Source organism: Sitophilus oryzae, unplaced genomic scaffold (assembly GCF_002938485.1).
Source record: "Sitophilus oryzae breed Bouriz unplaced genomic scaffold, Soryzae_2.0 scaffold_1809_pilon_pilon, whole genome shotgun sequence".
In the NCBI taxonomy this organism is placed as follows: domain Eukaryota; kingdom Metazoa; phylum Arthropoda; class Insecta; order Coleoptera; family Curculionidae; genus Sitophilus; species Sitophilus oryzae.
Window position 1 is genome coordinate 686,952 of NW_022146512.1, and position 123,683 is coordinate 810,634.

At 32.6% G+C, this 123,683-nt stretch overlaps 3 protein-coding genes across 7 annotated transcripts; 2 read left to right on the forward strand and 1 right to left on the reverse strand.

Annotated features, from left to right (window-relative positions):
- The first annotated feature begins 12,764 nt into the window (after positions 1-12,764).
- Positions 12,765-19,797, forward strand: LOC115883106 (protein Red). The gene is made up of 10 exons (XM_030901401.1): positions 12,765-13,101; positions 13,925-14,158; positions 14,215-14,359; positions 14,419-14,573; positions 14,634-14,838; positions 14,898-15,038; positions 16,267-16,486; positions 17,124-17,296; positions 17,402-17,531; positions 19,559-19,797. Exons 2-10 carry the CDS (start codon positions 13,934-13,936, stop codon positions 19,644-19,646), a joined length of 1,482 nt encoding a protein of 493 aa, XP_030757261.1. The 5' UTR covers positions 12,765-13,101; positions 13,925-13,933; the 3' UTR covers positions 19,647-19,797.
- A 1,531-nt stretch (positions 19,798-21,328) lies between these two features.
- LOC115883105 lies at positions 21,329-100,353 on the reverse strand. 2 transcript variants are annotated; one of them, XM_030901400.1, is made up of 12 exons: positions 99,407-100,353; positions 52,287-52,456; positions 48,431-48,575; positions 47,254-47,464; positions 47,027-47,194; positions 45,623-45,817; positions 32,276-32,482; positions 31,615-31,754; positions 31,463-31,556; positions 26,206-26,481; positions 23,337-23,668; positions 21,329-21,777 (listed from the first exon to the last, which is right to left on the reverse strand). In XM_030901400.1, exons 1-12 carry the CDS (start codon positions 100,310-100,312, stop codon positions 21,658-21,660), a joined length of 2,964 nt encoding a protein of 987 aa, XP_030757260.1. In that variant the 5' UTR covers positions 100,313-100,353; the 3' UTR covers positions 21,329-21,657. The 2 variants fall into 2 exon arrangements, with proteins under 2 accessions (XP_030757260.1, XP_030757259.1); XM_030901399.1 differs by lacking the exon at positions 99,407-100,353 and adding an exon at positions 91,293-93,123.
- Positions 86,169-118,652, forward strand: LOC115883107 (ceramide synthase 6). 4 transcript variants are annotated; one of them, XM_030901404.1, is made up of 7 exons: positions 86,169-86,185; positions 108,598-108,798; positions 109,593-109,713; positions 109,777-109,979; positions 116,737-116,977; positions 117,619-117,737; positions 117,795-118,652. In XM_030901404.1, the coding sequence occupies exons 2-7, from the start codon at positions 108,611-108,613 to the stop codon at positions 118,027-118,029; spliced, it is 1,107 nt and encodes a 368-aa protein (XP_030757264.1). In that variant the 5' UTR covers positions 86,169-86,185; positions 108,598-108,610; the 3' UTR covers positions 118,030-118,652. The 4 variants fall into 4 exon arrangements, with proteins under 4 accessions (XP_030757264.1, XP_030757263.1, XP_030757262.1 ...); XM_030901403.1 differs by lacking the exon at positions 86,169-86,185 and adding an exon at positions 107,545-107,682; XM_030901402.1 differs by lacking the exon at positions 86,169-86,185 and adding an exon at positions 108,025-108,128.
- Positions 118,653-123,683: the final 5,031 nt, after the last annotated feature.

Sequence of the window (123,683 nt, forward strand, 5' to 3'; positions counted from 1 at the left end):
TCGAAACTCGAATTTAAGGGGTGAAACCACCCTCAAATATTAGAATTTTTATTTAAAACCGATGAGTTTTTCGGAAAGCTCTAAAAAACGTATATTTTATTTTTGTTGTTTTACATATTTTAAGATTTTTAAAAATTTATACAGGGTGTTTTATAAAAATATGACCATTGAGTAATACGATTTTGCTTAAACTGCTTGACGTTTAAGCTGATTTTTGGCAAACGGATTTCGACTGTGGGGTGTAGAGGTTCGATAAGGAGGGGTTTTCGAATCTCGAATTCAAGAGGGTGAAAAACGCCCTCAAATATTGCCAATATTTGTTATTTAAAAAACGGTTAGTCTTTCGGGAAAACGCTTGGACACGCATAATTTATTTTGTTTTTTTACATATTTTGAATTTTTAAAAAATCATACTGGGTGTTCCAAAAGTTGGGTAATTGATTAACTACGATTCTGCTTTTAACTGCTTGACGTAAAAAAATTATTTTTGACAAATAGATTTTCTGAAAGCCAAATTCCAAACGAGATGAAACTACCCGTCAAATATTACCAAGTTATATAATAATATCGCCATATTGTTTTTCAGGCTCAGGACATAAATGTGAGAACATTTTATCCAGTTTGTATGTTAATGGAAATTTTGAAAATTCCTCATCTCGGGATGATATAGTGAAAGTTGGTGGCTGAAAATTTATTACTACCTGGCATAGAAGTAATATTTCTTTTACAAAAAGTTTATGTAGTTAATAAGTCGATTATTTGATCGGGTATGTCTATTCGCTTTTTTCGTATTAGAAAATCTAGGTATTTCGGAAAAACACCCACAGTTTTTTGATATAATTTAGTCCTAGAAAATCTAAAATGTATCTTCTTTCAGTTTTTAGTGTTTTCTCATCCATTGAATGCACATTATTTTTAAAAGCATTTAAATAAAACAAAACAAGAAACTTAAACTGAATAGCTGAATTAACTAAAACAATACTAAGAACACCGTGAACTAACTAAATGTAAACCAACAAAACCCAACAGAAAATTAAAATCGGAAACAGCTAATAATAATGATGTATGTAATATCCATGTGAAACAACTGAAGAAACTGACTTTAAAATGCTCTGAAAGCCTTCAATATTCCCATCTTAGATTCCCATATTCTTTTTCTAGGACACTGTTGCCAATTCTACTTACCAATTTGTATAAACTATATCGGTATCACGGCACAGTGCAAACACATGCCGTGTCTGTATCATAAAAGTACCTATTTGCTATATAAAAGATCAGCTGCTAAATTTTAAATCAATTTAAAATATCAAATAAAAATGATAGTAGTGCATAAAAACCATAACAAGTTATGATATAAAATAATTAAAAATAATTCTGTTGTCTAATAGTAGATAGACTTTAGATTAATATTTGAAATTAACAGCTGGAAGTACAGCTAAATACAAAACGGCAAACTGACAACAAAGCATCCTATTCTTTAAGAATTTTATATTTCTGATATTTTATATCATTTTTAATTTTAAAGATATCGTCATTTTCACATATGTGTATTGATCTTAATCCATTGTTAAAGTTTGTACCCTATACTTACAAATAAATATTAGCTGATATTTCCTTTAACATCACAAAATTATAGTTATTTATTATTATCCAGAGAAAGCGCTAATACAAGTACATATAATATTTAATTCTCACATAAAAAAAATTCAAGCTGGCAATCTCGCTTTGACTTTATAATCGTACGTCGGTTGCGACGGGCAGAGGTGGCGCGGTGTATCAAAAGGCAAGGTTAAATGCGAGAAAGAACGAAAGAAATGGAAGCTTAGAGAAGGTGTGCGGGAACGCATTTGAAGTCACGGTTGGGTTTGTTTGGCCGAATATTTTGCCTTCATCGACAGTATCGCCGCTCTGTCGTCGCACTTCCGAACATAGGTCTTTTTGAACACAAAATTTCCCATAAGGTGTCGCATCTGTTTAAGTTAGTTTGTGATATAACGGATTAATAAATATGTTGTAGAATACATGGAAAACATAATTATTCCTCAGATTTTTGGTTTGTATTTTAAAAATGATATAGTTTAAATGAAATATACATAATATACAGTTAATAACTACAACATATATACCTATTTATAGTAATAAATACTTCCTTTGCAAATAAACTATGAACCACATATGTAGCAAATGTTTTACAATGTACAAATAATGTATAGGTACATAAGATAATGGGTAAATGTAAATATATTTTAAATTTTGGGTTTGAAAATCGATCTAATTTAACAAAAACATTGAATATCTACTAATAGTGATGTATTATTATTTGCATTCACAAAAATTTATATGTATATTTTGTAAGTATCACTGTTCGAAAAATTATATTTACAAATAATACATTACCCAAAAAGGCGTCAGCGATGGCTATGAAATGAAGATCGCTGGCATTTTATATGTTAAATTATTCTAAAATTTTGATTTTCTCTGGGATTTTTGTGTTCGGGAAAAAGCTGATTAAGTTTTATTTACTTTCATTATTTTTATTTGGTTTAAAAAACGTTTCGGCTAACTATAGCCTTCACAGTGTTGTAGTCATATGAGAAAAATAGTGTCGAATATAATCCAAAAAATTACATACAATATAATTCACACCTCATAATGTTTACTGCAATTAATAAACTAATATAAACTTATCAAAAGATGACCACATATTTTAAAATTATTATTCTTAACACTAAATTATCTACATTGTATCTCATGGAGTACGCAGTAAACATTATGTGCGTGGTGTGCATATTTTATATGCAATTTTTGGATTATATTCGACACTATTTTCATAAGGACACAACACTGATGGAGGCTATAATGTTAGCCGAACTGTTTTTTTTTAAACTAAATAAAAAATAATGAAAACCAAATGAAAAATCAATCAGCGTTTTCCCGAACCTAAATTCCAAGAAAATCAAAGAATATTTAGAATCAAGGTTCAAGAATATCAAATTTTCCAAGATTGCAAAAATTTAGTTAATTATTTTATGTGTACAGTTATTTAGGGAATGTCATCGATGTTCATTTCAAGCCAACTAGACGCCGATTTTTCGATGATACGGTATAATTCTTACGTAAAATGTAAATAATATTAGACCAATTAAAACAAAGAAATATGAATTTCTTAGTATTTTTAGTAACACCTTTATTCTTAAAACTTAATTTTGTATTATGCAAATATACCAATTTTATTGTTGGTTTTATTCATATTGTATTCAGCCATCACTTAAATATTTGATATTAATTTGAAGAAATAATTCAATACTATTCTATTAAAAATTACTGAACAAATATATGTTATGCTTAATATATTATATATTATCAAACAAAACACACTCTTCTTTTTAAACTGTATCAGTCTTCTGTTCAAAATCTTTTTTAAAATTTGAACTCAAAATAATAATTTTTCATGACTTAAATACACATATTCTTTTATTTTCCTAGATCATAATACCTACTTACGTGTTTGAATCTATCGAAGTTGAACCAGCAACACTTGAGTGGAGATCTACCAATATGAATAAAATAAAACATAATTGTCCAGTTTTCATTATCACCATCATGGTGAATATTATTTTTAAATTTATTAAAGATATTTTCAATAAAATTCTCTTGATTTATAACTCTGCAATTCCACTTTTCTTGCTCTTCCGACACTCTTTAGGCTGCCTAGTATAATAACTATCCTTAGTAACCATCCTCTCTACCCAGGAACACAACAAAGATGAGGCATAGCACCAATACAATTCACTTTGGGCTTTATTGATGAATTGTTAGAGTCTTAAAAACACAATAATAAAAAATCAATGATAAGTAAAAAAATGTATGGGCACTTTAGGTTAAATCACTTGGTATCAACGTGTAATTTTTAAAATTTCATTTTTGTGCGAAACCGAGAGTGACCATATATCTGGTAGTAGTTTATGTCACTTCAACACCAAAATAATTAGTTTTTTGCACTACAATAATAAATAATACCAAAAATCAAAGAGTTAAAACCAAAAATCAACCGACAAAATATGAAACGGAATCTAACCCAATATCTAAGTATGTACAGCTGATGAAGTAAACAAAAGTCCGCCCGTAGGCTGATCTTTTAATAGAAGGCATTGCTCCAAATAACCACGCTAACCAACCTGATTGGTCAAGCTTAATAGTTGACTGCTAGGACTAGACACTTCTATCCGATCGTCGTCGAAACTAGTGGTCTGTATTTTTGTGCATGCGACAGAGATAAATATAAATGATCGGTTGACGGCAGAGATATGGAAGTGGGAGAATGAGCTTCGACGAGTGCGCATCCAAATTTTTGTCGACGGCGAGATGGCAGACATCTTCCAGGTCTCGCTGTCACTTCCCCTCTTTAATTGACATCTGTTTGTTTTGTTTTGTTTTTCGTTTGTGTTGTTATCTAGTTAAAATTTATTATTATCTCAATTGTTCTTGGCCACACTAATTCAAAAAGGCTTGTTGTATATTCATAGTCATTCTAAGAAAGTTAATGCCGGAATAATGATTAGTTTCACGTAAGTTTATACAAATATATCAAAGTTTACAGATGATTCAAAACTGTTTATTTTTAGTTTTCCTAAAGGCGATTTGTAAAAATCGTGATTGTAGCTGGGAATGGTCAAAAAATAAGTGTAGATGTGGCCATTTAAAGAGGATGTTTTTTGCCATGTGAGGAAGAAGATATTGAATCAATGTTCGTGCTTCTGTAAAACAGTGCACTCTTATAGTGTCCATGAAAGCACAAGTTCAAGTGACCAGAAATATATCAAATAAGATTGGTCCCACTTGACAAGAAGATTATTTTGGAGGAAAAGGGAAAACATAAGATAGGGTATTTTAATCGAACAGCGAAAATTTAACACTTTTATTGTAAAGTTTGTTATGGTAGTTTTGTGCTAAATATTTCTAAATACTAGCAGCAGCCGTGTTCAGAGTGTCAAGAGGAGGAGAATTCAGTTAATTAGGATTTAAGTGCACAGTTACAGGTATGAAGGTTTCTTTTTCAAACATAGTATCGAGTTCTATAGTCAACATTTTTAGTATTCCTACAACTGTAAAAACAAGGAATATTGGACTGAAAAATGGCAAGATTTATATAGGAAGAAAGCGGTATTATGCCACAAGCAAATTAAATCTGTAGGCAGGAGTTTTTTTATTTAAAAACTGTTATGGGGCATATATTAATTTGTATCTGTGCCACAAATCACTGAGAAAAATCATATAATATTCATAATTGTTAACGAGATGATATTTAAAGAGTGTTAAAAATGAGATTATTATGCTGGATTCAGAGTTCCGTAGCCGTAAGACGTAAGCCGTATCGTTAGCCGTAAGACTTAAGACGCAAGGAAAGCCATTCATAGTTGCCGTAAGACGTAACGATAACTTCATCGTAAGCGTGCGCATTACCGTTTTTAATAGGTTATGTTGTTGTTTGGGCTGTGAATGTTGTGAATAAAACTATAATACTCCTTATTTATTTTGTTATTATTAATTTAATTGAACTAAAATGGACACGGACAATTATATTTTCGTTGCCGAAGTGAAATCTGGTGAAATATCTGTGAAATATATTATAAAAGTTGTAGAAATGGCTACCGAGTACCACCGAACCTAGCCGACAACACCCGATTCGATAAGACGTAACGTAAGAATTAAAATTGGTTCATTTCTTACGTCTTACGGCATACGGCTTACGGCATACGGAGATCTATGAACGCAATCATGTGATTGTGAAGGTCGATATCCCTTACGTCTTAACGATACGGCTTACGTCTTACGGCTACGGAACTCTGAATCCAGCATTAGTCATGAAGCTTACAATGTTACTTTGTTTTAATATTACACTTTTATTCTTGTAAAATCTATGATGAAGCTCAAAAGCATTTTGCAATGGCCTTAAATTGTGAGCCAGGATTTATACCAAAGGTATTTGATGCAATGAAACTTAATCAGGGGATTGTCAATCCCATGTTTTTAAATAGATAAAATACAGGCCAAAGTTGACAATATTACAGTTGAGAAGAAACTATTTTATCTTAAAAAAATTGTCTTAAAATTCTGAGATCATATAATCTAATTTTCTTAATAATAAATTAGGTATATGTATGTTGTACATACAGAATTTTGGTATGGACAAATAAGGATCGACAAGCTTCTTTTGTGCAAAAAATAAATTATTTTTTGTAGTATTAAGACAAACGATAATGTGTTTTACAAACTTACCGGTAACAGTTTTTTTTATAATAAAATTTGACTTGAATTTTGACAAATTGAATTTGTATCAAAATAATTTTACGAAATATAAAATTGATGTTCTATTACAAGACTGAGTTTTTTTTGTCGACAAATACCAGGATAAATACTAATAATAATACCCATAATAAAATCAATGATGTTTATGTATTTTGAAAATATTTGTTAGAGGACATGTTATGTAACAGTTTTTGTAACACAATTTGAAGGGACGAATAAAAAAATAAAACAAAACATTTTTTCTAGGTTTATATTAAAAATACAAGGCAATCATCAAAATAATTATGAACCAAATGTTTTATGAATATACAACTTGAACAAAAGTTGTTTAGAACAATTTTACCAAATTTGCAAAAATTTTAAAATTTGAAACGCGTAATTCTGTACAAGTAAACATGAAATAATTGTAAATACTCTATTTAATGGCATTTCTGGAGTGTTTAACGACGAAAAAGGTCATCTGTCCGTAGCGTCTTTGTCAGAATCAAGTCAGAATATTCGTATATTTAGTGTAATATATACCCAATATTGTGTACAGCAGTTTTGAAACCGATAATTAAATAAATCATATTAATGCTAACCAGAGAAGGGTACATTAAAGAAATGCTAACTCCATGTTAAAAAATGGAAACAGACGCCATCTGGTGTCGCCTGGCAGTACTAGCTAAATTGAGGGGAATTGGAGGGGCGGGGCTTAAAAAAGGGGAAATTTTTAAAAAAATATTTTTTAAGTATTACTGACTTACTGTTTAAAGTTAATAAATATATTTTTTGTCATACGCTCCCAAAAACAGCTATTTTACGGACTCATTTCAGTCCGTAAAATGTTTCTTTTTCGGCCTAGGCCGTAAAGGTCGTCATGGCAACCTTTATGGACTAAAATGTCTAAATTCGTTATTTGGGTTGTTTTATTTTGTCATTCGAAATTTGTCACAAAATCACATAAAATTATATACATATATTTATAATTAAATTATTAAATACTAACAATATCAAAAGCTGTTATTTGTTTAAAGTAAGTACTCTAGGGTAACTATTTAAAGTAGGCTTTTAAATTAAAATATTCTTAAATTACAGTCACAAACAAGACATAATCATGTGGTACATTTTTTGGCCTAAGACAAGCATATTTTCTATACAACTCAACTGATTGACAAGTTCCCCTTCTCTGTTCACCACCGGAAACACTCTTTTGATATTAGTTTTGTATCCGCAAGGGTAACTAAAAGGCAGCTGTTGTCTTTTTCTATGATGTCTTGCACTCGTAGAGAGTACAATTCTCTCTCTCTACATGCCCACAAAGGCCAATGACAAGAGCTACCTAAAAATCAAATACAATGGAATAAGAAACCATCTATATATTTTAAAATCATTATCGCAAACTCTACCTTAGTAAGTAAAATAAGTTTCATTACTCAGTCGTGGCCAAAATCACCGATTCTTTATGGACAAACTCGACTTTTAGGCTCCTCGTAACCAACCGAATTCTCTTCAAAAGCAATAAGTTTTGGAAATTTGTCAATATAAATATCTTCTTTAACACTTACACTGCTCTCAGCAAATATTTCGACCAAACTATTTAGTTTGAATGTCGCTAGACTGTACTTAAGAATATTTTAATTTAAAAGCCTCTTTTAAATAGGTACCTAGGGTACTTACTTTTCGTGGAAATAATTTAGCAATACATCTTCATTTACAACGAATACGCCATTTTTGTCTTCTTTCCATTCATTAAAAAACATCATATTCTTTCTGGTAAATGGCACGAGACTTCGCCAGGAAGTAAATCCAACACGATTTCTTTATTTTGCTGAAAATATGTTCGATTGGGAACATTTTTAAAATTGTTGATGAATTTGTGTGATTTTTGTGCACAAATTCTTTGAATGATATGTCAAAAATGCGATGAAATAAACAAACCTCAAGCATTAAGATGAATTTATAAGTCAACTTTTTCAAACATTATAATTTCAAATATGGAAAATTGGTAAATATGCGTTCTAAAAAACCAATAAAAAGCGTGCTATCAATAGTGGGAGTAACACGTGCTTCCAATTATGTTTTTAGGACCTCATTATTTCCTGGACTGGCCAACGCCTCGTCCCAAGAACAGTAATGATCTGGTCCTAAAACATCATTTTAGGTACCTGAAGTTGGCTAAATAGTTATTTTATTACTTTAATGACATTAATGTATTAAAAAATATGTTCATACCTTTTTACACAGCAAACAATGATATTATTAAGACTTCTATTATTTTCTGTGAGAAAATTCATAGTAAATAAATTACACATTATTAGTAAACAATATCATTTATTTGTTATATTTACATCATATTTCTACAATATTTGAAATATATATATTTTTTTAACAATGAAAAGAATATCCCAACCTGAAAAAAGAAAATATCAATAATGATCTTTAAATTAATTCAAAATACATTTTGCAAATAACTAGTGAATTGGAAAGATAAGCTTACTATTAAAGATATTTTTAGTAGTATCTTATCATCTATTTACTGGATAATAGATAAGTTATATAATAGGTAACATGCATAAGGCACTAAGTGATGGCAAACTACCTATATCATGATAACATACTAATATCACAAAAAAAATATATGCTAATTTCTAAATTCCTTTGTTTGACTAATGAAATCATCTAGCCTCAATGCATGCCATTCCAAAGGCAAAAAAACTACAAATAAATATATTGAACAAAACATAAACAACCAAAATTTAAAAAATACTTTTATCAGATCGCCCCTTTGGATATAGATAGGATATATATCGCACATCCCAAAGTCTAAAGTTTACGAATCAAAATAGAGAATAGTAGAGAGAATATTTACCAGAGAAGTAAAGAAAATTTAAGTTAAGGCATTATGTTCTTTTGTATTAATACCAGTTATATTAATGCCGATTTAATAAAAAATTTTTACCTGCCATCCTCTGAGGTATAAAATCAGATTAAGGACATTGTTTTTTAAAATAATTGTTTGTTTTGTAAACATTTTGAAGACAATACAGTTTTGAATCTGGGTTGTATAGATATAAACAAGGATTCTTACTATTATTTGAGGTTAAAAGTTTAAATAATATAAAACATAATCAAAATACTTTTCACTCATAAATTATAGAGGTATCTTTACGTTTTGATATTATTATCAGAAATAATACGTTTAGTTAAACAGGTACGTTGTAAAGTTCTCCTATCGGCGGTCTTCGAAAAAGTTGAAATCTAAAATACAAAAATACGTTTACATCTTAGTTGTATTTATTGAACAAAGTATTTGTGTGTAATTTCTGAATTTACCGGTTAACTGAATAATCGCATTAAATACATCCAAATGGTAATTTAATTGTAAAAAAGCAAAATTGTTTTAAATCACTTGCCAGGACAGCCGGCCAGCTTCTTTGTTGGGCAAATGGCTGCGGTATCATGTGATTTAAGCAATATGAGGACAAAGAAAGCCAATGCCTGGCAGATGTTGCTTTCTTTTGTCGCTGGTCCTGGCACGTTTTTAAATTTGACTGTTGCCTGTTTTCCAGCGCGACACCCCCGTGAAATAACTTAAACCATAATAAATGATAGAATTTCAATAAATTTAAATTGCCCCCCGTATGGTTGAAAACAGCAAATTGATATTTGATTACTTATAGATTATCACCTATATACAAAATGACACGGAGACCTGGAATATGGCGCCCAACTTGATTAGACCTTCTGCGCATGTTGAAGCTCATTCTCTATCCCTTCTATTTCTCTGGTTGACGGACAGAGAGACAAAATAAAAAGCGGCATACAATGTTGCCGGTTTGTACGTGTGTAGAAAAAAATAAACTCTTTTAAAAACTTTGATGTATACCTTATGTATACTAATGAAATGAAGATACTAAGCACATAACTGTAGTAAAATGCGTAACTAATTGTGAAAAATAGAGTTCCAACCCTAGATGTAATGTTTCTTGTAAACGCCTATTTGTGCGGTTTGAAATTTTGATGCAAAATCCGGCAATACCGCATAGAAAAAATATATCAACTCAACTTTTATCTCTTTTTAATACATTTTGATAAGCTACATCATTGTCTTATCCATTGAAATCCCTGACCACGCAGTTTCGATCTTTTCGATGACCTGACATCGTCCGCATTTTGCGTATGCGTATTTACATTTATTGTTATATGGCGCTCTCGAATATGCGAGCGATGTTTGAAGATGTGAGCGGTCAAGAATAGGTACCCACCAGATCGGTATATGCGTCGTCCGTTGTTGATTTTATGCAATTTTATTGGTTTATTTCCTAGATCGGTAATGGTGTGGATCCGGTGGCTGACCTTGAAACGAGTTTTTGCTGCATATAGTCACAGACACTACGCATGCGCACATCTTCGATGTTGCCAGATTGCAAGTTATTTTGGAATTATTTTCAGTAGAAAACAAATATGTGCTTTTCTGTGTTTTTTTGTCAATATATAAAGTATGATCGAAAATCGGCGTCCAGTTGGCTGGGAAATGACGATTGAGACATTTCCCCATATAAAATGACAGCGATCTTCATTTCATAGTCATCGCTGACGCTATTTTTTCAATCATATTACGCGGTATATTATTTATTATTATTTTAATATTTCGCACAACACGTGAAACGTGAACTTATTATATAGCTTTATAGTCAATAAAATTAAATAGAAATAAAATTCTAGATTCCTATAATTAATCTAATTGCTCTAGATTATTATGCTATACGTTTAAAAAAGTGCTTTATTAAAAATTGGTAAATATTAAAAGGGATGTGTCCAAGTTGTTTTTTATTTTAAATGCTGTAGTCTATGTCATGTTCATACTAGTTTTTTTTTTAACATTCCATCAAACTATGGAGGCCTTAAAAGGCCTTTTTAGCCTCCGTAATTAAATTGTAGAATCATCTTGAGCAACATTTACAGTTAACTTGTTTTAATTCTGCTTATATACATATATTGCATTAATTTCTTCTACTACCTTAAGATTTCTATTCTTACACCTAATTTATGTGATTTTCTTTTACAATATGATTTATAAACCATATTTTTCCTAATGGAAGGATGGAATAGATATGCAAATAAGATATTTTAACATTTATTTTCCAGACAAAGCATAATATAGTATTGGGATTAAGACATGACAAATATTATAAGAAAGATCTTAATATAAATCACAGACTAATCTTAATTTGGTCTTGTATAAACACAGGTGTAAAACTAATAAGATCAAATCTCAACCTTCACTATATTGACAAGATTTGGCATTATAGCAAGAAATTACAGTAAATTTAGAAAGTATCATCAAAAGTACACAATATTAAATACTGTAATGTATTCACGACACAAACCATCTCCCTTCTAAAGAGAAAAAGATAAACATAAAGCTTATTTTAGTCTTATCAACACACTCTTTCGATAAAATATATGTCTAAAATTGCTCTTTAATCCACTTAACTTGATATTTTTAAGAAATATGATACAAAATATAATCAAAGTATATTATGTTAGTAAATATTATAGGTAAGATGTTACCTCTTATCTCCCATTGACGTGTATTGTTCTATGTATAAGACTCGTCATGGTAGTATTTCAAAACATCACATATAATCAAAACTATTGTTGCCTGTAAATAACTAGAAATTAAATAACTTGAAAGAAATAAAATAATTTAATAAGTTTAAAACCATTAAGAAGAAATCCGTACATGATAATTTAATTTTAATGTAATATATAAATAAATGTTATTATTATTACAATTTTATATATTCATATTCTTTCATTTCACAATCTTCATTATTCTTCTTATCTTAATTTTTGATATCAAGATAAATCTGAAATTATAAAATTTCACTATATAAATTTGTATTATTATTGATTAACACTCAAAAAAAAAAAATTTTTAACTGCAAATAATTCGAAAAATAAACTGCAAATTGGCAACATCGAAGATGTAGCAGGGTTCGGAAGTAGTTAATTAAGACGTAATTTACCTGATTAACTACGTGTAGTTTTTCTTCAAAAACTACGTCTTTTCTCGTTCATTAACTACATGAAAACTACATTAATAAACTATGTATTGATATTATGAATAATTTTCATTTGTATGAGGTGTAATAGAGATAATATGATGTAAATATTATATTTAAAGCCATATTTCTTCTGTTTTCTTGAATACATTATGTGTTTTTAAAGCTTCAACTTATTATAACCTCACCTCAAACCTTTCATATTTGAAAGTTACATACATAGGTTACATAAACTACACCCTCTACATAAACTACATTAACTACATGTAATGTAGTTTATGTAGTTTTTAACAGTAACATGTAGTTTTCCGAACCCTGCCCTGGATAATCCATACCTGAAGAAAAAAATGATCTGGCAACTCTGCTTTTAATGACAGATGACGTCTGTGTACCGAACCGATCACGTCGTCACGTCATATTTGTCATTCCAGTTTCGGATGTCGCCGATGTCGGAGGTGCTTCGTTGAGCGTGGTTCAATTTATTTAGTGTTGTTTATGTGTTATTATTCTTGGTTTAATCTCTATCTCTGTGTTTTATTGTGTTAGTGGCTTTAAGAGCAAATCGTGCCGTATATCTAATAAATATAAGAGAGTTTATATTTAATTCTTCTATACGAGTCGGAATTTGTCATATAGATTTGCGTTCATTCCTAGACAACAAGATCAAATTCTTCATCGAAAATAGCAAGGATAAAGAAAATAGTGTTGTATTGTACTGATTAGACAGGAGAGCAGTTAGCAGGTAATTAAAATATGTTAAATGTTATGGTTGAATTGTGTATTTGGTTTGTTTATTGACTAGTTGGTAATTGGATACTTTCCAAACCAGTGGCGGATACAGAGGGGGGCCCGCCCCCCCCTAAAATCTGTAAATTGTGTTAAATATTAGTCTTTTGGGTTAAAAATGGCGCCCTAAAAAGCATATTCTACATTGCTTTTTATTTTGGGCCCCCCCTAAAATAAATTTCTGTATCCGCCCCTGTTCCAAACTATAATATCCAGTCTGGTTATTGTGATGAAAACATGAAAACCCATTTAGGTATATACAAAAAAAAACATTTTTATTTTTATCGCTCATATCCTGCAAATAATTGAATTTTTACGAAAATTAGAAGTAACATAAAATTATAGGAAGTGTTTAGGAAGAACTGAAATGCATTCTTTTTTATATAATTGGTTTTCTATCAAAATATCTAGGTATTTGTTTAGTATAGTAAACTATACAACTAGTCCATATACTAGCCAAGTCTTTGAATGAACAGATTAAGGGAGGAGCATATTAAAACAGGGTGAGCATATGGATGGTAGAGCTACTTCTCGTACCTACCCTTCAGTTGAGCCCGATGGGGATTTTATATAACTGACTAAGTTCCAGTCTATCAGTACCGTTCTAATTTTCTTTAAAACGTGTAATAATATAATGTAAGGTAGACTCAATGACTCAATAATTTGCTGTTTTATTTTACGTTCTCAATAAATGTTCTGACACCATTTTTTTAGATTTTATGGTATGATATAGATATTTTATGTTTTGTAACTTAATTCTTATATTATTTCTGTTTTAGAATTGCAAAATGCCACAAACAGGGGATGAAACGCCGGGCTCGCAACGCCTTACCAATGACGATTTTCGTAAATTGCTGATGACTCCGCGTTCTACTCCAGCTAATGCACCTGCTGCCCCTGGATCTATAAGAGAAGCTATGCAAAATGGTTCGAGTATGCCCCCGCCTAAAATAGAAGATAAACAAGAAGCCAGGAAGAAACGGAAAAGTTTTTATGCCAAATTAAAGAAACAGGTATTTTACATATTTGCATTCTAAAATTTTAGTATTAATACTTGATATAATTTTAGGAAGATAATAAAATCGCAGAACTAGCAGAGAAATATCGTGATAGAGCTAGTGAAAGAAGAAAAGGTGCAAATCCGGATTATCAAGCTGATGATCCTGTTGCAACGGCTCAAGCATATAGAGCGGTTGCCCCCGATCTAAAATCTGGTATGAAATATGCTTTTGAATTTTTATACTTCAGATTTCCCAATAACTGCGATTTTTAGGATTTGATGCTGCTGAACGTAGGAGACAAATGATTCAGGAATCAAAATTTTTGGGTGGTGACATGGAACATACTCATTTAGTAAAGGGTCTTGATTATGCATTGCTACAAAAAGTTCGAAGTGAAATTCAACATAAGGAACTTGAACAAGAACAGGTATAAATAAATTTAAGTTTTTTACATCAACTATAATTATATTATTGTATATTTTCATAGGAGTTGGAGCGTCTGGCTAGTGAATCAGAGGAAAAGAAAAAAGAAAAGGAAAAAACAAACATACTAAAAAAAGAGGAGGAAGAATTGAAGTTTAAAACAAAACTGGGAAGATCTGTCTATCATACAGTGAATTTATTAAAATCTAGGCATATTGAAAAGTCAGATATGTTCGTTCCAGGTCGAATGGCATATGTAATTGATTTAGGTAAATATATTAGTTTAATGATTTATAGAATAAGTAGCTAAACTGACTCAATATTTCAGATGATGAGGCTGAGACTGATATTCCCACTACATTAATTCGATCAGTAGCAGATGTTCCATCATTTGAATTGACATCTAGTTTGACCACCAATGACATAGTCATCAACAAGCTTACTCAAATTTTAAGCTACTTAAGACAAGGTTAGTTATATTAATATACCTACTTACTATATAATTTTAATTATAAAAAACGTTGAATTTATATGGTTAATATTTATAATATTTTATATGGTTAAACAGGGTGACTCATTTTCAAAATATTTTTATAGATCTTATTTATGCCATTACAGTATGTCATAAAATAAGTGTTCAGTATGAAATAGTGGAGAGAAATACATATTTAGTGTTAATTCACCTTGTATACCGGGTGCGTCTCAAAAGTGGCTCACCCCTATAACTTTTTTAAATGATTTTTTGATTTTCAAATGGCACCACAGTATTTTTCAATATACATTGATATTTTTTTACTTTAGTCAATAGAAAATGATGCTCTGAATAGAATGACATATTATGACATTTTTGCTTTAAATAAATCGTATTTTAAATTTCATCTAGGGTGTATGGCTATGTTAAAAACACTAATTTTTAATAAAGGGGCCTTGGAAAAATAGATTTGATCGTCTAACGTTTTTTGTGTCTTGTCCTGGCCGATTAAAAGATGCCTAAATCGTATTTTTAATCATATCTCAATTTTTTCAAATGGAACGAGGGTGGCTCAGTAGCATATCAATTGTCAAATTGTCGGTGTCAGATTGTCAGTGTGAACCGCAAGTGTCATGTTGTGAACCGCATGTTATAATTTCAAATAAACCATATGCGAAAATGTCAAAGTTGACATATGATATGTCATTTTAGTCAGAGTGTCATTTTCTATGGAATAAAGTAAAAAACACAACACGACACTGCAGGTGTCATTTCAAAAACAATTAAATACGTCAATAAATTCTGATTTATGTTGTAGGCCACTTTTGAGAAACACCCGGTATATGTGCCATAGGCGTTTTATGACATATAAAACAACATATTGTACATTTTATTTAAAAAGTTACAACTTTAATGTAAAAAATATATTTGAGTCACCTGTATAGTAGATATATTTTGTAAACTGTTTCAAATCTCAAGAAGGAAGCATATAGAGCTTCTTTAAAACATAAGATCGCCTTGAAAAAAGGTGAACATATACGTAACACTATATACCGCGATGTAAAAAAAACGGTGTCAAGTTGTTCTGGAAACTACGCTCAGTGACATTCACTGCATAATTTAATATTTAAAAGAACAGCGATTCTCATTTCCAAGCCATCTCCGTTTTTATCTTTTGGTACTGTGATTAGCAGATATGCATCAAAAAAGTATTTTTATGCTACAGGTAATCGGAAGAAGAATAAAAACAAACGTAATTTAGTTGACACTAAAGATTATGAAAGGGACGAAGAACCTGAAATACCTGCAAAATCTGCAAAGAGAAGTAATAACAATGAGGACTCTATTTACGGAGATATAGGAGATTATGTTCCATCGCGTAGTAAACACCACAGAGAATCAAGATCGAGCAAGCACAGTTCATACTTTGATAAACAGGATCACAGGTAGGTTTCACTCTGTTCCTCTATTTTTTAAAATGTTGCCGCTAGAAGTTAAGCTTCTCAGAACCTCGAAATCAGTGGAATAAATTAGTAGTTTCAATTAGTCGTACAAGTTTGTAATGTGTACAAGTCACCTAATTTTAATGTAAGCATTCAGAACGTCATAACTAGTGGTAGTAATTTTCAATTAGTGGAAAAAGTTAACAAACTTTTGACTTTTCCACTAATTATACTTCAAAATATGCGAAGAATGTCATTTTGGCCTTTGATTATCACCCGTCAAGAAAAATTTTGGTTAGAAATCAAAAGTTTATTGTTTTATAAGCTAAATATTATGCTTTCTCTATGTATACAACAGACTACCGCAAGCTGTTGCTAGGATATTTTATTAATTTTAATGGTGTTTTTTAGACATTGTGAATGATCGTAAACTAAAAAGTATAAAGTGTAATTGAAACTACTAATTTATTCCACTAATTGGGAGGTTCTGAATGATACACTCTACTTAAATTTTGATTGTAATTTATTAAATATTATACAAGGTGCGCATAAAATCAAAAAGCAAAATATTCTATTTTTCAAGACTTCTATTTTCCTTCTTTTAGTTCTATCCTATTTTAATTGACTATTATATTTTCAGAGAATCTGTTGATAATGCGGCTCCATCATACCGAGTTAACAAATCTGCCGAAATCCTTAATAAACTTCAGCAGGAACCCGAAGGCTATGCTGAATGCTATCCTGGTTTAGAAGAAATGAATGATGCCATTGATGATAGCGATGATGAAGTCGATTACTCTAAAATGGATCTTGGTATGATAATTTTTATTTTATTTTTTTTTAATTTTATAAGATTTTGATAAAAATTTTGTTTTTAATTTTATAAAACTAATTATTACCTTTAATTTAATCTTTCAGGGAATAAAAAGGGACCTATTGGTAGATGGGACTTTGATACTGCTGAAGAATATTCTGATTATATGAATCAGAAAGAAGCTTTACCAAAAGCTGCTTTTCAATATGGTCTCAAGATGGCAGATGGACGAAGGTATGATTTACATATTCAATATTTTCTCTTCGCGTTTTCCTTCGTAAGATAAGAGCAAGAAAAAAATGTCTACCTATGTGACGGATTCATCTCTCGGTATTTCGCTTTTTTTTAGATTTTCTTGCAGTGACGAAATACCCATACCGTGTGCGTCTCAAAAGCGGCTAACCTCTATAACTTTATTTTTTCAGATAAAAAAAACGAGATTTGGTATGTTAGTATATGACATAAATTAGGATTGATTGACGTATTCAATTGTTTTTGGTCACTTCCTGTTTCACCGGAAATGACTACAACTTTTGATTTTTAAATGGTACCAATGGTATTTTTACTTTATTTGATAGAAAATGACATTCTGAATAGAATGACATATAATATGTCAACTTTTGACATTCGCGCTTAATAAAAAATCGTATTTTCAAATTCAATCTAGAGTGTCCTGGCTATGTTAAAAACACTAATTCGATCAAGGCGCCCTGGAAAAATAGATTTGATCGTCTAATGTTTTTAGTGTCTTGGCATGGCCAATTAGAAAATGCTCAAATCGTATTTTTAATTATATCTCAATTTTTTCAAATGGAACGAGGGTGGCTCATTAGCATATTTGGAAAAAGCATTTTTTTACGAATAATTTGATATCACACACTTGGTATTTCGAGTCAAATTTTCGTTACGAACCGCAAGTTATAATTTCAAATAAACCATATGCGAAAATGTCAGAAGTTGACATATGATATGTCATTCTGTTCAGAGTGTTATTTTCTATCGAATAAAGTAAAAAAATACCGAGGGTGCCATTTAAAAATCAAAAGTTGTAGTCATTTCCGGTGAAACAGGAAGTGATCAAAAACAATTGAATACGTCAATCAATCCTAATTTATGTCATATACAACTTACCAAATCTCGTTTTTTTTTCTAAAAAAATATAAAGTTATAGTGGTTAGACACTTTTGAGACGCACCCGGTAAGGGATTTTTTTGGAGAAATAGCAAGAAAGCATCAACAAAATTCAGTATAATTATTTATCAAATTACTTCTATAAAAGCACTATAAAATTAAATACCGGGTTTACACCCGGTACTGTTATTACTAACTGCAAAAAAAATTACAAGGTGATAGCTCGTTAAGAATAAGATGATTTTGAAAATTTTTAATGCGGCGTTTGCCAACAGTTTTTTTTGATTATATGTATGTCTTAAATAAGTGCAAATATTTTTAGGACTGGTAGATCTCGATAAGAGAAATTCTTTCTCTTTGCCGTTTTCTAAATAAGTTCAAAATAGCCTAGTTACAGGTTATAGCCTTGATTTTTTGTTTAACAGAAGAACCTGTATTTTTTTTTGTTCCATTAAATTTAATCTACTCCTTTGTTGCCATATTATCAAGATTTTTTCAAAATAATGTTCATATCTTTTTTGAAGCAAAAAAAACGAGAATCTCACAAAGATTCAATAACAACACGATATTATACAAAATAATGACTAACATTATGATAATTGTCAAGTAATAAACAACAATGTTGCTGAACACTGCGCAATGTGGCCAACATGGCGATAATAAAATTCGGTTTAAACTAATTTTTGCAGCGTTAATCTAAATAAAATATCTGTTACAATTATTTGCTCTAAAAGGTAAAATGAAAAGCTGCTCAGTATCTTAAATTATAAAAAATGTCTATACCTATGTGGCGGATTCATCTCTCCAAAAAAATCCTGTGGGTATTTCGCCACTGCAAGAAAATCTACAAAATAAAATAGTTATTTTTTGTAAACACTGCTGCGTTAATCCAACGGAAACTACTTGTAGGCAGTTAAGTAGTTAAGATCTTAAATTATATAACAAATTTAAACATTTTTGAAAAAAATTCGTTTAGTCAAGTTTATACTATTAGTTGTTATTTCAATATAGAATTGACATTTCGATATGATTGATGACGTCCATCGGAAAATGTTTTGAGATTAGCATATTTGATTTACTTATTGATCATCAAATGGATCTATTCGAAATATATTTTACTTTCTTTCCAGATCTAGAAAACATAAGGACAAAAACGAAAAAGCCCACCTTGACAGAGAATGGCAGAAAATTCAAAATATTATTCACAAAAGAAATTAGTTCTTTGAGAAGATTTTTGAGCTCCAGTGAATTTCTTTAATGTGTAGTATAACAATATTAAAAATCATTGTAATATGTAATAATCAATATAAACTGTATTTTCTATTATAATATGTATATAAGAAACGAATAATAAAATGAACAACAATAATTTACTGACTTTATTAATTAATAACAATACAGTGACAAGCAAAATAAAACAATTTATTTACAGGGATTGTATATAAAACAAATACATATATAATATGTTATATTAAATTAGAGGTATCTTTGGAACCATAGTCTGTCCAACGAGGAAAATTTCAACAGATGACAATCAAAAAGTGACAGTAGCAACTCTCGTTGTCGTTGGATCCTCCTGTTGGACAGACTTTATACAATGAATTGAAGCTAACTTTAAATGACAATGTTGTATTAACAAAGAATTTTATAATTAGGCCGACTTTAACGATAATAGCACAGATAACATAGTACCATTTGATCGAAAAAACGGCCTCCAGTTGTCTAGGAAATGACGACAAATGATGACATTTCCCATATAAATTTACATAAAAAATGACCGCGACCTTCATTTCATAGCCATCGCTGACGCCGTTTTTATTTCGATCATACGGTATATATGTTATCTGTGGTAATAAGCTTCATTCTGAACCTCGCAATTAGCGGAATAAATTAGTGGTTTCAATTAGCATAGATGTTTGTTGCTTTAATTTCAATGTAAGCATTCAGAACGTCAAAATTAGTGGTGAGACATTTTTCAATTAGTAGAAAAAGTTATCAAACTTTAACTTTTCCACTAATTATACTTCAAAATTTGCGAGAAATGTCATTTTGGCCTTTGATTACGTCAAGAGAAATTGTGGTTAGATATCCAAGTTAAGCTAAATATTAGGCTTTCTCTATGGATACAACTGACTAACGAAAGCTGTTGCTAGGATATTCTACTAATTTTAATTGTGTTTTTTAAACACTGTGAATGTGATCATAAACTAAAAAGAGTAAAAAGTATAAAGTGTAATTGAAACCGCTAATTTTTCCACTCATTGCGAGGTCTGAATGAAGCTATAGGGTAAACGAATTTTAATATAATTTTTTATAAGAATTTATCTGTAACATCCAAAGTGTATTTTGTCAAAAGACTTTTTGATCATACAGGGTGACAATTTGAAAACGAACAGTATTTAATATTATCTCTACCGATGATAGCATGATAATTCGGCGAAATAGGTCAATTTACATATCAAGGGGGGCAATTTTTGGGGCATTTGTTGTCGAGTTACTTTCAACCCTTTGACCCCCCAGGGCACCTACCCCTAAAATTTTAAATGGCAACCTCCAATCCTTATAAAATTCTCAAAAAAAGAATGCAGTTTATGTAAAATTCTATAAGAAACACAAAAATGGTAAAAGAAATAGGGGTTGCTATTTAAAATTTTAGGTGCAGGTGCCCTGGGGGTCAAGGGGTTGAAAGTAACAAGACAACAAATGCCTCAAAAATTGTCCCTCTCTTGATATGTAAATTGACGTGTTTCGCCAAATTTTCATACTATCATCGGTAGAGGTAATATTAAATAGGGTTCATTTTAAATTGTCACCCTGTATAGCATAATCTCTCTATTCTAAACAAAGATTTATAAAGTAAGTGGAATGGATAGAAAAATGGAGAAAGAAAAAGATGAATGTCGAAAAAATAAAAACTATTGATATCATTTTTTTCAACAATAATTCATATTAAATCACAGAAAAATATAACGTCTCAATTTGTCATGCAGTCCTTCAAATGGGTTTTCACTAATTTTTAATTTATTTTAAAATTGTGCATTTACTAGACCTATACATAAAATACTATAATATTGTATTATTTGATAACAACCTAGCTTAGAAGTTATGATCACAGTTTGTTCCTTGTAAAAATGGTACAAAAATTTTATAATGTCATCATAAAAAACAACAAATATTTTCAATAATATGATAAGGGTTGCAAATTGTATAATTTATAACATTTTGTCTTTCATAATTTTGTTTGTTCAGTATTTTCGTCTAATAAGGAAGCTTCACCTATGACGTTGTCGATATTGTCATATCTGCTATTCCTGTCTCTTTCTTGCTGATATTTCAGGTCTTTTAATACCTAAAAATAAATAAGCTTAATATAAATAATCTGTATAACCATCGTTCAATATTGATGAGAGTTTATATTGTTTAAGTACGTTCCGAATTTTGTAATTTAGTGCGTTCCGATTATATCAGTCTTAGATGTGTTAGGCTTTAATTCATTTAAGTTGTGTTTCGGTTTAGTAATAAAGTGTATAAACCTTTTAAAATTAATTAGATTTGAATTTTGTTTCGAAACACTGTAGTCGAAAATAATTTAAATATATCTTACGTAATCTTTAGAATAAAAATAATATAAAAGATACTTATTATGAATATTTGTTGGATTAGTAATGAGATAATATAATGCAATTATATGAAAAAAGATTAATGATTTTGTCTGGGGAGGCAATGCTTATTTGCTTAGATTATATGCACGCCACTGAATTATACAGGGCCGCTTTTATGTATGGAAACGGTCGATTATTGGGTAAAATATAGGAGGTACCGCAAAAAGTTAATTACAAAATTTATATAACATTTTTAAATATCTATTAGCGAGTAATAAATTTAAGTATACAGGGTCGTTCATAAAATTTCATTTTTTTTAAATGGAACCCCATGTATATTATTGCATATTTCGATTCTTCCTTCAATTCTAAGCAAAAATCGAAATACACACAATGTACCTCAAAACAACCGTTTCCGAGTTATTGACTTTTGAAAATTTTACTTAAACAATTCAATTTAATTAATTTCGAATAATTGAAATGTTAAACGAAAATTTTGTTATTTCCAGACTTGCTATACTTTCATTTTATACATCTATAAATGCTAACTTGAGAACTAATATCAAATACCAAATGCTTAAAATTGAAGGAAGAATTGAAACATGCAATAATATACAGGGGGTTTCATTTAAAAAAATAAAGTTTGATATGCTACAACTTTATGACCGACCCTGTATACTTAAATTTACTAGTAGCTAATATGCATTTAAAAACATATTACAAAAGTATTACAGTTTCGGCATAATGGCATCGTTAAATGAAACTGAACATATAAAAATAATTAAATTGTTTAAGTGATATTTTCAAAAGTCAATAACTCGAAAATGGTTGGTATGAGGGTTCCATTTAAAAAAATGAAACTTTGATGTGCCACGAGTTTATGACCGATCCTGTATAGTTAACTTTATTACCCGCTAATAGATATTTATAAACCCTGTAACTTTTATATTTAACTTTTTGCGGTACCTTCTATATTTTTCCTAATAATCGACCGTTTCCATACATAAAAGCGAAAGCGACCCTGTATATGACAATTTTAATGGCTTTAAATTTAATAAACTATCTTAACAAGTATAAATTACAGGGGAAATGACGATATGAATCGAAAAGAATCTTTTGGAGAAAAATATCTTTGAATGAAGATATCGAAAAATATCGAAAATAAAATTTGTTCAGAGCCAATATGTCCAATAAAAAAAACTTATAATACATTCGAAGTTATGTTAATTTTTTTCTTGTTACTAGGCGTGATGAATTAATTTTTTTTGACAATGATTATAATATGTTAAATTTAAATCCAATTTACCTCTGCCATATTATCATTTCTGTTTTGAGTATTTCCATTATTGTTATAGCTCGATCTGACCAAGTCGGGTAAGTTGTCATTGAAAACCTCAACAGCGATCGTTAAAAATTTCGTAAATGTATCGTGCGATCGATGAATTCTTTTATCACAATTCAATACGTTCGCCCAAATCTCGATAATCTCCTTCTTTGGCACTTTATGGATCGACTGGTGGTTTAAAACTTTTCCAATGTGTCGCAGCAAATATATAAGGCTGTCTTTTTTGTGCGTTTTTTCGATGGTTGCTATTACATCTCGACGTGTAGTTGATTCTAAATAATTCTGACTGTTTCCTAAAAAGCATAAAATAATAATAGAGAAAACAATAGATAATAGAGAGAAATAAATAAAAACATTTACATTCGATTTTTATATGTCGTAGTCTCATAGTGTATTCCGTCTTTTCATGAAAAGCCTAGTCACTTAATGAAAAAAACTAACCTAACAACATAACTAGCCTGCTAACCTAACCGACGCTTCATGAAGTGACTGGATCTTCACGAAAAGACGGGAAACACTATGTGACTACGACCTTAGATTAACAATAAAAACTACGACATATATAAATTGATTGTAAATACAGGGTGGTCTGAACTGTATTTCGGAAACTTCGGCAGCATATTCTGCAGATAAAAATAAGTAAAAAAGCTCGTATAAATGTATGTCCTAAAATGCTTAGTTTCGGAGATACAGGGTGTAGAAGTTTCATTTTTATTTCCATTTTTTTCAAATAATTTCTGAAGTAACGTCAATATTTGGATGAAGATTGGTGTCCGGAGGTTTTTTGACACGAGAAATTTGATTTTGATGACAATATGACTCCTATTCGTAGGGGGGCGCCACCTACATGTGTTTTAACTGGTCTGAAGAGTAATAACTTTTCATCTGTACCTGTATAAAATTACTGAGTGAAAAAATATACATTTCCGTGACTTGACTTTTTACATAAAAAATGTCTCTTGGTAAAAATCGCTACGAGCAACGGTTCTCAAGATATTTAGAATGGAAATAATCAATACATGTCATTATTGACAAAAAAATAAACATGTTGAGTAGATAGTTGTTTGACTGAAATTACAAATTTGGGAACTTTTTGTCTTTAATTTAATCATAAATTTTTCTGCGAAAAAATGACGATAATACAGTTTCTGTTGAACTTTTGGCAAAAAAATATTTCAAATTTATGATTCCAGTTTAATAACTATTTAGTCAACAAGTTTAATTTATGTCAATGATGACAGGCATTGATAATATCGATTCCAAATATCTCGAGAACCATTACTTGTAGAGATTTTTACCAAGAAAGCCTTTTTACGTAAAAAGCGTCATATATGTATTATATATTTTTTTACTCAGTAGTTTTATACAGGTACGAACGAAAAGTTATTACTCTTCAAAGCAGTTAAGAAATATGTAGGTGGCGCCTTCTACAAGTAGGAGTCATATTGACATCAAAGCCAAATTTCTCATGTCAAAAAAACTCCCAGACACCAATGTTCATCCAAATATTGACGTTACTTCAGAAATTATTTGGAAAAAATTGAAATAAAAATGAAACTTCTACACCCTGTATCTCCGAAACTAAGAATTTTAGTACATACTATAACCTATACCAAAGCCTATACGAACTTTTTCACTTATTTTTATCTACAGAATATGCTTTTATTTACAGGTGTAAATGTATTAGTACAAAAAACTTCTAGAGTATAACAGTCTCACTTTTTTATAATGGAAAAATGGAAAAAAGTTTATTTTAAAGCGATAGTTTAAACATAAAAATGTTATTTTATCAACATTATATCAACATAGCCTCAGCAGCGTTTTTTTATCTTTTGATTGCTTTTCTAAAAATGTCTTTCTTACTTAAAAAAGCGGTTGATATGACTATCAAATTTTTGATTTAATAACACTTTAACATCTATATTATTACGTCATAAGCAACTTTTTTCCAAAGCCTACCGTGAATTCACTGAGGCGTCCTTTCTTTTTCACTGTCATTGATATCTTAATTATTACATGTTAAAACACCCAGCACTATGGTATTCTGATACATTGTTTTTTTAATAAACTAATTTTTTGTCTTAGTTTTTATTAGAATGATCATAATCAAGAGGGCTAGGGATGCAGTGTTAAAAAAATAAGGTAATTAAGGGCTTATTTTTTCGTATTATAATTTTGCTAATATCTTTGGTTTGAAAAAAAGGTACCAAGATGACTTTTTAAGCATTTATTACTCTTTACCACTAAACTGTGTCTTTACTATCAGCTAAAATTACATATATTTTCGAATTTATTTGTTTTTTGAAAAAAAAGCGTAATGTTTGTTGGAGGCACACAGCGTGCGCCTCCTTCAAAACTCATTATTGTTTATATGATAATCCAGTTTGGAGTTATTAATATTTCATTCAAATAAAAACAGATTTAACCTTCCCATGGTTCTAACAAAAAAGATCCAAAATTTACTGAAGATTGTGATGCTATTATTTATAGTACCCCTTATCTAAGCAAAATTTCGTAAAAATTCCAGATTCTTATTTTCCATAGCAGTTGCGCCCTCTAGCGACCGTTCTACAAGCTTCAAAATAATTTCCAGCAACTTCTCATGGTCGCTTTAGTTATAAATATTTTTCCGCAGGTTTAACGGCTAATACTTTCCAGAGCTATTCTTAGTGAGACACCCTGTATATGTAATTCCAACAGTGAGACATCCCTCGGTTAATTTAAAGCATTTTTAAAAATATGTATTTATATACATATTTTAGTACTTTATAGTACTACAGGGTGTACCCAAAGAAGTTACACATTACACTCTTTACCATGAGAGACTCACCAAATGCTATAGTTATTCTTTCAACTGTACTTCCATCAATTAAAGGCTCCGAACATTCTTTCAGGTATTTTTTCAATGCGTCACAAAAATCGTACACATCGTTTCTATATTTATCAAGTTCGTTGCTTTTTTTCTTGTGTAATTTTTTCAGGATTTTAGCTGTTTTCTCGGAGCTTCCAGGCTTTTTGTATAGTCCTTCAGCTGATAGGTTTAACTCAATGTATTCAGTTGCCTTTTTAATGACTTCGTCTACGCTTAAACTTAAGTTACTATTACCTAAAAATAAACATTAAATATCAGCTAAAACATAGAAACATTAAAATATATAGTTCATATCAAATAAAGCTTGACCGGCACAGCGTTGCCCACTTTTCAAAATATTTTAGGAAACAAAAATACATTAATTATAAATATATAAACAGTTATTATTTACATCTTTTTACACTATTTATTTAAATCAAAAACTCGAAATACAAAACTAAAGTGTCAAAACGAATGACAATGTCAGGAAATAAATCAATAAATGTGACAACTAAACATTTCTTACAGCAGAGCTACCACCTGAATCCCCAGTGGGAAATTTAAATTCCAGTTAGTCAACCCGGCGCCGAATATGTCCATGGTTTGCAACAATGAATTTAAAAATCGCGCCCTCGACTACGTAACTCAAAGTTTAATTGATATCAAAGATATCATATAGTAAACGCCATGAATGTTTGGGTGTGATTCATCGCTTGATGAAGTTAGAATCGACGAGCGCGCTGTCATTTTTACATTAAAAACGTAAATTTTTACCGCAGACGTTGGTTTTTAAAGGCCCGGTCTAATCATCTGCCTGCGCTCGTCCTTATTTATTCTAAAATGTTAGCGTGATTGACGAAGATGATACTATATCGCGTTTCTTTGATTGATGCGTTTTTGTGCGTCAGTTCATTGGTGTGCTTGCAGTGCGGCCAATGGGGCATTCCCTTTTATATTTATAACCAAATATATGTTTTGACAAGACTTTGACAGTTAAAACAACAAGTTACAACAGATTATATATTGATTATTATGTGACTTAAAACACCACAGCACTGGAATTAAGTTTTGTGTGACCTTGAACAGATTAGTTCACATGGTAGCGACCGATGAATCACTCCCAAACATTCGTGGCGTTTACTGTATATGTTTTCATAATAATATACAAACGCTCCCATACATAGCGTTTAACGCATTGGGAGTAGCAAGGTACAGCTTGCCATGCTAGAGCCGTTCGGTATACAAGGAAGGTAATGTGGCTAGCACTACGCTTCAACCGCCTATTATTACCTCAGGATGGTGAATCCCAAGTACTCATTTAAGGCTGAGTCGACCTACGTACCTAAACTATTTTTATTTTAATAAAAATAAGTCTCTCTCGAGATGCAGAGGACTACTCCCATGCCCATCGAAGGATTTGCTGTGTAATCACAGTGGACGTCAAAAACGCATTTAATAGTGCAAGTTGCCAGAAAATAATCGATCAACTGTTAAGAAGAGACGTGGATAAAGCTCTTATAAACATGATATCTTCATATCTGTCAGAAAGAGAAATCATTATAGAGGCCGAAGGAGTGACTACTACTCAGACCATAAACAGCGGTGTGCCCCGAGGGTCTGTACTGGGACTCTGTGGATTGTAATGTACGATGGTCTATTGGAAACAGATATGCCAGATGATGTCAAACTGCTCGGGTTTGCTGATGATGTTGCCGTCGTTGTAACGGCAAAACAAGAACAGATACTGATGGACAAAGCAAACACCGCTCTAATAAGGGTGTCCAACTGGATGCAGACAAATGGCTTAACATTGACTCCTGATAAGACAGAAGCAATACTCCTCACCAGGAAAAGGAAGATGACGCCAGTCGAATTCAAAATTCAGGAAGTTATTGTACGACCCAAAAATTCCATCAAGTACGTCGGTATTTGGCTAGACACAAAGCTCACTTTTGCAGAGCACACTAGTAGAACTTTGGAAAAAGCTGGAAAAACTTTAAGCGCGTTAAACGGCATAATGCCGAATATCGGGGGTCCCAGAGCCTCAAAGAGAAGAATACTGGCATCGGTAATACATTCACACATGCTCTACGGTGCGCCAATCTGGCACACAGTCACCGAAAACAGAAAGCTTACGCAAAAGTTCGCCTTAATGCAAAGGCAAGTAAATCTGCGCATTTGTAGTGCTTACAGGACAGTATCGGAACTAGCGGCCGGAGTATTGGCGGGCGATTGACCTAAAAATCAAAGAGAGAGCCAAGAGATACGTAGGACAAGGAAGTCTAGAGTTAGAGAATGAGGTTATGAGGCAGTGGCAAATCAGATGGGAGAATGGAGTAAAAGGAGAGCAGTTGAGGAAACTAATCCCGGACCTGAGAAGATGGACAGAGAGGACCCATGGAGAACCGGACTACTTTCTTACGCTGGCACTCACCGGTCACGGATGTTTCAATACCTACTTATTCAAGTTTCGCAGGAGAGAATTTGATAAGTGCAAATACTGTAATCAGCCTGACGATCGAGACCATACAAAGTGTCCGAGATGGGAAGATTATCGGTTTGGTTTGATATATATATATATATATATATATATATATATATATATATATATATATATATATATATATATATATATATATATATATATATATATATATATATATATATATATATATATATATATATATCAATATTATATATGTATATATATATATATAGTATTTTTAATACCTATTTAGAGGTACCAGCCGTTTTAGTAACTTAACGTATGCGGCTTCTTGCACCATCTAAACCCGCATGAAAAAAATTAGGTTATGACCTTTGTCATGTCAAATGCTTGACATATTTCTTATTGCATTGGCGGAGTGACTTGAAATTTCATATTATCAGTGGCGGTTTATAATAATAAAAATTAATTTTATGAAATTCTAAAGATGTTGACGTATTAAAAAAAATATAAAAGAAGCGCACTAATTTTAAAAATATTGTTTTATTAACTAGATACCGAGTTTTCTTAAAAAAAAATACCTATATTATTTAAGATCTCGATTTAAGGCTTATACCAAAGAATATCTTAACTTATACTTATGCTTAATGTAGTAAACTATATTCAAAACGATTTAGGATCTCGATTTAAGGCAATTCAAAAAGCGTCTGATGCACTAAAAGTATAATAAATAATATAACAAGAAGTCGAGCAAGCAGTAATAATATTTATTTAAGGGCTCGTTTAAGTACAAATTCTACAGAAAAACAGGTTTAAAGAGCTTTTCGCTTTAGCAGCATGGTATTTGTTCAAAAATAATATTCTTTTTAATCTGATTCCAGGCATTTCCAATAACTGTTTTCTTCCATCCCGTTTTTTAAATGAAAACCCATTTTTTTAATTCCCAAATATAACGAACTTTTGGAAATCTTAGTTTCTGGAGACTCTTCGATAAATTGCCGGAAAATAGTTTCTACTGTGATTTTATCCTTTCGCGCATACATTTTGTAAATTACTTCCCTCAAACAATGTAGGGTATTCTTTGTAATTCGGATTTTGCTCCGGGAAACGCTTGCAGACATATTTCTTCTAAATTCGAAATCTGTAGCTCTGTTTGGTTTTTCAAAGATTATATAATGTGCATTCTGGAACTTTTAGTGCTTCGGACGTTTTTTGAATTGCCTTAAATCGAGATCCTAAATCGTTTTGAAAATAGTTTACTACATTAAGCATAAGTTTTTTGGATTCATCAGAATATCGCATTTTTATATCTTATTTTGCGTTATGACATTAACATGAAATGTAACTTCAAAAACGTGACATCTAACAAATTATTAATAATCGACGTTCATTTTTGTTGGTAATTTTTTGTTTCAACTGATTTATTAATAATAAATAAGGATGGTGTTATTCTAAATGGGTATTAAAAATACTATATATATATATATACATATATAAGTCGGAGAACCTACAGCCGAAACAATTGGGCGCATTGACTTGTCCGGTTTATGAATTTTTGGCAAAGCATACAATTTTGGTAATGAGGGATTGGATACTTGCAATTTCCTCTTTAAAGAAGATCAATAAGGGTGTTACATTCTTTTAGAGTTTTTTTAACGTCTGCTACCATCTTAGACAAGGTTGATTCTTTTCCAAATTTATGTAGGGGCCATTATCGATTAAGTTGTTAACCTTATCGTAATAGTCTTTTTTATCTAATATAACAACCTTATTTCCCTTATCAACTTTTATATAGAAACAATCTTTGTTACGCAAACTCTTGACAATATTGTGCTCTTTGTTAGATTTTAATGAATTACTTGAAACAATATTTTTTGATAACTGATTTCTACAAGCCTCTCTTGCAAATACCTTAGAAGCCTCGGGCAAGTGCTGAATAGCAGTTTCAACACCAACGACGATTTCCTCCAAAGCGCTACCAGAGTTGGGCAATGCATACTTTAAACCTTTGTTTAATAAACTGAGCTCTTGTTTATCAAAAGTCTGCGAAGAAAGATTTTCCACTATGTTTATGTCTCTTTGGAAAACATGTTTGTTTTTAGAGCTTTTTAATTTTTTAAACTTATTATTCAAAATGGACATTTTATTAACAAATTTTGAATTGATAACCACAAACATATTTCTCTGAAAGAGACACCAATATATATATTAATCATCTGCTGTTGATGCTAACATGGTTAGCGAAACGCGCGTCCAGTGTAAAAGTAAAACTGTTTTGGTGTATTGTGGTGATTTAGTGTTTTTATTTTGCTATGTAACACCAAAGGTTCCAACCCTCAACTGTAATGAATAAAACCGGCAAAACTTTCAACGCCCGAAGCATGATGGATGAGTTAATGGAGTCACCTGAAGGCTGGAGCCGAGTATATGGTGTGGTTAAAAATATCTTGGAAGAGAAGATTAGGGACGAGTGATTACTAGACAACCCTTATTATGAAGTAATGCGAGAGCAGTTCCGTAATAAGAGGTGTAGGAAACGGAGGACGGGAAGTTTTTAGTCAGTAACCGAACTCCAGGAAATTCGAATCCGACACACGCCGACCACCAGAACACCAGGTCGGTAAGGTCTTTAGAAGATTTTTTACCCCTCTCGAAAAAAAAAATAGTCGGCTGTTGAACTGCCGGCTGTAGGATTCGATCCTACAACCTTTAGATTGGTAGACGAGAGTTGTACCTCTACGCCACCGGGCATCTATGATTTTAGTTGGTTATGTTTTTATTTTCACTTACTTTTTTTAAAACTTTTTGTACTGCTGTCTCCACTCTCTATACTATCTTTTGATTCTGGTCGTTTTAAAGATAGATATTTTTCACATGTATTTTCCTGAAATTTTGTAAAATACTGTAGATTTTCATAATGTTTAATGCTTTCTTTCACTTACCGGTCTCTTTTCTAATTCAGTAGGATACTTCGAAAAATATCCAATAAAAAAATCTATTAACCGTGTCGCATCATGACTTAGTGATACTATGTCTTTTGGGGAACTGAGAAAGACTTTTGAATCTAATTGAGTATTGTACACTAAAAAAATAATAAATAGTAAAGAACACACGTACAGGGTGGCCCATTAGTGCGACGAAGTCCAATATTGTCGTCGTTGTCGAAGATATGAAAAAAAGTTTTATACAAATGTTGCATGGTTTATAGAGGGGTATATCCTAATGAAAAAGTTTTAAATTACTTTAATTTGCACCCCTAATTTTTTGTACAGATTTGGATTCAGCATAAAATTCCCTGGTGCAATTTCAAAAAAATCTTCAAACTTTATCATAACTTTTTTTTGGAACACCCTGTATACAATAAAATATATTTAGGGTTGGGTTGGTTGTTTTAATGGTGCATTAAAACACTTTTTCATATCTTTGTCAACAACGACAATATTGAACTTCAGAAATATCAAATTTGACAGTATACAGTTGCTTTTGAACAGGCAAAAACTTACTGCGTTAACACCCCCCGTTAGTTGTCTCTGATAATAAGATAAAACCCATTCTTGATGAATATGTGTTTGTGGACCCTGAATTATTGTAAATTATCCTTACCATTTGAATTTGCAAATATTAATGATGGTCCCCAGCAAATAGCTAAATTATATGAGTCCATTTTGTTGTGATCTTTGTATTTCACCACCTCTATAAGGTGAGCCATAATAACGTAAAATGTGGCTAAATGCGATTCGCTTAGATATTTCATGAGCGTTAATTTAATTCTTTGATGTTCTTTAGACGTCACCTGATTTATATCCATCCCTAAATAAAAATTTTGATTTAGTATAGTAAGTTTAAAATTATACTGGACAAGATTAATGCAACAAATAAGTTACAGTCTGCCTGGCGAAAAAAATATATGACAGTGACATTTGTTGTCTGTCGAAAGACAGACTATAGCCGGTGTATTTCATATTGCTGATTAGGTATGGTATTTATTGTACCGTATGATGAAAAAAAATTGGTCAAGTGCGAATCGGACTCGCCCACGAAGGGTTCCGTAGCATTCATTATCTATACAACATTAGACACTATATTATTATAAACTTTTTTTCCGATTTAGCTGAAATTTTGAATGCGCTTGAACGAATGAAGAAACACATTAGGTACTAAGAATTGTGTTAATTAGCGATGGGAACTATCGAATGAATTAGACTATCGAATGGTTACTGAATGAATGATTTCAACTATCGAATGGTTTTATTCGAATAAAATCATTCATTCATTTGTATACTAAAGCATATGTGACAACCTCGCCGTGCAACTAAATGGTTATCGTTCAGCCAGGACTATCGAATGCTTTTGATAAATGAAATTTAGTCATAGTATTCGTTTGATTTTTGTGTGCGTCAGTGCATTATTAGTTCTTCCAAATTTTTATAAATTCACCTTATAAATACTGTGCCAATTTTGGGTTTATTAAAATATTTAAAATACTAAAATAGTAGTTTTTTTTTAATTGAGGATTTTGTGCGTGTGCAGGTGTCAGAATTTTTCCGAAAATTTGTGTGATTTTCCGTAGCCCGATCTTTCAATTATTTTATTTTATATGGTATATATGGTCTATATTTTAATGGGAAATTTTGAGAAGTAGCAATTTTTAAGAGAGATGAGATGAACTTAGAATTAATTTTAAAAATACATATTTGTATTTTAGATGTTTAAATAATATGAATTAGTTGAACTTAATAATCATATTTAAGTAATGTGGTTAAGTAAATGGTTATCGAACTCAAACTATGGGGTGAGAAAATTAAATTGAAAGTTTTACACGTGCCAGTTTAAAAAAAGTTAACGATGTTTGTATTTTGTTTATGCTAATTCTCTTACCTGTAGTTTTTTGCGAAGAAATATTTCATTTATTTTTTAAAGTAAATACCAGTAAAAGTAAATATTATTTTTAAATAGTAATATAAAGTACATAATATTATAAATAATTTTGATTTATAATTTTTATTTATATTTTCCTTCCATTACACTGCATGCTTAGAAAATTAATAAATGTTTATATTTCATGATATTAAAGTTTGTTGTTAATATAACAAATTAGTTCTGTAATTATTATTATTTAATAAACCAACGTTGCCACACAAAAATTTAAAGACTATATTATTTTTAAATAGGATCTAATATAAATAATTTTGACATCTAATTTGTTGTTTATATTTTGCTACTACGTAAAAAAAAATGTTTATATTAAATTATTTTAAATTTTGTTGTTAATAGGTATAACAAATTATTACTGTTATTATTATTTTATTAAACCAGTCTTTGCTTAAAAACATTAAAATCATTTTCCTACATCCAAAATAACAAGTATTATTGCAGTGTAACAACAGAATATTAATAAAAAAAATGCAAAATATATAGACATACTATCCCTAACTAACTAAAGCCAAACAATAATATTCTTTGCTAATATCAACTAATACCAATATATGGCAACAGCGCTCTTCATAATGTATTTTCTGTGTAAATACTAGCACCCCAATAAAAAAATAATGTGTCCTTATCTTTTTATGACTCCGCAAAAAATCAAAGATGCCGGCTTCTTTCATAACATTGCCATCGACCGCTGTCGGGTTTCTCGGAAAGAAACCTACGTCGCCGGGCGACAACTAAAATCCAGTTAATATTTTATTATAATCGATCCTGACAAATAAATGAATTTCATAAATGAATGAATTTTATAAATGAATGGTTTTTGCTGCCGGATTACTAGAATACAATATTTCAAGGCAGATGACGCATCTATTCGATAGTTTTTATTCGAATAGTTTTCAACGAATGTTTTTTTACTAGCTATCGAATTATTCGAATGAATTGCGACTATCGAATGTTTCGATAGTATTCATTCGATAGTTCCCACTACTAGTGTTAATCAATAATAAATATGTAAAAAGTAAAAATAAATATGTAAAAATATGTAAAAATTAAAAAAAACGAAAAAACGAAAAAAAGTCGCCTTGGCTAGGATTCGAATCTGCCTTACTACGGCTCCAACGTCATAGCAGCGTAAAGTCCTAACGCTTTAAACCACGCGGCCACCGAGGACTTAATAGATTCTATGTAAAATTCTTACTTAAAAGATAATGTTTAGTGGAAGTACTTTTTTATTTATAAACATTTATTTAATTCTGTTTTTAGTACCGTATGATCGAGAAAAAATGGCGTCAGCATTGGCTATGAAATAAAGATCGCTGTCATTTTATATGTAAATTTATACGGGAAATGTCATCGATCATCATTTCCCAGCCAACTGGAGCCCTTTTTTTCGATCATACGCTATTTGTTCTTATAGCGGCAACAAAGATACATTATCTGTAAAAATTTCAACTGTCTAGCTATAATGGTTCATAAGATAGACCTTTGTGACAGACGGACGGATGGACGGATAGCGAAGTCTTAGTAATAGTTCCCGTTTTTACCCTTTGCGTACGGAACCCTAAAAACGGCGTCAGCGATGGCTATGAAATGAAGATCGCTATCATTTTATATGTAAAATTATATGGGGAATGTCATCGATCGTCATTTCCAAGCCAACTGGACGCCTTCTTTTTTTCGATCGGACCCGTACCGTGTGAACTCGGCCTTAGGCTTGGCCACTCGGCTATGACTCATACGCCCACCGACGTTCGAAGAAAGCCGCTAAGAATTTTCGAGATATGTCTGGACTGTCTGTTTCTCTCATATATAAGCCGATGCCCGAAACCTGAAGGGGATAGAAATAAATAACCGATCGACGCGTAGAGTTACAATCGCCGCGCTAATTCAATATAAATTTCTGTTAGATAAATAATTAGATAAGTTGTAAATAAGTTATAAATAGTTCTTTAAGTTTTTTTTATCGTTATTGTTTTTGTTAATTAGTGTTAAATAAATAGTGTTTAAATAAATTGTGACTTTCTATCCACACGGAACCGACGAAAAACGTAACAATTGGTGTCAAGTGTGGCGTGCGTGATAGACTAAAAAAAAATAAAAAGACTAACAATGGCTCCGAAGAAATTGTTGAAAGACTTGAAAGTGTCCGAATTAAAATGCATACTGGAAGAGAGGGAATGCGAGACAGATGGAAAGAAAAGCATTCTGCAAGCCAGACTGAGAGACGTTTTGATTGAGGAAGGTGAGGATCCTGACACCTTTTGCTTTGAGTTGCAAGGTGACCTTGACTCGTGCCTACAAAAATTTGAAAACAATTTGAATAGTAAAATAATTGACTTGGAAGTTAATTTAGAAGATAAAATCAGTGATAAAATTATGGAAAATTCCCAGGATTTAATCAACACATTAGAAGATAAGATCATCGAAAATTCTAAAGATATACAGGCCAGCTTTAATAATAAAATACAGGAATTAGAAGAAAAGATAAAAGTTAACAAGACAAAATAACAGAGATTGAGGAAGATGTAAATAGAAAAATCGAAATTTTGAAAGAACAAATAGCAAAAGCAAATTCACCAAAATGTCAAGAAACATCGGAGGGCCCGACACTCGTCGAAAATAAGTATATATCAAAGTCAGTTATTAAGCCTCCACAGTTTGACGGAAAAACCGCTTGGGCCAATTATTTTTGCCAGTTTGAGGCCGCTGCGAGAGCGAACGGATGGACAATCGCTGAAAAGGCTACCGCTTTGACTGTCGCACTGCGAGGAGATGCGACTGACATCCTGCAGACACTGTCACCATCGGAACAGGGAGATTATCAGCAATTGGTACGACATTTACAAATGAGGTACGGCCAAGCTCATTTGGAACATGTCTATCATTCCCAGCTAAAAAATCGCATTCAAAAGTCAAATGAGTCTCTGCAGGAGTTTGAAGCCGACGTAGCCCGCCTCGTTCGCCTTGCGTACCCTGCTACGCCCGAGAATGATATGGAGCGGTTGGCAGTACAGGCATTCTCCGATGGCTTACGTGACAAGGAGACAAGACAAGCACTTCTCCTAGCCCACCCAACGCACTTGGTGGATGCTTTAGCACGTGCCCTAGAATTCGAGGCCGCGAAACAAAGTTCTCGGTCTTTAGGAAGAGTACGGGCCATCGACGAATGTTCCGACGAATCCGTGGAAGGGATTGTTCGGAAAGTAATGGACCAGTACATGGGCAAGAAGGGACCGATTCGTTGCTGGAACTGCGGACAGGTAGGACACGTGCGAAGCCGTTGTAAGGAGAAGAACGAAGAACCGGCTTCGTCGAGGTCGGAAAACTACTAAGGGTCGAAATAAAGGGGCACACGTCGACCTCTACCCAACATGCCCCAACGAAAACTGCTCAAGTCGCCTCGCTACAACACAAATTCAACAGCATTTTTGTGGATGGTTTTGTTGATGGAGAGTTCCGGACCATGCTGTTGGATACAGGTGCGACGAAAACTATCATCAGACCGGACATTCTTAAAACATCGAAGAAGGTTAAAACAACACAATGGCGACTACGTACTGCTACGGGGGGCTCCGCTGCTGTCCAGGGAGAAGTAAACCTTAATTTTGTTATTGGCAGCACCAGTTTTGAACATCCAGTGTTAGTAGCAGATATCGAAGATGAACTAATTCTCGGAATGGACATTATGACCACTAGAGGTTTTGAACTAAACTTCAAACAGGGAATTTTGAAAATAAATGAAGAAGAAGTGGTTCTACATCGAAAATGTGAAGAGACGCTTCGCGTGGTGGTAGCAGAAGATGTTTCGATCCCTGAACGCTGTGAGATATTTTTGGATAGTTGCCTGGAAGGTAAAATGAATAATGGGAGTATTATTCTGTTGGAGCCAAGGAACCATGACAGCGAAATAGGACGAGGGGTCGCTGTTGGAAAAGCCCTGCTACTAGCGAAGAAGACTGTACCGGTGAGAGTAATGAACACGAATTATTATTCTGTATCCTTGAAGAAGGGAACCCTGTTAGGGTACTGTTGTTCGGTCTCCTCAGTCATTCGAAGCGTGGAAGCCTCCAAAGTTTCGACTTCAAAAATTCCGGACAAAATGGTGAAGGAGTTAGTAAACGTTAAGGGATTATCTCCCGAAGATAGTAGAAAATTGAGAAACCTGATAATCAAGTATCAAGATGTGTTTGATAAAGGAGAAGCAGGACATAGAGGTCGTACCAATTTAGTACAACATAAAATTGACACCGGAGATGCACGATCAATCAAACAAAATCCGAGAAGACTTCCGCTCGCCAAATGTGAAGAAGCTGACAAAATCCTTCGAGAAATGAAAGAAGAGGGTGTCATCGAACCATCTAACAGCCCGTGGACATCGCCGGTAGTACTAGTAAAGAAGAAAGACGGTACCACCAGGTTCTGTGTTGATTATCGGCAGCTCAATAATGTTACCAAGAAGGATAGCTATCCCCTGCCGAGGATAGACGATACTCTAGACACGCTGGCGGGGTCAACGATATTCTCTACGTTAGATCTGAAGAGTGGATATTGGCAAGTCGACATGGCGCCGAAAGACAGAGAGAAGACAGACAGCGTTCTCGGTGGGCTCCGGACTGTGGCAATTTACCGTCATGCCTTTTGGATTGTGCAACGCGCCAGCTACATTTGAGAGACTAATGGAGTCTGTGTTAAAGGGACTATCCTGGACTACCTGTTTAGTGTACCTGGATGACATCATAGTGGTTGGGAAATCCTTTGACGATCATCTGAAGAATTTGGAAGAAGTTTTCAAGCGACTAGGGAGCTCTGGTTTGAAACTTAGCCCCAAGAAATGTCATCTGTGTCAAGAAACGGTACACTACTTGGGCCATGTAGTCTCCTCCCAAGGAGTTGCGGTAGATCCACAGAAGATCAAGACAGTGGAAGAGTGGCCGATACCTAAAGATAAACATGAACTACGAAACTTTTTGGGACTATGCACATACTATCGCCGCTATGTACAGGGTTTCGCCACCATCGCAAAACCATTGACCAGACTTACCGAAGGCGAGACGCGTTTCTCTTGAGACGCGTTTCTCTTGAGATTCTGACGAGGCATTCCGGAAATTGAAGAAGGCCCTGACTAGTGCGCCCATACTTAGCTACCCTCTTGGCAACGGAAACTTTATATTGGATACCGACGCTAGCAATGTTGCGTTAGGCGCTGTTCTGTCTCAGATCCAGGATGGTCAAGAAAAAATTGGTTATTTTAGTAAGACCTTGTCGAAACCGGAAAGGAACTACTGTGTAACCAGACGAGAATTACTAGCAGTAGTTAAAGCAGTGGAACACTTCTACAAGTATCTCTATGGAAGAAAGTTCTTGTTAAGAACAGACCATGCTGCTTTGAAATGGCTGTTGCAGTTTAAGAATCCTGAAGGGCAGGTAGCTAGATGGATTGAACGATTACAAGAATTTGATTTCGACACAGAACATCGAGCTGGGGCGATCCATCAAAATGCCGACGCACTTTCCAGAAGACCTTGCGATAAGGACTGTAAGCATTGTTCCCGAGCAGAAGAGAAAGAAGCGAAACTCCTAAGAACAACTGTGGTTAAAGATACTTGGCAACCCGAAGATCTTGCAAACGACCAAATCAGTGACCCAGAATTAGGCTTAGTGATTAACTGGAAAAACGCGGACCAAAGACCAACGTGGGAGGAAGTTTGCAGATATTCGCCGAACGTGAAGTCGTACTGGGCCCAGTGGAATTCCTTGGTAATAGATGACGGGTTACTCCGCCGTGTGATTGAGAGGCCAGAGGGACAAGAAGAGAGAAGGCAGATCGTCATTCCAAAGAAGAGGATCCCGGAGGTCTTGGAGGAAGTTCACAATGGAACCAGCGGTGGACATCTTGGTGTTACCAAGACACTTGGCAAGCTGCGTGAACGGTTCTATTGGGTGAACTGCACAGAAGACGTGAGGGCCTGGTGTAAGAAATGCGACGTTTGCGCTGCTATCAATGGACCACAAAGGCGCGGTAAAGCTCCAATGCGCCAGTACAATGTAGGCAGTCCTTTCGAACGAATAGCAATCGACGTGGCTGGTCCTTTCCCGGAGACGAACGATGGCAACAAATACATTGTGGTAGTAATGGATTACTTCAGCAAATGGGTCGAGGCCTACGCGTTACCAAATCAAGAAGCGTCCACCATTGCTGATGCTCTTGTTAAGGAATGGATCTGCAGGTTTGGTGTTCCCATGGAGCTGCATTCAGATCAGGGAAGAAACTTCGAGTCCAATCTGTTCCAAGGCGTCTGTGAAGTCCTTAACATCCGCAAGACCAGGACGACGGCTCTACATCCACAATCCGATGGGATGGTTGAACGCATGAACAGGACCATCAACCGTTATTTGGCCAAAGTAGTCTCTGACCACCAAAGAGACTGGGACAAATTTCTTCACCTGTTCCTGTTGGCCTACCGCTCATCCGTCCAAGAATCCACAGGGCAAACTCCAGCCAGCATCGTTATGGGACGGGAAGTGCGTCTACCTTGTGATCTGAAGTTTGGTTGCCGACCGGGAGAAGATGTCGCTGGAGAAGATTATGTCCACAGGCTACGTCAAAGGATGGACGACATCCATCAGCGAGTCCGCCTAAATATTCAAAGCGCTAGTGACCGAATGAAGGAGCACTACGACATTCAAGCTGAGCATGGGGGATACCAACCAGGGAATTTGGTGTGGCTGTACAACCCGCAGAGACGTCGTGGATTATCTCCAAAGCTACAATCCTCGTGGGAAGGCCCATACGAAGTCGTGGATAGAATTAATGACGTCGTATACCGTATCAGAAAATTGCCAAAAGGAAAACCGAGGATAGTTCATTTCAACCGTTTGAGCCCTTACCAAGGCGAAATAGAAGATCGTGCTGGGACCGTGAGAACCTGCAGCTTTGATCCCCCGGATTCGGAGATGTCCTTTGACGATTTCATGGGCCGATACAACAGCAGTGAGAAGGCTCACTATGGTGTAACCAAAGAAAAACAACGAGACCTCTTTTCCGTGCCTCCTGATTATTCGCTCGCTCACTGTGTGGCCCGAGATTTGCGGATGTCCAGAGGAATCGCTGCGACGTTCAATGAGAAGTTTGGGCGTGTCGGAGAACTACGCCGACAGGATCCAGAGGTTGGAAGCGTCTTGAGGCTAACCGACAATGCACATGGTCAAGCAAGACACATCTTCTACCTGGTCACCAAGGAATGGTCCCCGAGTAAGACGACTTATCTCACTCTATGGAAGACCCTGATTGAACTGAGAGAAGCCCTGCTGAACAATAACATTACACGATTAGCCATTCCGAAGCTGGCGTGTGGACTGGATGGTTTGAGTTGGCGTACAATCCGGAACATGATTGAAGTCTTGTTTAGATTTACGGGAATCGAGATCCTCGTTTGCTGCTATAACCCAAAGCTGAGATCGGACGAGAAAACTGTAGACTGCTTTTTCTACCAGACTTCTCAATGCACCAGGGGCCAGCTTTGCAAATACCTTCATTCACCGTGTACATCTCGGGACGAGCATGTACCTAAGAAGGGGGCAGTGTTGCGGACCCGTACCGTGTGAACTCGGCCTTAGGCTTGGCCACTCGGCTATGACTCATACGCCCACCGACGTTCGAAGAACGCCGCTAAGAATTTTCGAGATATGTCTGGACTGTCTGTTTCTCTCATATATAAGCCCATGCCCGAAACCTGAAGGGGATAGAAATAAATAACCGATCGACGCGTAGAGTTACAATCGCCGCGCTAATTCAATATAAATTTCTGTTAGATAAATAATTAGATAAATTGTAAATAAGTTATAAATAGTTCTTTAAGTTTTTTTTTATCGTTATTGTTTTTGTTAATTAGTGTTAAATAAATAGTGTTTAAATAAATTGTGACTTTCTATCCACACGGAACCGACGAAAAACGTAACAATACGATATTATTTTTTTACTTTTATATTGGTATAAATTTTATCCAGGTACATTTTCAAAAGTATACAGGGTGAGTCTTAAATAAGTGCAAATATTTTTAGAGGTAGCATATTTCGACCCCAGAAACACGCCTATGAGGTTTTTTTTCGCGAAAAAACAATTCTGAAAATTTGAAATTTTTTAGTGAAAAAACATAACTTCTTGATGCAAGAAAATTTGCAATTTTCTTGCATCAAGATTGCATCAAATTTGCTTTCTTAAATTTGCAAGAAAGAAAACCCAGAAAAGATCCAGTGGTTCTGAAAATTTGAATAAAAATTATATATTTTTTTAAATTTTCAATATAAAATAACTCGGTTATTTTGGACTTATTTGAAAAACGGAAAAGAGAAAATATATTTCTTTTATCGAGATCTACAAACCCTGACCTCTACAATATACCAAACAGACCTCTACAGTATATGCAGAGTGCTCGGGAGAGTTGCTGTGCAGGATGCTAAGGTATGGAAAGCTATACATAGATTGGGAACGATTGCCAGTTTACGAGGACCGGTTTCGCGCTGCTTTGACTGTCAAGGTTGTCATCATAAAAGCTCCAAATGTACGAAAAATGAAGTGTGTGGAACCTGTGCTGGAGACCACAGTACCCATGGATGTAAGAAAGCAAAGATGTGCATAAACTGCATGTGGGCAAATGAAAGATACAACCTTCAATTTAAAACCAATCACACAGCTCTTGACCAGGAGTGCCCATCCCTGAAATACCACAAGTCTTTTGAGAAACAAAACTGATTATGACTAGTTAATGGTATTTAATACACAAGACGATATATTGGAACAAATTATTGAAGAAAATGAGGTACAAGGAGAAATGGTGGATATGAAAAGGTTAGAAATTATTAAAAATAACAAAGAATATGTATTAACTATAATTCATTTTAATATCAGAAGTTTAAATAAAAATATTGATAATCTAATTTTATTTTTAGAAACATATAAGTTGCATCATATAGATATAATTGTACTTACTGAAACTTTTCAAATTGATTCCACAAAAAATTACAATATTGCAGAATATCATACATTTTATAATGAGGCTACATATAATAAAAACGATGGGGTTGTTATGTTGGTAAAGAAAAATTTAAACGTTGATTTCTCTTTCACTCAGTTGACGAACTCGAAGGCAACACTTAGTAGAATAAATTTTGAAATAAATAAAACAACTTACGGTTTAACAGCAATATATAAGCCCCCACCCATTCCAAAGGTTAACTTTGTGAGTGACATCTACACTTATTTAGAAAACTTAACTCATTCTAATGTTGAAATTTTTGTAGGAGATATCAATATAAACATCATGGAAAAAACAGATAACCATGTTTTAAATTAACTTACAATGATGAATGCACTTGGTTTTCAGTCTTATATTAACTCAGTAACAAGACCTAAATCAAAAACTTGTCTGGATCATTTATTTATAAATAATATAGTAAAATCTAATAAATTAAACTTTAAATCATATATCTTAGAAGAAGTTATAACAGATCACAGCCCAATTATGCTTACAGTTAATCAAAAAAATAAACATATAAAAAAAACTCAAGAAAATAAAACAAAATTTAAATTAAATATTTATAAATTTAAAACGCTTTTAAAGAATGTTGATTGGTCTATTGTTATTAATGAAAATAACTGCGAAAGGGCAACAAAAATTTTCTTAGATACTTACCAAAAATACATAATTACGTCAATAAAAACTAGAGATAGAATGAAGAAAAAATTAAGTAAAAATCTCAGCACCCAATTAGAAAGGGAATATAAAGAATACAGGAACGCTTTAAACAGGCTTATAAATAAGCAAAAAAATCTATATTACGAAAAACAAGTTGAAAACAATAAAAATGACATGAAAAATCTATATAAAATAATTAAGGATGCCACTTATGAAAATAATAAGAACAGTAACAACATTTCTGATATAAAAAATAAGGATGGTCAAAGCTTTATTAGCTTATTAGAAGCTGCCAATTTCTGCAATGATTACTTTATAAACATTGGGGTAGAAATGGAAAAAGCGATTCCTTTACAGCAATTTTTAGAGCAACAAACTAACCAGCCTATAACAAATTCTATTTATTTAACTCCCATAACAAAAAATGAACTAATAAATCATATCTCAACTTTAAAAAACAATACCGCTCCCGGCTATGATGGTATAAAAGCTGATATTATAAAACAGACACATCTTGAAATTATTGACCCATTGTTACATATAATTAATTTAATAATAACAAATGGAAAAATACCGTCTGAATTTAAAACCTCTATAGTAACTCCCATCCACAAAGCCGGCCCCAAAAATTCTATAAACAATTACCGTCCTGTTAGCCTCATCAGTAGCTTTGCGAAAATCTTGGAAAAGTGTATAAAGGTAAGACTCATTAGCTTTCTAAAGATAAATAATATATTATCAGAAAACCAGTTTGGATTTCTTGAGGGTTTATCAACTGTAGATGCAATGCACAGGTTGGTAACCGAAGTTGTTACACAGTTAAACTCAAATAAAAAATGTCAGTATTTTTAGACCTTCCCAAGGCGTTCGACACTGTTCATCATGGTAGGCTCTTAACAATATTGGAGGGTTACGGAATAAGTGGAATAACCTTGCATCTGTTTGAGAGTTACTTATCGGACCGTTTGCAAATGGTGAGGTTAAATAATCAAACCTTAAGCGACCAACAAAAAATTAAAATTGGAATTCCACAAGGAACGGTGTTAGGACCGATACTTTTTGTACTATATATAAACTCCTTATTAAAACTATCTATCAATGGTCTAACTATATCTTACGCAGATGACACAGCCCTGGTTGTTTCGGGAGATAGCTGGGAAGATGTAAAAACTAAAACAATAGATTGTTTGGCAAAAGTAAAAATATGGCTTCAAAATTCCAAATTAACATTAAATTTAGAAGAAACCAAATACATAGCGTTCTCACTCACGAGGGTAAACAGACCACAATATAGCATCATTGCAATTGACGATTATTCTATTAAAGAAACTCCATCAATAAAATATCTTGGAATTGTAATTGATACATTTTTGAAGTGGCAACCTCATATTGATTACATATCCAGAAAAATTCGTAAATTAGTTCATAAATTTTACCTTTTGAGAGACTTTCTAAATAAAAACATCCTAATTATGATTTATAAAGCTCTTGTGGAATCAATAATAAGGTATGGTATTTTGGTATGGGGTGGGCTTTATGAAAGCAGCTTATATAAATTAAATATAATACAAAAATATATTTTAAAAATAATTTATAGAAAAAATAGACTTTTTCCTACACACTTGCTATTTGATAGGGAAACTGTTAATGTTAGAACAATTTACATTTTCACAGTTTGTTCTTATATACATTCTCGAGCTGATTTAAAACCTCTAATCGACCATTCTTATGAAACCAGAACTCGACAAACTAAACAAATCAGATTACAAATGAGTACCAATAACCTTAATTTAAGGTATGTTACTTATTTCGGGCCTAAACTATATAATTTGTTGCCATTGGAGGTGAGAAATTGTGTGAAACTGAAACAATTTAAATTATTAAGCAAAAATATAATATATGGAAACTACAATCAATTTGAAAGGTATTTTGTCTAACTGTAGTGTATTATTTTTGTAAATCACTTTATTTAAGTATGTTTAATGGTTGTATATCTTGGTCATTCTTTTATTTTTTGGACAGCTTATTTTCGCTAGCACCTTTTTTTTACCACTTATTTTGATTATGTTGATTATGTAAGGTTTTGATATTATGGAATATCCTTTAAAATAAAATAAAGTTTCATTATACCTTTAACGTACATACAGATGTTACACATCTAGGTACTTCATCCTATAGATAATATTTAGAATAACATTTGTTAAATATCAAATAGTATATCATAGCTTCATTCAGTTGTATTATTATTATTATTAAATAAAATATATATTAAATAAAATTTGCACTTATTTAAGACTCACCCTGCATTATTCAATGTACTTACTGACTATATCCGCAAGTTTTTCACAAACTTCATATGGTATTAGAGGTTCTTTGAGTTCTCTAAAAAATAATTTTAAACTCCCTGTTAGCACGTCTGGATCTTTGCTGTACTGATTTAAGGTATTCAGTCGTCCGTTATCAACATCAAAACGTATTTTCTGAATAGTTGCTAAATTGCCTGAAGTCCTATATAATCCTAAAAAATAATAAAAATATTATAAACACTATATTTGATTTTTGCCCAATAAATAATCCAAAGATAAATATTTGATTATACACAGGGAGGTCCAAATTGTATTCGGGAATCTTCGATCTTCGGCAGCGTATTCTGCAGATAAAAATAAGTTAAAATCAGAAGAAAATTAGAAAAACTTATTTAAATTATACATTTTGTAATAAATTGCACTTTTTTTTCATCCTAAAATATTCAAAACTATTCCTAAAAACTGTCAATTTGTCCAATTTTCGCTTCAAAACGTTTTATTTTACCCAAAAATGTGAAATAAAACTTTTAGAAATGTGTATGTGTATTTATATTTTTGTGACATTATTATTTAAATGTCTTTTAAGTCCTACCGTGGAAAATTTGTGTAAAGAACATTGACTGGATTTTTAGTGAAATGGCACTAGACTACCTGTTTATAAATGTAAGGGTAGGTTTCATTTTAACATAATTTGTATTTATTTTTAGATTTCCTTTAACTAAACGTACAAGTACCTTGTAAGAAAATGATTAAATTTGGTCGCGTCTTAAAAAAATCGAAGCAATATTTTTAGATATTGATCTCCCTACAATAATAACCACGAACCGCCACTGGTTTGAAGAGGAATAACTTTTCGTCCGCACCGGTATAAAACTACTGAGTGAGATAATATACATTTTCGCCATTTTTTATGTAAAAAAGGACTCTTCAAAAAAAACTGCTACGAGTAACCGTTCTCAAGATATTTGAAATGTAAATGATCAACCCATGTCATCATTGACAAAAAGAAAACATGTTGACAGTTTAGTTATATGACTGAAATGGTAAATTTGATAATTTTTTTTATTAAATTAATCATAATTCTTTTTAGAAAAAATATCATGAGAAATAAACAAACAATTTTTCACTATTGTGTTCCACTTTTATAAATTTTAATCAGTTACTTCAGTAGCGTCCTCTGTATTTTCTTTATTAAATAAATTCATTAACAATTATTGACTCAACGTAAAACAAAATCAGCAAACTAGTGAGTTCCTCTCTTTTATATTTTAACATATATGTTAAAGAAAGTGAGAACAGCATCAACCGGTGTTTAAGTGAGCCATATTAAAACTCCTTCGTAGTCTCGCTAATTTACTTGTTGATATGTCTTTCTATAATCTTTTTATTTATTGTTAACAAACAGATATTTAAACATTTACCTAAACTCATTATATTTTCAGGCATTTCTATCAGTCTGATGACATCGTAAATAAATTGAGGAACAGGTATTTCAGATTTGGAGTAAATTTCCTTCAGCGTATTTCCAAAAATGGGCTCGTTCTTGTAGATGCCCTTCTTTTCAAGAATTTCGCGACTTGATCTTTTTCCTGAAAAATGAGCACTGCTTTAGTAAATTATTAAAACAAAATTGGCATAACAAACTTACCTAAAAATCTAAGTAGAGTGCTTTTAATTGTCACTTTATTGTCCGTTAGGTATGATTGTATTTTTTCATTTTCCATAAACTGTTTAGCATTTTTGGTAGAATTGAAATGTAAAATGTATGTAAAATTGGAGCTATCTCTTAACTCGATTTCAGTAGATTTTGAATTTGAATATCGAACTAATCGGATAGTAACATCTGCCTTTAGGAGTTCCTGTAATTGAATAATGGGAATAGTATTCTTATATATGAAGTTTGATCAACATTTACAGAAGTAATTGAGTAACGAACAGGTCGATGCCGAGACATTGTCTTACTGGGTAGTATATGTCGCATGCAATTTACAGAAAAAATGTAAATTTACAGAAAAAGTGTAAATTTACAGAAAAACTGTAAATTTGTATATTTCCTGTAAATTTACAGTTTTTCTGTAAGCTGCATGCGACATATACAAAAAATGTAGATTTAGAATGTACAGAAAAAAAATTAAGTTTACAGAGAAACTGTAAATTTACAGAAAATGTACAAATTTACAGTTTTTCTGTATATTCTAAATTAACATTTTTTGTATATGTCGCATGCAGTTTACAGAAGAACTGCAAATTTGTACATTTTCTGTAAATTTACAGTTTTTCTGTAAATTGCATGCGACATATGCAAAAAATGTAGATTTAGAATTTACAGAAAACAATTTAAGTTTACAGAAAAACTGTAAATTTACAGAAAATGCCCAAATTTACAGTTTTTCTGTAAATTCTAAATTTACATTTTTTGTTTATGTCGCATGCAGTTTATCTGTAAATTGCATGCGACATATACAAAAAATGTAGATTTAGAATTTACAGAAAAAACTGTAAGTTTACAGAAAAACTGTAAATTTTGTTAAAAATATTTTTCCACATCGGTATGGCAGCTCTACGCTTTCGTAGATCATACCTCTGGGAAAAAAGTTATCTCAAAAATTTATATTTTTGATAAAATTACAGCAAAGTAGCTAATATTTCTGTGAAATTCGCTCGAGAGAAATAGTGATAAGTTACAGTTATAAGATAAGTTTTATTTTTGATGGCGATTCTGTGAAACCTATTTGAAGTTTAGGATAATTTAATTTTTTTGCAGCAGGGAATAATAATACTGACTCGCGAATAAATTACCATAACTTAGATATTAAAATACTTACCCTTCTTTTCTTTGTATCGTTCACCCTGTATAAATTCTCATTTTCATATGATACATATTCTTCTTTTTCATTGATCAGCCAATTGCACGTCGACGTGTGTATTTTTATAACTCCCTTGATGTCAAAATTTTTCGAACTCTGGAAACTAAATAAAAAATATTATAAGTATGAATATTCAGATTCTTTTAATTTTAAAGCCTGTCCTAGAAATATTTCGAACGATTTTGATAGACGACATCCAAAAATTGACAAAAAATTGATACAAATGTTCAGTGGTGGTGTGTTATTGTCTTGTATTTTGTACCTTTATTACCATTAACTTTATTTGTGCATATTATAATTAAATTATAGTATCACAGAATATCTAGCTTGATAGTATGTACTTGTACATGCACGCTTTCTAACAAATATTACTATATTTAGCAACCCTCTAAACCAAATACAGATACATATAAAGTAAAATAATATTATAAAGTTTCCTAGAAAATATAGAATTTCCTGATATATTTTTTTCGGTACTTTCGGGACTCGGTAACAATAATTAAAAAAATTGGCGCCGGGAGGCACGTATAACCGCCCATACTAAAATATGTTAATAAAAAGTTGGTAGGCAGTTCTTTTAGTTTCAAAGTAAAGGAATTTTTTCAATTTTTTTTACCTCAAAAACTGCGACTTTGACTGATTTTGATGTTATTACAAATTTTGTTGCAAATATTATTCCTAATCTTAAATTGAAAACCGCGTTTCGCTAGCTACTGTAATTATGGAGTTACGATTTTTTAAAATTTTTAACACCCTCCCATACCCCCTTACCAACCCCCCACCCCCAACAAAAACTAATGGCCAGATTCTCGGGTGCCACAGTATTTTTGTGCCAAATTTGGTTAAAATCGGTTTAGCGGTTTTTGAGTTATCGTGTTTTAGACGGACAGAGAGACACCATGAAAATATTTTGTATTTAGGTCATTTATGACCCAAATAACTCATTTTGAGTGAAATTAAAAAAGCTTTTTTTGCCGATCTTAATAGCCTACCATACCTGTTGGTATGGTCGGCTAAAAATGTTTTTTGTTACATACGAAAGTCCATTGATACTTTCTAGCGGTCGAAATCAAACTCTTCTAAATAAGTAGTGATTCTATCTCGAAAGCTTCATTCAGAACCCCCAATTAGTGGAATAAATTAGTGGTTTCAATTACACTACTTTATACTTTTTAGTTTACGATCATTCACAATTTCTAAAAAACACAATTAAAATTAATGAAATATCCTAGCAACAGCTTGCGGTAGTCTGTTGTATCCATAGAGAAAGCATAATATTCAGCTTATAAAACAATAAACTTTTAATTTCTAACCAAAATTTTTCTTGACGGGTGATAATCAAAAGCCAAAATGACATTCCTCGCAAATTTTGAAGTATAATTAGTGGAAAAGTCACTTTTTTCACTAATTGAAAATTACTAAGCAATTTTATTGAAGTATAAATATGTTATTTTATTATTTAGTATGTTGCTAAATGGCATTAGTTAATATTTTTATCCTATGTTTTGATACGCATTTACATTTTTAATTGAAAATGTATTTTTTTTTCAACTTTGGTTCAGTTGGTTTATGCTGTTTGATGTAGATTTTAAGTTACCTATGTTTTTTATTCGTATTTTTTTAAAAAACCGGGCAATTCCGGTTCCTAAGGGTGCAGCCACACTATCCTAAAAACGGCGTATCGGCGTAACGGCGTAACGACCTTGAATCGATTTCCAGTAATTCTATTGGCTGAAACATTCATCTGTCAGAAATTTTATCTGTCAAATTCATCTGTCAAAAATTTCAGCCAATAGAATTACTGGAAATCGATTCAAGGTCGTTACGCCGTTACGCCGATACGCCGTTTTTAGGATAGTGTGGCTGCACCCTAAGAGGGGCGGTACCGATATTTCCGATTCCAAAAAACATATCGGTCACCCTAGTACGCGTAGGTCCAAGTCGACTGGCTGTCTATTGAATAGGCAGTGGTCGTAGCACTTGATTTTTTGCAGGCATTTTACCACTTGTTCCAACAACTCTGGAAAACTGAAAATTTTTTCATATCATTTGGTTTTGTTTTTGAGATATTAATATGTAATGAAATATTAATAACTTACAAACCACAATGTTACAAACCTTGTAGCGAAGAAAAAATTCAGAGAATTCCCAAATTATTTTTTGTCCAGACAAAACTTCAACCGAAGATTGTAATGACTAGTAATATAATAATAAGCTATGGACGGATGTTGTTTCAAAACAACATTTAAATGCTCTAAAATAGTAGTATATTATGTTTCCTGTCTGATATTTAGATTATTTGTTTTGCAAAATATACAGGCAATGATGAAGCACCACGAAGATATTTTTACATGAAAGTTTTTTTATTTTAAAATAAATGTGCTTAGTTGATTTTTCATTAAAGTTTCAATCTAAATATAATCGCCGTTATTAGATTTGATAATCTGTAATAAGAATGCTAGAAGTCTTTTATGCTCTTCTGTTGTGTGTGAAGTTGTAAATTTTTAAATTATAAAGTTGTATCTCAGAGAAATAATAAGTAAACAGGCACAGAATATCTAGCTACGCAACGTAGCGTTTATCAAGCAACTATCTTGCGTAGTGTGTGCTCTGATATTCTGTGCTCTGAGTAAAGATAGAGCTATATTAACAACCATCACGTGGTTATTTACGGTTTGAACTTCAGTTGAGCACAAATTTATATTTTTTTCCGTTGGCTTAAAGCTTGATTTTCATGCATCCGTTATACATTGGTACGTTGGTCCGACGGTGCTCTGATTGGTCATAGCGTTTTCGTGCCACTTTTCTTCCGTAAATATTTTACTTCAGCCCGTCAACGGACCCGTTCATACGATAACGGATGTTTTGACACTTTTTTGACAAATTTAATCTAACAATAATAAAAATATAAGTAAAATAGCAAAATCGTTATGGAAACGAAAATATAAAATAACACCAACGTATATCCGATAAACGGAGGCATGAAAATGCAATAAATTTAAAAACTGCGTTATTTTCTAACCAATCAAAGTCTTTAAATTCTACCAATAAAATTAATATCGTATCAACGTATCGTCGGACAACCGATGCATGAAAATCAAGCTTAACGCCAGCAGTGCTTACAAAAAATAACTATTTTATTTTGTAGATTTTCTTGCAGTGGGGAAATACCCATATATTTTTTTTTAAATTTATAACATAAATAGTTATATAACGCGAAACGTTTTTTATTTAACGTACCGCAATTCCAGCATTATTATTATAGTTCTGACTTAAAGTTTAGAACGGAAGAAGTCCAAAATAACGGAGTTATTTTACTAAAATTTTGAGAACTACTGGATCTTTTCTGGATTTTCTTTCTTGTAAATTTAATCTAATACCTATGTTGCCATATTATCAAGAAATTACGTTTTTTGACTAAAAACTAAAAAAAATTCCAAAAAATTTTTCAAAAAATTTCTAATTTTCAAAAAAATTTTTTCGCGAAAAAACCCTCATATGTGTGTTTCTGGGGTTAAACTATACTACCAGTTACCAGTTAAAATACTTGCACTTATTTTTGGGACACCTTGTATATATTAGATTCAGGAAAGCTTTCAGCACAATTTGAGCAGTATATTATGTAGTCTGTCCAACGAGAACATACATGACAGTGACAGTTGCTGTTTGTCATTTTAATTCACAGATATATTATATTTTCGCTCATTTTTTGGATGTCGTCTGTCGAAATCTCCCGTGAATCGTCGGACAAGCATATATCTTTTTCTTTGTCTACATGAACTAAATAATAATAAATTAATAAAGACAAACTTACAAATCGTGCTTTCTTCTGCGTACGTCAAAATCTGTTGTCTTGGAAATCCGATTCCTACGAATGGAAGGTTGTTTTCTAAGGTTAACAGAATCATCGTCAATAGGAAACTTGCCTTCCAATGGCTCTGCTATTTTGTCCTTGTGAAAATCATTTACAGATTTCAAAAGTTCCTGAAAAAATAATTTTTTGTTAGATTAACATACCCAAACTCATACAAGAGCTATAACATAATAAAAATATATGTAAACGACAAGCTAGAATTAGTACAGGTACCATACAAGAGAATGACAAAAAGTGACAGTGGACTCTGAAATGTCAATCGATGTAAATTTTTGTCGAGCTGAACGCATATGCTTCATTCAGAACCTCGCAATTAGTGGAATAAATTAGCGGTTTCAATTAGCGTAGAAGTTTGCTCCTTTAATTTCAATATAAGCATTCAGAACGTCAAAATTAGTGGTAGACATTTTCGATTAAGCTTCATTCAGAACCTCGAAATCAGTGGAATAAGTTAGTAGTTTCAATTAGCCGTAGAAGTTTGTTCACCAAATTTTAATGTAATCATTCAGAACGTCATAATTAGTGGTAGTAATTTTCAATTAGTGGAAAAAGTTAACAAACTTTTGACTTTTCCACTAATTATACTTCAAAATTTGCGAGGAATGTCATTTTGGCGTTTGATTATCACCAGTCAAGAAAAATTTTGGTTAGAAATCAAAAGTTTATTGTTTTAAAGATTGTTTTATAAGCTAAATATTATGCTTTCTCTATGGGTACAAGAGACTACCGCAAGCTGTTGCTAGGATATTTTATTAATTTTAATTGTGTTTTTTAGACATTGTGAATGATCGTAAACTAAAAAGTATAAAGTGTAATTGAAACTACTAATTTAATCCACTAATTGGGAGGTTCTGAAGGAAGCTTTATTCAGTAAAATATGTTTTCTGAAAATAGATTTGTATACCATTGACAAATTTTTAGGTGATTAATTTGGAAAAAATGGCTAAAGAACTGCTATACTCCGGAGAGTTGCACAAATATTCGTTTATGGGCTAACGCATATTATTCCTAATGCAATAATACATCCGCAATATAAAATAATGTATTTTTTATTATCAGGATGTACTAAAAGTGAAATCGATATATTACTGTTACAAAACAATGTAATGTGCGTTATTTTAGATTCTGAATTTCCTGTTAATTAAGAATGGATACTTTTAACTCGTTGCCAGTAGAATAGAGTATTGAAATTTGAAAATCTATACTAATATATAAAATCCCTAAGGGACTGATTAATCACGATCCTGCTCAAACCACTCAACGTAAGAAGCTCAATTTTGGCATACAGGTTGGTTCTAGGGTTTAGAGGTTCGATAAGAAGAGATTTTTCGAAATTCCAGTTCCAAGAGGGTGAAACCACCCCTCAAATATTACAATATTTTTTATTTAAAAAACGGTCAGATTTCTGAAAAAACGCTTAAACACGTATATTTTATTTTTTTTTACTTATTTTAAGATTTTTTAAAAATGTATACAGGGTGTTTCGAAAAATCTGGTCATTGATTAATCACGATCCTGCTTAAAGCGCTTGACGCAAAACGCTGATTTTTGGAAAACAGATTGACTTTAGGGTGTAGAGGTTCGATAAGAAGGGATTTTTCGAAACTCGAACTCTAAGGGGGTGAAACTATCTCTCAAATATTAAAATATTTTTAATTTAAAAACCGGTGTGTTTTTCGGAAAAACTCTTAAACACGTATATTTTATTTTGTTGTTTTACATATTTTGAGATTTTTTATAAATTTATACAGGGTGTTTCATAAAATATGACCATTAAGTAATCACGATTCTGCTAAAACTGCTTGACGTTTAAAGCTGATTTTTCGCAAACGGATTGACTGTGGGGTGTAGAAGTTCGATAAGGAGGGGTTTCTCGAATCTCAAATTCCAAGAGGGTGAAAACGCCCCTCTAATATTACAATATTTGTTATTTAAAAAACTGTTAGTCTTTCGAGAAAACGCTTGGACAAGCATAATTTATTTGTTTTTTTTACATATTTTGAATTTTTTTAAAAAATCATACAGGGTGTTCCAAAAAGTTGGGTAATTTCTTAACCACGATTCTGCTTAAACTGCTTGACATAAAAAGCTTATTATTGGCAAACGGATTTTTCGAAAGTCAATTCCGACGAGATGAAACTACCCCTCAAATATTACCAAGTTATATAATAATATCGCCATATTGTTTTTTCAAAAAATCAAAAGCGGCATACAGTGTTGCCAGTTTTTTACGTTTGTAGGAAAATGTATGCAGAAAAATATGAGCTATTTTAAAAACTTTCATGTATACTACTGAAATGATGGTAATATATCTAAACTAAATATAATCTATTACAGCTGTAGTAAAATTAGTAACTAATAGTGAAAAATAAAGTTCCAACTCTGGATGCAATATTTTTCGTAAACGCCTATACTTGTGCGGTTTGAAATTTTGATGCAAAATCCGGCAATACCGCATAGAAGAAATGTGTCGACCCAATTTTTATCTCTTTTTAATACATTTGATTTTCCATTAAGCTGTCTACATCACTGTCTTACACGTTAAAATCCAAACCGCACAGTTTCGATGACCAAATCGGTGTATTCGTTATATATGTATATTCATATACCGGGTGCGTCTCAAAAGTGGCTCACCCCCTATAACTTTTTTATTTTTTCAGATAAAAAAACGAGATTTCGTATGTTAGTATATGACATAAATTAGGATTGATTGACGTATTCAATTGTTTTTGGTCACTTCCTGTTTCACCGGAAATGGTTACAACTTTTGCTTTTTAAATGGCACCCTCGGTATTTTTTTACTCTATTCAAAAGAAAGTGACATTCTGAATAGAATGACATATCATATGTCAACTTTTGACATTCTCTAAAATTCTAATCTAGAGTGCCATGGCTAAAAACTAATTCTTAATCAACGAGCCTTGGAAAAATAGATTTGATCGTCTAATGTTTTTAGTGTCTTGTCCTGACCAGTTAGAAAATGCTCAAATTGTATTTTTAATCATATCTCAATTTTTTCAAATGGAACAAGTGTGGGAACAAGGCCATCCAGCTGTGACGTAAAAATCTCGTGACGTCACCAACTGGAGGCGTAACTCTATTTAGCAGCGTTGATAATTACCCGATAAAAGTTCAAATTGTGGATCTTTTTTCACTCAGTAGATATATTTCGAAGTTTTAAAATGTCTTTCTCTGAGTTTTTAAAAATATTATAGTATATAAAAATAGCTTTAATAGAATAAGGAAAAAATCATACCAGTCAATAAATGTTTATCTCTCACTTTTTATCAATCAAATTTAATAAAGGAATATTTTATAGGACATTTAGATCTGAAATTAGAAACCTATTTATATGGCCAAAATACTACAGTCCAGGTATTAAATTCGGTGCAATTAAGGTTTATATCAATTATATACGTATAAAGTGTATCAATTGCAATCAAAGTTTAGGCCTCCAGTTGATGGCGTCACAAATAAGCTGTCCGGCTTTGTTAATACGGTGGTTACGGTGTGGGTCATTAGCATATTTGGAAAATTATCATATAAATTAAAATTTAATTTAAAAATTAAATTAATATACTAAGGACCAAATCTCGTTATTTTATCTGAAAAAATAAAAAAGTTATAGGGATGAGCCACTTTTGAGACGCACCCGGTATAGTGATTGTCATCGATCGCATTTGTAAAGTAACATGACGCTTTTTTTCGATCTTACCCAATTATATGACGAATTAACACTATTATATTATTTTTGGCAAAATAGGAATATGCTCTATAAAAATAACAATATTCTTAAAAACTAAAAACACTTTCCAATTTAAATAAAGAAATACTGTTAAAACCGCCCGATAATTATGTACCGCTTGTAAAACATCCTGTTAATATATCAGTTAATTACAGCGAAGTTTATTGCAACACATTTGGTGTTCTATTTTCTATTGTTTTTATTTTTGCATCGCAAGGTAGCAAGAGTTAACACAAATAAATGTATAATAATGGTTTATTTTATTTCTAATAAAAATAATTTAAATCTTTCGGCAGATACTTATTTAAAATTGACATATACCTATAACATATTATACTAGCGTGTACCAGTGACTTCGTTCGCGTCGAATTAAGGGGTAGTTTCATCTCGTTGGAATCTGACTTTTGAAAAATCCGTTTGCCAAAAATAAACTTTTTACGTCAAGCAGTTTAAGCAGAATCGTGGTTAATCAATTACCCAACTTTTTGGAACACCCTGTATGATTTTTTAAAAAATTTCAAAATATGTAAAAAAACCAAATAAATTATGCTTGTCCTAGCGTTTTCCCGAAAGACTAACCGTTTTTTAAATAACAAATATTGTAATATTTGAGGGGCGTTTTCACCCTCTTGGAATTTGAGATTCGAGAAACCCCTCCTTATCGAACCTCTACACCCCACAGTTAATCGGTTTGCCAAAAATCAGCTTGAAACGTCAAGCAGTTTAAGCAGAATCGTGATTACTCAATGGCCATATTTTATGAAACACCCTGTAGACAACACCCTAACAACAAAATAAAATATACGTGTTTAAGAGTTTTCCCGAAAAACTCACCGGTTTTTAAATAAAAATTTTAATATTTGAGGGATAGTTTCACCCCGTTAGAATTCGAGTTTCGAAAAATCCCTCCTTATCGAACCTCCACACCCTAAAGTCAATCTGTTTTCCAAAAATCAGCTGTTTACGTCAAGTGCTTTAAGCAGGATCGTGATTAATCACTGACCAGATTTTTTGAAACATCCTGTATACATTTTTAAAAAATCTTAAAATATGTAAAAAAACAAAATAAAATATACGTGATGTTTAAGCGTTTTTTCGGAAACTTGACCGTTTTTTAAATAAAAAATATTGTAATATTTGAGGGGTGGTTTCACCCTCTTGGAACTGGAATTTCGAAAAATCCCTTCTTATCGAATCTCTACACCCTGGAATTAACCTGTATGCCAAAATTGAGCTTCTTACGTTGAGTGGTTTGAGCAGGATCGTGATTAATCAGTATGTCAATTATGTATATTAGTATAGATTCTTTATCAAAATAAATTTTGAGTATACACAACCAAACTTATATATGGAATCATCTATTATAATTAAATGTAATAGCACATATTATACAGATTATAAACTTATCGTCACAAGCATTGTTTTTCATGGTTCCAATTTTCGGAGTCGCGCACTAGTTAGGTTACTAGTTTGCGCACATTTTTGTACAAAAAAAAATATATTTTTTGGTAAGGAAAGTGATCTTATAATTAGCTATAACTGCCCTTGAATTTAGCTATAAAAAGTTTCCATAACATTTTTTTTTCAAAATGGAAATCTACATTTTTTCAGGTGATATTCTCAGAATTTTACAGAAATGAACCCGCCATAAAGGTGCGCGCACATTGACCAGAGCCCACGCGCCGCAAGCGCCGCATGAATCGCACTTTTTTTTCTTGTCGCGCACACTGGGCCGTACCGAACGCGCCGCACGAGCCGCATTATTCGCTATTTTGTTTCTTTTTGCCCCTACTACACCCGTATTTGCCAATCGAATTTCTCAGTCTTAGACAGTTTGCCAATCAGTCGTTTCCGGAGTCCTGTCTGCGGTGATAAGCGTGTTTTTTAATATTTCTCGACAATAAATGACAACGGACAAGAAATAATTATGAGCTCCTTGCTAATAGAAGAAGAAGAAATCACGAGAAAGAATCGAAAGTCTACATTATTTCCATATTTAATTGAGGATGAATTAAATTTTTTTCAATATTTCAATATGAGCCATGAAAAATTTGCGAACTTTCTTAGCATATTGAATTTCTAATCTCCTCTTCGGAGAGTGGAAGGAATTGCGTGTGACGCCAGCAGCACTAGCCGCATTTACCGAAAATCATTCTGGCCCAACAATGCTGGCCGCATTTTCGTCGATGCGATTCGTGCGGCTCTGGCTAGTGTGCGCACCTTCATTGAAAGTAACGCAAACAATATTTTTCTTCGATCGATGCGGCGCGTGCGGCTCTTGTCAGTGTGCGCGTACCTTAAAAGAGCACGATTAACATAATTTCTTTCTGTCAGTATAAATTCTTGCATTAAATATTATTAATGATTACTAATTTACATTAACTGAATATTATTATTATTGTATTGACAATGTTAGCAGCAATACTTTCACAAAAAATAAAATTTATTTGAATAAAATCTATAAATTTAAGTGTTGGTTTATGAATGCATATAATATAAATATATATTCATATATAAACGAATGCATATAATATAAAATCATATTCAGTCATAAAATAAAGCCTTACCTCTAACTCATTCAGCAGACTTTCCGGAAACCTTTTTTGCACTTCGCACATGTTAGCATCGTAAAATTAACTATTTTTTTCAGTTCTATAATATATTTAACACAGCCCGAAACACAAGTACATATTAGTGAGTTTTCGTTGCTTACAAATTGCAATTCCGGTTAACGCTAATTGACAACTTTGACATTTCAATTTCGATTATCGTATATCGTAACCGCTAGCTGCCGATATTTTACGGACGTTAGCCAAAGCCGTTAACATAGCGGTACGCATGCGCACTAGCGCAGTAGAAACACAACATTGAAAAATACAGATCTAACCTAACCTCATTCTATTTTGTTTATGTTTTGATTATTTATTTTATCTGTGTTAAACTCGTTGGGAATTCTTAGTGCTTCAACTAATCGAGGAATGTCTTTTTTTTTTCAAAGCGGAAGTTAGCTTTGCACTCTTGGTCAGATAATATTTCTAGGTTGAACTCCCCATAAAGTTCTGCTCGATATTCGATGTTGTTTTCAAACCCTTCCAACAGCATAGCATCCTCCAAATCCGATTCATCACTAAAGTCCAATAAAATTAAATTGTCCATCCTATATAGCGAAACCCAATAAAGTCATATAAAGCACTTTCAAATCAAACAATACAAAAACCAAAAATCAAAACACTACGCTACGGGCTGTGCTCAGCTGTCAGTTTTCGGTTATCGTATCGTATGTCGGCTCCCAACCGATGAACCGAAAGTCCGAAAACTGTTTTTCTATCTGTCAAATTAGCGGTTATGGTTACGTATCCGTTAACCGTACCGTTGAATTTTTTTAAAGCAACGAAAACTCCCTATTATAGTTGTTAGGTCTACCGTAAACCGTAATGTTCACTGAGATAAGAAAGTAACTCAAAATGAAACTAATCAACTGCAAAATTCGTCTTGTAAAGAAAAATTTTCGAATAACAAAAAATAAATGTGGAGAATCAGTAAAAAGTTGTTTCTCAAATTACTGTGGATAAAAATTTATAACTAAAACCTAAAATAAAAGGAAAATAAATTAGGTCACTTAGTATTTTCTAAGCTTATGGAACAGGAAACCGGACGACTTCCGCAGCCATAATATGTAATAAGGTGATTATTGATCTAGTATGCGTTCATACATGAATTTAATATAAATATTAACTGTCATTCATTGAGAGTTCTTAGGTGGCTGGGGATGAATATACTCATTTGAAATTAACAAAAAAAGATGATATCTTAAAGAATGTAATTCGGAAAAATCTTTATACAAGACGATAAAATGGTATTTTATCGCCGACCGAAAAGATTAATTCACGAGCAATGAAATCGCGAGTGAATTAATTTCGGGAGACGATAATGCAATTTTATCGTCGTGTATAAAACAATATTTTTTTCCATAGCGGGTTACGTTTTAAAAAATATTCAGAAATTATTATTTGAAGTTATTTGTTACGAGTAAAAAAATATTGTGCTGGGTTGGCGTTGGTTTCTATGTAATTTGACAAATAAATAAAGCTGTCTCTTTAGTTGTCACTTATGGTTGTCACACCATAGTTGTCACTTTTGAGTCAATATTTTTTACTGATTTTTTAATTCTCTTTCGTGTCGATTGCTGATTGAATTGGAGCCAGAAATGGCTCAAAACGAAATAAGTAAATTACCAACAGATATTCAGGCTGAGGCGAAAACCCCATATCTAAACTACTTCCATTTAAATCCCGAATAACTTATGAAAAGGAATACAAAAATTTTCAAAAATGGAAGCAATTAAAAATGCTATGGAAAAAATATAATTTTATAGTATGAAAAAAATATTGTTATATGGTATCTATAATAATTTCTGAATATTTTTTAAAACGTAACCCGCTATGGAAAAAAATATTGTTTTATACACGACGATAAAATTGCATTATCGTCTCCAGAAATTAATTCACTCGCGATTTCATCTCTGGTGAATTAATCTTTTCGGTCGACGATAAAATACCATTTTATCGTCTTGTATAAATGTCTTTTATGCCTAGGCCTTAAAATGATTTTTTATATTGTCAATCGCGTCGCAAAAATTAATACTTTTGTGACGTTTGAAAAAAAAATTGTTTATATTGTGCGATATTATTATGTTTTACCTTTGTATATGACATAAACAAGGGTTTTACGCACCTACATATTTCAAAAATACCAACTGTAACCTTTATTAAAGAATTATCGAAGCTACAAAAACTTATTTTGATGATTTTCTATTGTAGTAATGAACAGAAATTCCTTTTCAGTAAGTTTTTTAAAGACAGACAATTTATGACAGTCTTTGTAAATCTATATAATTAATAATGTTTCCCTTATTTTCTAGAACAATAAAATAAAGTAACATATTAAGTTGTCTAGCACTCATCGGCACGAAACACCAGCACCTAGCACCTTAGAATTTTTATGTAGTTTAAAGTCTAATATATTTTGTTCTAGTTGGCCGATTTTGATGATATTTTAAGTAATATGTACCTAAATTATTTGACTTTATAGTACCTCTCTTGCTAAATAAAAAAAAAGTTCCCATCTGTTAATTATACGAATTAAAAAATTATTCTTAATATAACTAGATAAAAATAATCATAATATGCGTTACAAAAATGCTTTTAAGAACGCTTATCCTACTGGAAAACAAACTGGAACTAATTGATACATATATGACTGTAAATTGCGATTTACCGTAGCTTAATGTTTTAAGTTGTAACTTCCTGTATTAAATGACAGGGATTGAACACTTACTGAATATATTACGAAATTTAAATATTATTTCTATGTCTACAGGTATACACCAGGGTGATTCAAATAATAATTTTACACTAAAGTTGCAGCTTTATGAATGTCCTAATCTGTAACAAGCGGTTTTTGTTTTTGGAATGTGATTATTTTTATTTTTATACTGCATTTCTCCATTTGATCAGAAATATTACTTTATTCTAAAATACCCACCAAATTTGGTCTTGATCGGACGACATCAACTTTTGACGTTTCTTACGTTAAAACCATAGATAAAAGAAAATAAACTACTATTAAGAGTTAAAACTAACTGTAACAGTGACACGTGTCGTACACGGTCAATTTGTGCTAGGCCCTATCTATCGACATACCAAATTTCATTTAAATCGGGCGATTTTTTAAGCATTTCAAATTTATGATTTTAGTCAACATGTTCAGTTTTTGTTAATGATGAGATGTATTGATTATTTCGATTCCAAATATCTCGAGGACCATTGGCCGTATAGCAATTTTTACCAAGAGACCTTTTTTAGTAGTCTCAGTAGTTTATACAGGTACGGACGAAAAGTTACACAAAATAAGTAGTTCGTAAAAATTTGATTTCGGTGTCAATATAGGGGTCATATTGACATCGAAATCAAATTTCTCATGTCAAAAAATCCCAAACACCAATTTTCATCCAAATATACCTGTTAATTCAGAAATTATTTTGAAAAAATCGAAATAAAAATGAAATTTATACACCATGATCTCCGAAACTAAGAATTTTAGGACATAAATTTATACGAACTACTAATTTTTATTTCTTATTAAGTTTAAATTTCCCGAATACAGTTCGGACCACCCAGTAGCGTTGTATATGTATTTAAACCAGAATAATAGGTATGTTTCATTGCGTTGTATGAACCCCTCTTCCTATAAGCAAATATCTAATTAAATAAATAGGTTGTCTGGAATGGGCCTTTTTATATACAGGGCGGGTCAAATTGCACGCTTTTAAAGGGAAATACCATTTTCTATAGGAGATAGACGAAAACTAATATCGGTGTCTGGAGCTCAATTTTTATCAACACATTATGGTGAAAACCGCACGTCGATATCTGTTACCGTTTATGAGTTACGGGGTGTTTTTCAAAAATGTGCATTTTTAACAAATCGCCGTAACTTTTTTGCTATGAAAAATTTTGTATTTTTACGGAAACATTTCCAAAGCACCTTTTGACGTAGAATTTGATGGATTAGGTATAATTTTTTTAAAATTAATAATTTATTTATTTATTTATTTATTTATTTATTTATTCATGCCAGTACAAAAATAGTTTACACACGTCAATATATAAAAACAATATACTAATATAAAATAGAAAAACTTAAATGTTAAAAAATACAAAAAAGCACTAACATAAAATTGGAAAAGTTTTACAATGCAAAAATTCACAAAATACAAACCACAGACATTAAAATTCACAAAACATTTAGTCAAAATCTGTACGACAAGAACTCGTCAAAAGAGTAAAATGCGTTTTTAACAAGAATCTCCCTCAGTTGTCTGCAAAAAGAACTGTAAGGTAGGCCCCTGATACTCTCTGGAAGAATATTAAAAAATTTAATGGCCCAGTATCCTGGTCCATCTTGACATCCCTTCAATCGCCAGTACAGAGGTATCAGATTATTTTTATTACGGGTGTCATAACTGTGCACGCCCATGTGTGTCTGCAGATGCTCAGCCCGCCTTGCAAAGCATAGGTTCTCAAATATATATATATTGCCGGAACTGTAAGAATACCAAAGGAAGTGAAAGCTGCCCTGCAATCGTCCATATATCCCAGCCCAGCCATAACCCTCACTACCCTTCTCTGTATGCCAAACAATCTGCGAACCCCCGCGGAATGTCCCCAGGCTAAAACTGCATACGATATATGAGACTGGAATAACGCATAATAAGCCGTTACCAGTACAGTCGGGGATACACAAGCAGATAGATTCCGGATGATATACACTGTTTTTGTCAGTTTTTTGGCTACTTGGTCAATGTGGGCGCCCCAGTGTAAACCCAGATCCAATGTAACGCCCAGGAACATGGCCTCTGGTGTTTGATCGATCCCGTTAATATCCCGCAATGAACAAACAATTTCTTTGGTCTTGCCCGTGTTGAGCAGAAGTCTGTTTGCTCGAAACCACTCGCCTGCCTGTCTCAATGCCGATTCCGATGCCAAAATTGTACTTCCGAGAGAGCAACCGATACTTGTGATAGTTGTATCATCAGCGAAGAGAGTACATTTTGCAGTAACATTTATTGGTAAGTCATTGATATAAATTAAGAACAACAGTGGGCCTAAAACTGAACCTTGGGGGACCCCAAGATTTACTAGTTTCTCCCCTGATGTCACACCCTCACACCTCACACGCTGTGACCTATCCTTAAGGTATGACGTCATCAACTCAATACTATCATTACAGAAATTATAAAATTTGAGTTTATTCAAGAGGATGTTGTGGTCGACGCAATCAAAGGCCTTGCTCAAATCGCAAAGGACCACCTTACTATATTGTTTATTATGAAAGGCTTCAATTATTTGGGATGTCAGATCCAATACAGCCATACCAGTACTTCGGCAGCTGCGGAACCCAAACTGGCAGTCAGTGAACAGATTGTTTTCTTCGAAAAAAGCCGTCATTTGAAGTGCCATACATTTTTCAAATATCTTGGATACAATAGGAAGCAATGATATAGGTCTATAATTGTCAGCCAAATTTGGGTCTCCCTTTTTAAAAATAGGTGCTATTACCCCCCTTTTCAAAATTCGTGGGAATACGTTTTCTTTTATACAGTGGTTGATCAGTTTGGCCACAGGCACAATAATTATATTCTTGATCGTCTTTATTAATCTTGTGCTAAATCCAAAGATATCCGCACTCTTCTTGTTCTTTAAGTTATTGATTACAGAACGTACATCATTAAAAGATACTTCAGAGAAGTTAAATTTCACAAGCGGAGGTGTCATAGATAACAAGTATGATATAGAGTTGTTAGCTGAATTTGGAATGTTTCTTCCTATATTTTCTGCAATACTAGAAAAGAATGTGTTAAAATCGTCCGGTGTAAGAGTATTTTGGCAGGTATCCCCAGATTTACATCTATGTGAATTAATTATTTGCCACATTGTTTTGGCAGGGTTATTCGAGCTTTGAATCAGAGCATCGTTATTTTTGATTTTAGCTTGTCTTATTTTATCCTTATATAAGGATCTGTACTTCTTGTATTCTTGACCATTAGTATACCCATGTTCACTCATATCTCTTAACAACTTCAGCTGTTCTCGCATATATTTCAGTTCTGCATTGAACCAAGTGATATTATTTGCCTGATCAGACCTAACAGTGTATAATTTAACAGGAAAACAATCAAGATAGGCTATCTCCAAAATATCCATAAACTTATCAACTTTTTGTTCTGCAGTGAGACTCTCCGAGTTTATAAAATTCCAAGACACAAGTTCTAACCTATTGTAAAACTGAAATAATCCCATCTGTGTGATAGGTCTGACACATCTCTTGGTCTGCTTGATTTCTATACCCTTCATTAAAAATCCCACAATCTGTCCCTTATGATCCGAAACCCCCATATCAACAACACGGGCATCATCAATATCAATATTATCGCTAACAAAAATATTGTCAAGACAAGACTCACCTCTCGTCGGCTCAAAGATTGTCTGCCACATCCCGAAGCCATCCAAGAGATCAGACAGACGAACACGGGCAGCTTCAACTGTATTAAAATGGACATTAAAATCACCCGTCATAATGATACTCTTATTTGTGCCCATCCCTGAAAAAAGTCTCTCAACTGAGTTTAAGAAAGTGTTGAGAGTCCTGAGGGAGATCTGTAAATATTAATAATGTACAATTTTAAAATATTAACATAAGCACAACAACATTCAAAGTCTTTATCAGTATCTACACCATTATTCAAATTTTGATGAACAACTTCTGCTGCGAGGCTATCCCTAGTAAAGATCGCTGTTCCTCCTCCAAGGAATTGCTTCCTGACTGAAGAACTCCTAATAGAATACCCTTGGATCTTTAGAGTTTTTATTTCTTCATCCTTCATCCAGTGCTCCGTGAAGCAAATGATATTAATGTCGTTGTCCACTACATAGGCTTCTAGTTCATCCACTTTTTTCCTTAAGGAACGGACATTAATATGTAGTATCCTCAGCGTACAATTACTTGGTTCAGCGTATTTTGTTGGTTTTGTGCCTTCCTCTGGCGCTGTATGTTCCGAAAATGGTTTATTATTACTCCCCCTGGCCAGAGGCCTGGACATAGATATTTCTCAGCCTCCTCGCACCGATAGTCTAAAGGAGCTATAGTACTTGTCTTTCTTTGTCTTCATCTTCTCACAGTTTATGCCTGTATTCAACGAATTTTCTCCTAAAAAATTGGTTACATTAACACAGGTCATGTCCGTTGCTAGCCCCGACAAAAACAAGGATATCATTTTAGGTGCTGCTTTCAGAGTGGTGGCATTCTCATTTATACCTCTGAGTGGCTCTGGCCGGGTTACCTTTCTTGGAAAGGTCGTATTTAATTTGTTTTTGCTTGATTTCTTGTTTGTAACCACAATCCATTCATTTTCCTTTTGGCTGTTGACATTGTCATTAGTAATGGATATCGGATCGACTTTTTCCGGAACATCGTTATCGATATTGGTATCTGTGTTATTCTGATTTTCAGTACTTACAATTCGGACGTCGAAAACGTCTTCGAGCAATTCTTTCGATTCCGGTTTTTTAGGGACTATTTTTTCGGAGTTAAAAATAGTATTGTCGTTACTCACGTTTCTCAAAGATGTCGCTGGGTCTTCAGAATTCGTTTCAAGGTTTCTTAGCTTTGTTTCGAGAAAATTTACCTTTTCTCGCAATAATATGTTATTTTCTTCCAGGACTTGGTTTTTCCCTTGTAATTCCCTTACAAGGGTTCTGAGAAGCTCAACCTCTATAGATTCTTCAGCTATTATATTTGCACTCGCTTTCCTAACCTTCACGGCTTCGTGATTGCATTCCGTGTTTCTCTGTTCTGCTGCTTGTTCCAAACAAGCCGGATGATACAAATTACTACACTTCTTACACTTTACTACATTTACCACCTTCTTCTTGCAATGTACACACATTGTTGCTGGTTTTTTCTCGACTTTTTTAGCCGAATTTTCATCTAACTTGACACTGTCGGCCATCTTGGAATCTGTATATTTAAGAATTATCAACAGAAAATTTGATTTTTTACATGGGACATCCTGTATATTTTTAATTCATTGAAAAGAATATAAAATTACCTTTCCAAAAATGTATCATACTTGATATTTTGCTTGATTCCTCTTTGAGATATAGAGTTTTTAAACATTCGCCCAATTTGAATAAGTAGGCTTTGAACGACGCCGGCTATAATGCGAAAAAAATCTAGCTGTGAGCGGCAATTAAAACGAAAATAATATTTGCAATGAGAGATGCAAATTTTTATAACAATTTAAACTATATTTAACAACATCAACACATTTAAACTATATCTAATAAGAATAAAAATTAATTGCAAACCAAGACATGAGATTTTGCTACAGGTGTTCGACATGTTTTTGAACATTTCTCGCGGAATTTATTAACTCAGTAGGGGTGAAAGATAGTCTCGCATAACCACTATAAGTACTTCTAATTCTTGTCTAGATCATACGGGCAACTTAAAAATAAGAACATTTATTCTTCCGCAAAGATAAAAATCCACTAAGAGTAACAGGGACTAAGTCCGGCCGTCTCGGCGGCCTCGATGGCCAACGGCTGGGATCTTGGTTAGCTATTCAATTATTCTTGAAGTTGGCTGCAAAAATTTGCTGATAATTTCAGCGTTATGAGGCGGTGCATCGTCTTGCTGGAAAAATAAGTTTTCGAGTTCCATTAGGGGAGATCATCAATAAGGGGACCAAAGCCTACTAGTTAAAAGTGGCGAAATTATAAAAATTCTGTATTTCGAAGAAAACTATAACAAAATATCAAGTGTGCTATATTTTTGGAAAGGTAATTTTAAGTTATTTGCACCTAATTAAAAATATATAGGGTGTCCCAAATAAAAATCAATTTTTCTGTTGATAACTCTTAAATTATTAATTTTAAAAAAATTATACTTAAACCATTAAATTCTAAGTAAAAATGTGCTTTGGAAATGTTTTAACCAAAACACAAAATTTTCCATAGCAAAAAAGTTACGGCGCGGCGGTGTGTTAAAAGATTAATTTTTGAGAAACACCCCGTAACTCATAAACAGATATCGATGTGTGGTTTTCACCATAGTGTTTTTGATAAAAATTGAGCGAGCTCCAGACACCGATTTTAGTTTTCCTCTATCTCCTATAAAAAAGGGTGTTTCCCTTTAAAAGCGTCGAATTTGACCCACCCTGTACAGTAGGTATCATATCATAATGTCCATAGGTGCTACTACAGATTTGTTTACGTATTTGATATTCTAGCAATAATAAGCTGAAATAATGATGAAGTATGATATGTATGTAACAGTTAATAAATATAATTAAAAATCGTTTTAACATAATGCAATGGAACTAATTTTAAACTGATAATCCACATTATTCGTTAACGGCAGTTTCAAGAGTTTAAATAAAAATATATTCTTTGTAAATCTACGCTATACAAACTCAGAATCACTGTATACATAGATTTGTTGCACTAAAATCAACGAAATAATCCGACATGAACGGAACGGAATTGGAAAACGACCGGCCCGATACGAGACTTTTACAACACTAACTAAATGTTTACGATGAACTCGGCCGGCTGTTTATTTCCTTTTACAGCTTTAGTTTGCATCTCCCGTTCCTAATTACATTATTTTGAACGCGATATAGTTATATAAATCAAACATGCGCGTTGGAGAAAATACAGGCGGTGTTGCGCCACCGAAAGAACCGTTTCGTTGTTCGATGTTCGGTTCACCTCAATTCCAAAACCTATTAATTCGCCACGTTACCAGTGGCGTAGCATTCGGAGGGTTAGAAGGGACCGTGCCCCGGGCGCATATTTGTAAACGACGTCCATGCCGAACGATACCGCGTAATAGTACGAAGCTAGCAACGTCGGAAAAACAAGTATTTTAAGACGTCTGGCTCTTTGATATATCTTTTACTATGCTCTCTAGAACAGCATGCGGCCCGTCTGGCTGCGTAACGTTAGGTTTAATAGTATTGGAAAGAAGATCCTATATCGAATATAGCCTCTCCATATGTAGTAGTGAAGTGACAGAACGAGGATTCAGAGTTCGAATCCGGTCAGTCAGACTTTTATTTTATTTTCGTTTATATTCTGATAGTAAAGTATTAAACATGTTTTTTTTTAATTACCAGAATTATTTAATACTTTACTATCAGAATATAGACGAAAATAAAATAAAAGTCTTTGACCTCACCCGGATTCTCTCTGAGTTGATAAATTGATAACTCTGAATCATCGGTTCGTGGTCGGAAACTCTACGCACTGCGCTATGGAGACATGTTCGATTTATATTCAATACTAGAATTTATAGGACTACATTAATAAAAAAATATAGGATCTTCTTCCGATGCGCAGTAGTGAACGCAACGGGTATCGGCAGCCAGACGGGCCGCATGCTGTTCCAGAGAGCATAGTAAAAGATATATCAAAGAGCCAGACGTCTTAAAATACTTTCTCGAAAACGTTGCTAGCTCTTAGACTATAAACAACATACGATATCGCAAATCCGTCTGGTAAATAGCATCCGTGATTCCAAATTTTAACTGCCTTAACACCTCTTATAAACACCAGACCATATCGCGAAATATATTAATGGGTTGCTCGTAATCAGCATTCAGGATCGCAAATTTTGTTTGTCAACACTTAGCTTAAAATAAAAATAAAAAAAAGTTTTTTTTTCAAGCGGCCACTCATGGTTAAATGTAGGAGTTCTAAGGTTTTACCTAAACCATCAGAAAGTAAAATAAAAATAAACAAAAACCTATCAGAAAAATAAGAAAATTTTATACCTTCACATTTTCTAATGTATTTTTTTCAAACATATTATACAGGGTGTCCCAGAAATAAGTGCAAGTATTTTAAGGGGTGGTAGATCTCGATAAAAGAATCATATTTTCTCTTTATTGTTTTTCAAATAAGTCCAAAATAACGGAGTTATTTTACTTTGAAAATTTCCAAAAAAATGATTTTTTGCTAAAATTTTGAGAACCGCTGGATCTTTTCTGGATTTTCTTTCTTGTAAATTTAACCTAATACCTATGTTGCCATATTATCAAGAAATTATGTTTTTTAGCTAAAAAGTAAAAAAAAAATCCAAAACATTTTTCAAAAAATTTCGAATTTTCAAAAAATTTTTTTCGCGAAAAAAACCTCAAGCGTGTTTCTGGGGTTAAACTATACTACCAGTTAAAATACTTGCACTTATTTCTGGGACACCCTGTATAAAATCTGTCCAACGAGTCGAGGAAGATTTCGACAGACGACATACAAAAAAAGACAGAATTTTTTAACTTTCTGATCCTCTTTTGTATATTTATTTTCTCGTGGTTCAAGTAAAACCTTACAGTTCCTACATTAAGATTTTTACTCCAAAAAGTAGACTGCAGGTATCACACTGAAATATCGCTGAAAACCCTGTAACGAAAAAATAAAAAAAGTCGAAGATTTTTCTATAAAAAAGGTGTTACATATTTGTTGCCCTTAATCTTGAACATATTACTGTTTATATATGACAAATCGTTCACTAAGCCAAACTAAGCTGTAGTTAAAGTGTGTCGTGCAGTGGCGTAACTAGATAATTCAAAGCCCTGGTATAATAAAATATTTACATATATAACAGTAAAATATATATATAAATTCTTTAAAGGGTTAAATCCCTTAATTTTACATAATTATTTTTCCTTTAAAATATGGAAATAATGTAAATCTAAATAATACCATTTATGATAATCTTCGCTTTTCGGTTATGCTGTTGTCATGAGGTGATTCTTCTCACAGTTAAGGTTGATTCTCACTATACCTTCCATGTTTCCCTTCCGTGTTTCCCTTCCGTTTAACATAAAATATTATATCATGTAAATGAATAGGACAATGCACACTATCCGTTCCGTTTCCCTTCCGTTCCATATCCTTTCCTTCCATACATTTTTTTGACAGACGAACTGAAACGTATCGGAAACAGCATTGTCAAGTTCTTTAATTTGTACCAGCTCTGTTAACATTTTGCTGATATTTGTTTATTCTTTTACCTCTATTAATAATTAAATCTATTACCTTTTTGAAAAGATACAAATTTTTAAAATAAAACTTTCGTAATGATATAAATTGTACAATAAAAAGTATGGAACTGATACGGACCCTAAGCTTTCGTATAGCGTCAATACAATAAAAAATACGGAACGGATATGGAATGGAAACGGAAGGTATAGTGAGAATCAACCTTTATCCTGCCCGTGATTTTTTACTGCTACTTTTAAACTTCGATTGCTATTTCACTATTTTAGTATCCTATATCAACTAAAGCATTCTTTATTCTTTTTTATAGATACAATTATGATTAATAATTGAAATTTTAATATTCGTCCTGTACGATAACTTTGGGTCGATCAAAATTAAATTTTACGTAATTTCCATCAAACATGGATGGAAATGGAATGATTCTTTTCTTTTCATCATTTTAGCAGATATTACATGTTTTAAATTTGTTGCTATAGAAATTTTAAAACATTTTCCGATGCACGTCATCAATTACATCGAAATTGACACTAAAGCCTATAAACCTGAGTAAATGAAATTTTAGCAAAAATGTTTAAAATTGTTGACTAATTTAAAATACCAAGCAGCTCTTCATTATACTTTACAGAGCAAATGATTGTAACAGATATTTTATTTAGATTAAAGCTGCAAAAATTAGTTTAAACCGATTTTTATTATCGCCTTGTTGGTCACATTGCGCCATGTTCAGCAATGTTGTCGTGTATTATTTGACAATTATCCTAGTGTCAGTCATTATTTTGTAGAATATAGTGTTGTTGAATGTTTGGGAGTAATTCTCGTTTTCTGCCGTTTTTCATAGTTATTTTTCTCTTAAATTGTACTTCTAAGCACGAAGTTCTTTTAGGAACTAAATTTTCGAGATTTTTTACTGCATTTTTGAAATTGTGGATTGAAAATATGCCGAAGTTTTTAAACAGTCGAAGCAAAGCGCTTGTAACTTCCCTGATAAAATATTTTGAGCGCGAACGTGACAATAAAGGTCCTTTATTACCCTTGAATGCAGTCAGAGAAGTAAGATTGATTGGTAAGCACATTATACCACTTTCAAGTTATTTCTATTTCAATTTGTAGCGAGTAGCTGCTGCCTTAAAAAAAATACATACTAAATATATTGTTTGTTACTTTTAAATTAAGATTCATTTCATAAATCCATCACAATCTAGCAGCGCTGTCGCTATCGCTTGTCACTGAAAGTTGATGACGTGCATCGGAAAATGTTTTAAAATTTCTATACATCATCATTGGAAATTGTTAAATAAGCTGAAAATGATGATGATGATGATATGTCAATATGTATTTTTTCCCTCCTCTGAAAAACTCTGGGATTGTGTATACAAGCAAATATCCAACACCACCAAGGAAGAACAAATTGCTATTAGGGAGTTACACCTGAAAATCATTTGAAAACAGGAAACTTTAAAATTGCAAAGCAACTGCGACCACGGGAAATGATCGCGAACGGCAGATGTGTGACTGATTGCAAACTAGTTCAATTCGAATCGATTGCAGCTTCAAGCTTGTTTCATGTAGACGCGAATTGAGAATTGCGGAAAGCGATTCGCCAAAAAATATTCGCAAAATTTGGACCTATTTCATACAGTCGCGAATTTTTAGGGACATTTAATTTTTGCTCCACTGAAAGTTACCAAAAAAAATCATAACGTGAGATAACTTAATTTGTTTTTTATTCATGTTTACGATCTTTATTTTATATCTTATAGCATACAATATGAGTTTAAATTTGTTTTATGATTATGAATATCGATTACGATTGTGGGATTGGAACAGAAGGCGCAAAATTGTCATTTACTTATTAAAACGTAGAAGAGAACGGGTTTATATGTTTTGGGAAATGTGAAATGTGTGTGAAATATTTAAATTTCGTAAGCAACGAGGTGCTTATTGCAATTTAATTTAAGAAATGAGGACAAAAGATGCGAAAAAAATTAGGAATTTTCAGACTGTCTGTACAGGAGTTTGATAACTTGGTTGAAAAATTGTCACCATATATATCAAAAACAGGTAACACAAAAACATTATGCACGAGAACCCATTTCACCTGGAGAAATGCTTTCAGTTTTCAGTTACTTTGTGGCAGCGTCGTCAAAATAATCGATAACCGGATCACAACACCATTCTGCGCAAACGCGAACGTTAAAATCGCACGAATATTCGCAAAAAGTTGAAAACACTTTAACTTTCCCGCCCCTCCCAAATTTTAAATCTTGCAAATCGCCAAAATCTTAAAATTTCTGACAGCGCCGCCATGATCAGTAAAATTGGACCAATGAGAGCAGTTTCGCAAAATCGCGATTCGCGTCTACGTGAACAAGGCTTCACACTACCCTATGTTACCGAGGTTGCAAAACAGTTGTGAGCTCCACCAATTTTTAACTTTTATCTTAAGAGTCTATTACGCTGTACTTTCGGGTCGCTCTTAGGGGTCGGGTAAAGCGGGTGTGTGGCCGATAGAAATATATATTATATTTCAGAAATCTGCCTAAGGCTTAGCCCGATCCTGTCGTGTTAAGCCACACCCAAAATACCAAACACACGTGCTTTGATTAGGGCTTGATTAAGGTTTGCAGAGCATCAGAATTTGCCATAAAATAACGAGCAATTTGTTACAAAACCATATAAATTATATTTCACTGTAATCACAAAACTTCAATCTATTTCCGTATTGTAACGGAATTTTGAATTATGTCTTAATTTTCGAGAAAATTTAGTTCAAACATAAGGAATATTTTGTTGATGTTTGCCCATCAAAATCTTAAAAATAAAGAATTTGTCTATAAATGTGCTACTATAGGGATATAGTATAATCCTTTATCTTTAATTTCCTTCTTCATCTGTGTAAAAATGCCTAGCCAGTTTTACATAAAACGTTAAATGCCGAACGCTTATTTTGCTACTTTTTCGGACTAGTGAAATGAACATCTTTTTCTGACAGTTCAGATTTTTTTGGTATTTTTTTGGATCTCGTCTACCGAAATCATATTTTTTTGATGGACTTCTGTGTGATATTATGGTATTTAGTTCAACCACAGACAACTATAAATTAGTTTGTGTTTCAACCCATATTATATTAATTTAGTTTTAAAACCAGTTAATACTTGATTACCTATAATTAAATATCTAGACTGAAATATGTATTTAACGGTTAGTAACTGAATTATTAATTAAACGCAGACAGTATTCTGTTTAGAATTTAATTTAAATGTATGTGTTTATTTTCTTCAGTTCCTATTTGTTTTTGTCCTAACAAAAACCGTGAAACGGTAATAGCTTTCTTTTATTTCTTTGGATTAATATGGTTATACCGTATCAACAACAATTAATTACCATACAACGGTAGTAGAACACGTGAGTAATTGGCGTTATATCTGTTTTCCTTTAGACATGTTAGCCATGATTTAGCATTGTAAAAAATAATTGGGTTCCGAATGTTCGAACTGAATAATTTTTCAGTGAAAGTATATTTAAATTATTTTTACTTTTACTATTGTAGTCTTAGATATTTCCGAATTGTATTTGTATACAGGGGGTCCCTGTAGCTTCTTATTTTAAACAGATACCTACCATTTATTAATATCGATTTAGATTCCCTGTAAAATTTTACGAATATAAAAAAGACGCTTTACGTAATATTACTAATTTTTGAGGCAAAAAATTTCAGAGAAAAACTGTCAAGGAAAAGTCAGTAAAAACTTACATACCCTTATAACACTTTTCGGATTTTTTTCAATGAGAGCGGTTTAGATTTTGAAAGATTTTATAATTTTTGAAGATTCTGACTTTGACAAGAGTTATGGACAAGAGAAAATTATTTCTGTTTTTGTTTGCGGTTGTTCTTAGCAACCGCTATAGCAGCGCCAGATCGCGTACAACGGTCGCGACCCAAAATCTTGACGGGCATTTCAATCTAAATTTATTTCCTTTATCTAACGAACTAAGTACATTTATATAGAGACTAGCGTGTACCAGCGCCTTCGTTCGCGTCGAATTAATCATTTGTAATGGTGATGATAAAGCAAAGCAAGAATTTCCATTAACATACATTCTGGATAAAATTTTCTCACATTTATGTCAGCATGAGAAAAAACAATATAGCGATATTATTATATAACTTATAGTTATTATATAACTTATATTTATTAACTTAATATTTGAGGGGTAGTTACATCTCGTTGGAATTTGACTTTCGAAAAATCCGTTTGCCAAAAATAAGCTTTTTACGCCTAGCAGTTTAAGCAGAATCGTGGTTAAGAAATTACCCAACTTTTTGGAACACCCTGTATGATTTTTTAAAAAATGTCAAAATATGTAAAAAAATCAAATAAATAACCCAAATAATAATAAACCAAATAAAAAACCTAACCAAATAAATTATGCTTGTCCAAGCGTTTTTCCGAAAAACTCACCGGTTTTTAAATAAAAAATATTTTAATATTTGAGAGATAGCTTCACCCCCTTGGGTGTCCTCCAACGGTCTAAGACACTCGAAAAAGTTCCTTAGAACTTATGACCGAGAAAAATCAAAGGTTTTCCTTGATTTAAGTAAAAACAATCTTCGGATTGTCACGGGGTTTCTAACAGGACACTGTCTCCTCAACGAACACCTCAGTAGGCTGAAACTGAGAAACAACGGCGAATGCAGATTTTGTGGGGAAATGGGGAAACACCAGAACACCTTATCACTGAGTGCGCCGAGACGACGACCATTCGTGCCATGAACCTTGGCACGTCTGATGTCGAGGATGGAGAGCTGGCCTCTGTGGAGCCGTCTCAGATACTGGCTTTTCTTAAAGCCCTGAGACTGTATGATGAGTTATAACTCGTTATAACTCAAGAAAGGGGAACACACAATAGATCTATAAGGTCGCGGTGATTAACTCCCCTCTTAAACATTCTACATTCTACATTCACCCCCTTAGAATTCGAGTTTCGAAAAATCCCTTCTTATCGAACCTCTACACCCTAAAGTCAATCTGTTTTCTAAAAATCAGCTTTTTACGTCAAGCGCTTTAAGCAGGATCGTGATTAATCAATGACCAGATTTCTCGAAACACCCTGTATACATTTTTAAAAAATCTTAAAATATGTAAAAAACAAAATAAAATATACGTGTTTAAGCGTTTTTCGGAAATTTGACTGTTTTTTAAATAAAAAATATTGTAATATTTGAGGGGTGGTTTCACCCTCTTGGAACTGGAATTTCGAAAAATCCCTTCTTATCGAACCTCTACACCCTAGAATCAAACTGTATGCCAAAATTGAGCTTCTTACGTTGAGTGGTTTGAGTAGGATCGTGATTAATCAATGTCAGTCACTTACGGATTTAATAAATATTAGTATAGATAAATTGTGTACCGTATGATAGAAAAAAAAACGGGGTCTAGTTGGCTGTGAAATGACTATCGATGACATTTCCCATATTAATTTACATATAAAATGATAGCGATCTTCATTTCATAGCCATCGCTGACGCCGTTTTTTCGATCATACGATACTTATTTTGATGACAAAAATACGTAGTATAGTTCTATGTCCACGAAATATTGAGTCACTGTGTATAGATTAGTTTGTGTAAATCTCTATGGTGTAAATAGTTTAATTTTTGTAAATTTCCTGTTTCAATGGCGAAATAAGTTTATTATTAATTGTATCTACTTATCTATTTAGTTATGAAAGATGTGTATGGATTATTTATTATTCAGGTTAAACATAAACGATGGGCAACACATTAAAAAAATACCATATTTTTTAAATATTTAAATGTTTCAAGATGTCTTGCAATTTGTAATAACGAAGAATTACGTATATACGTATATCATACATGATGTAAGTGTCCTAAAATCTGAAAACTAGCATTAATGAGCGTGAATAAATTAAGTGTTGGTAAAATGATTTTGGGAAAGTGTGTAAACTTTATTAATGACTGAATTTTCACTTTGCACTCATCAAATTTAATACACCTAGATAAAATTGGAGAAAATATATTTTTAAAGCTTCTAAAAAACTATAAAACTTCAATGTTATCATGAATTAAACAGAAAAAATGAAACAACAAAAAAACAGAAAATATGATATGAAAATATCCAGATAGAGCATTTAGAGCTAAAATCTCGTCCCGAAGCTCTACGCCATTATGTCATGTTTGTCTCCGTCCGTTAAATAGAGATGAAGATCCATACAATGCTTTGTTATGTATTTCCTCTCGGTTGATATTCCTGAGAACTGTAAAGTCGTATAAAAACGAAAAATAGTCCGAGTGAGCTTTTAACAGGTCAAACCTTTCCTGGAGAGCCTCATGGATTTTATTCAGGACAACAAAGAAAAATTCGATTTTAAATTTTTCCTGTTGATCTAAAATTGGCTCATCCACTGATTCATACAAAAACTGCCTAGTTTTTTTTTCTAATGTCATTAGTAAAAACTGCTTCAATTTCCAGCTCTTCTGCCAGCTCTGCAGCATCCACTAATATTTCTCTAAAATGGTCGTCAGTCCTTATTTTGACAAAATAGTCGTCGATAGCTTTCAGAGCTTTTGTGGACTCAATGATGTCGAGTTTCTCATTCTGAAGCAGTTTACTAGTTGCATTTATACTGTTGGAAATTTCGTAATGAAAATGACCATTTTTGCAAAATGTAGTACTGACGTACCGTTCAGGACGGTACTGACGTACTCAGGACGGCTCTGGGGTGAAAAATATAAATAAAGTGTTTTTTAGAGAAACGGTAAAAGGACTTACCCTATCTTGGTTAATTTTGATCTAAGCAAAAAAGTATAGAGATCATTTCTATGTAAAATTTGACGCTTAACAACTTTTGACTAACGGTATTTTTTTTATCAAACTTTAAAAAAATAAACATTTTTTAAGATATTTTAAGAACCGTTATTCCCATTTGAATGAGGTTTTGAGTGACTATGTTTTGCTAAGTTATTATTTATTTTGCTTTAACATTTGACTTCCACAATAATCAAGAAAAAGTACGGAAAGGGTGAAAACTACCCCAATCCCTACATAAATTTTAGTGTAAATATTAACTCCAACGATGACAGATTTTTGTTAGTAAAAAATAGTCCCTCTAGTATTTATTTTGCCTCCTGTAAAAAAACGCCACATCGCATAGTTTTTGAAAAAAAAATTGGGGAAATTTATTTTTCCAAAGCAGACCTACAAAATATACCGGGATCCGGTATATACATACCTGTAACGGACAAACGAAGCACTTTTGCATAAAGGTAAATTATATGCAATTAACTTATTTTGATTCAAAAAAGACGCCTTTACCATTGTGTCCACAAATCGAATATACCGTACAATCGAAAAATAAAAGAATTCAGATTTGGCTTGGATATCGCTGTCATTTTATATGTAAAATTACATAATAGATATTATCGATCGTCATTTCCAAGCCAACTTGATGTCGCTTTTTTTCGGTCATACTGTATTTATTTGATACCATCATATTTTATACGTGGTGTTTCAAAAAACATGTAGGGAAATTCTCTCTTCTGGGGAAATTCCTCACGTAAAAATAAGATTTATTTTTCATATCAACATATGTAGGTCCGATTCTGCTTCGTTTCGTAGCTACAGGGTGTTAAAATCTTCATGTTTTTTTCAATTTTTTATAACGTTTTTCCAAGTTCTTTTAGCGATTCGAATAAAATTTTGACGATAAAAATTATATTATAAGTGCGATATATTTTAATTCCAAAAAAGTGTCGACAGATTCACCAGGGACGTGCATATGGGTTATATTTATCTAAAAAAAGCTGTGCGTCGCTGACTTTTTTTTCTCTTGTTACCACGGTTGTTGGTTAGGCCATTTGTGACCAAGAATTGGCGTTTTGCAGACTTCAAAATGAAGCCATCTATACAATATAGATTTATGCAGGTAAAAGAGCAAGATATACAGGGTGGTCCGAACTGTATTCCGGAAACTTCGGCAGCATATTTTCCTGACAAAAATAATTAAAAAAGTTCATATAAATGAATGTCCTAAAATGCTTAGTTTCAGAGATACAGGGTCTAGAAGTTTTATTTTTATTTCGATTTTTCCAAATAATTTCTGAAGTAACGTCAATATTTCGATGAAAATTTGTGTCTGGGAGTTTTTTGACATGAGAAATTTGATTTTGATGTCCATATGACTCCTATTTGTAGGGGGCGCCACCTACATGTGTTTTAACTGCTTTGAAGAATAATAACTTTTTGTCCGTAGCTGTATAAACCTACTGAGTGAACAAATATACATTTCCGTGATTTTCTACGTAAAAAATGTCTCTTGGTAAAAATCGCTACAAGCAACCGTTCTCAAGATATTTACAATGGCAATAGTCAATACATGTCATTATTGACTAAAAATAAACATTATGTTGAGTAGTAGATAGTTATTTGACTGAAATGAGAAATTTGGGAACTTTTTATTTTTTTAAACTAATAATAAATTTTTCTTCGAAAAAATGATGATAAAACAGTTTTTGTTGATCTTTTGGCACAATAACATCAATTTTATCATTTTCAAACTCAAATTTATCATTTTAGTCTAATAACTATTTAGTCAACATGTTTAATTTAAGTCAATGATGACAGGTATTGGTAATTTCGATTCAAAATATCTCGAGAACCATTACTCGTAGCGATTTTTACCTAGAGACCTTTTTTACGTAAAAAATGTCGTAATTAATGTATATTTTTTAACTAACTAGTTTTATACAGGTACAGACGAAAAGTTATTACTCTTCAAAGCAGTTTAAAAATATGTAGGTGGCGCCCCCTACAAGTACGAACCATATTGACATCGAAATCAAATTTCTCATGTCAAAAAACTCACAGACACCAATTTTCATCCAAATATTGACGTTACTTCAGAAATTATTTGGAAAAAATCGAAATAAGACTGAGACTTCTACACCCTGTATCTCCGAAACTAAGCATTTTAGGACATACATTTATAAGAACTTTTTTACTTATTTTTATCTGCAGAATATGTTGCCGAAGTTTCCGGAATACAGTTCGGACCACCCTGTATAAAAAAGGGCAAAATGATTTATTTTAAATAAACAATCACAAATTAGCCTTCAATTAACAAATACAATGGATTATTACGAACATACTAAATTTTCATTTTATATATCGATGTACTAATAATATATCAGACAAGTATCTTCTTTTGCGTCAACGATTTATTGTTATAACATATATTTGGTTCAGCAGTTCATTGATATTCTGCTCGTTAAGTTGAATTTATTTGGGCTCTTTAGACCTACGTGCAAAAATATTGATGTCAATATTAAACTTAATCGTTTGCGTTAATTATCAATATCTGATTTTATTTTGTTGTGTTCGTATAATCGGTTAATATTTCTTTACGTACTAATTTTAACAATTTATTTAACACGTTTTAGTGGGGCCAGTCTAGAACTTTGAATAAATTCAGGAAATCAATGACATTTTTTTCGGAAATATGTCCAAAGACGACTCTGATGACAATACAATATTAAACAGGGTGTTTATCCACCAATATTCGATAGACATAGAACTACTACGTACTTTAGGAACCAAAATCAGATAATCTGGAATTAAATTTATAATAAAAAAAATGGTCAAGTGCGAGTCGGACTCGCACACGAAGGGTTCCGTACCATTCATTATCTATACAACATTAGACACTATATTATTATAAAAATTTTTCCGATTTAGCTGAAATTTTGAATGCGCGTATAAGTAATTTTAAAAAAATGAAGAAACACATTACTAAAAATTGTATTAATCAATAATAAATATGTAAAAAGTAAAAATAAATATGTAAAAATTAAAAAAAAAACGATTAAAAAAGTCGCCTTGACGGATACGAACCTGCCTTACTACGGCTCCAACGTCATAGCAGCGTAAAGTCCTAACGCTTTAAAACCACGCGGCCACCGAGAACTTGAAAGATTATACGTAAAATTCTTACTTAAAAGATAATGATTAGTGAAAGTACTTTTTTATTTATAAACATTTATTTAATTCTGTTTTTAGTATTTGTTCTTACAGTGGCAACATAGATACATTATCTGTAAAAATTTCAACTGTCTAGCTATAACGGTTCATAAGATAGACCTTTTTAACAGACGGACGGACAGACGGACAGCGAAGTCTTAGTAATAGGATTCCCGTTTTTACTCTTTGGGTACGGAACCATAAAAATTATGACTTCTATTGTCAAAAATCATTGATCCACCCTGTAGAAATTAAAATATTTTCCTGCAATACATCTTAGTACATATTTTAGGTTTGCAGATAAACAAAATTCCCAAGCTTCTTATTCTAGGAGAATGCCCGAGGCACCCGATGGAGAATGCCCGAGATGCCCGACGCAGCATTGCTGGACCCTGTATTTTTTTTCGTATCTGAGGTTCTTATAATACACGAAAAATAACCGAATATAAAAGCTGGCAGCCGAAAATTCAACCAAAATAACCAACCTACAACTACTTATTTTCCAAAAAATTACTTTGCTAGACGATAAATAGGTATGTATATACTATGCAGGGTGTGTCAAAAAACATGCGCCATCTCTAGTGGGGAGATTTCTGACGAAAAAATAAGATTTATTTTTCATATCAACATAGGTCCGATTCTGCTTTGTTTCGTTAGGAAATTCTGCTTTCTTTCGTTAGTTGTTTCTAATGAAATTTTGAGGGTGAAAGTTGCTATAAATGCGACATATTTTAAAGCTAAAATAGTGTCGAAATGTGGACATTACATCACCAGGGACGTGCATATGGGTTATCACTGGAATATTTTCTAAAAAAATCATGTACGCCACTGACTTTGTTTTCTCTCGTTAGCGAAATAGTTTAAGCAGTTTAATGCCGATTAAAAGTTGTCTCTTGATATTTTGGCGATTTCGGCCTCCTTCATGAGATAAACGCAATTTTATTAATTTGCCTTGATCCAAATCTAATAGCAACCTTTAAAAATGTTTAATATCATTAACTTGAAAAAGTTTTAAATAAGTACTCATTGATTCCTCATCAAAAAATATGAAAAAAGTTTCTATTAACATGGTTATGGAAATGTATAGTTTTGATAATACAATACAGGATGGTTAAAACTTTTTAAAATTACGGTTTTTGTATTATCTTAAATACCATTATTTTTTTATTTGAAATTGTTGTAGGTTGGACTAATAGTAATAATAACTACTAGTAATAATATTTAATAATAAATTACGTAAAATATATAATTTATTAATTTTATTTTTATTTTAATTTTATTAATTGTGATTAATAAAATTGCGTTTATCTCATCAAGGTGGCCGAATTCGGTAAAATATCAAGATATAACTTTTAATAAGCATTAAACGGCCTACATAATTTTTATATCAAAAGAAAAAATCACGTTTTTTTTTTGAAAAATTTTCCAGTGATAACCCATATGCACGTCCCTGATGAGTTCATCGACACTTTTTTAGAATTAAAATATGTAGCACTTATAATTACTTTTATCCTCAAAATTTCATTGGAAAATCTAAAAGTACTTGGAAATCGAGAAAATTATAATAAATCAAAAAAATATTAAGACTTTAACACCCTGTAGGTACGAAACAAAGCAGAATCGGACCTATGTTGATATGAAAAATACATTTTATTTTTACGTGAGGAATCTCCCCACTAGAGATGGCACATGTTTTTTGAAACACCCTGTATAGGTACACTCATATTTCTTTGATATAGGAATGCCCCACTAAGTTCGTAATACCTTCTGGTATCGCAAAACGTCGTACTTTCTATTTTATTATTAATTTTCAACTAATGTACATACAGAAATATAAATATTCCCATGTAGAGGCAAGTATCTATATTATAAGAATATTATTTACTCGATATGATACATACATAATTCTGAAAAGTATTTGTAATGCTCTCATGTAAAATCCATTGGAATAATTTATAGTTTTATTTCAAAGAATATACCTATTATAAATTAATTAAATACGTCTGTCACAAAAAGGTATCATACCATTAAAAAACGACGTCTAAGTTGGCTTGGAAATGTCTATCGATGATATTCTCCATATAATTTTACATATGTACATATAAAGTATCGTCGATCATCACTTTTTTCCGATCATACAGCTCATAATATTCAGGAACACCATATACAGGGTGTCCCAATATTCCATAGGACTACTACGTATTTTTGGAATCAAAATAAGTTCATTGGACACAATATGTTGTCCGTTAGAGCTGTTAGAGGGCATCAAACTTAAAAATAGCACATTTACTACACATGTATAGTTCATATCAAATAAACTCTTAGTCACGTGATTAAGTTTGACCGGCACAGCGTTGCCTACTTTGATATATTTTCTTTTAATCAAAATATTCTAGAAAACAAAAATAAATTAATTATAAATATAGAAACAGTTATTATTTACGTCAACAAAACTCGCCTTTTTAATAGCACTTAAGAAACATAGAGGATCATTACTACCGCTTTCCCGTTCAAAATATCCTAATAAAGTTGTGTTTTTGCGGCTATGAAGCTGTCTTGTATACTTCGCACTAAAAGAGCTTCTAAAAAGAACAATGCTCGACTGCAAGACCAGCTAATAAACATTTTTAAGCTTAAAGTATGACAAGTCTATTCATTTAAAACAAAAACTCATAATAGAAAACTAAAGTGTCAAAACGAATGACATGTCAGGAAATAAATAAATAAATGTGGCAACTTGACTTTTTTTACAGCAAAGCTCCCACCTGAATCCCCAGCAGGAGATTTAAATTCCAGTTAGTCAGCCCGGCGCCGAATATGTCCATGGTTGGCAACAATGAATTTAAAAATCGCCCCCTCGATTAAGTAAAAGTTTAATTGGTATCAAATATACTTGTTCTATGTCCACTGAATATTGGAACTCCCTGTATATTTTGTAGGTCTGCTTTGGAAAAATATTTTTTTCTCAAAAACTATGCAATGTGGCGTTTTTTTTACACGAGACAAAAAATGTAGTAAATACTAGAGGGACCATTTTACGAAAAAAAATCGGTCGTCTGTTGAGTTGGAAAATATTTATATTAAAATTTAAGGGTGCGGGTAATTTTCACCCTTCCCGTACTTTTCTTGATTGTTGGGTCAAATGTTAAATGCTTTAACACAGCACCAACATAGACACCCAAAATCTCATTCAAGTCGGAATAACGGCTCTTAAAATATCTGAAAAAATGTGTTTATTTTTTTTTAGTTTGATGCCCTCTAGCGGACAAACCAAGCACTTTTGTAGTAGTTCTATGTCTACGGAATTGAGACACCCTGTATATGTGGACCATTTTTTTTCTTTTAAACGTTTCATATTTTTTTCCATAGCAACCGTTAAAATTGCCTTATGTCCATCAAAAATAGTAGATAAAATAGTACTTTAACCGCAAGGGTAGATTAAATAACACATTAACAGCGAGGATAGGTTAAAAACTTTATTTCTTCTCGCACGTTTTTAATTGCTTCCATTTTTGAAAATGTTTGTATTCCTGTTCATAAGTTATTCGTGATTTAAATGGGAGTAGTTTGGATATGGCGTTTGTCGCCTCAACCTGAATATCTGTTGGTAATTTACTTATTTCGTTTTGAGCCATTTGTGGTTCCAATTCAATCAACAATCGACACGAAAGAGAATTAAAAAATATTGACTCAAAACTGCTCAAAACTGACAACTAAAGAGCCATCTTTATTTATTTGTCAAATTACATAGAAACCAACGCCAATCCAGCACAATATTTTTTCTATTTGTAATAAATTCCTTGAAATAATAATTTCTGAATATTTTTTAAAACGTAACTCGCTATGGAAAAAAATATTGTTTTATACGCGACGATAAAATTGCATTATCGTCTCCCGAAATTAATTATACCATTTTATCGTCTTGTATAAAAAATAACTATTAAAGTTTGATGCCCTCTAGCGGACAAACGAAGCACGAAGTATAGAGGTAAATTGTCTAATGAACTTATGTTGATTCCAAAAGTAGGTAGTAGTTCTATCATAGTAAAAGGAAAAGAGTAGTTGCACTCTCCCAAATATTTTCTGCCAGTTTTTGCAATCTATCGAATATCGGCAGATTGCAGAGCGTTTCAGTTGAGTTCCGTCCGTTGACCTGCGAGGTTCGAGCGTTCCGTCCCAGCACAGAGACGGATTGACAAAAAATGAGTGCCTTACTGTGTGCTGCTATTGGTTGTAGTAATAATTCAAAAAATTGTGATTTTAAGTATATTTTGGCCCCAAAAATATGAAGATTTTTGTGCGCAATTTTTTTTTTGAAAAAATCTGGATATTTTTTTAGTTTTTGGTTAAAATACATAATTTCTTGATATTATGGAAACTAGGGTTCAGAAATAAAAATAAACCACAATAGATCTGAGAAGGTTGCAGTGGATCAGGCCGAAAGCCACCTCTAAGAATCTAATCTAAGGGTTCAGAACCGGAAATTCCCGGTTCTTTTGAGATATCAAAGAACCGGGACTCGAAATTATTAATTCCCGGTTCTTTCGGTACCTTCGGGACTCAATAACTAAAAAATTATTCTTTTATTACGTGAGAAAGTAGTGATGCTATTTCTCATTGCTCTTCCTTCTTTTCTCTTTTGAAATTTCTTTAATGTTTATTAGCAATTATTGAAGTTTAAATATGTTATTTTATTATTTAGTACAATGTGTTGTTCAATGTATTAGTTATCCAATGAAAATCACCTAACCAATATATTACTATAAAACAAACGCATTAATGTTAAAATTAAACTTGTTTTAAATTAAAAATAGTTGTAGAAAATTTCGTTTTTTAATAATATAAAAATATGTCATTATATATTTTTTTCGCATTTCTTCCCATCAGAAGATTTTCAGATACAGAAGAATTGTTACTTACACGAAATGTGAAAATATTCCTTTTCAAGCAAATTTTTACTGGATGATCATTTTTTTAATTTTATTTTATTGTGAACTCATTTTTTCCTAATTACATCTCTGTGAATCTATGGCGAGTGCCACGACTATACTCTGCCTAGTTATAGACCACGACTATACAGCTACGTCAGTGGTCACGGGACGCGAGAACAAGGTCATATAAAGTGGCAGAAAAAGCTACTAGTTTCCTTATACTATGGTTCTATGTCTACGGAATATTGAGACACCCTGTATATGTTTGTTTTTTCATATTTTTAATTATATTAGTTTATTATTAGTATTTAGAATAAGCTTATGCGAACATGTTTAATGAGCAGTTAAAAAGCAATAATAATCAATAGCAATAGAATTTTAAATTTATTGACTTCAACCTTTGCTTATAAGAAAACCGTTTTTTTTTAAGTTTGACATGAAGTATCAATATTAATATGTGATATCTAATTCTATACATCTTTGGTTAACTGAACTGTCGTACGTAAGTTATTTAACTAATTATTTTATGGTGTGGGATGTCAGAAATGTATTAACTGGAGATACAATAACTATTATGACATGTCTGTTACGACTTTGGAGAATTTAAAACTGCATTTCCTGGATGTAAAGATGTAAAGTTTTATAGTTACTGCGGGGCAGTGAACTATGTAGATCGTTGACTTGCACGACAAACAACAGATTTTTAAATAATTTTCTGTGTTTGTGCAAGCAATCAAAATCTTGCTTCTGAGCATTTAATTATTTCGAAATAATCTTTTTATAATTAAACACTGAAAATGAATAATTATCTTCCACAAATATTATTGAATTTGAATATAATGAGATGATAAATTGTTTTATTTACAATTTTATGCATTGTATAATGAGAGAGTTAAGCTGCAATGATATTATTATGACACTTATCATATTATGATAATAAAATAGGTACCATACGGTCGAAAAAAGGCGTCAAAGGTATTTACATTTTGATTCCAAATATCTCGAGAACCATTACTCGTAGCGATTTATACCAAGATTTTTTTTTACGTTTAAAACGTTGTTGTAAGATGCCTGGTGGCGCATGGCGTAGAGGTATAGGCCCTCGTCTATCATCTCAAGAAAGTGGGTTCGAATCCCACACCCGGCATTTCATCAGCCGACTATTTTTATTAAAATAAAAATAATTTGGGTACCTAGGTCGAGTCAGCCTTAAATGAGTACTTGGGATTCACAATCCTGAGGTAATAATAGGCGGTTGAAGCGTAGTACTAGCCACATTACCTTCCTTGTATACCGAACGGCTCTAGTATAGCAAGCTGTACCTTGCTTCTCCCAAGGCGTTAAACGCTATATACGGGAGCTATTATTATTATTATAAAACGGGGTTGTAAATGTATATTTTTTACTCAGTAGTTTTATACAGGTGCGGACGAAAAGTTATTACACTTCAAACCAGTTAAAAAATATGTAGGTAGCGCCCTCTACCAGTAGAAGTCGTATTGACATCAAGATCAAATTTCTCGTGTCAAAAAACTTCCAGACACCAATTTTCATCGAAATATTGACGTTACTTCAGAAATTATTTAGAAAAAATAAAAAATAAACTTTAACAACCTGTATCTCCGAAACTAAGCATTTTAGGACATACATTTATACGAACTTTTTTATTTATTTTTATCTGCAGAATATACTGCCGAAGTTTCCGGAATACATTTCGGATCACCCTGTATATTATATAAGGGAAATCAAAACAAATTTAGTTGCACGTCATCAATGACACCATGCGTCGTCTTATGGAGATAACTGGTGGTCGTTTATGATGTGCAACCAAGGTTATTTTAATTTCCCTATAGGTACGTATTGTACGTACATAATGATGACAGAAAAATAATTATTACTTTTATGAATTAACAAAACAAAAAAGTAAAAAGGCAACAAAACAATGAGATTTTTGAATGTCCGGAGTGCGGAAGAGAGATAACATAACGTATCGGGCTTTTCAGTCACAGAAAAGCTCATGAACGAAAACGCTTTGTGTAACCATCTTCTGATGCATGTCAAATACTCGTCAGCGAGTAATGGCAGTAGGTAGTAGGTATGTATGGTTTATGGAATAAAATGTTTAACTACTTTTAAATAGAACATGAAGTAATTTATCATAATATACATATTTACATAAAATGTGTAATCCTGAATGCAAAACGCAAATGTTGAATGATAATAATAGTTGTAGTATTACCACAGAGTATTACTCATGTATGTGGAAAGATCGTCGTGTCTGTGCGTCTATGAATTTTACAGAATTTTAGAATTAATTTTTGTTTATTATAAAGGGCGAGTCTTAAATAAGTGTAAATATTTTTAGGGGTCGTATATTATTCGAACCCAGGAACACGTCTATGAGGGTTTTTTCACAAAAAAAGAGATGTTGAAAATCGTGCATTTTATTTTAAATTTTCCCTGTATATCTTAGAAAACGTTTTGAAGCAGAACTGCCTATTCACCGGACATTTTCCCACGCTTAATCTCTGATATTACCATGGCTCTCTATTTTTTTTAAGTTTTCAAACTTAAATAAATAAAACTAATTTTGGATTTATTTGAAAATAAAATAATTTTTTGCTTAAATTTTGAGAACAGCTGGATCTTTTCTTGGATTTCTTTCTTGTAAATTTAATCTACTACATATATGTTGCCATATTATGAATATATTAAATATCTTAACTAAAAATTAAAAAAAAAACCCAAAATGTTTTTCGAAAAAAATTCCAAATTTTCAATTTTTTTTTCATACATATACTTCTGTAAAATATAAGAGGTACCGCAAAAAGTTAAATATTAAAGTAATATAGGGTTTTCAAATATCTATTAGCGGATAACACATTTAAGTATACAGGGTCGGTCATAAAGTCGTAGCTCGGTTCTTCCTTCAATTCTAAGAAAAAATCGAGATACACATAATGTATCTCAAACCAACCGTTTCCGAGTTATTGACTTTGGAAAATATCACTTCAACAATTCGATTTAATTAATTTCGATGTGTTCGGTTTCATTTAACGATGCCATTCTGTGGAAACTGTGATACTTAATATTATTTAACATTATCTTAACATTAGTTTTCAAGTTAACATTTTTATAGATGTATAAAATGAGATTATATCAAGTCTAATTTTAAAAAGATTTAACATCCTGTAACTCTAAAACTATGCATTTCCAGACCCATGTTTATAGGAACTTTTTTTCATATTTTTTTAATGAAGAATCAATGAGTACTTATTTAAAACTTCCGCAAGTTAATGATATTAATTTTTTTTAAAAGTTGCTATTAGACTTGGATCAAGGCAAATTAATAAAATTGCGTTTATCTCATCAAGAAGGCCGAAATCGACAAAATATCAAGAGACAACTTTTAATCGGCATTAAACTGCTTATACTATTTTGCTAACAAGAGAAAAAAAGTCAGTGGCGTACATGCTTTTTTTAGAAGAATATTCCAGTGATAACCCATATGCACGTCCCTGGTGAATATGTCGACAGTTTTTTAGCTTTAAAATATGTCGCATTTATTGTTACTTATTCCATCAAAAATTCATTCGAAACTCTTAAAGTACTTGGAAGAAAATTATAATAAATCGAAAAAATATTAAGACTTTAACACTCTGTAGCTACGAAACAAAGCAGAATCGGACCTATGTTGATATGAAAAATAAATCTCATTTTTAGGTGAGGAATCTCCCCACGAGAGATGGCACATGTTTTTTGAAACACCCTGTAGGTGCCAAAACAGGAGGGCCAGCGAAGCAGTGGCGGATCTAGGCGTGGGCAAGGTGGGCAACTGCCCACGATTTTCCGAAGATTTCTACCATGCCCTAACGACTCCTTAAATCTGATTGGTGTCCATGCTGCTTCGGTCACTTCAGAAATAACAACATTTTTTGGGACTGTCAACAGCATATACAATTTTTTTGCTGCTACAACCGAAAGATGGGAGTGCGTACATCACTTAAAATTTAAACTAAAGGGTCATGCAGATACTAGGTGGTCCTCTAAATACCAGTCAATTAAATCACTTAGACACCAACTGCCCGAAATTTGTGAAATTCTTATCGATATTGGAACACAACGCAAAAAGAAATTTACAGGTGATGCAGTGTCATTATCCCAAAGACTTACAAAAATGATTAATTTTTCATTCATTGTCCTCTTAGTATTTTGGGAAAATTTTTAAGGAACATCGAAAATGTAAACACTGCTTTGCAGAGGCCAACGCTTTCGATCGCGGAGGCATCTAAATTGCCGAATTCATTACAGAGTTTCTTAGCTGAGTTTAGAGACACAGTCGACGATAGCTTTAAAGATCCTTGCAGAGGCAAGCAATATTGAGCCTGTTCTCCCAGAAAAACGGACAAGAAAAGTAAAAAGATTTTTCGACGAAAACACTGATGACGAAATTGGTACATTAACCCAAGAACAACAATTTAAAACTCAAATTTTTGAATCTGTAATCGGGAGATTAATATATTTAACAGAAATTGATATTTAAAATATAATTCTAACTAGCTTGACAAACAATGTCTTCTCCCCGGCCGAAAATCAACAAACTCTCTGACATTCAACTGTTTCCAAAGCCTACTACTCCGCTCCTCGCCAACATCAGCGGACACGGGGTGCAGGCACGGCGTGAAAATGACTGCCTATCATAAGGATCATAGGCGTCGATAACAAATCATTGGATAAAATAAATGAGCAATTTTCCTGGAGGTTTAATGCTATGGAAGGTGTTGTCGAATATTTTTATTTCCTTTCTGGAAAGTCACTGGCATCATTACCACTAGAAAAAATAAAAAAAACATGCTGCAGATTTAGCAATTAAATATGCTAACGACTTAGATGCAACAGAGCTATATCTTGAACTGGAAAATTTCAAGACTTCCAATCTTGGAAGCAGCTAGCTGTTTAGATATTCTTAATATGCTAGAAAAATATGGCTTAATTCCAAATTATCCGAACTTACAGACCGCGCTGTGAATATTTCTGACCATGCCAGTCACTTTTGTGTCATGTGAGCGGTCGTTTAGTAAACGTAAATTAATTAAAGATTTTAGGCGTTCAACTATAACACAGGAGAGACTGACTGACTTGGGAATATTAAGTATAGAGTATGATATAGCCGAAAAAATTAACTTTAATAAAGTGATAGATAAAATGGCTTCTGTAAAGGCTAGAAAAGTCAAATTTTAAGCGCAATTTCGTGCAATATTTTGTAGTAAGTAGGTATTTTCGTGATCTTCGCAGGGTTTTTAAGACTACATAAGTACTACATAATTAATGTTCTTTTGTTTCTGTTTTGTTTTTATTTATGTTTTTTTTATAGTAATAGTTTTATAGTAATATTAATATAGCGTTTGAAATATTTTTTCATATTTTATTTTTTTTTTGGTGAGGGGTCTACACATTTTTTGAATTGTGGGGGCACCAAATTTTGTCTTTGCCCACGACGTATTTTACCCTAGATCCGCCACTGAGCGAAGGCTGGAGTCCGGCTGGCAATCGCCACCCTGAATATGGTCAGTCCGACCCTGAATATCAGTTAATTTCAAAAACTATACCTTTTCCTCCATAATATCTTCGTTATCGCCGCAACAGTCCTCCATCAATAACGTCATCCAGTTGATTGCGTTTTCTTTCAAGCGCAAGATCAGATCATTTCCGAAAATCTTTTCTTCCGCCACTTGCAACTGATTAAGTTCTGCAATATTGTCCTCGAAAACAACACTAATCCGCGATTCTTTAGCGAAACTCAGATTTAAATCGCGACTTTTCGAATTTGAAGGAAGCAACAGTTTGGTAGAATTATCATCAAATACAGCGTCATTTTTGTTATCTAAATCTAAACCACTGTCTGCGTCATCTATTTTCCCGCTCTTTGTCGGTTTACTCGAATCATAATTGATATTCTCGATATCGTAATTCAAAATATTATTTTTCTGTGTATATTTGTAAAAAATGGGAAAGCTCTGCGGTCTTAGCACGTTCTCTTTGTTATCCAAGTTAATCGGGAACGAGAATCTTTGCCCAACACTAGCGGTGTTCGACCTCTTTGGTACGGGAATGTTTTTAATTTCTTGAGGGGAAATTGGTTCTGGCTCCTCAGAGAAGACCGATATTCTATTTTCCTGAGCAAATTTCTGATTTAAACATTGATTGTGATGTTTAACAAGTTGTTCGCCGCCTATATATTCTCCGAAACTGCTCGAACTTTCAGTAAATTTCTCTTCCTGACTGTGTTTTGCGTCGTTCATACAATATTCTTCTAGTTCGAAGTTTTCGTAGTCAGTGTATTCATCCAAAATATTGTTTTCGCAAAAGTCTTCGGTCAAGTTTTCTTCGTAATCACCTTCGCTGCTCGAGTCCACCGAGTCCAATACATTTTCCAGGTATTTGATGGTAGTGTAGATTTCTTCTTCGAATTCAGACGTGTGTTTGGTTTGAACGTTTTCGTAAATATTTTCTTGCGACGCACGGCTGAATTGATCCAGGTTTTCGTACGTCGGAGATGTTTTACGAGTATCGAAAGAATCAACGTATTCGTCCAAGTCGGTTATTTGACTTATTTTGTCTGCGTTATCGTATTTTCCCGATGGATGACTACTCACGGAATAGAAATCTGCACACGACGACCTCTCCGACTCGCAATTCGAGAAATTGTCTTCGAGATTCGACACTAGACTACCGTTTTCCTCCGATTCCCGTGCGTTTTCGTGCTTCGTACTCGATTTTTCACCGTCAAAATTTGCCGAACATTCCCACACGTTGGCGTACAGAGCTTCGCTACTTTCTTCCTTTCGTTTTTCATCGATAGACATATTTCCCGGGGCGCGATTGTTCTTGTACTCTCGATTGTTTGGCGGTTCGCAGGTATCTTCGTAATACTCGACGCTGTACCTAAGCGTTCGCAACCACGATATTAGACTGAAATCGCTTGCGAGAGTCATTTTCGTCTTAGTCACCAATTACGCCAACTTTATCGAAAGCCACATCCTCCTTTTATCGGATTTCTCGGAGAAAAACTTCAAGTATTTTCTCTATTTAATAATAACGTATCTTTAGTCGAGCGGTTCAAGGTTCTTTTTGTATTATTAAAAATTTTTAAAAGAAAAAATAACCACCCGTCTTCGAAGCGATTCGCGACTGGACTCGACGGATAATTATTGTTAAAATATAAGCTTAACTTTTTCGAACAAAATTAATCATCGCCGACACGTACATAGACATGCAATTGTTTTAGGACTGTTTTTTTTGTTTCCGTCAATGGCACTATATGACGCGAACCAGTCGACCGAGCAGCGAGCGTCTTTTGTTATGACGCGGATGTTCACTAGATTTAAATAAAGGCCGAAACGCGCGGCGCCCGGCAGTGTGTTGCTTTTGTGTTATTTCCGAGCAAACTGTCAGCCTGCAGTCAGTTTCATTGATAAGATTTTTCAGAATAAAATCAGGCAAGCTGTGCCGGCGGCGATGGCGGCCGACAACGACGACACTCCCACAACGTTAGTCATTTATTTATATAAACGAAGGGTTTAGGAGAGTTCAATTGGCTGGTAGAGAATTAACTACAAGTTGGAATTGCAGTAATACGTCGATTAAGTGGTTTAATTAGCCGACAACGAGCGTGTGGTTATTTCATGACGCCGACCAACGAGCTTCCATGTATAGAGAATCCATCCATATACCGTATGTTCGAAAATAAACGTCGTCAAGTAAACTTGGAAATGACGATCAAAGACACTCGCCATATAATTATACATATACTTCAAATAATGACAGCAATTCTTATTTCCATGCCAACTCTGACGCCATTTTTTTCAGCGTTTCCTTGCGATAGAAAGTTTAGTATGTATCTACTACTTAGGCGCGATTCTCACTATAATACCGTTCCGCCACCGTCCGTATATACAGGGTGTTTCAAAAAACATGTGCCATCTCTCGTGGGGAGATTCCTCACGTAAAAATAAGATTTATTTTTCATATCAACATAGGTCCAATTCTGCTTTGTTTCGTAGCTACAGAGTGTTAAAGTCTCAATAATCTTTCGATTTATTATAATTTCCTTCCAAGTACTTTTAGTGATTCGAATGACATTTTAAGGGTCAGAGTTACTATAAGTGCTACATATTTTAATGCTAAAAAAGTGTCGATAAATTCATCAGGGACGTGCATATTGCGGGTTATCACTGGAATATTTTTCAAAAAAAAACATGTGCGCCACTGACTTTTTTCTTTTGATATCCAAAATTGTGTAGGCCGTTTAATGCCAATTAATAGTTATCTCTTGATATTTTATTGAATTCGGCCTCCTTGATGAGATAAACGCAATTTTATTAATCACAATTAATAAAATTAAAATAAAAATAAAATTAATAAATTATATATTTTACCTAATTTATTATTAAATATTATTACTATTAGTTATTAATTCTAATAGTCCAACCTACAGCAATTTCAAATAAAAAAATAATGGTATTTAAGATTATTACAAAAAACCTAATTTTAAAAAGATTTAACATCCTGTAAAACTATACTATGCATTTCCATACCCATGTTTATAGGGACTTTTTTCATATTTTTTGAAGAGGAGTCAATGAGCACTTATGTAAAACTTTCGCAAGTATGTTATATTAAATTTTTTTCAAGGTTGTTATTATATTTGGATCAAGGCAAATTAATAAAATTGCGTTTATCTCATCAAGGAGGCCGAAATCGACAAAATATCAAGAGACAACTTTTAATCAGCATTAAATTGCCTACATTATTTCGCTAACACCAGAAAACAAAGTCATTGGCGTACATGATTCTTTTTAGAAAAATATTCCAGTGATGACCCGTATGCACGACCCTAGTGAATATGTCGACACTTTTTTAGCTTTAAAATATGTCGCATTTATAGTAACTTTTACCCTCAAAATTTCATTCGAAACACTAAAAGTACATGCAAGAAAATTATAATAAATCAAAATAATATTAAGACTTTAACACCCTGTAGCTACGAAACAAAGCACAATCGGGCCTATGTTGATATAAAAAATACATTTTATTTTTACGTAAGGAATCTCCCAGAATCTCCCCACGAGAGATGGCACATGTTTTTTGAAACACCCTGTATAGGTGACATCATTTTTGCCAAAATAGCTGAAAAACTGAATATTATTATGTTTAACCTGTAGTAATAATTTAGTAGAATCATAGTGGTTTGACATCGGTTTTTCTTATTTACATTTTTTGGTTTTGATCATGTGCTACGAAAATAAACAGACTGTAAGTCAAAATTTTATTACCATATCTTTTTTAAAGCAACATAACAAAAAGGAATACATGTTCTATTTAACTTTGAACATTATTAACATCGAATTTATAAAATAATCTAACTCTAGAAAATCATTGGCAACGCTGTTCTTATATTCATATGTTCGAACCTATGGCTCGAACATAATACAATCATGTTATAGAGTCTGTTTCATCACAAGTTTTATGAATGGAAATTGGCCCACGCAGATGGATGTGACAAATTAGAAAATGCAATGTTTACAATAGTACAACAGACAACAGATACAAAAAAGCGTTGTTTGTTTTTTAAATAACTTTGTTTTTACTTGATTAATCATGATCGCGCACTTGTTTTTATTGTGTTTAATCCTTTTTGATAAGGATAAAATGGAGGAAGTCTACATGTATAATAGATTTATAGTTGTTATTATTTTTAGCCTTTTATAAAGTCTGTCCAACGAGAGGATACATGACAGTTGTCTGTCATTTTCGGTAACAGACAGCGACATATTTTAAGGCTAAAAAGTGTCGCCATATTCACCAGGGACGTGTATATGGGTTATCACTGGAATGTTTAAAAAAAGCATGTATGCTACTGATTTTTTTCTTTTGTTAGCGAAGTAGTGTAAGCAGTTTAATGCCGATTAAAAGTTGTCTCTTGATATTTTGTCGATTTCGGCCTACTTGAACACGGCCTCCTTAATAAACGCAATTTTTTTAATTTGCCTTCATCCAACCTGTAATCCAACTCCCAAGTACTCATTGAGTCTTTATAAAAAAAATATGAAAAAAAGTTCCTATAAACATGGGTATGGAAATGCATAGTTTTAGAGTTACAGGATGTTAAAACTTTTTAAAATTAGGTTTTTTGTAATTATCTTAAATACCATAATTTTTTTATTTGAAATTACTGTAGGTTGAACTAATAGTAATAACAACTAATAGTAATAATATTTAATAATAAATTAGGTAAAATATATAATTTATTAATTTCATTTTTATTTTGCTTTATTAATTATGATTAATAAAATTGCGTTTATCTCATCAAGGAGGCCGAATTCGACAAAATATCAAGAGATCACTTTTAATTTGTATTAAACGGCCTACTCAATTTTGATAAGAAAAAAGTCAGTGGAGCACATGTTTTTTTTTAAATATTCCAGTGATAACCCATATGTACGTCCCTGGTGACTTTATCGAGACTTTGTTACCATTAAAATATGTAGCACTTATAGTAACTTTTACACTCAAAATTTCATACGAATTACTAAAAGTACTTGGAAAAAAATTATAATAAATCGAAAAATTATTAAGATTTTAACACCCTGTAGCTCCGAAACAAGGCAGAATCGGACCTATGTTGATATGAAAAATAAATCTTATTTTTACTTCAGGAATCTTCCCACGAGAGATGGCACATGTTTTTTGAAACACCCTGTATAAGAGTGGCCCAAATCCCAAAGTACATTAAAATCGTGTAACATCTGCGCTTCTTAATTTTAAAAAACACGCTTTAAGGTCGAGACACACATTACCGCACCGCGTCCGCACCGTGCCCGCACCGCAAGTCGGCCGACCGCCGGTGAAGATGACGCCAAACCACACTTGTCCGCACCTGATCCGTGTGTCGACCGTGCGGTCTGTCTCATGATTGCAGTTCAGTATTATTTTAGAAGCTTACGGAGCTGTTTCGCGGAGACAAAATTTTGTGGAGAAAAAAAAAATCGTGGAGCAAAAAAAAAATATTCCTATATTTTTCGTTCGACTGGTCATATAGGACTGGAAACTTTCTTATCTCTTCGATTAATTTTTCTACATCCATTTTTATATTAATAATGTTTATTATTATAATAATAATAATATATACGAGTATTATATTAATTTGGCATTTAAAATATAATTAAAAAAATTGTTTACAAAATAGATTCGTACACCGCACCGTGTCCGTCAAAAAGTAAACTAAACTAGTCGGGCACGTGGCGGGCTCGGTACGGGGATGATGGTGCGATGACGTTGCGGTAAGGTGGGGACTACGCGGTTCTTTTACATTGTGCAATTCTCTCTCCGTGCGACGTCGCGACGTCCAACACACGGCCGTCACACGGTGCGGATATGTGTGTCCCGACCTTTAATCGTTTTAAATGCTAGAATTTTTTTTTTAGAATTTAGAATGAGTGGGAGGGGGGTTAATCACTTCGACCTTACAGATCCATTGTGTCCCCCTTTCTTGAATCATAACTCATCATACAGTCCCAGGGCTTTGACAAAAGCCAGTATCTGGGACGGTTTTATAGAGGGTAGTGCTCCATCTCCAATATCAGTCGTACCAAAATTCATGGCACGAATGGTTGTCGTCTCGGCGCACTCAGTGATGAGGTGTACTGGTGTTTCACCATCTTCCCCACAGAATCTGCATTCGCCGTTTCTTCTTAGTTTCAATCTACTGAGGTGTTCATTGAGGAGACAGTGTCCTGTTAAAAACTCCGTGACAATCCGAAGATTGTTCTTACTCAGACCCAGGAAGATCTGTGATTTTTCTTGATCATAAGCCCTCAGAAACTTCTTCGAGTGTCCTAGACCATTGCAAGATTTCCATTCCAGGTTGCGGATGGAATCTTCCAAGTTCTTGAGTTCCGCCTTGAGTTGGTTACCACTTGGAAAGCAGAACGGTTCTGGTCCAGTTAGTGGAGTGTTCGCTCCTTTCCTAGCTAGATTATTTGCTTTTTCATTGCCTTCTATCCCTTGGTGAGCAGGCACCCAGTGTTTAGATGCTAACAGCGCTTTCAGATGGAGCGGAGCGTCCGCGACTTCGAGCAAGTACCATGAGTTTATATTATGGAGGGCTTTAAAATTTTTTAAAGCTTAAAATACTGCTTTTAACTTTAAAAACTCCTTTTAGCCTCCATAGTTTATATGAACAATTTCACATGGGCACGTATGCTCCGTCCGACGGCTATCTTGAAAAAACACGACGGACCGTCCGCTCCATCTGAAAGCGCTGTAAAACCATATACATATCAAATATATACGGATTATCGCCTATCCCTACAATGTGTTGGATGTGGTGTTGGAGTTGAAGCCGAGTTAGAGACAACTAGATAATCGGTCCATGTATATTTCACATAAGTTCGTCTGTTAGGCACATACTGGCGCAACAGCGCAACTCCATAATTCCGAATATCGATTAGCCAGGATTAGCCAATTGTCGAACGGGAAGCGTATTTCCATAATATACCATGTAGAGAACATAAGGTCTCTAAGCCCCGCCTACAAGCTTAGTTCAGCAGTAAAGATGTCTCTAACACGGTATAGAACGGAATGGGAAATGCGCCAAAATCGGGTATAGTTCGTAGTCGCATTACTGGCGTTATTTTTGATAGCATAAACAGTAATATTCATTTGTGTAAAATAATACCGTATGGTAAAAAACGGCGTCAGCGATGGCTATGAAATGCAGATCGCTGTCATTTTATATATAAATTTAATGGAAAATGTTATCAATCTTTATTTCCCAGCCAACTGGACGCCGTTTTTTTCTATCATGCGGTATATATTTATTCTTTATCATTATTTACACCCTATAGAAGTTAAAATATTTTTCTGAAATACATCTTAGTACATACTTTAGGTTTGCACTTATACAGAATTCCAAAGTTTGTTATTATAGAAGCTAAAGATGCCCGACGCACTATTGCCGGACCTTGTATAATAGAGTACCACATTTGACTTGGCAGATAAAAAAATTGGCGCCGGGGGGCAAGTATAGCCGCCCATACTAAAATATGTTAATAAAAAGTTGGTAGGCAGTTCTTTTAGTTTCAAAGTAAAGGAATTTTTCCAATTTTTTTTATCTCAAAAACTGTTACTTTGACTGATTTTGATGTTATTACAAATTTTGTTGCAAATATTATTCCTAATCTTAAATTGAAAACCGCGTTTCGCTAGGTACTGTAATTTTGGAGTTACGATTTTTTAAAATTTTTAACCCCCTCCCATACCCCCTTAACAACCCCCCACCCCCACCAAAAACTAATGGCCATTCTCGAGTGCCACAGTATTTTTGTGCCAAATTTGGTTAAAATCGGTTTAGCGGTTTTTGAGTTATCGTGTTACAGACGGACAGACAGACAGACAGACACCATGAACATATTTTGTATTTAGGTCATTTATGACCCAAATAACTCATTTTGAGTGAAATAAAAAAACTTTTTTTGCCGATCTTAATAGCCTACCATACCTGTTGGTATGGTCGGCTAAAAATTGAAACTAAAAGAACTTTTTCAATAAAAAAGTAACAGCCTTAATTCATTTCACTTCTCTCTAATAATAAAATTATTCTAATTTGATGCGCTTGCACATTGTATCAGCAGCAAAAAGATATGTTTAGGTAGGTACTTGCCGGTTTTACTGTTGAAATGTTCCTTAATTGAACTTGATTATCCTGACGTTCATCCATAATCCTGTCATTATCCTCTTCACCTTGAGACGAACTATTATCCGAATCACTTTCGTTTTGAGTTGTATCATGACTGCCTTCCTCGTCTTCCGCGACACTAATTAAATTATTTTGACGCACATTTAAAGTCACTTCGTATTCACGGTCTGGGGATTTTTTTCTGTCACTGACGTAAGAATCACTCACACTGTCTATTTCCAAGTTATCAAGAGAGGTAAATTCTAGTCGTCTACTTTGACCGATTTTATCGAAAGGAAACTCATCCAGACTAGTATCGAATAAATTATCACACGATACGCTACTTTTTAATACGGCACGATACTGTTCCATATCATTTCTATAAGAGGCTATAGATTGGGTTTCGATTTTTTGAAAGTTTAAAGGACTAGATATTATCATTTTTCGATCACTTAGTTTCCTTGATGCGTTCCTAGTCTTAACAAGTTTCTTCTTCTCAAATCTGCTTAGCGTTTCTAAGTTTTCCTCATAAAATGATTTCGTTAGAACCCTGTAGAATGTTGTTTCGTTAGTTTCAAAGGTGTTTCGAATATCTGCTTCTTCTGTAGTTCCTTTTTCGAGATTTAAATCATGATACGTTTTAAAGCTTGTGTTTTCAGGTAGTTGCTTTTTATCTTCCTTTTCTATATAATCTTTATCGTTAGTTGTTCCTGTATAGAATGCACTTGCCGTATCTGACATGCCGCTTTGTTTCTCTGTTTTTTTAGTATCTGATTTGAAACGTGATATAAAAGGTTTACCTGGTGGTCTGTCAGTTCTTTGACTATTGCTTCTTTCTCTGCCTATTATGTTGAGTTTCGTCATGCTTCCGAAAAAATTAAAACCGAGCATTTTCACTGTTGTTCTCCACTCGATATGATAACGAGAGTAAGAGTAAAATAATAAATTCTATTTACGTTTAAAAGATGGAAAATTGCGATAAAAAGATAGGCGATATGAAATTATCTGAACAGTACTTCTGATAAGAGATAATTATGATCTGGTAGAAAAATTTGATAATATTGTTACGGATTCCCTCTGTTCTTTTAAATTAGAACACTCTAAAAGAAATGATCAACGACTCAGCAACTGACAAAAACTCACAACTTGTGAGTATGAGTGTCTCAAAAACCACGTGCTCTAGTTGAAGATGCTCACTTTATTTCAATTTGTCTGAAAAAAAGTTACTTTACGATGGAAGATATTTCCCATATAGTTTTATACAGTATGTCCCCGGATTGTCTTTACAAGAGGAAACACTAAAACATCTAAATAAAAATCATACAAGATTGTACAATTGGAGTTAAATATACTAAAGAGTAGATTATAATTTAGAAGTATTCAAGGGTCGTAGCACCTATACACTATACACACATGGCCAAAATTATTGCATATATCGTTTAAGAATATACAGAAAGGAATTTAAAGAATTTTTTTTATACATAGCTTTGATAATCTGTAATAAACATTTTTTTGTTAAAATGGATATGGTAAACAATGTTTATCGTTGAGACCGAATATTATTACAAATTCTTGCACATTTCGATTTGTGCTCTCTTGGGTTTCAGAAGAAATCTGACCATTGTTTTGGCCTTAAAATGCCTAGAAACATTATTTCACAGTTTAATAGGGTCAGAATAGTAACACTGTCTCTCAACAGGGCTACCGGCAAGTTGCAATAGCTGAAAATGTAGGAGTTAACCAGCAATGTTTCGCGAATATTAAAAAAACTCAGGGAGACAAACAAGGTTACAGACCGGCCTGGAAGAGGTAGAAAGAGAGTTACTACTGCTGTGCAAGACCGTCAAATATCCCAATTACACGACGCAAAATCCCCTGCATTTTAGTACTGCTATTAAAAATGAGTTAGCTCGCCTTGAAGGAGTAAATGTTTCAAGAAAGACCATAGCAAGAAGACTCCATGACAGAGGATTACATTTAAGGAGGCCTCTAAGTGTTCCGAAGCTTAATTTACAGCACAAAATTACGCGACTACAATGGGCTAAAGAGATGAGAGCACATGGACCTAATTGGAATTTCGTCATGTTTAGTGATGAAACAAGAATAGGCCTAGTTTCAGACTCGCGACGAACTTTGGTCTGGAGAGCCCCTGTGTCAACCCCGTGTCCCGTTTCAAGGAGGAAGCATTATGGTATGGGCAGGTATAATGCACGGAGCTCAAACTCCTCTTGTTTTTATTGATGGCACAATGTAGGTGCCTCATATCTTAGAGACGTTTTAGAGCCTATTGTGTACAGTGGGGGATGAATTTGTTTACATGGACGATAATGCTCCTCCACATCGCACTTTAGCGGTTGGCGAATTTTGTGAGGAAGAGGGTTAGGTTTTTTTAATAACCAAACCAAAAAGGAATGATCCTCCCGTAACTTAAATGAATTGAAAATTGCTGCGCGCGAAACATGGGAAGCCATTCCTCAACATCTTTGGACAACTTAATTGTTAATTGATAGCATGCCACGTCGTCTCGTCTCACTGTTTACATTGAGGCTCGTGGAGGCAATACAGATTAGAATACAGACTATTAGTTGAGAGAAATAATTAAAATTGTTTTCAATAATTTCTGTTTAAAATGAAATTTGTTTTTGTTGATTTTCACTCATTATGAAATAAAATTATAATAAACAGCCTAGTTGCACTTAGATATTTAATTTTATATTAGTTAGTCGTGTAGTAAGCCATATATGTCCAAAAATATAAAAAGAATCATATTAGGGCCAAAATAAAATAAAAATATCGTTATATATGTATAATAATTTTGGCCATGTGTGTAGTACTAGTATTACTATTACCCTGATCGGCCTGATGGTACCTATTTTTATAATTATGCTATTTCTATGGGGTTTCTCTGCTATTTCTATACACGTACCTTGACGATTTGGCGAAGAAAAGAGCAACATGCATAGATAACTTTGGCGACATGTACCATATGGAGGGTATAGATATATGTACTCACAAATAACATGTACTAAGTGTAAGTGTACTAGTTGTATGGATGTAACGTATGACCGAAAACAAAAACGGCGCCAACGATGACTATGAAATGGAGATCGCAGAAGTGTCTAGCCCTAGCAGTCAACTATTAAGCTTGACCAATCAGGTTGGTTAGCGTGGTTATTTGAAGGGTGTTAATTCATTTGTGTTTGTCAAAAACTCTAACCTGATTGGTCGGGCTTAATAGTTGCCTGCTAGGGCTAGACACAAGTGAAGATCGCTATCATTTTATATGTAAAACTATATGGGGAATGTCATCGATCGTCATTTCCAAGCCAGCTGCAGTGGGATTCTGTAAGCTCTGTAGCAAGAAATTTAGTGTCTAGCCTATGCTATTTGTATACAGGGGTGGATGGGGAAGTAGAAACCGGCCCGGGAAAAACATGCAACCCGCCCCAATCCACAAAAACAAAATGGCCATAACGAAGAAACATATTTTATTTATTAATATATAAGTAAGGACGTTTTTCGCTCGTGCGAAAAAACTCTTTTGTCTCCGGTTTTAAAAAAAAAATTAAATTGTCTTGACCAAAAATTTCGTAAAGACCAATATTGGGTCGGACATCTGAATTTTTACTACAAAATGACTCAGTTTTACAGGATTCTACTACTTTATATCCATTATCGATAACGGTAATTTGATCTTGAATAAGCTACGATTTTGAGTCACGATTTTGAAACACTATAAGACTTCCTGATTCATTCGGTTCAGCTGACCCAATCCTCTGTGAAATACATTACTTTTAGCTTTTCGGGTATATACTTCTTACACATTGTAGAAAGAAATTCTCTCTTTTCTGCTACAACCGCAGCCTCCTCGTGTACACGTGTGAACCGTAACTGAATGAACCGCGGTCGGCATTAAAACTGCAGCATTTTTTAGGTTATTATATAGTTTTTATCACGAAACTTTTCCTCTATACTTTTCTACATTTGGCATCTTGTATGATAATGCCATGACTCAAACGAAAAAAAACCTAGGCAATACCTAGCCAGTGGATATAAATGTGTTCTCATGTAATGCCATGTTACAGTCCATAATAAGAATATTTTGATTTTCGAGACATATTAATATTTTATTATCTAATCTAGTTTAAACCCTATTTAACTCTTCTCTGCTGTCTCAGTAATTTTTTACAAATTCATTTTAGCAACATTTTAAACAATTTAGACTTGGCTTTTAGTTCTCAGACTTGGCTTTCCAGTGTGTCCCCAATTCAAACCAAGTATAGATAGGTATGTTTTCTCCGTCAACCGCAGAGTTCGCGTCAAATTCGTCTACTTTTTTACAAAGGGGAGCTCGAAAAATATTGCACCGAGGCCCCAGTTGTCAATCTACGCTACCGTATTCTTAGTATACATTTAGATCGAGACTAGGTATTTAAATTTACCTAATGCTATTCATTCTTTTTTTTTGCTGCCAGTCTAGATATTAATAAAAGAATAGTTGGCAAAACTATACAGGGTGAGTCATATAAGTGCAAATATTTTCAAGGGTGGTATATATTTCGACCCCAGGAACTCGTCTATGAGTTTTTTTTGCAAAAAAAGATGTTAAAAATCGAGCATTTTCTTTTAAATTTTCCTGTATATTTTAGAAAACTTTTTAGAACTTCCTGTTCACCGCAAATTTTCCCACGGTGTAGTTTCTTAATCTCTGATATTACGGCACTAAAAGAGATGCAAATACCGGAAAACTGAGGTGGCTTAAATTTTTTTAAAAATAAATCTATTTTTTTTAATTTCCAAACTTTAATAACTCGATTAAACTTATTTGAAACTCGATAAAGAGAATAGTATATTATGTTTATTTTATTAAGATCTACCAGCCCTGAAAATATTTGCACTTATAGACTCATCTTGTATAATAAAAATTTTCAAACCGAACAAACAACAGATGATTATTAAACTTATAAGTCTCCCAGAGAAAGACATGTTATAATACCGTATGATCAAATAAAAACGGCGTCCAGTTGGCTTGGAAATGACGATCGATGGCATTTCCTATATAAATTTACATATAAAATGACAACGATCTTCATTTCATAGCCATCGCTGACGCCGTTTTTATTCGATCATACGGTAGTTATTTTACAAATTGGTGTTTATGTTTAAAAACATAGACTTAAAATAAAATATAGACTGAGCATCTCATTCATAAATAGCTGGAACATGCGGACAGACACTGTCTTGTTATTGTTGTGTTATTGTTTTAGGTTATAACGAGTGCGACACGAGCGATAGATAGGTTGTCTCTGTCGTAACGGTCGTTCCCTGACGACTCTGCCGAGAAACACAACACTGTCTTTCGTTTCTCAAGTACACCTGAACTCTTCGTATCATAGCCGGGTAATTTTTTTATTTTAATGAAGCTATAATTAAATTAGAAATATATCGTATTTAAACTTTCTTATATTTTATTAAGATTTAGGACAGATTTTTTAAATAAAAGTTTAGAAAAAACGTTTTAGAGTCCAAAAAGGATAAAAATAATAAAATACACGTTATAGAAGAAATTTTATAATCGAAATTACGCAATTTTTGATATTAATAATAAATTATTAATTTTAGTCAAACATTTACAACCCCTAATATTAATCAAAACAGGATCTATTCCACAGATATAATAGAATCGGCGACAGGGAGAGAAAGAAAAATATGATTGTTGTACTTTTTTTCTGGTTAAGTGATGTCTTATGTAAATTAGAGAAAACATAAATCTGTTCCATTAAAGCAAGGAAGGTGATAGGAAGTGGATAAAATGAAAACTACATTTATTTAACTCGGTACTGTCTTTATTATACCGGGTGCGTCCCAAAAGTGGCTCATCCCCATAATTTTTTTATATTTTTAAATAAAAAAACAAGATTTAGTATGTTAGTATATGACATAAATTAGGATTGATTGACGCATTCAATTGTTTTTGGTCACTTCCTGTTTCACCGGAAATGACTATAACTTTTAATTTTTAAACGGCACCCTCGGTATATTTCTACTTTATTCGATAGAAAATGACACTCTGAATAGAATGATATATAATATGTCAACTTTTGACATTTTCGCATATGGTTTAATTGTAATTGTAACACGCGGTTCATAACGACAATTTGACTCGAAATACCAAGTGTGTGGTATCAATATATTCATAAAAAAATGCTTTTTCCAAATATGCTAATGAGTCACCCTTGTTCCATTTGAAAAAATTGACATATGTATGATTAAAAAAAAACGATTTGTACATCTTTTAACCGGCCTAGACAAGACACGAAACCTATTAGACGATCAAAACTATTTTTCCAAGGCTCCTTGATTAAAACTTAGTGTTTTTAACAACACCATGGTACCCTGGATTGAAATTTAAAAGTTGACATATGATATGTCATTCTATTCAGAGTGTCATTTTTTATCGAATAAAGTAGCAATATACCGAGGTTTAAAAATCAAAAGATGTAATCATTTCGGTGAAACAGGAAGAGACCAAAAACAATTGAATACGTCAATAAATCCTAATTTATGTCATATACCTACTAACATACAAATCTGTTTTTTTTTATCCGAAAAATTAAAAAAGTTATAGGGGTGAGCCACTTTTGAGACGACCCGGTATATTAAAAAATATTGTTTCATAATGTAATATCATTTTAAAATTCTTGTATGTTATTTTAGATTCTGAAGATAATTTTAGAATAAACCGGAATATATTTTTAATAAAAACATTATTAATTATTAACAGGGTTATAATTATGATTTTGTTACAATGTAAGTAAGTAAATAATGTAATGTAAGAGAAAAAATTCAGATTTTACATTTTACTAAAATATTATCTAAATAAGCGCCTTTCTACAACAACGCCACTGACTCCCAATGGGTAAATTGAGAGTTGCCTACCAGTCAAAAGTCGTTTCAAGAGTTAAATGGATTATTTAAGTCAAATTTCTTGCAAATTTGGCACTGGCCAACCATATTTTATAGTTTTTGAACAGAAAAAGTCAATAAAATAAACACTTAAGGCCTACAAGCTAAGAAAATGCGTTAATACAGCCGGGGAGATAGCGGCAACAAAGCTTTACCGCACACGTGCGACACGTACTACAAGGTAATAAATGAATGAATAGGCTCCCTCGCCTCTAATCAATGTTGTCATATTGTAAAGAACGTATCCTTATTAAACAGTATCCGACTTATAATTTAGTAGAATAAGGACTATTTAATACATCTATGGAATATTAAAACCTACTTTATTAAACTGTCGTATTAATATCTCAATATATGTGTATAACAAGAAAAAAAATATTGATAATATTAAAGACGTGACAACATAGGCTGGATGAGGAAGGCTCGGTCGACTGTACCCAGAAGTAAACATGTGTACAAAAAAGGTTGTTTGTCCGCGTTGAGATGTAAATAGTGTAGTCTATATTTTATTTTAAGTCTATGTTTAAAAACAATTGCTAATACAATCTTTTTTGATCTCTGATCGGGACCGTCCCACCGGCCCACCGGGAATTTTCCCGTTTTCCCATATGGCCCATCCATCCCTGTTTGTATACGATTGATGAGTCACTAGACACAAAATATGTTTACAGCATCCGGCCCTTTGAATCGGGCCTGACGCCGTTTTTTTCGATCATACGGTATATCTAGTCAAAGTTTACAGTGATATAGTTGAAATAAGATACCGTTTTACTGGTTGCATAATTTACATACCCGACCTCTGGTACCACTTCCATTTTTATTATTGTGCTGATTTTTAAAATTTAAATTTATTTAAATTATCAACAAAAAATCTTTTTTTGTTGATAATTTATGTAATTGTTATGGATACTTTAAGTAATTGATATGGACTGCGTAAAATCAAACTATGGTGATAATCTAATTAAAAATTCTTACCTCAACAGAAATATTTCCAAGGGAATTGGACTTTATCTCATTTGGTTTAAATTTGTCGTTTTCTTTAGAAGTTTGCACTACGCCAAAATTGCTGTCACAATGTAACGTTCTAACAGAAGCTGATGTCGTTTTTGGTTCCCCAATTTCATTATCTTGAATGCAATCAATAGACCTAGATAATCTATTTTCCTGTAATGTCTGTCTCTGTTGAAATCGTTTGTTTTGTCGTAATTCGCGCAACAGTTCGTGTGAAACACCACCGCTCAATTCGTATTGTTTGTTTCCTACAGCGTCTCCTATATCCGAGCTTAAAGTACCAGGTACATAAGTTTGTCTCAATTTATCAGTTGATCTTGATATATTTTTTTGGTCTTTACGGGTTTCCGAAAAAAACGTAACTTTTGTAATTTTAAAACTAGCACTTTTTTTAAGAGGCATTATACTTAGCACAGAAAACATAAAACATTATAGAAGGATTATAGTTTATACTTAAACAGGTGCTGCATTGCTTTATCTGAATGTGAAACACTGCATCATATAACATTTTATCAACAACATTATCACAACATTATCTTGTCTTGTTATCTATTTCTTATTTAAAAATGCCACTTAAAAAATGACATTTCAAACTTGCAACCTTAGTGCAGTGTTGTCGGATTTAGGTTAAATAATGGGCGGTAAAATCAGGTGATATGTCGTCATAATAACGGCATTGATGTCATTGGTCATAATCTTGAAATTCTGCAGCTATTAATTCCATTATAAAGTAAGATATTATGTATTAATTGCTTATAGAAAATTTTATTTTTAGTACATAGTAAATGCAGGTATAAGCCATTAGAGAAAGAATTACTTTTATATATTTAAAAAAAATCAAATGCTATATGCAGAGGCTATATGTATTAAAGCTGACAACATTGCATTATTTAAGTTTTAAAAGTAATATGACATTTCCCAAGTTTTTAATATAATTTTAGCAGATTCACAAGATTTATTAGTCATAGAATTTATTTATCGACAATTAATATAGTTTTTAGGCCTGTATACAAAATAAAAACAAACTTAGAGTTATGATAATGCGCATCTCGAGCATCGTAGGCGCTTCAATGTCATGAGAGGGTGTAGTCAACACTAGTGCGGTTGTTAAAAAATATCGTGTATATAAAAATTATTTATTTTCCATTATGTTAAGTTAGATTGTTCGAAGCTTTTTTAATAATATTATTGTTGTTCAGTGAAACGAGAAGAATGGCGTATTTTCTTCGAAAAGCATTGGACACATTTTGGTCACCTACAGTTTGGTTGCCCCCAAATACTACGTGGGCTGATATCGCCCCCGAATCCAGTACTGAAATTCAACATGCGGACCATAGGCATCTTTGGTACCCCATACCTTTAGCTTTTGTTATGTTGTTATTAAGATATTTATTAGAAAAGTAAGTGAGGTTATATTTAAATTGTGTTTATTCCTTCGAATCGTTTTTAAAGGCACAAAATAATGTTTTTTTGACAAAATCCTATATTAGATACTTACCAAGTTCTTAAGTTTTATGGTATACCAGTTTTATAAAAATCAGTTTTGAATTGTTCATTAAGATTTTCTTAACATTATTTATTAAAAGAAATATAAAATTACCTATAGGTATTTAACATTTAATTTAAAGATGATACTAAGCTAAGCTCATTTTAAATAGAATTAGATCTTATCCTAATAGAAACTTTGGTTTACCGAAACTTTTATCACCTAAAAAAACGGCATCAAGTGGGCTTTTAAATGACGATTGTTGTCATTCCTTATATAATAAAAATTTTACTCATTAAATCGCATCGATCTTCATTTCCAAGTCACCTCTGACACCTTTTTTCCAATCATAATAATAATAACTATAGTCTGTTCCAATGAGTTAAGGAAGATTTCGACAAAGGACATCCAAGAAATGTGACATTGGACATAATTTTCCTGCAAATTTAAATGAAAGACAACAATCACTTTCAGGTATTTTCTCGTTCGGCAGACTATAGTACTTACATGTTCAAAAATTTGGTTAGATTATATTACCTTACGATCGAAAAAAAGAAGACGTCCCGTTGGCTTGGAAATGAACATTGATGACATTCCCCATAAAATTTTACATATAAAATGATAGCGATCTTCATTTCATAGCCATCGCTGACGCCGTTCTTATTTGATCTTTTGGTATAAGTTTGTATCAATATGTAATGCTTTTAGATATTGGTTTGCTCCTGTAGGATTAAGTATAGGAATTAAGAACAGTCGACCAAAGAAAGCGCCACCAAATCCAGTATTAGAGAAAGCATATTCTCAGTCAAAGAAGTGGAAACATAAACAAGTAAACAAAAAAATAGATACAAAAAAGATTAAGAGTGCTAAAGGTTATTTATCATTTTTGTAGATTCAAGGTTTAGCAAAACAATTGGATATGACTGAACGTCAGGTTGAAAGATGGCTGAGATTGAGGAAAGGTCAAAATAAACCATCGACTTTAACAAAGTTTTGCGAAAATTCTTGGAGATGTCTCTACTATACATTTAGTTTTATTTTTGGTATTACAATACTGTGGAGTAAATCATGGCTGTGGGATATAAATGAATGTTGGTAGGTAACGGTATTGTACAGGGTGGTCGAAATTGGTCTGTTTTAACAGAGAAAACCTATTTCCTGACTAGATAGAGCAAAACCGACATAGGTGTCATGGGCTCGATTTCTGAGACACGTTTAATGGCATAAACCGCTTGTTGATATTTTCACTGCCAACTGAGATACGGGATCTTTTTGATTTTTTTACCATTTTGAAAATTGCCCATAACTTTTTTATTTCGCGGAATAATAAAATTCTGCAAAAACGTTCTTAAGGCACTTTTTTAAGAACAATCCAGTGGCGTAGTCGGTTTTTTTCTATGATTGCTCTTTTTGTTAGAAATAATAAAAACTATAATTTTTTAAATGGAAATCATAGTTGGCTATGAACTTAAAAAAATGCTGGCGTTTAATCCTTTCCAACGATATAAAGTTATGGGTACTTATTTCTAAGAATGAGAGAAATATTAGGTTTTTTATCTTTATATTGAAGCGGGCCTTGATTTTGTGTTGACCTATTTACCTAATTATTTTTTTACAATTTTATATTGTATATTATTATTTATCTGCATAATTAAAGACTTTTGAAAAGGTAAATTAACAATCTATATTGGTATTAGCAATTGATATAAATACAATAAACAAAGAACAAAACTAAAAAACGTATTTTTTGAGTGACGAATATAGTTTTCTAAAGAAAATCATCAAAGGTGTTCCAACTGATTACCTTTTTGTTGTATACACAATAAACATCTTTTGCGTACAGAGTTACAGCGATTTGTTATAGACGAACTGGTTTGTTATAGACGAACTGTATAAATCCAAAAACTTGCCTAGTAGCCTTCTGCAATTCTTCTCTCATCTTAATTCTTCTCTTATATATAAGGTCTTTTAATTTCCCCTATTAAAAAAGTCGAAAGGAATTAAATCACAGGACCTTCTCTAGCTAAGATATGAGGCCTCTTGTTCCAATCCAATTTTCCATTTAATAGTTCATTTGTAACCCTGGCGTTTTTATTGTAATTGGTAATACCCTTGTTTATATGTTCTTAAAGTTGATCAACCTCTCGACAAAATGTGCTGCCTCTGGTGAACAAATCGTGAAGCTTTAAAGGAATGAAGCATGTGATTAGGGGCGGAGTCAAAAATATCGATTATTTGCGGTATTTCCCTTAGAGTAATGTAATAATATAGCTCGCATTTTTGCGAACTATAATAATATAGCTCGCATTTTTGCGAACTATAATAGGGCTCAACTGATTAAGAAATTTAAACAAAACTATTATTTCATTGTTGATTTTCGATTATTTTTGCTGTTATTTTAAGGATTCTAAACCGTATTAACAAAGAAATTATTATTTCAATATGTTGGTACATTAATGCTAATTACTGGTAATTATTAATATTTAAAAAAAGTTACATACACTTACTTTATTTCGATTTGACACAGGGCTATAAAATTTTATTTCATTCTTAGATCACTTTATTCTAAATTGAGGTTTTATGAATTTACCATAATTTTTTTTTAAAAACAAAACTTTTATACATTCTTGATTAAATTTTTTCTTAATTAAAAATAAAACTTGGCACTTGCTTCAATAATATTATTTGACATTTAAATAAATATTATGTGCTTAATACACCATTTAAATCTTTATTACACGAAATAAATTTTTCTTAGCGTAAAACATGATCAGTCAAATTTGTACCATATGAAAAAAAAACGGCGTCCAGTTGGCTGGGAAATGACGATCGACTACATTTCCCATATAAATTTATATATAAAATGACAGCGATCTTCATTTCATAGCCATCACTGACGCCGTTTATTTTCGATCAAGAATTATAGAAACTGAAAATATCATTATGTTTTAACTCACAAAGCCCGTTAAACCATAAAACTTTCTAGTATATTGTTTTATTAGGAGTAAAAATGACACTTTTCGTGGCGAGACTGTACGTTTGACATACAGCCGAAGCACAAAAGTCATTTTACTCCGAATAGAGCATGCTATTTTTTTCAAACGCCACAAATAATTTTTTAAACAATTTCAAACGTTCCAAATAATATAAAAAGATTTAAAACTCATACCTTGTAAGTAATTATCATGATACAAAGAAAACAAGGTATGATATTGCGCAGGTTGGTCACCACGTCACAGGTGATAAACGGCACTATTGGTCGGCACGCTCCACGCGCCAATTTCAAATTTTCAAACAGATGATACATAATAAATGTGTATAATGTGTCATAACTTTTCAAATGTCAATCTCGATGATTTTACATAACTTTAGGGATTATGTCCGAATTCTTCCCTATTTTAAGTCTTTTTTTATTAGTGGCAATTGAACAATAAGGATATTTTTTTGTATTGCATATGACGTCACAGGCGATATGCGCAAACTGAACGAAAATGGAGTCGCTATCGATCATACCTTGTTTTCAAGTTTTCTTTGTACCATGAGTAATTATATATCGAGAAACTATGGTTACGGCTCGTTGAATTTGAGACTTATGTCATTTTAATAATATATTTTCATACTTTTATGCTTCGGCGTAAAAGTGCTTTACTTTTATGCCTAGGCGTTAAAATGACTTTTATATTGTCAATCACGTCGCAAAAATTAATACTTTTGTGACATTTGAAAAGAAATAATATTTTGAAAGTAACTGGTATATTTTTCTGCCACAACAAAGTTATTATACAGTGATAAATGATAAGATCATATTGAAATACGGCTACTGGGTGAAAAAAATTGGCTAAATTTTATCAATAATATTCCAGTTCAAAAGTTATTTTCCAAAATAATTACTTAATATTTTTTAATAATTGATTGCAATTAATATTATTTGACTAGTTTAATTTGATTAATAAGACTAGATTAATTTAATTTAAAATAAATTTGATCAGATTTTTTTTCGTATATTCAACTACCAGAAAACCAAAATTATATGATAACGCACTTTTAAACGAAGTTGAAGGAAGATTATAATGTATCTATCACACTATTTAAAAGCACTGCTACAGTTATTAGAAGAAAAACAAAAAGAAAAAAATACCCAAATACCTTCACCTTCTACTCAACTACAAAATAAATGAATATAATCTCTTACAAGAACACTACGCAAACTACTTCTTGTATTCTACACTAACCAAATTATCAAATTTATTAATTAATCAAACATAAAGAAAAATTAAGCAAATTACCCCTTCACCTACTACTTAACTTCAAAATAAAATATAAAAACACTACTAAATTACTTCTGGTAGTCTACACTAAACATTATAATCAAACTAATTTTACATTACGACTACAAAGAAACAAGAAAATGTTTTAAAACTACAAGAAACAAAACTTCGACACGTGCGACCAGTGTAATAGATCAAACGGACAAAGAATATAAAATACTTTAAAATGTGCATTCAGAAAGAAAACATATCTCGAAAATTATCTAAACAAACATTTTTTTTCTTATCAGTGAAAAACATCGACCTCGTGGGCCTTGCGGAATTTGTCGGGTATTTACAATGGTCGAATTGTATAATCCAAACCAAACCAGCTTTTATAGCATATCTAATAGACAAAAAATATCTGGTCTATTAGTAACCAATTGGCACAGTCCGAAAATTATCGATTTTTATTTTCTCTGTTTTTATTGGCCGCTTCTAAATTCAGAGTAACAAAAAATATTTTTCTGTAGTAAGGGCGTATTTCTGTGAAATACGCCCCGCCATCTGGTGCTTTACATCCATAAACGTCTTAGGTTGAGCTACTTTAAAAATTCATATACAAGGGTAATACCCTTGTTTATATATTCTTAAAGTTGTTCAACCGACTAGACAAAATGTGCTGCCAACTAAAGGACAAATCGTGAACCTTTCGGGGCGGAGTCAAAAATATCGATTATTTTCGTTATTTTCCTCAGAGTAATGTAATAATATAGCCCTGGGTTTCTGCGAACTTTAATAGTGATCAGCTGATTAAGAAATTTAAACAAAACTTTTATGTTATTATAAATTGTGGATTATTTTTGCCTGTTATTTTAAGAATAATTCTAAATCGTATTAACAAAGAAATTATTATTTCGATATGTTGGTACATTATTTATAATAATTTATGATAATGCTAATTGCTATTAATTAATATTTAAAAAAAGTTACATACCTATTTTAATTTGATTTAATGCAGGTTTATAAAAGAATCATTTCATTCTTAGATTATTTTATTCTAAATTGAGTGCTTTACGAATTTTACGATATTTTTTTTGAAAACAAATTTTTTTACATTCTTGGTGCCAACTAATTGGTATGGTATTATTGGTATGGAAATTAGCCAAGAAAGAAAAGAATTGGCTATAACTTGTAATTTTTCGAAAAAAACATATTATACCTACCTATATCGCTGAAAAGCTTAAAAAATGACGCTTTTTATGAAGTCATGGCCAACTATGGTTTCCATTTAAAAAAAAACATAACGTTTGTGTCATATATCTCAAAAATGACAGGCTTTAGAAAAAAAAACAGAAAACACAAACTCATTAGGTATGTGATTATCTACAACTTTTATGTGAAAACTTTTTGTCTAAAATACAGTATGATCGAATAAAACGGCGTCAGCGATGGCTATGAAATGACTATCGATGATATTTCCCATATAATTTTACATATAAAATGACAGCGATCTTCATTTCATAGACATCGTTGATGCCGTTTTTATTCGATCATACGGTAGATTATAATGGAATTAGAGACAAAAGTTTTAAAATAGGAATATAATATAATAAGCCTTGAACTTCTCCGAAAAATCCGAAAGGCGCATATTTATGACCCCACAAAACTGCAATTCTTTCCCCATTTAACCGACTCTCTATCTCCAGTCTCCAGTAGTTTCCGGGTTACCCATAGAGAACATCGTAGGAAACTCACCCTGTGTAGTATTTAGAAACTAACTGTTATTATTATTTGACTAGATTAATTTGATTAATAAGACTCGATTAATTTAATTTAAAATAAATTGGATCAGATTTTTTTTTCGTATATTCTACTACCAGAAAACCAAAATTATATGATAATGCACTTTTCAACGAAGTTGAAGGAAGATATATAGTGTATCTATCACAATACTTAATAGAATTACTACAATTAGAAGAAAAACAATAAGAAAAAATACCCAAATTCCTTCACCTACTACTCGTCTACAAAATAAACTAATATAATATCTTATAAAAACACTACACAACTACTTCTTGTATTCTACACTGAAAAAATTATCAAACTTACTAATTAATTAAACAAAAAGAAAAAATAACCAAATTATCCCTTCACCTACTACTTAACCACAACTTAACTACAAAATAATAAACTATAAAAACACTACTAAACTATTTGTGGTATTCTACACTAAACATTATAATTAAACTTAATAAAATTAATTTAATTTTACACTACAACCACTCCAAAGAAATAAGAACATTTTTTAAAACTAGAAGAAACAGAACTTCGATACGTGCGACCAGTATAATAGATCAAGCGGGCAAAGAATATAAAATATTTTAAAAATGTGCATTCAGAAAGAAAAAATATCTCGCAAATTATCTAAACAAACATTTTTTTTTCTTATCAGTGAAAAGCATCGGCCTCGTCGGCCTTGCAAAATTTGTCGGGTATTTACAATGGTCGAATTGTATAATTACCGGCTTTTATAGCATATCTAATAGACAAAAAGTATCTGGTCGATTAGTAACCAATAGGCACAGTCCGAAAATTATCGATTTTTATTTTCTCTGTTTTTATTGGTCGCTTCAAAATTCAGAGTAACAAAAAATATTTTTCTGTAGTAAAAGACCGTGAAATACGCCCCGCCATCTGGTGCTTTACATCCATAAACGTTTTAGGTTGAGCTACTTTAAAAATCCATATACAAGGGTAATACTAATATAGAATGTTGATTTACCTTTTCAAAAGTCTTTAATTATGCAGATAAATAATAATATAGAACATTAAATTGTGATAAAAAATAATTAGGCATCTAGATCAACACAAAATCAAGGCCCGCTTCGATACAAAGTTAAAAAACCTAATATTTCTCTCATTCTTAGAAATAAATGCCTATAACTTTATATCGTTAGAAAGGGTTAAATACCAGCATTTTTTTAAGTTCATAGCCAGCTATGATTTCCATTTAAAAAATTATATTTTTATTATTTCTGACAAAAAGAGCAAGCGCAGAAAAAAACTGACTACGCCACTGGATTGCGCTTAAAAAAGTGCCTTAAGAAGGTTTTTACAGAATTTTATTACTCCGCGAAATACAAAAGTTATGGGCAATTTTCCAAATGGTAAAAAAATCAAAAAGACCCCGTATCTCAGTTGTCAGTGAAAATATCAACAGGTTATTTACGCCATTAAACGTGTCTCAGAAATCGAGCCCATGACATCTATGTCGGTTTTGCTCTATCTAGTGAGGAAACAGGTTTTCTCTGTTAAAACAGGCCAATTTCGACCACCCTGTACAGTAACGGTACTGTATAATAACAAGTTTTATGATCAGGCGGGCTATGATTTTGACAAAACTCTAATGTAACTTCCCATAAGAATTATCTGTCATCATTCATAGCCTTCTGATAATATGTATATTTTTTACTTTCCTTATACTCTTTGTAATCTAGACATTATTAAATACTACTTTTTTTAAAGGGACTAATAATTATATACAAATAAAGACAAAAATAAATCAGTTATCTGCATTATACTTTCTTATTTAACTATTTTAGGAAGGACTTTCCACACCAGAGTCTTCCAAATGACATTTGGTGGTACTATATCATCAGCATGTCATTTTATTGGTCTTTATGCGTTTCTCAGTTTTTTGACGTTAAACGGAAAGATTTTTGGCAGATGTTTATTCACCACATAGCTACAATAGTCCTGATGGTTTTGTCTTGGATAGTTAATGTTTTTAGAATAGGTAGCTTAGTACTGGTACTTCATGATTGCGCCGACATATTTTTAGAGGTAAAGTATTTTTAAAAAGAGATTTTTATGGGTATTTCGCCACTGCACTGCAAGAAAATCTACAAAATAAAATATTTTTTTTTAAATATAGCCTGTTCAGCCAGAAAATACATGATTTTGACAGGCGACATTTAAAAAAGTACAAAATTGCATCAAAATAACATAGAAATCCCGTAGCAATATAGGCTTGGTCTGCAACCTTTAAAAAAATTTCGTTATAGCCGAAATAGCCCCAATTATGGCCTCACTAGCAAAACCGGTGATTAAAACTATGCTAGCTACCGTAGTTGAACTCATCTAAAAAGCTTTTTAGCTAGAATATTAAATTATAGTACAAGTTAGACCATCTGAAGATATCAAAATATTTACTTTTATTATTTTTATTTTTAGAATTTTCACAAATTATACTTCCTAACACTTTTAGAATAATTAAATAATAAATTTTTCGTATACTCGCTATTTAAACTCGTGTATTTGTATATACTAGCTGTTTACGATATTCTCCGATGGTGGCAGCACCGGCGGAGAATGCACCAAGCTTATAGTTTTTCGTACTATTACTGGTTTTAACATTTCATACTATTTCTTTTGCTGGACTGACTATAGCTAAATATTCAACTGTATTTAGTGTATTTTTTTAGGGCGCAAAAATGGCGAAGTATTCAGGCTACCAGAAAGTATGTGATGTGATATTTGCTATATTTACTGTACTATGGATTATAACGAGGGTAGGAATTTTTCCTTTTTGGATAATATACAAGTAAGTGTAGAAGGTTGTTATGGCTCAAAATTACTAAATATTGTTTATTTTTCTTAGCACATCAATCAAAGCCCCACAAATGGTTCCAATGTTTCCTGCTTACTACATTTTTAACAGTTTATTATGCATTTTATTGGTCTTGCACATCTTCTGGACGTACTTGATACTCAAAATAGTGTATAATTCACTCAATGCCGGACAAATGGAAGGAGATATTCGTTCTAGTAGTGAGGACTACAGCGTGGACTCGAATAATTCGAACTCTGTTCAAAATCATACAAAATCCGAGTGAATCAGTGAATTCATCGTTGGGATCATAAAATCAATATAGTCCTTCGTTTTAATATGAATCGATTTTTGTCACAGAAAAAAGTCCATTTTTTACCTAAATTTTCTTGTGGATAAATATTGTTAAGATTTTTTTATATGCACGTTTGTGATGTGTGGCCAAAAATATGCTATTGAAGGTATAGCTAATATTTTAGAGTAATAAATAGAAAGTTAATTGAATTTATGTTAAATATATATTTATTATATATGAATGCCTACACATTTTTTTCTTTATGATTGACTTTAAAATTGAAATGTACATTGTAATCTTAACCAAATATAAATCAAGATACTACGAAACGGCAGTCCTATTTTGAGCACACGTCTGCTGGCCATGTTTATTTTCATCAAATTCTGAAGGAAAACTTTATAGAGTTGTGTTAAAACAAAAAAAAACACATTTCCAACATCTATTTTAAAGCTGCTTTAACTAAACCATTTTAAAACTTTTTAATTTTTGTATAATCTAAATGTAAAAATAACGCGAAATAGGAATACAGTTTATATGATTACTCACTTTGATATTTAATGATTCTATTTTGAAGTTTCTGTGAAATAAAATTTACAATAGACATATATAAAGTGCTGGCAACTGTTACTTTTGGGTCGGAACTTACATGTGTGGAAGTAAATCGCATAGGGATCTTATTAAGTCGGAGTGAGAGAAATTCGACGGTCTGCTGTTGCGGCGTTGCCGGTACGCCTATCCCTATCATGTAAAGTAAAATCACGATCGCAAACCGCTTATTTTTAAACGACTTTTTATTCGAAAATATAACTAGATAAAATCATTAGATATGTTTCTGAGCATCTGAAATTGAATTATAAGGATATCGTTAAGTTAATCAATTATTTTTAATACATTTTGAGATATCGATTCATTTTGAATTTAGAGTTCTAATAGCGCGACCACTGTCGAATACCAACTCAATTCCACTTATTTATTTTTACCAAAAATGTAAGTGTTTCTAACTTGCACTTAAACATTTTCATGCTCTGGGATAAATTACAACGACTCGTTAATAAATAAACAAATAAAGTATCGCGAGACGTAATTAAATCGTGAAGCTGAACGTATGATGTACACCTTTCCCTAGAACTTAAGGTACTGACAGAGGTACTGATTGGGTCGATAGTCACGTGATTAAGCTTGACCGGCACAGCGTTGTCCATATACATATTTTCTTTAAATCAAAATATTTTAAGAAACAAAAATAAATTAATTGTAAATATATAAATACTTATTATTTACATCACCAAAACTCACCTTCTTAACAGCACTTAAGAGACATAAAGGGTTATTACTACCGCCTTCCCGTTCAAAATATTCTAATAAAATTGGGATGAGTTTTTTACGGCTGTTAAGCTATCTTGTACACTTCGCACTAAAAGAGGTTCTAAAAAGAACAATGTTCGATTACAAGGTCTGCTAGTAAACATTTTTAAGTGTTACAACACTATTTATTTAAACCAAAAACTCGTAATACAAAACTAAAGTCTCAAAACGAACGACATTGTCAGGAAATAAATAAATAAATGTGGCAACTTGGCATTTTTTACAGCAGATCTACCACCTGAATCCACACATCCTGAAAATTTAAATTCCAGTTAGTCAGTGTGGCATCAAATATGTCCATGGTTGGCAACAGTGAATTTAAAAAGCGCGCCCTCGACTACGTAACTAAAAGTTTAATTGATATCAAATATACCAATAGCTTTTACAATACACATAATCACAGGAGATCTAAAATAATAGTGTATTTGTAACATATATTAATTATTATTGCCCTTTGGTGAATTTATAATATTGGTTATAGTATTGTAAATTTCATATTGGACATGAACTTCAAATATATGAGAATATTTTTTTTAATCCCGAGACCTATTTTTTTTCTTTTTATCTCTGTACTCTTTTGGCATTAGAATCCAAAAGATTTAAAGTCCTGAAATATCTAATAAAGTGGGCGCGAACCTTTATTGTGCCACCTTCTTATAATATCTAAGTGTGCTACATCTATTTAGCTAAGGGTGCGTTTATGTTGGAGCGGCGATAAACGTATGTAGGTGTTTATATTGGAGCAACGGGTCGAGACACGCTTGGCAGTTGAGCAACGATAAGAGCAGCGCTAATTCACTGCTTTTATCGTTTATCGCAGCTCCAACATAAACGTACCCTAAAGTCTGCGAATATGTGACAGTAACAGTTTATCGTTTTTATTCAAAGGTAAATAGTATTTTCTGTCATTTTGTGGATCTCGTCTGTCGAAATCTTCCTTGATTCGTTGGACAAACTTTAGCAAGATATGAATATTGACCAAATTTACTCAATGATAATAGTAGCTATCTTTTCAGAACTGTATATACAGGGTATGTCAGAGAGTTCGCACCAAACAAAAACGAAATATTGAGTTATTAGTTACATAAAGCTTATGCGGTACTTCTTGGGCATACCCAATTAGTGATGGGTTGTTATTTAACTATCTGTTATTTTATAACAATTATTTAGAAATAACATAACGCAACCGTTACTACTTCTAAAAAATAACAGATATAAAATAACGACACGTAGAGATCGGCCGCTCGTGAAACCAAAAACGAAGTCGGCGCTCTGCACCGCCACGAAATTCTATGCTGCTCGAAGCAATTCCAAAAAACAACTAGTATGGATGGAAAACATGTTATTTCGTCAACCATCGATACAGGCGGCGAGACAACGGACAACGGAGTGGGGAATGCGCTACGGCGAACGTAGCTGCTTCGGTCGATGGTCGTATTGGGTTTGCAACAGCTTAAAAATAATAGGATATAAAAGAAGCAGGTTTTTTGAAACAGTTGCGGGCATCGGGCATTACGCCCTTTATGATTACGCCTGGCGGTCGAGATAACAGGAGTGGGAAAGGAACACTGCTGCATCGGTCGATTGTCGATGGAGGCTCGCAACGGGTTGGAGAAGCAGTCATTCACAGTCATTTTAGATACGTTGTTTTTCAACCTGTTACGAGCATAACAGGGCGGCGGTCGAGATAATCGGAGTGGGAAAGGAATGCTGCTGCATCGGTCGATTGAGGTTCGAAACAGGTTGGAGAATAACGCATCAGTTGTTTTAGATACATTGTTTTCCAACCTGTTACGAGCATAACGGGCGGAAGTCGAGATATTATGGCGCTGTATGTTTCAGTACGTTATTAAGTTTCAATATTTAGGTGTTTATTCTGAAAAATTTTCAGAATAATATTTTAAGATTTTTTAAAAATGTATACAGGGTGTTTTGAAAAATCTGGTCATTGATAAATCACGATCCTGCTTAAAGCCCTTGACGTAAAAAGCTGATTTTTGGAAAACGGATTGACTTTAGGGTGTAGAGGTTCGATAAGAAAGGATTTTTCAAACTCGAATTCTAAGGGGGTGAAACCACCCTCAAATATTAGAATATTTTTTATTTAAAAACCGGTGAGTTTTTAGAAAAAACTCTTCAACACGTATATTTTATTTCGTTGTATTACATATTTTAAGATTTTTTAAAAATATATACAGGGTGTTTCATAAAATATGACCATTGGGTAATCACGATTCTGCTTAAACTGCTTGACGTTTAAAGCTGATTTTTGGCAAACGGATTGACTGTGGGGTTGAGGTTCGATAAGGAGGGGTTTCTCGAATCTCAAATTCTAAGAGGGTGAAAACGCCCCTCAAATATTACAATATTTGTTATTTAAAAAACGGTTAGTCTTTCGGGAAAACGCTTGGACACGCATAATTTATTTTGTTTTTTTACATATTTTGAAATTTTTTAAAAAATTATACAGGGTGTTCCAAAAAGTTGAATAATTGATTAACCACGATTCTGCTTAAACTGCTCGACGTTTAAAGCTTATTTTTGGCAAATGTGAGAAAATTTTATCCAGTTTGTATGTTAATAGAAATTCTTGCTTTGCTTTATCATCACCATTACAAATTATTAATTCGACGCGAACGAAGTCGCGGGTACACGCTAGTTTAAGTGTAAAATTAATTCGAACTCTAGTGTGTAGTTGGTTTACTTATGAAGAATATACTACACATTTTCTTATATTGCTATTTTTTGACCGCAAATGGTAAAATTATAACTAAGAGCTTCTCGCCCGTCGAGTGAGATGCACCCTGTACACTGCTACGCAATTCAGGATATACGCGGATCGAGGGGCAAGGCGTAGGTAGATCGGATTGTATAGGTATAGACGAGTGGCGGAATTTTGGCTTTTTTATATCGCAATTTGTAAACAGCGCTTAGTTGTAAACAACCACCGTTTTTAGAGAGGTATTTTAGATAACAATCGATATTTAGAAATGTTTTGACACCCTGGAAATACTACCACCGAGCATGTCATTGTTGCAACTTGCAACTGCGTTAATACGCCTGGCGGTGACCGCCTCATACTCTTTCAGATATTTAGCAATAAAATAAAAAAAAAACTGTTATTTTTAAGGCGTTATTTTAAGCTGTTTTTTATAAATAACTATAACAGTTTCAACTGTTATCTAAAAATAACAGTTTTGCCCATCACTATACCCAATGATAAAAGCAGGGTTGCCAACTATCGAAGATGGAAAATGTCTACCCTCTAGATCCATGTATTAAAAACTGCTAGAATCCGCTAGGGGTGATATTGAACCTGAAATTGTATTTTGTCGCTTTTATTTCTGGACCTTTAGTTAAGGATTTCCATCACCCGATGAAATGGATTTAACGTGATTAGAAGATTCTATGCCTAGGTCATAGATAAAAGAAAATAACCATCTACTAAGATAGATATGAAATTTAATAGTAAAATGTTGGATCAAAGCGTCCCTCCCAGTGGCGACTCGTGGGTATAAAATTAGGTGAAGATTTAATTTTTGAAGAGAATTTTTTGGCGCATTCACCATTTTGTCAACATTTTTTAAAATATTTGAAAAATTTTTGCTGCATTCACCATTTTGTCAACATTTTTTTTTGTTATTATTTATACACTAATACCACAGAATATCTTGCTACGCAACAGAAGCCTCGTTACATGTATAAAACTGTAGGTAGCAAAAGGAGACAGGCTTTTAAAGCCTGTCTCCAAATCAGATATTTTGATGCGGTAGTTTCGCTACTACTTAATAGAGGGCAATAAATTTAAAAGAAAACAGTTTTCTACAAACAAAATTTAAAAGAATTTTGTGCAGTGTTGCCATTGTGTAATTCATATCCAAAATAATACTTCCTGATAAAACCTACCTTCAAATTTGCTACATCATTTAAACATATTAAAATAGATCAGAGCTGTTTTTTTCAATTTGCCATGTTAGTTGGAATTAAATCTTATGAGCTAAATTACAATCACTTCCTGACGTTTGATTGTATAATTGAATCCTGAATTTTCATTGTAATTCGGCGACAATAAAATAAGTATTGTTCTACTATTATGATACCACTTCCTGACGTTCGATTGTGTTCATACCAAGTTCATATCGTATAATCGGGAAAAAACGGCATTAGCGATGGCTATGAAATGAATATAGCTGTCATTTTATATATAAATTTATATGGGAAATGTCATCGATCGTCCTTTTCTAGCCAACTGGACGCCGTTTTTTTCGGTATCATACGGT

What these genes read in the sequence shown, in the direction of transcription:
- LOC115883106 (XM_030901401.1), top strand. Translation starts at nt 13,934, where the DNA reads ATGCCACAAACAGGGGATGAAACGCCGGGCTCGCAACGCCTTACCAAT. An exon ending in TTACTCTAAAATGGATCTTG is followed by an intron (nt 17,297 to 17,401) that starts GTATGATAATTT and finishes TTAATCTTTCAG; the next exon opens with GGAATAAAAAGGGACCTATT. An exon ending in AAGATGGCAGATGGACGAAG is followed by an intron (nt 17,532 to 19,558) that starts GTATGATTTACA and finishes CTTTCTTTCCAG; the next exon opens with ATCTAGAAAACATAAGGACA.
- LOC115883107 (XM_030901404.1), top strand. Translation starts at nt 108,611, where the DNA reads ATGGCGTATTTTCTTCGAAAAGCATTGGACACATTTTGGTCACCTACA. An exon ending in TGGGATATAAATGAATGTTG is followed by an intron (nt 109,980 to 116,736) that starts GTAGGTAACGGT and finishes TAACTATTTTAG; the next exon opens with GAAGGACTTTCCACACCAGA. An exon ending in GCGCCGACATATTTTTAGAG is followed by an intron (nt 116,978 to 117,618) that starts GTAAAGTATTTT and finishes GTATTTTTTTAG; the next exon opens with GGCGCAAAAATGGCGAAGTA.
- LOC115883105 (XM_030901399.1), bottom strand. Translation starts at nt 92,678, where the DNA reads ATGACTCTCGCAAGCGATTTCAGTCTAATATCGTGGTTGCGAACGCTT. An exon ending in CACTCTACTTAGATTTTTAG is followed by an intron (nt 47,195 to 47,253) that starts GTAAGTTTGTTA and finishes CTCATTTTTCAG; the next exon opens with GAAAAAGATCAAGTCGCGAA. An exon ending in AAAACTTGCGGATATAGTCA is followed by an intron (nt 32,483 to 45,622) that starts GTAAGTACATTG and finishes ATTTTTATTTAG; the next exon opens with GGATGGATATAAATCAGGTG.